A 144,179-nucleotide genomic window follows, 5' to 3' on the forward strand; every position below is an offset into this window, starting at 1 on the left:
GACTAACCACGCTGGAGGCTTACAGTACCTAAATGCCAGTGATCCCCTTGTTCAGGGTGGTCAGAAAATGCTCAGCTATGCAGTGAGGATGATTCTGGTAGCAGGAGCAAGGATGGCAAACAATATAGAGGAATGCTGGGTTGCTCTCAATTGATTTCAGAATATGCAAAACAAGGGCTCAACATAGTGTAATTTTGTAAAAGCACAAGGTTTTATTAAAAAAAATTTGCACTTACATCCATATAGTTTGCTAATAGCAATAGAAAAGCCAAATTTCAAGGTAGGTCTTCCTCCAATAACCAAAATGGGCAACACTTAGCCGCATGCGCGAGTGTGTGCATGGCTCCGCCCTACACATTTGTCAGATATGACATCATCAGGGTCGTGCACACACACGCCCCAACCGCACAAATATTTACAAAGCCCGACTGAAGAGGATCCACGATGATTGGATGAGACCAAACAAGAGGGAAAGTGCAAGGATAAAAAACAATTAGTTGTTGATTAACCCTGCGGTTTATTACATACTTTTAGGACTAGAGATCGACCGATTATCAGCAACACCAATATATCGAGGGCCGTTATGCATTTTCCCCAATATATCGGAAACGGCCTTTGGATTTACCGATATTGCCGATATTTTCGTGACGTCATTGCGTATGTTGCGCGCACACGTTCTGCCTTCTAACACCGCCTCCCACGCTTGCGCGGCCCATACGTGAAGTAATTTTACCACGCGCTGCACACGTTCTCTGCCTTAAGACTGCCTCCCATGCCTCGGACAACCTCCTGTGCAGCCAGTAACAGTCCGGTCCGATCATGGTGCCAGCCATCCACCCACAGGCCCTGGCCTCAGCCACTCACCACAGGGTGCCAGCCACCAGCCATCCGACCCACAACAGAACAGGGTGCCAGCCGACCAGCATCCAGCCACCTGCCACTGTGATCAAGTTGCCTCTAACCCTGCAATACCTCCTATAGTACATGTTACAGTAAGTAATCAGCCACATGCTGCACCTTCCCCAGCATCTACTGAATCACTAATTGAGAGTACATGTGAAGACTTATCCTGACACCCATGAGTGTCTTTCTGGCCACCTCAGATGCATGCGAGAAGGGGGCCCGCAATCCCCATATTACCCCTACTGATTTCCCTTCCATGATAGCTGCTTTTTCCACAATGCTGTCCAGGGGTCTGGCCCAAACAGCTGAACAGATCACCTCCTCTATCCGTGTTCAACTACTTCATTTGAGATCATGGATAGAGGTCATGGAAAAGAAGGCTGATCAATCTATAGCCAGAATTAACCAAGCCACTTCCAGAATAAAGGATATCCAGGATCAGTTGGAAACTGCATTGTCCAAAATAGATGACCTTTAAAACCGATACAACTTTAGAGATTCTTCATCAAGGACTTAATCCAGGACATCCCAGAACACTGTTTGGAATTGTGTGCACAGAGCCTTGCAACTAATGCGATCTGATGGTCTACCGAGAGACATTATAGTTAAGCCCCACTTTTACTCTGTCAAGGAAGAGGTGATGAATTTGTCCAGGAATTCAGATGGCCTCACTATTCAGGGACATCGGGTCCAGGTTTTTGCAGACCTCTCCCCCTTTACTGTACAAAGACGTCGCTCTCTGAAACCCCTCCTTTAAGTTCTGGCTCAAAAAGACATAACATACAGATGGTCCTTTCCATTTCATCTAAACTTCTTGTATCGGAACAAGGCCCACTGCTCCTTTACCTGGGCTGATTACCCAAGAGATCCCTCCTCCTTCCACCACCAGGGGTCCCTTATCTGCCAAAGGGCCTTCTCCTTCTAGTCTTCTTACTCCGGTTTGGCAGAAACAACCAAAGAGGTCAAGGGACTCTCAACCTCCCTGAGGAAGTCATTTGGATTAAGGACAACTGGCTCCTGTTTTGCAGTTTCTGGAACTGATCTTCCACACATCTTTCCTCTCTCTCCTCAATTCATGTTACTTTTTAGAATGAGTTCACCTCTTTGTTTCCTGAGGAATTCCTCCAAGAGGGGGGAGGAAGAGGGGCCTGGAATTTCTATTCCCCTAATGTTTGACGAGTTCAAAGTCTAATTAATTTGTCTTAAAGATTTCAAGGTTTTTCTTATACCTTCCCTTAGTTATACTTGGGCATATTTCTTGTTAAGATACAGCTGGGAGGTCATCCGGGGTGGCTCCTAGGGTTTTCCCCTTTGGTGGGGCAAACTCTGAGACCCGCTATACTCACTGGATACATTACTCAATGGAATATTATGATTGACCCTGTGCAGTTGCTTTTTTGATGCTCCAGGCAGGTAACAAAGAAACCTTTACTGTCTGATTGCTTGACAGAGGTTAAGTAGTAGCTTGGTGACAATTGTTCAGGCCCTATTCCCTCCATGTTATAAGGAACAGTGCTCTGTTTATTTGAAGTTACCTATTATATCTCTAGGCGGGTGGACCAAAGTGGATACAATGCGGCTCTATCTGCCGCTGATGGGTTTATGTTTTACTCTCAGTGACAGATTGATGTTCCCCACTTTTCGGAGATATTACCATTCTCAGGTTTTTTGGTGGGAATTGGCTGGACCCTTCCTCACCTGGGTGGGTTATTGGGTTTTTGGATTTCATTGTTTCTCTAATTGTTGTCATATATTATTTTGCTTCCCTGTCTCTACCTCTTTTTTTTCTTTCTCTAACCTCTCCCTTTCCTATGCTCTGCCTGGAACCCCTCCCACATTGATTTATGGGATTGAGACATTGGAAAGGCTGTGGATGCACTGCTTAGCAGGGTGACCTGTCTTCACTGGGTGAGATTTTTTTTTCTATTTTGAGTTGTCCAAACCTCTGATCCATGGCTAAATCTAAACTTTCCAATATGATCATGCAGATTATATCCCACAATGTACAGGGTCCTAATTCCCCAGTAAAACAGCAGAAATTGTTTCAGTTATATTATACCCTAAAGACAAATGTTATTCTTCTACAGGAAACTGATTTACCAATCTCTTACAACCCCTCCTTCCTTCACCAGAACTTTCCCCCAATTTTACCTAGCTAATGCTATAAACAAGACACGTGGAGTAGCAATTTGCTTTTCCAAACGTTTCAATTTCTCCCCTTCCAAAATACTCTGGGACCCGAAAGGTTGTTACCTGTTGGTGGGGGGCTCCATCGATGGAAAGATCTATACATTTGTATCCTGCTACACCCCAAATAAAGGCCAAGAGGGATTTTTCAAAACCATGACACAAACACTAAAGCCCTATTTACAGGGCACCATAATTTTTGGAGGCGACTCCAATATAGCATTTGATCTCTCATTGGATAAATCAAGTAAGGGGATCCCTAAATCAAAACGCCCCCCTAGACAAAGCCTAAAAATAGCAAAGGTTCATCACTCCCTTGGCATGATAGATATCTGAGGGAATTAAACCCCCATGTCAGGGACTTCACGCACTTCTCAGTCCCATATCACACATACGCCAGGATAGACCATATTTTCATTAGACTATTCCCCTAGCCATACATCCAAAATTTGAGACACACCCCTATCAGACCACTCCATACTGACACTTTCCCTCCGATGTATATATGAAATGCCGTGTCTACCCTAAAAAACTGTAACCTTGGGGTAATTTCGCCGTCAATTTAAGTATGTACTTAAATGTGGAAATGAAATATGGTGAGACGCTACTACCCTTACTGGATGATTAGTACATAAATGATTTGGTTAGACCCAAAAGATGAGAAATCAATTTCCAATATAAAAGTGCAATCGTGCCTTTACCTAGTGCAATCAAGATTTTTTGTATGCTGAATTATTATTATCCAGTAAGGGTAGTAGCGCCTCACCATATTTCACTTTCCCTCCGATGCTTTTTACGAGACAAAGGCCCATTCAAATGGCATCTTAATGAGGCCTTCCTGAGTGACCCTATACAATGTACAATCCTAGAAAAAGCCCTTAAAGAATATTTTACAGACAATAACAGCGTTTCGCCAACAACACTTTGAGCAGTCCACAAGGAAGTGCTGAGAGGGAAACTTATTCAAATTTCTTCCCAAATGAAACATGAACACAGAGCTGAAATCCAGAAAATTAATGAGGGATTCCGTGATCTGAGCAAATGTCACAAAGGTAATCCTATGCCTACCACCCTGGCTCAGCTATACACTGCCAAGGTGAAATTAAATCTAGCTCTGACTACAGAAGCAGAAAAGCACATTAGATGGACTGGTGCTAAATTCTACTCACAGAAGCACAAGATAGGTTCTAAATTGGCGAACAAACTATGCCAAAGACCGCAAACTTTATCCTTCCCCAAAATTCGCACTTCATCAGGGGACTTAACCCAAAACCCTATATGTATCATGGAAACCTTTCAGACTTTCTATTCTATTTGTATGACTCGCAATCTTCTCTTGCCCCACATACAGTGGGTACGGAAAGTATTCAGACCCCCTTAAATTTTTCACTCTTTGTTATATTGCAGCCATTTGCTAAAATCATTTAGGTTCATTCTTCTTCCTCATGAATGTACACATAGCACCCCATACTGACAGAAAAACACAGAATTGTTGACATTGTTGCAGATTTATTAAAAAAGAAAAACTGAAATATCACATGGTCCTAAGTATTCAGACCCTTTGCTGTGACACTCATATATTTAACTCAGGTGCTTTCCATTTCTTCTGATCATCCTTGAGATGGTTCTACACCTTCATTTGAGTCCAGCTGTGTTTGATTATACTGATTGGACTTGATTTGGAAAGCCACACACCTGTCTATATAAGACCTTCCAGATCACAATGCATGTCAGAGCAAATGAGAATCATGAGGTCAAAGGAACTGCCTGAAGAGCTCAGAGACAGAATTGTGGCAAGGCACAGATCTGGCCAAGGTTACAAAAAGATTTCTGCTGCACTTAAGGTTCCTAAGAGCACAGTGGCCTCCATAATCCTCAAATGGAAGACGTTTGGGACGACCAGAACCCTTCCTAGAGCTGGCCGTCCGGCCAAACTGAGCTATCGGGGGAGAAGAGCCTTGGTGAGAGAGGTAAAGAAGAACCCAAAGATCACTGTGGCTGAGCTCCAGAGATGCAGTCAGGAGATGGGAGAAAGTTGTAGAAAGTCAACCTGTCCTCCACCAGTCGGGGCTTTATGGCAGAGTGGCCCGACGGAAGCCTCTCCTCAGTGTAAGACACATGAAAGCCCGCATGGAGTTTGCTAAAAAAACACCTGAAGGACTCCAAGATGGTGAGAAATAAGATTCTCTGGTCTGATGAGACCAAAATAGAACTTTTTGGCCTTAATTCTAAGCGGTATGTGTGGAGAAAACCAGGCACTGCTCATCACCTGTCCAATACAGTCCCAACAGTGAAGCATGGTGGTGGCAGCATCATGCTGTGGGGGTGTTTTTCAGCTGCAGGGACAGGACGACTGGTTGCAATCGAGGGAAAGATGAGTGCTCTGGACCTCAGACTGGGCCGAAGGTTTACCTTCCAACAAGACAATGACCCTAAGCACACAGCTAAAATAACGAAGGAGTGGCTTCACAACAACTCCGTGACTGTTCTTGAATGGCCCAGCCAGAGCCCTGACTTAAACCCAATTGAGCATCTCTGGAGAGACCTAAAAATGGCTGTCCACCAACGTTTACCATCCAACCTGACAGAACTGGAGAGGATCTGCAAGGAGGAATGGCAGAGGATCCCCAAATCCAGGTGTGAAAGACTTGTTGCATCTTTCCCAAAAAGACTCCTGGCTGTATTAGATCAAAAGGGGGCTTCTACTAAATACTGAGCAAAGGGTCTGAATACTTAGGACCATGTGATATTTCAGTTTTTCTTTTTTAATAAATCTGCAACAATGTCAACAATTCTGTGTTTTTCTGTCAGTATGGGGTGCTATGTGTACATTCATGAGGAAGAAGAATGAACCTAAATGATTTTAGCAAATGGCTGCAATATAACAAAGAGTGAAAAATTTAAGGGGGTCTGAATACTTTCTGTACCCATTCGGAAAGGTAGCAAAGTGTGGGGCCAGGATGGGATTTTAAGGGTACCGTTATATAACTAATAAGAGAGATATATCTACAAAAATAGCTAAAAAGTATATAATTTTATTATATCACATAAAATGAGAAAGATACAAATACAAATACAAGGACATTACTGTTACAAGATAACATGATACATCATCATAGTAACAACAGAATTAGTAAAATATCGTCAGAGATAATTTCCTTGAGATTGTGGACAGGACTCGTCAGAGGTCACAGTCAGTCTGGAGGTGCCAGAACTGGTGTGTGTCCCTCTAGTCGTTCCAAATACCACTACCCGACATGTTTCGCGGTAATACCGCTTCTTCAGGGGTACAAGGGATGTAACTTGATAAAAAGCCACTAAAGAATGACAAAAATAGATACATGATTATCATACATATATAAAAGCGTGTGTACATATACATGTTCGTTTTGCTGTTTCGAATATCGGTGTGTGTCAAGTATGGAGCAGTTGGCGATAAGCCCCTCCTACTTCTGACACTAGTACGTCATTTATTCGATCACATGGTAGACATTTTACTTACATGAGTATACAAGAAGAGTGATCTACACTGGCATGCAGGCCAAAGCATATATGTGATACTTCCAGTGGTGGAACTGATGGTTAATGGCAAACGGAGCATAGGCGTCGGTCACAAAAAATTGTCCCCCGGGCGGGCAAGGATGACCAATTGGCAAAAAAGCCTAGACAGTGGAAAATATAGAGAATGCTGGTATATAGAGTATTGTATTCATTTAAAGGCTGCAGAAATATATACTGCAGATTATATTGGTCACATTATTCAGATCATTAAATATGAATAGAAATTGGTGTTTGAAAAATTTAGAGATATAAATTGAAACGCCTCCAATCTTTATAGATAGGAAGGGGGTGAGGGGGGGGGGGGGAAGCTCACCAAAAATGACATCAATAGAGTATATGAAAACCTACCAGACTCTATGCCAGGGCTTGTGTGATGGTCAGACGATGGAGAAAGGGTGGAGAGAATATGCGATCAGAGAGGCACAGAAATGATATCGCAAATCAAGCGAAACATCACATCTCAGTCTCCAATTCAGCCAGTATCGCTCTGTAATGTGTTTAAAAAAGAGGAAAGTAGCAAATAAGCAAAAAGGGGAGCTTAAACAGGCTAGTTCTAAACATGCTCTGAGTCCATACATGGTCACAGAATGCTCAGTAAGTGCAGCTTAATGCCCATACCTAAACTCCAAGGGGGAGGGTACGTGGCTGAATTCAGAATGTGCAAGGTAAAAAAGATAGTAGATGATAAAGAGGCTGAAGCGTTATTACCGTTTAATGATCCATATGTCGGAGCTCCATCGTCTGCACACTAGCTGGCTACCGTACCTGTCTTAAATAGATCATCAACTCCGCCGTCACACACAGGCGACGCGCGCCTCGGTGACGTCACGGAGTCAGATGTACAACAGCGCACGCGCGTCGGTAGACGCGGCGCGCAGCTGTCAAAGACACAGAGGGCCGTCCCTCCGTAGGTTGCCACGCAACCTGGGACGCCGAGGAGCAACACTAAACGGGTGCAGATGGAATGGCGTGAAGAAACGGATTACTCCGTGTAGACAAAGGGACTGTGTGTAATCAATGCACATCAAGAACCTCTGTACATCTCCTGCCCGCCCGTGGGACATCACAGATGACCGAAATAGCCCGCGCCGAACGGTCCACGCCACCAATGGGAGATCAGATGCCTAAATTGGAATGCATACCAATGTGTACATGGTTACATATATATATATACAAGGTTATTTGCACATATCAATACAAGAATGTTACTTTTACCATTTGTTAACACATTGTGTAGCCACCCACAACGTAATAGCAAACACATCTATATTAGTTGAAAACTGCCATTAGCCGCCTGTCTATGGAAATACCTCTCAACAGAAAAAAATGGCTATGGCCGACAAAGTAAGTACCCTGAGGGGTTGGTGTATGAGAAAAAGCCATGAAGGAAAGAATAGAAGGTGGGGAAAGGGGGGAAGGGGGAGGGGAATGGGGAGGGGAGAGAAAGAGGAATAAACAATAAAGGAGCAAAAATCTAATAAAGTAAAAAAGACGACAATAATATGGATCCAACGAGAAAAAAGGGGGGGGCATCAAATAGGTTCTATATGCTATAATTTATAAAAAAGCTTTGAAAGTATGCATTTCGTTGAGACCCGGGGGATCGAGAGCATTAAGTCTCTCGATCCAGAGAGTCTCGGCCTGTAAGATCCGTTTGTCCCAGTCACCCCCTCTTGGGTCTGGGTGTATGACTTCAAGGACTTGAAATGATACCACAGTATTATTAGATTTATGGTGTAGACCAATATGTCTGGTCACTGGTGTTAAAATTTTACCATTGCCAGAACAGTAGATATGGTCCCGTATCCGGAGACCAAATTCACGGATGGTTTTGCCTACTTAAAAGGCCTTGCATTTGCATGTCATTAAATAAATGACGCCTTGCGTAGTGCAGTCAGTATATGTCCGTAATCTGTGTCTATCCCCATTGGGAAGAAGGGTGATAGGGCCCTCCTGGACCCAAGGGCATCGAGCACAACTCCCACATCTGTATGTACCTTTAGGGCCGAATGTAGTTGTTTGTTTGGTCTCCCTATAATGGCTAGAAGTTAGCCGATCTCTTATTGAGGTTGCCCGTCTATATACTAATTCCGGTCGATCTTTAACATATTTCGATAAAATGGGATGGTCTGCTAGTAGATGCCAGTGTTTGTTAACAATAGTTCTGAATTGTGTGGAGTTGTCAGAAAAAGTAGTGATTAATCTCACCGTGGACGTTTCTTTTAACGTTTTGTGTTTGTATAATAGGTCAGTTCTCGATTGGCTTTTTACCCTGTTATATGCTTTTCTTAGTGTGGTTTTTGAGTATCCACGTATTAGTAAGCGTTTCTGCAATTTATCTGCTTCAATTTCGAAGTCTAAATCTTCAGTACAGTTCCTGCGTACTCGCAGGTACTGTGCATAGGGGATACTTCTTATCAATGTACTCGGATGCGCACTTGTGGCATGTAACAGGGTATTGCCTGCATTCGGTTTTCTATATAGACTGGTAGTTATTCTACCTGAATCGGATAGCCGGATTTCAATGTCTAGAAATGGAATCATCACTGAACTGAAATTATATGTAAATTTCAAATTAAAGTGATTGTTGTTAAATTCTTCTAACATTGTTTTGAGCAGTGTTTGCGGGCCAGTCCATATTAGGAATAGATCGCCGATGTATCTGAACCAGCACAACACATGCGGAAAATATTCAGCATATGCGTCGCTGGAAAAGATCCATCGTTCCTAATGGCCTAAATAAAGATTTGCATAGGAGGGGGCGCAGCATGTGCCCATAGCTACACCTTGTAGCTGTAAAAACGTATCCTCCATAAAGGTAAAGAAATTTCTTGTGAGAATGAATCTTAGCAAGGCTAAAACAAAATTATTGCGGGGCCATAGTGAATGGTCAAGTTCTTTCAAAAAAAGTGCAGTAGATGCTATTCCTTGTTCATGAGGAATACTGGAGTAGAGTGCTTCTATATCTACAGAGACCAAAAGGGCCTCTGGTGGTACTTCCATGTCATCTATATGTTTCAGTAAATCAGATGTATCTAAGATAAATGACGGTAGGGAACGTACGTGTGGAGTTAAGATTGAGTCAACATATCTGCTAGCTTGCTCCGTCAGGGACCCTATCCCCGATACGATCGGACGACCAGGGGGGTGTATAGGATTTTTGTGGATCTTAGGGAGGGTATAAAATGTAGGGGTTCTGGGGTGTTTATTTTGCAAATACTCGTATATGTCTTTATCAATGATACCAGATATAAACGCCTGTAGACAAAGATCCCTATATTCACGAACATAGGTATCAATGTGTGTGGAATCAATTAGTTTATAACAACACTTGTTATTTAGAATTTCCAAACACATATGCTGGTATTGGGAATGGGATAAAATCACGATGTTCCCTCCTTTATCTGAGGGTTTGATAACTAACTGAGGATTGTTTTGTAGATCCTGTAATGCTCGACGTTGTCTATCAGTAAGATTTTGATGCGTTGGAGACCAGTGTGTCTGTTTCAGTTCTCTAATCATCTGGTTGACAAACGCCCAAACATTTGGACATGTCATGATATCTGGGAATTTTTTGGATTTTGGTTTAAATATCTTGTTAGTCTCAGTATTTGGAATTGCTTCCCTGAGACATGCTAGTGGGATCATTTGTGGGGTTACTTTCTTCGTAAAGGAACATCAGGTCACGTAGTGCCCTGAACTCATTCATTGTATAATCTTTGATTTGTTCAGTCAAGTCTATTTCCAATTGCTTTTGTTTTCGATCGTTGTCGAACATAAATTTGAATGTAAGATTACGGGCAAATAAGTAAATATCTTTAATAGCCTGATAGATGTTAATATGTTGTGTGGGGCAGAAACCCAAACCAAGCTGTAACACTGCAATTTGATCATCGTCTAGTATAGTGGGTGTGAGGTTAATGATATTAAACGTGTTAATATCAGTGTCATGTGTATTTAATTTTGAGGTGTTTGTGTGACAAAGCCTTTCAGGCTTGTTTGTTTTTTCTGTTTGGTTGTTGGTGTGGTCGGTAAGTGTAAAAAACCGTCATCATTGGATGAAGCTTGTGTTTTTTGTGTAAGGATCTGTTGTAGTGCTGGTGTCAAATCACTTATATTTGGAGTCAAACCTGTACGTGCCGTTTGCGTGCGTTTTTTATCATTGGATTCACCCGAAGAGTGCCCACCACCATGGCGTGTGCGCTTTTGTGCTTTAGTGCGAGAAGTACAAATACAAATACAAGGACATTACTGTTACAAGATAACTATCCGTAACCCCACCGAAAGCTTTAAGCTTGAATGGGAGTCAGCACTCAACGATTGTAGCAAAGCATTAATGGTCCTGCTGGTGAAACAATATACAGCAGATATGACACAATTAGACGAAGAAATTGGCGATATCAACAAACAATATGAACAGGTGTTTGAACACCCTGAATTTGCAGATAAATGGCAAGTCATTAAAGACAGGCTGAGTAACATCAATAAGGAAATTCTAGTAAAAAAACAGTCCAAATTTAGCAGAGATAAATTAGCCTTCCTGGGAGGTTATGCATACAAATGGACAAACAGACAACGCACCTTCAATGAAAAAACTGGACGGGCGGGTCTTCAAACACATGCTCAATCATATGACTATTCTGAATCCGATTCTTCAAATTCTAACTCTGTTTCTTTACAGGCACCTGTATGTCCTTTGGGTCCACAAACTTCTCGCACTAAAGCACAAAAGCACACACGCCATGGTGGTGGGCACTCTTCGGGTGAATCCAATGATAAAAAACGCACGCAAACGGCACGTACAGGTTTGACTCCAAATATAAGTGATTTGACACCAGCACTACAACAGATCCTTACACAAAAAACACAAGCTTCATCCAATGATGACGGTTTTTTACACTTACCGACCACACCAACAACCAAACAGAAAAAACAAACAAGCCTGAAAGGCTTTGTCACACAAACACCTCAAAATTAAATACACATGACACTGATATTAACACGTTTAATATCATTAACCTCACACCCACTATACTAGACGATGATCAAATTGCAGTGTTACAGCTTGGTTTGGGTTTCTGCCCCACACAACATATTAACATCTATCAGGCTATTAAAGATATTTACTTATTTGCCCGTAATCTTACATTCAAATTTATGTTCGACAACGATCGAAAACAAAAGCAATTGGAAATAGACTTGACTGAACAAATCAAAGATTATACAATGAATGAGTTCAGGGCACTACGTGACCTGATGCTCCTTTACGAAGAAAGTAACCCCACAAATGATCCCACTAGCATGTCTCAGGAAAGGGAAGCAATTCCAAATACTGAGACTAACAAGATATTTAAACCAAAATCCAAAAAATTCCCAGATATCATGACATGTCCAAATGTTTGGGCGTTTGTCAACCAGATGATTAGAGAACTGAAACAGACACACTGGTCTCCAACGCATCAAAATCTTACTGATAGACAACGTCGAGCATTACAGGATCTACAAAACAATCCTCAGTTAGTTATCAAACCCTCAGATAAAGGAGGGAACATCGTGATTTTATCCCATTCCCAATACCAGCATATGTGTTTGGAAATTCTAAATAACAAGTGTTGTTATAAACGAATTGATTCCACACACATTGATACCTATGTTCGTGAATATAGGGATCTTTGTCTACAGGCGTTTATATCTGGTATCATTGATAAAGACATATACGAGTATTTGCAAAATAAACACCCCAGAACCCCTACATTTTATACCCTCCCTAAGATCCACAAAAATCCTATACACCCCCCTGGTCGTCCGTTCGTATCGGGGATAGGGTCCCTGACGGAGCAAGCTAGCAGATATGTTGACTCAATCTTAACTCCACACGTACGTTCCCTACCGTCATTTATCTTAGATACATCTGATTTACTGAAACATATAGATGACATGGAAGTACCACCAGAGGCCCTTTTGGTCTCTGTAGATATAGAAGCACTCTACTCCAGTATTCCTCATGAACAAGGAATAGCATCTACTGCACTTTTTTTGAAAGAACTTGACCATTCACTATGGCCCCGCAATAATTTTGTCTTAGCCTTGCTAAGATTCATTCTCACAAGAAATTTCTTTACCTTTATGGAGGATACGTTTTTACAGCTACAAGGTGTAGCTATGGGCACATCCTGCGCCCCCTTCTATGCAAATATTTATTTAGGCCATTGGGAACGATGGATCTTTTCCAGCGACGCATATGCTGAATATTTTCCGCATGTGTTGTGCTGGTTCAGATACATCGACGATCTATTCCTAATATGGACTGGCCCGCAAACACTGCTCAAAACAATGTTAGAAGAATTTAACAACAATCACTTTAATTTGAAATTTACATATAATTTCAGTTCAGTGATGATTCCATTTCTAGACATTGAAATCCGGCTATCCGATTCAGGTAGAATAACTACCAGTCTATATAGAAAACCGAATGCAGGCAATACCCTGTTACATGCCACAAGTGCGCATCCGAGTACATTGATAAGAAGTATCCCCTATGCACAGTACCTGCGAGTACGCAGGAACTGTACTGAAGATTTAGACTTCGAAATTGAAGCAGATAAATTGCAGAAACGCTTACTAATACGTGGATACTCAAAAACCACACTAAGAAAAGCATATAACAGGGTAAAAAGCCAATCGAGAACTGACCTATTATACAAACACAAAACGTTAAAAGAAACGTCCACGGTGAGATTAATCACTACTTTTTCTGACAACTCCACACAATTCAGAACTATTGTTAACAAACACTGGCATCTACTAGCAGACCATCCCATTTTATCGAAATTTGTTAAAGATCGACCGGAATTAGTATATAGACGGGCAACCTCAATAAGAGATCGGCTAACTTCTAGCCATTATAGGGAGACCAAACAAACAACTACATTCGGCCCTAAAGGTACATACAGATGTGGGAGTTGTGCTCGATGCCCTTGGGTCCAGGAGGGCCCTATCACCCTTCTTCCCAATGGGGATAGACACAGATTACGAACATATACTGACTGCACTACGCAAGGCGTCATTTATTTAATGACATGCAAATGCAAGGCCTTTTACGTAGGCAAAACCATCCGTGAATTTGGTCTCCGGATACGGGACCATATCTACTGTTCTGGCAATGGTAAAATTTTAACACCAGTGACCAGACATATTGGTCTACACCATAAATCTAATAATACTGTGGTATCATTTCAAGTCCTTGAAGTCATACACCCAGACCCAAGAGGGGGTGACTGGGACAAACGGATCTTACAGGCCGAGACTCTCTGGATCGAGAGACTTAATGCTCTCGATCCCCCGGGTCTCAACGAAATGCATACTTTCAAAGCTTTTTTATAAATTATAGCATATAGAACCTATTTGATGCCCCCCCCCCCTTTTTTCTCGTTGGATCCATATTATTGTCGTCTTTTTTACTTTATTAGATTTTTGCTCTTTTATTGTTTATTCCTCTTTCTCTCCCCTCCCCATTCCCCTCCCCCTTCCCCGCTTTCCCCACCTTCTATTCTTTCCTTCATGGCTTTTTCTCATACACCAACCCCTCAGGGTACTTACTTTGTCGGCCATAGCCATTTTTTTCTGTTGAGAGGTATTTCCATAGACAGGCGGCTAATGGCAGTTTTCAACTAATATAGATGTGTTTGCTATTACGTTGTGGGTGGCTACACAATGTGTTAACAAATGGTAAAAGTAACATTCTTGTATTGATATGTGCAAATAACCTTGTATATATATATGTAACCATGTACACATTGGTATGCATTCCAATTTAGGCATCTGATCTCCCATTGGTGGCGTGGACCGTTCGGCCCGGGCTATTTCGGTCATCTGTGATGTCCCACGGGCGGGCAGGAGATGTACAGAGGTTCTTGATGTGCATTGATTACACACAGTCCCTTTGTCTACACGGAGTAATCCGTTTCCTCACGCCATTCCATCTGCACCCGTTTAGTGTTGCTCCTCGGCGTCCCAGGTTGCGTGGCAACCTACGGAGGAACGGCCCTCTGTGTCTTTGACAGCTGCGCGCCGCGTCTACCGACGCGCGTGCGCTGTTGTACATCTGACTCCGTGACGTCACCGAGGCGCGCGTCGCCTGTGTGTGACGGCGGAGTTGATGATCTATTTAAGACAGGTACGGTAGCCAGCTAGTGTGCAGACGATGGAGCTCTGACATATGGATCATTAAACGGTAATAACGCTTCAGCCTCTTTATCATCTACTATCTTTTTTACCTTGCACATTCTGAATTCAGCCACGTACCCTCCCCCTTGGAGTTTAGGTATGGGCATTAAGCTGCACTTACTGAGCATTCTGTGACCATGTATGGACTCAGAGCATGTTTAGAACTAGCCTGTTTAAGCTCCCCTTTTTGCTTATTTGCTACTTTCCTCTTTTTTAAACACATTACAGAGCGATACTGGCTGAATTGGAGACTGAGATGTGATGTTTCGCTTGATTTGCGATATCATTTCTGTGCCTCTCTGATCGCATATTCTCTCCACCCTTTCTCCATCGTCTGACCATCACACAAGCCCTGGCATAGAGTCTGGTAGGTTTTCATATACTCTATTGATGTCATTTTTGGTGAGCTTTCCCCCCCCCCCTCACCCCCTTCCTATCTATAAAGATTGGAGGCGTTTCAATTTATATCTCTAAATTTTTCAAACACCAATTTCTATTCATATTTAATGATCTGAATAATGTGACCAATATAATCTGCAGTATATATTTCTGCAGCCTTTAAATGAATACAATACTCTATATACCAGCATTCTCTATATTTTCCACTGTCTAGGCTTTTTTGCCAATTGGTCATCCTTGCCCGCCCGGGGGACAATTTTTTGTGACCGACGCCTATGCTCCGTTTGCCATTAACCATCAGTTCCACCACTGGAAGTATCACATATATGCTTTGGCCTGCATGCCAGTGTAGATCACTCTTCTTGTATACTCATGTAAGTAAAATGTCTACCATGTGATCGAATAAATGACGTACTAGTGTCAGAAGTAGGAGGGGCTTATCGCCAACTGCTCCATACTTGACACACACCGATATTCGAAACAGCAAAACGAACATGTATATGTACACACGCTTTTATATATGTATGATAATCATGTATCTATTTTTGTCATTCTTTAGTGGCTTTTTATCAAGTTACATCCCTTGTACCCCTGAAGAAGCGGTATTACCGCGAAACATGTCGGGTAGTGGTATTTGGAACGACTAGAGGGACACACACCAGTTCTGGCACCTCCAGACTGACTGTGACCTCTGACGAGTCCTGTCCACAATCTCAAGGAAATTATCTCTGACGATATTTTACTAATTCTGTTGTTACTATGATGATGTATCATGTTATCTTGTAACAGTAATGTCCTTGTATTTGTATTTGTATCTTTCTCATTTTATGTGATATAATAAAATTATATACTTTTTAGCTATTTTTGTAGATATATCTCTCTTATTAGTTATATAACGGTACCCTTAAAATCCCATCCTGGCCCCACACTTTGCTACCTTTCCGAATTTGTCTAGGGATGAGGTACCTTAATACCTAATATCTAATTCAATGGGCTAACTTCTACTTTCTGTACCCACTGTAAATTGGAGACTTTCCTTAGGGATTTCCCCCTACCCAAAATCACACAAATCCATAGGGAACTCCTCAATAAACCCTTCACACCAGAGGAGATATTGGAGGCCATTACATCTCTCAGACCAGATTTAGCACCTGGGCCTGATGGTGTTTCAGTCGCCTATTATAAGAAATTTGGCCCCTCCTTGTCCCCCTAAATGGCTCAACTTTTAACTCTCTTCGAGATGGAAACCCCCTAGACAGTGATTTAAACTCAACATATATCTCTGTTATTCCCAAACCTGTGAAAGATGTAAGTGATGTTAGTAACTATCGTCCGATTCCACTTATTAATAATGACCTCAAACTTATGATGAAAATTCTTGCATCAAGACTGTCAAGCTTTTAGTTAAACATCTTCACAAGGACCAGGTGAGTTTCATCCCTGGGAGGCAGGGCCCAGACCAAGTTAGGAGGGCCATAGATATAATTTCATTGCTACACTCTCATTGGGATAGGGGCACCCAGCAGGAAGGCTTTCTTTTGTCCATTGACCTCAAGAAGGCCTTTGATTCCCTCTCTTGGCCCTGCCTATTTTAAATACTAGGAAGATGGGGTTTTGGCTCCAAATTCTTGGGAATAATTCAGTCGCTTTACTCTGCTCCGAAAGCACAGGTCTGTTTGATGGGTCATTATTCTAACTCTTTTGACATCAAAAAAGGGAACAGATAGGGTTGTCCCTTATATCCTCTAATTTTCGCAATAGCTATTGAAACCTTATAAATCACCATTAGATAGCACCCTGATATTAAGGGAGTCTTGAGTGGTCCCCACGAACCAGGATAAATTGTTCGGGGATGACCTACTGCTCTTTATAACATACCCCCTGATCTCTACCCCTAATGTATTTAAACTGCTCCAAGACTAGAGGAGGATTTAAAATAATGAGCAAAATGTGATCTATCATGGCTGGGAAGGATCAACTCTATCAAAATGACTCTTCTACCATGTTTTCTGTACCTCTTCAGGTCCATCCCCATCCTGATAAAGAAAACGCTACTTCTCAAATTTCAATCAAAAATCATCCGCTTTGTCGGGGGGAGGAAGGGTTACTGCTGCCCTACAGAAGTCCTCTACTGACTGAAAAATTAAGGGGGACTGGGCCTACCCAATTTATGGTGGTACTATCAGGCTGCGCAGTGAGCTCAAATCTCCACGGTATACTCTAGGGGTCCCAAACCTCATTGGATTGCTATGGAAAGACAGACAGTTCCCCTGCACACTATAGACTTTCTGCTCTGGAGTCCTCCTAAATCGAGACCCACAGTCCTCTCCCCCCACCCTCTTTCACTCCCTGGCATTGTGTGATGCTCTATATAAACAAGCTTCTTTAATCTCTAGTACCAAACCACTCTCCCACCTGTTCAATAACCCTTCCTTTCCCCTGGGTTTGAATATGCAAGCCTTTCGTTGGTGGCTCAACAAAGGACTCTTCAGAATAGGACACTTCTTTAGCTTAATTGGTTCTATCTCTCTCTGATACTGTGTGAGTAAACTCGAAATGCCTCCCATTGAGAAATTTAGAATGTTCCAGATTTCGCACTTCCTACATTCTATCTGGCTAGACAAACCGGACCCACCAACCTTATAACCTATGAACAATTGTGTTCCAAAATGATGGATCAGAGGGGAGGCAACTCTACTAATTTTTTTTTTTGCTCTGGCTGACAAGACAGATAAACCATCCTATGCTCAGTCCTGGGAATCTGATTTTGATATAAGGTGGGAGTGGTTCTAGTTACTTCAACGCTCCTACAAAGGTATCATGAACATATCTCTAGTTGAAGCGAATGTTAAACTACTCACTAGATGGTATTATATTCCCGTCAGATTAGCCAGGATCTACCCAGATGCTTCTCCCCTGTGCTTCAGAGGGTGTTTGTAGTTGGCTATTGGAACAAATATCTCCACCTAATACGGAAATTTACTGGAGTTGTTGTTCCTCAGGAACCCACTATATCCCTCTTGAACCACAGGGTAGATAAAACCCTTAAACATACTCAGACCTTGATCTTCTTTAAGTTTTTGGGAGCTGAAGTTACAATAGCCGGAGCTTGGAAGAAGTTCTCTGTCTCAATATCAGCAACAAAGCGGAAAGTCTCTTGGATCATGTTCATACTAAACTTCAGGATACAGTGCGAAGGTTTGAAGCAGTCTGGGAACTTTGGGTGCTTTATGTTGGAGTACTCTTTTACCCGGGCATTGCATTCCCCCAAAGGATCCTCCCGGCAGACCTAACTTCCCCTCCCCTTGCTCTTTGACTTTTCGTTCTTTAAAAGCCATGTGGCTTCTACCCCCTTTCATCTCTCTCTTCACTCTTCATCTATTTTTTTTCCTCCAATTGTGAAATACTTTTTCTGCTCCTCATGCTACCATATGGAGGGCTCAGAAGATTAAACACTTGTTTCTCAAGGGAAAAAATTTTTTTCCTCTCATTTTTATTATATTTTGATAGCCAAACATGAGTTTTTTTTAGACACCAGAGCGGTTCTTTGAATTCTCTTCTGCCTCTCTGTTCGATACAAGCGGCCCTGGCTTTGACATAGCTAGACCTTAGCTAGACCAGTGGCTCTAGATGAGGGCCGGAGATGGGAAAGCCTTCCAGGTCTCCAGATACCCTTGATGGGGTCTCCACGTCCACAGTTTGATCCCATGGGGGTGGCGTGTCTGACTCCCTTCGGGTTGGAGGAGCCCTGGCGATGCTCCCTTCCCCTAGCCTGGGATCTCCTGGGCCTTCTACGACAAGAGGCTTAGAGGGTGTAAGAAGCTTTTGCTACTTGTTGTGGTAATACGTTTAGTTTGAATTATACTCCCTCCATCTCCATACACATATTTGTATTGTACTTGTTCATTTACACCTTTGGGCCTTGCAGCCTAATTTTTTATCTGTATGTCTTTTTTATTATGGTATTTAATAAACATATTGAAAAAAAAAAAAAAAAAGTGAATATATCTAACGTCTTCATGTCCCTTTCTTTTTGTGCAATGTGCTACTCTCAACCTGTAGTCAAGGCTGGTGCATGTATTTTTTACACTCAGGGGTAACTCAACTGATGGCCCTCCAGCTGTTGCAGAACTACAAGTCCCATCATGCCTCTGCCTATGGGAGTCATATTTGTAACTGCAAAGCCTCATGGGACTTGTAGTTCTGAAACAGCTGGAGGGCCACAAGTTTGACACCAGTGCGCCTAGGTGAAACCTCATTTTGCCACCCCCCAGCTCCACCCCTGGCCCCACCCCCTTTGCACTGTCCATGTAGGGAGCTGGGATGGGATCGGGGTGGTGGATGGAGCTGGGATGGGATTGGGTGATGGATGAAGCCGGCATGGGATTGGGGTGGTGGATGGAGCAGGGAGGAGATTGGGGTGGTGGATGGAGCCAGGATGGGTTTGGGGTTGTGGATGGAGCCGGGATGGGATCAGGGAATGGATGAAGTGGGGATGGGATCAGGGGTGGGATGAAGCAGGGATGGGATCAGGGGATGGATGGAGCTGGGATGGGTTTGGGGGAATGGATGGAGCTAAGATGGGTTTGGGGTGGTGGATGGATCAGGTGGCATGGGATCAGGGGATGGATGGAGCTGGGATGGAATCGGGTGGTGGATGGAGCTGGGATGGGATCTGGGCGGTGGATGGTGCCGCTATGGGATCGGGGGATGGATGGAGCCGAGATGGGATCTTTGATTTGAGGGGGGAGGAGGTTAAAGGATATGTGTTAGTGGGTACTTTGGGAGGGGAGAGGAATTGTGCTGTGGTTGGTCAAACTTTAAATCTGTCCCCCTCCTTCTAGCACAAGTCCACTCTAACCCAAAACAAAGCACCCTCCTAGCACACATCCTTTAACCCCCACCCCTCCCCCTCCCTAAAATCACTCCTGGCAGCTTAACTGTCACCTTACCATGGGCCATGCTACCCCACTCTTGTCCAATCACCATGTCCCCACCTTGTCCCCCTCCTTTGTAAAACCCTTATAATCACAGACCCCAGCCGTGGGCAGGTGTTCCCTCTTCCCTGGCTCTTCCACTCAGCGTGTGTACCGGGTCCACAGTGAGCAGGGCTAACCGAGAGAGAAATTCCAGCAGGCTGTAGCCGAAGGGTGATGCAATGTGGGACGATTGGACGGTGGGCACGATATATGTCTCTGCTGATTTTTACAGTACACAGGGTAGTTGCACAGAAGGTAGGGGATAGGGGAGCCAACGCAGGAATGTACTTTAATGCATTTACTTATGTAGCACCCTCCTAGGTAAACACTTTTGGTGGCTCTTTCTGCTTATCAGGAGAGCCTGATCTGTTAGCTTAGCCTGTCACATGTTTCCAGGTGTGATTTATTGGGTCTCAGGGAGTCTCCCCACTGTATCCAATAAGGGAGCTTGTTGGACAGTGGAGTAAACCCAACCAATAGCACACCAGGGTTTATGACTGTCCCAGTGGGTGGGCATTGCTGCAATGCATCCTAGGATTGGGAATAAATCCTGAGGGGGCATGTGACAGGGTGTCTTTTGGCGGGAGCAAAGTCCCAGGAGGCGGTGGATGGCTGTCTCTCCTCCTGCTGTGTGGGAGGAAGGTGGTCCAGGCAGTCGGCCTAGGGACCAGGTGTGGAGCTGGGCTGCAGAGGATCCAGTGTGCTGACCAGTGGAGCTTTTGGGCAGAAATCTTTGGGAAAAACAGTATCGTAAGTACTGAGGGATCTGCCTAAGGGTCTGCCTAAGAGAGGGGACCACTCCAGAGAAGTCAGGGGATCAAGGAGCCAGCTCCCACAGGAGTGTAACAGTAAAAGGGGTGACAAGTAGTTGACCCTGAAGTTAAGGGATAAAGGGGGTGCCAGGAAGGACCCTGAAGTTGTTCAGCAGTACAGTCTACCTCAGAGTATAGCTTACCTCAGGATGCAGTTTACCTCAGGAAGCTTATCTAATTCATTTCACAGCCAAAGGCCAAGTGAAGCAACGGCCTAGCTGTGACTAGCTCAATTCAGTATTACTCAGCGTTACTCAGCGTTGCTCAGCGTTAACCAGCATTATTCAAGACGTCCCTGCCTATTGTGCATAGTTCTCTTAAGTTGGAGTATCCCATTCATACCCTTCTCCTATCCCAGTTTCAAATAAAACATAAAAACCAACATACTGGACTGTTTCTTGACTGAGGTAAAATACTTGGAAAATGCTAGACTGTTCTATTGTTGCTAATGGTAACCCAGGGGAACCCATCAGCATTAGCTCCCTTGGGAGTAGTGCTACATTTAGCATAGAGATACTTTCATACCCCATGTGCTAAGATATTTTTTCTTTATTTTTGATCAGGAGATAAAATAAGAGCAGAGGAGCAATTGGCTGACACAAATGTCACGGCAACTGATGACACACAGCAGAGCAGCCAGACAGAGAATCCTGAAGAACAGGAGGTGGTTTTGGAGATTTTGGGAAATGTCACAAGCACTGGTAAGTTGGTAATACCATCAATGTTTTTAGAATCATGCATGCCACAAGATCCCTAATGTCTTTTTTTTTGTGTTTGTAGGAGAAATGGAGATTTATGGCGAAGAACGTTTTACAAGCGCCAGTGCACGACGGCTCATCAATGAGCTTATAGCCTGCAAGGCTGAAATTAAAAAACAATACAGAACAATGCCAAGTTCTACAGACCAGAATCAATACAGTTATCGACCTGTTGGGGAAAGTGGAATTTTTTGTTGTGGTGGAAAGTTTATAACGTGACACTTTTTGTACTTTAAAAAAAAAATATTGATTATCTTGGGTACAATCAGCATGCCCATACATTGTTCGAATACTTTGTGTTAAAAAAAAATAATAATAATAATATTACCGAAACTTGTGGCAAAATATAAAATGCCTCTCAGCAAATAGCTTGGAGTGTCTACTTTGCAAAATGGGGTCATTTGGGGGGGTTTTATGCTATCTTGAAATTTCAGGGCCTCTGAAACTGTGACAGGTAGTGCGGAGGTAAAAAAAAGCAATTTACGCCATTAGAAAACCTGAAGGTGGAGGTTGGATTTCGGGGTCCCGTACACAGCTAGGCTCCCAAAAAGTCTCACACATGTGGTATCTCTGTACACAGGAGAAGGAGCAGAATGTATTTTGGGGTGTCATTTCACATATACCCATGGCATGCGTGAGCAATATATTATTTAGTGACAACTTTGTGTAAAAAAAACCAAATTGTCACCTTCCCGAAACTTAGGGCAAAATATAAAATACTCCATGAACTCAATATGCCACTCAGCAAATAGCTTGGGGTGGGGTCATTTGGGGGGTGTTTGAACTGTCCTGGCATTTTATGCTCAATCTTAGCCACACATCACCCACTCTTCTAACAATTTGAAGACCAAGCCTTTTCTGTGTCTTTTTGTTTACATGAAAAAATATTTTTTTTTTTTACTAGAAAATTACTTTGAACCCCAAAACATTATATATTTTTTTAAAGCAGAGGCCCTACAGAACAAAATGGTGCAATTTTTTTCGTCACACGATATTTGCGCACAGACTTTCCAAACGCAATTTTTGCGGAAAAAAAACACTTTTTTATATTTAATGAAGAAATACACTATATAATTCCTAATTGTTTGGTAAAATGTAAAAGATGATCTTATGCTGAGTAAATAGACACCAAACATGACATGCTTTAAAAATTGCACACACCCGTGCAGCAGCAACAAACTATGTACTTTTTTAAAAGCCTTTAAAAGTCTTTACAGGTTACCACTTTGGACTTACAGAGGAGGTCAACTGCAAGAATTGCTGCCCTCGACCTGGCATTCGTGGCGATACCTCACATGCATGCTGCAATTGTAGTTTACATATGACACTATACCAATGCATGCGTGCGCCTTTGCGCGCAAGCACGAGGGGACAGGGGAGCTTGATTTTTTTTTTTTTTTGCTTTTTTATGTTATTTTGACACCTTTCCTTTAATTTTTTTTTTTTTATCATTTTTATTGTTATCACAGTGAATTTAAATTTCCCCTATGATAGCAATCTGTAGTGACAGGTACTCTTTTTTAAAAAAAAATTGGGGTCTTTTAGACTCTAGATCTCTCCTCTGACCTTAACGCATCTGAGCACACCAAAATTGGTGTGATAAAATGCTTTCCCAATTTCCCAATGGCGCTGATTATTTCTGCCGAAGCAGAAGTCATGAAATGCTCGTAGCTTCCGGTATCTTAGGCCATAGAGATGATTGGAGCCATTCTCATCTCCAATCAGCTCTATGGTTAGATAATTGAACCACCGGCTGCACTCTAAGGTTAACCGGTGGGACAGGAGAGCCAGAGAAAAACTGCCGAAGGCGGCAGGAGGGGGGAGTCCCCTCCCACTGCTTGTAAAAGCAGTCTAGCAGGCAATTATCCGCTAGGATTGCTTTTACATGTAAGCTGACCGCTGGCTGTAAAAAATGATACCAAGATGATGCCTAAATCTGCAGGCATCATCCTGGTATAACCACTCAAAGTCCAGCAACGTACCAGTACATTGCTGTTCCTTGTTTGGCATATAGTGTAGTTTTTTTTTTTTTCATGCAGCCTGTGGGCTGAATGAAAAAAAGAGAACCTAACAGAAATCTCCGCAGGAAAATTGTGTAGTATACGCATCATTAACCGCCCAAACATCCAAACCCACTTATTTAATGGCGGGTATACATGACAAGCAGGCTCTCTCCCCCGGACTCAGTGGGGCATTTACTAGCCGTTGGGAGAAGCCCTGGCAATTAGATCACACGGTGCCACAAGCGCCAATTTGTAATTGAAAGAGATGTCTAAAAAGTGGCACGCTCGAATAAAAATTGTCCACGTACAAGTGGTACCACTTTCCGAATAAGGGTGACACCAAGTCCCAAACTAGCTTACCGCTGCTCCCTATATAGTCTGGGCAGTCGGGGGGCTCCACAATGCTATCTTTTCCCTTGTAGACACGGAAACTAACTGTATAGCCTTTGGCCCTGTCACAGAGCTTATACAGTTTGACCCCGTATCTGGCACGCTTGCTGGGGAGATACTGTTTGATAGCAAGGCGGCCAGTAAACTTTATCAGGGACTCGTCAACACAGACATCTTGTTCAGGGGTAAACAAGGCTGCAAACCGCTGATTGAAGTGGTCTACGAGGGGCCGAATTTTGTCATATTCAGGGTCTCCCTGCATGAACCAAAATATTTGTTCGTATCGAGCCCTGGACATAGCAGCAGAGAACACGTGCATTCGGTGGATTGGGTCAGTACACCAATATAACCGCAATTCACTCTTTTTTGTAATGCCCATGTTGAAGGATAGGCCCAGAAAGGTCTTAAATTCGGAAACCGTTATAGGATTCCAGCTGAATTCTCTGGCAAGGGGCGAATTTGTATTGGCGATAATAAATTGACTAGCATACAAATTACTTTGATCCACAATAGATCTGTAAAGACCTTCAGTGAAAAACAGTTTAAAAAAAATTAAGGGGATTAAAACAAGCTGTTTCCACTCAAATTCCGGGTTGGGCAGTGAATGGGGAAAGTATGGGAACTGTAGAATCTGTGGGCTGCCAATTAGGATATGCCAGCGCTTCAGGGAGGGCACTATGTGCTCTACGGCCTGTCTTCGAATACGTGGTGGCTGCGGGCCACTATTCGTGCTAGCCACCCCACCAGCTTCAACTGCACTTATGGGACTTGCCATGTCACCAAGTGTTACTGCAGTGCTGGTTGTTCTAGGTCCAGGGTGTACTAGGCCGCTCGTGCTTGCCAGATCAAGAGAAGTGTGAGCGGCAGTAGTACTGGCACCCTGCTGCATACGAGAAACATCCGGTTCTTGCATCTCAGCAACTCCAGAATGGGGTCGGATAAGCCTGACCTTAGCAGGGACCCATCCGTCGTCGGAGCTATTTGTCAGGGAGCCGCTGTTCTCTAAAGGTTCGTATACTGACCCTGATTCTGCCAGTGAGGCTTCCCCATTGCTCTCATCTGACATGGTCAGTATACTGTAGGCCTCTGCACTACTGTACCACCGTTTGGACATTTTATCAACTAAATTTAAAGGTACAGTAGTGTGACTAACAGGTAAAAAAGCAACTGGTTGTCAAGGACTATTTGGTTGCTACAAAAAAAAAACTGCTAGTGCTAGCAGAGATCAGGCCTGACTCTGCTAACGCAGCGGTTTTGTGTGATTTGTGTTTTTTGGAAGTGACAGTAATCTATTGATTACTGCACTTGCCTGGGTAGGGTGGGCTGGGCGGAGGGGCTAAACGCAGGTGCTGGCAGGAATCAGTGCTGATCATGCAAACACTGCGTTTTGGGAGCACTAAATTATAGGGACGCTAGTATAGTTCTGATCAGATCAGATATTGATCTGTTCAAACACTATACAAGTAATGGAGGTGTATGTATGTATGTATGTGTGTGTGTGTGTGTGTGTGTGTATATGTGTGTTAGTGTAATTGACTCTAACTGACGCTAAATAGCGGTGGTGTGGTGGGACCCTGACGCTAACTAGCCTAACTAGCGTCACCCGTGACACTAATACAGTGATCGGTTTTCACTGTATATAGTGAACACTGTGACAGGGCAGTGAAGGGGTTAACTGGGGGAGATCAAGGGGTTAAACCTTTTTAGGGGATAGATGGCGGGTGGCCTAAACCTATTTGGGCCTAGCGCAAGCGCGATTTAGGGTCATAAGTGACACTAAATACAGTGATCAGTAAAAGATCTGTATACCACTGTATATAGTGTACATTGTGATGGGTTTGGGGGGTGATCATGGGTGATCCAGGGGTTAACTGTGTACCTATGTGTGTTAGTGTCAGTGTAGTGTTGGTGGAAAATTATATCACTTCCCCTGCCTGTGTTTACATTACACAGGCAGGGGACATGATGCTTTTGGCCAGAACCGATCACCAGATCCAGACCAAAAATCATTGGTCTGCATCTGGTGACTGATCGGTTCTGAGCCGAATCAGACCAGGATCGGCTCACAGGGCGTGTGCAAGCCGTGAATGCGCCCAACGTAGGTCCACGTTCCTGGACCTAGCCGAGCTGCTCTGTTGCAGTAGCAGCAACGTGCGCGGTCGACAAGTGGTTAACGGACAATTGCGTGGTCGTGCGACGATGTACCCAAATTAAATTTACCTCCTTTTTTTTCCCCACAAATAGAGCTTTCTTTTGGTGGTATTTGATCACATGTGCAATTTTTAATTTTTGAAAAGGTATTCTTCAGGCATCTTTCAGACGAAGGTCCATCTGTCAGTTTTCAAGGCAGACCAGATCAGACGGTCCATTCACCCCTATAGACTGGCAGGTGTAAACTGACTTGTGCCCACTTACACCTGCCTACCACCAATCCATTCCACTAAAAAAATGTAAGAGGATCTGTCCTAATCCATCTAGGTGAATTGATCAGAGGGCAGTCGAGTGTAAACAGACAGTGGAGTCCATTTACCCCCAGGCCGCCCATAGAGCAGAGAGGGCTCTGTCCATGTGCACTTTGTAGAAACTGAGCAGACACAGACCAGCCATCAGCCCCCTCTGCACTGATCAGCAGGGGATTAGAGAACAGATCAAAACGAAGTCCACCTCGTGTGAAAGTCGCCTAATAGTAGATTGTCTTTTTTGCAAGAAAATGTTGTTTAAAGCAGAACTCAAGGAATTCAGGCACTTTTTAAAGCATTAATAAACCTAAAAGCAAATATATTACAGCTTACCAATTCTTAGATGTAATGGTTATATTAGCTTCCTTTTTTTAGACTTTGTTTTTCTTCTATTTTGATGTGGTGATCAAAACAGCAAGTCTGTTGTTTGTCAAAAGCACAAGCTCACCAGCAGAAAGTATCAAGTTACATGTGTGACGGTGGCGGGTATCAGATCCCTGCCCTTCTCACTAACTCGTGACCAAGGACCAGCCAATCTCACACCCTGCCGTCACTTGCGTAACAATGCCACTTTCAGCTGCACCCGGCACATATAGTTTCCAGCTTGCGGGACCACAATCTAGATGCCAGCAGGCTGAAAGTGATTGTCACCGGGCTAATTAAAGCAATTAACCCTTTCACTGCCAGCACCGCTACGTTGGGAGCCCAGCGGACGCTCGTAATTTTAGAAATACCAATTATGACTTTAGAATAATCGTCTGTAACACGCCTCACCCCAGACAGGAATGTTCAGAGGATTTATTCTATACAGTAGCACTCTTCAAGAGACAGGTTCATTGTTTGTTTGCATTAAGAGCTTAGGGACAAGATTAACACTTTTCAAAATAAAGTTTAATAATAAAAAGGTTAAAATTGGTGCAAATAAAATATTTACAGAAAAAAAAGTGTTTCAAAGAAATAGCGACATAATTCAGCAATTAGAGAAATAAGGTAGAATTTGTTGTGTTGAGGGAGAGATTGGCTTGTTTAAACTAGAAAGCAATTGATTGGCACCTTCCCCAAAAGGCAAACGTGTGTACGTAGGGGAGGTTTGTGCAAGTCTACTCCCAAATGGTGCAGGCAAACTCAAACCAGGGGATTTAAATGCTCCACTAATGCGTAAAATATTTCCATACTTCAGTCCATATAAAAAGATAAATACAAAATTCTTTATTATTTGTTACAGGGTTACAAAAGGGAACAGATATACATATACATTACAGATACATATATAAACACTGTACAAAAAATTACGATACATTGGGCCCTGGTGTGGGACTATGTATTCAAAAGGGAGGCTGGAACTATGCGTTTCGCAGGAGTTGCTTCCTCAGGCTCCAGCAATTTTAAAGAATTTGAGATTCTATGGAGTAAGTAACATATATGTCAATATCCAGAAATATCTCTCATTACAATATCTTTGCTTAGGAAACAATCATTGCAATCTGGAAAAAACGAAATTATTAAACTCTATCTTTTCCTCGGGCTTCAGTCTGTAATTTACCTATTGTATACATTGTACAGTATATTATCTATATATATTTTTATCCAGTGTACATGCTATATTTTTTACATTTCAATACCAACATATATTTTTATCTATTAAATTACAAAAAATTGTCAATTTTGTTATTTTTTAATTCATTATGGATTAAAATAAGGGTGAAAGAGGGAGAAATACAGGAGAAAAGAGATCAAAGGGGAATAGATAAAGGAGCACAAAAAAAAAAAAAAGTCGAAAAAAGAGAAAAAGGAAGAGAGGGAAAAAAAAAATAGGCAAAGAGGTTGTATACGGAGTGGTCAGTCAGAAAAGCTTAAGGGGGGCGTGTTGGCCAAACCGATAGCCACAGCAGGACGGGCGTCCGGGAGTGGGTACAACGGTTGGTCAAGTGAGGAGGGAGGAAGGGCTCTGAACCATAAAATATTTCTCTTTTTCTTCCTTTTAACCCTTCTTCTATTTCTTATTTTTCCCAATTTTTTATTGCACATATATCTATTTCCAGTTAGAAAGGCAAGAAAGTATATCATAGGTATATATAGGACAGCTTACCTATTAAATTCTTATCTGATTTTCTCCTAGTGTGCAGATATGTATATATGATGTATAGATGAATGTCGTTGAGATGAGGTATGGGCGGGGGAGGGGAGGAAAGGGAAGGGTGGGAATGGGGAGGGGAGGGGGGGGAATAAGGGGAGAGAAACAAGGGGATAATCAATTGTGCCTAAGGTATAATAAAAACAGTACCAAAGTGTACCTTATTAGTTAACAAGGTCTTAATACATGTAAGATACATGAGGTATAGAGATATTCAAGGTTAGAAGGACCCGTGCTTTAAAAGAGATTAAAGTGGAGTTCCACCCTATTTTTATACTTACCTCCATCTTCTCGCTCCGGGTCACCTGAAAAAGAAATGGATAATCGCATATTTTTTTTTTTTACTTACCTCGTAGCGAAGAAAATATACTTACCTTACTTCCTTCTTCCTCCTTCCTCGGCCGCGGCCCGTCGTCACTTCCTGGCTCTGCAATGATTCCTGGGAGCTGGACGTCATAGCTCCCAGGAATCATTGCGCCTGCACCGGCCCCGACGTCAGTTCCGGGTCGCGCGCGTCATCCCCTTCTAAACAGCTTCTGGGCATGCCCAGAAGCTGTGGAGGGATGACGCGCGCGACCCGGAAGTGACGTCGGGGCCGGCACAGAGCATCGTGGGACCAAAGAAGGCGGAAGAAGACGCCGAAGAGGACGCGCTGGCTTCAAGCTGCCCACATCTGAGATGGCAGCGCTGGACAAGACGTTTGCAAGGTAAGTATTTGTCCTAACAGGTAAGTGCAACCCGGGACAGATCAGAGGCTAGCCATTGTGGAATGCACTAGCCCTGACTGTCCCGGGGGTATTAAAAAAAAAAAAAAAAATCCAGGGTGGAACTCCGCTTTAAGCTATTTCTCCATATAATATATAGATAGAGGTGCTCATAGTAGAGAAGGAGAGATTCTTAGAGGAAAGAGATTTATAAAATTTGAATGGTATGAGCATAGAAATCTCCAATAAAAAGACTTACCCTTGAGGGTGAAGTGAAGTTTATATGTATTTAGATATGGCTCAGACAGAATAAATATCTAGAAGAGAATGTATTTCTCCTTTGTGTGGATTTTTGTAAGGCAAGGCGATTTTTTGGGGGACTGTATATATGTACAGTAGCTACCGACGGTAGCCGCATTTAAAAGCAATTCAGTAATAATTTCAGATGTCCATGGCTTTATACGATATTAATTCAGAGTCCCATTAGCAATTAGAGATTGGTAATGTTGCCTATTAAAAGAAGAAACAAAGGGAGGCCAATTTGTAAGTGCTATATAAAATGGCAGGGTCTCACCAATAAGGGTGTTGACCTTTTATAGCAAGCGATATATGAAGAAAAGTTATTCAAATCTGCTGAGGCTTACCTTTTCTGTAAACAGTAATCGAAATAAGTGAATGTGAGGAGAAGATTCCCTCAAGTGTTGAGTCCCCCGTATATCGGCTATGAATGGTTGTGTGCTCAAATGTTTGTTTAAGTAGGATGAGGAGTGGCGCCAAGTCCGCCTCCCTCATGTCTCACGCCCCCCACATCCGCCCGCCAAGTGTCCGGATTGGACGTGCGGGAGGATGTTCCTGTGTATCGACAACTGTGTAGCGTCTACTTCCTCCGGGATTGAATGAGCACTTGAGTTATGCACCATTCTTAGAAAAACTTGGCCAACACGCCCCCCTTAAGCTTTTCTGACTGACCACTCCGTATACAACCTCTTTGCCTATTTTTTTTTTTCCCTCTCTTCCTTTTTCTCTTTTTTCAACTTTTTTTTTTTTTTTGTGCTCCTTTACCTATTCCCCTTTGATCTCTTATCTCCTGTATTTCTCCCTCTTTCTCCCTTATTTTAATCCATAATGAATTAAAAAATAACAAAATTGACAATTTTTTGTAATTTAATAGATAAAAATATATGTTGGTATGGAAATGTAAAAAATATAGCATGTACACTGGATAAAAATATATATAGATAATATACTGTACAATGTATACAATAGGTAAATTACAGACTGAAGCCTGAGGAAAAGATAGAGTTTAATAATTTTGTTTTTTCCAGATTGCAATGATTGTTTTCTAAGCAAAGATATTGTAATGAGAGATATTTCTGGATATTGACATATATGTTACTTACTCCATAGAATCTCAAATTCTTTAAAATTGCTGGAGCCTGAGGAAGCAACTCCTGCGAAACGCATAGTTCCAGCCTCCCTTTTGAATACATAGTCCCACACCAGGGCCCAATGTATCGTAATTTTTTGTACAGTGTTTATATATGTATCTGTAATGTATATGTATATCTGTTCCCTTTTGTAACCCTGTAACAAATAATAAAGAATTTTGTATTTATCTTTTTATATGGACTGAAGTATGGAAATATTTTACGCATTAGTGGAGCATTTAAATCCCCTGGTTTGAGTTTGCCTGCACCATTTGGGAGTAGACTTGCACAAACCTCCCCTACGTACACAGAAATAAGGTAGAATTGAGAAAATGAAAATACTTGCATTCAAGGTCCTCAATATTATCAGAGTTTCAGAAGCTGAGCCAGTGTGATGGGTTCTCAAACTTGATAGATATTCCTTTCTTTGATGTTACCATGAGAACTGACTAACCCCATCTGCCTCTCTCTTTATCTCTGAGACCGCAGGGGGTGTTACCAGAGGTCCCTGACCAATAAACACAGTGGCCATGGGCGGCCCTAAGGTTTAGACAATACCAAGGAACCTCCCATATAGACAGATTTATAACATAATTCATATCTCGAATGATGTAATGGTTACATTCTTTAAACTGCTAGTTTATCATTTAGCATGTAATTTGGTTTTAATAGATACTAAACATGAATAACTTTATCATACAGGGAATATCTTATCACTATTTTCTATTCTATATGTGACAGGGTGATCATGCATGGTCTCGTTCCGTTCAGTATTTTATTTTGCATTTAACTATACACTCTCTAGGGACATATCTTGTTTGTGTTTAAATTTATGAATTGGTGTGTGTATGTGTTACATTTCTAATTAACAGCTGGGCTGTGGTATTTACGACACAGCTCTGGCCAGCCTTAGTGGACATCTGCTAGGATTTCTGTCTGTGCTTGAGATAAGGGTTTTTTGAAGTGCCAGCTCTTTGAAGCCCTCTGCATTCCTAAGTTAATTAAGGTAGGGAGGGGGCTGTGTGAGTGAATGGTCTCTGGTCTACCTGTCATGGCTGCTTTAAACAAAATGGTTGCTTGCGACAGCTTCGTATATCCAGTGCAGGATATCATCACAACATGGATGAGACAAACCACTTCACACTGGCACGGGTGATTAAACTGATCAGCTTTCATTTACTTTTCTTTATTCATGTAAAACCTTTTTTCCAAAAATAAAAAAAGTTTGCTGTAACTGATTATAAAGTGTGAGCTGGAGTGTGCCTTTAGTTTGCTGTATCCAAATCTGCTACTATATTAAACACTACCCTCCTCCCCAGATTGACAATGCTGCTGTCTGCTGTGAGAATAAACAGATAATCAGTGCTACCTCGTAGAGGTATTAGAAAATGGCAGAGGGAGCAGGAGTGATGCATTTCATTTCTCCAACTATGGGCTACATATAAATGGCTTCAAATCTTTGACACTAGAGGTCCCTGAAGACGTGCATTGGTTGGAAATGCGTTGGGCGGAGCTGCCAACATGACGCCATGCTGCCCCGCCTCTTATTAGCCGTGGTTGTGTTTGTATGTGAGTTACAAATGGCAGTTTGTTCATATATTACTGTGCACTAGCAGTTTATCTGGCTGGCATTGTGTTTTTAAGATGCTTTAATAAAATAAATTTACTACACTGTAATACCTTATTTCCTTTGCTTATCTGGAGGTGTGAGTGGCTGAGTGACCCCTTAAAGTTACTGATTGAGAGTCCTGGATTTAGAGGATATTGGAGACACTGTCTAGATCCACCCATCCACATCTGTTGACCATAAGTGGGCTGCATACTGCATGGCTTTATACTCCCTCTGGTGAGTTTGCATTCTATGTGGGGAAGGCAGAGTGGCACATGGATTCATCAGTCTTTGTGATTATCACGGGTGATTTATTTAATTGTTCCATCGAATAATTGCTAAATACTGCACTATAAGATTTTTCTTTTTATAATGACTAAATTTGATTTCATATGATCTGGAGGAAGTGACAACATTTGACAGCAGACGTTGTATTGCATAAAGTGTGTGGGCTGCTCTCTTGATTGAAACAGTCTTGGTCTGGTCAGTGGCAATGTTTTCTATTTTTGCACATTTAAAGGAGCACTCCACTTTGATGGACTATTTGATCTTTTTACTAATAATTTGACATTTTAGCACTGCACTTTCTATGGACTCTTATGAATTATTTGATTTGATTTATTGATAGCACTGTAATTTTATTTCTGTGCCGTCTGCTGTGCCTCCTGTTCTCTTTCACCCAGAGTTTTGTCTCACGAATCCAGGAGGTGTGTTTCTGTCCAGATCACCAGTTGAAAAAAAGAGGGAAAAACACCAAAAAAAAAAGAAAACTGATGCAGCCACAACATCTAATGATTGGTAAGCTGCAATATATTTTTTTTAATTTTGGGATTAAAACTGCTTTAAATGTACTGAATTACTATGGATTAAGTCCAACAAGGTGCATGTCACCTCATGAACTTGTCTCTTTAATTTACAATTTTACTGAGTGCCGGGAGCATAGCTATTGCTATACTTCTGGTGCTCCAATGCTGGACCTTCGAATTCCAGCTCCTGTTAAATAAACCCATTCACAAAATATAAAACATTCTGTGAATGGACAGCAGAAGAGAGAGGCAGGCAGAGCTGCTGTTGTAGCAGTGTCCTTGCTGGACAGCAGCATCTCTCCTATAAGGAACTGCAGCTCTGCCCACCTATATCTTTTGCTGTCCATTCACACAATGTTTTAGATTTTGTGAATGAGTGTATACAACTCTGAAGCGGCTGAAGGTGGGATTTGATGGTCCAGCATTGTGGCACCAGAAGACAGAAGCATCTCTCCTGCAAAATCTGACATGCGTGGAGGAGCATGGTTCTTAACACAGACGGTGTGCGTTCAGATCTGTGCACCGGTACCCATGTCAAATTTGGATATGTGACTATGTTTGTGCAGCCATTACATCTGCATCCACCTCTATAGGCTGTCTGTGCACACTGCACAGCTCTGTTCGGATGCAGGTGCAAGAAAAAAATAAAACGCTACCTGCATGCAAAACTGGTGTCAACGCTCATCTGAATTAAGCCTTACAGTTATCCACCATCATTTGCTTTGGAAGAATAAATCATCTCTAACATTGGGTGTCCTACTTGTGTGGATGTTTCTGCATTATGTAAAACTATTAGAATCATTTTTACATTTTAGAATGGGGTGCCTCGAAACTGTCCATAATTTTAAAGGGTGCCCCGAGATTGTCCATAATTTCTAAAGGGTGCTTTGACTGAAAAAAGGTTGATAAATGCTGCCTTAGAGATTGACTGATTGCAGCAAGGTAGGTCATACCGCACCATTGGTGAACGGCACAGTTTCCTGCTTAAATTGAGTGGGTGGTATAGATTAACTATACTGAAAGGATGGAGTCTCTTTTGGATGATGAATCGTGATCATTAAGACAATATCAACAAACATGGCTCCCTTGGAAATTTTTTAGGGAATCATCAGAAATGCAAAATCTTATTGCGGGACACCTGTAGGACCTGAAATGGTTCAAGGTTACCTTATGTGGAGCAGCATCTGGTTGTTCACTGCTGTTTGTAATATACCCCTCTACTTTTTTTCTTTTCTTCTCTTTTTTTCTTTTTTCCCCTCACCTTTTTTTGTATTTTGTTATTCACCCCCCCCCCCCCCTTTAGTTTTGATGATGGATGTTAAAGATCAACTTGCTATAATTTTTCCTGGTATTAAGAGGTTGAGATGTGTCCTATCACTTTTCTAGACAAGCATCATAGGCGTAATGGTCCTTGCGAGATGTTTTTATGTCAAATATCATGTACACTCTTTTAATGTAGCGTCTCTTAGTGATTAGAGAATTGTTGTTTTTTTTTAGAGATGTATATATCACCTTTGTATTACAGTTTTATGTATATATAAAATGGTTATTCAGTAAATATAGGTTGAAAACATTAAAGTGAGGAGAAATTTCCCTGGTGAATTTATGACCAGCAATAGAAACCTGGGAGAAGTTTTTACCCTTCTCAGTTTGGTTACAATTGCATTCTAATAAATAACTGATAGGGTAGTCAAATTTCTTACTATAAATATAAGATTGAAATAACCAGACTAGCATTTGAAAGAAATTTCAAAATGTATTTTCTAATAATCAGTTTGCAGAATACAAGAATAATCAGTTACATTGAAAATGAATTTAATAAACTGTCATGTGAATAAATAAGTAACGGAAGTTGTTAATGTTTGATCATATTTCAACACGCTAACATGCCCCAAACAGTGCTTACAGATAAAGGGGATATACCTGAACAAAAAACACATACAGTTGACATTGTGTTCATTCTCGTAATGTAAATGAAGAAAAAAAAAACAGATTTGTCTAATGGAAAAGCTGAGTACAAGTCTGTATGCCCTACTGAATCCTTGAAATTAGAATCAGGTGTTCCAGATAAACGCCCTGGGTGCATGAGGCCTAAGGCCCCTTTCACACATACGGACCGCTTGTCCATTTTTCATCCATCCGTTGATGAAAAACAGACATCAATGCATTCCTATGGAAAAATGGATGACAATGGATGATCATCCATTTACATCTGTTTTCATCCGCTTCCGTCAATATTCATTTATTTGAACGGATGGAAGCCCTATTTTTCTTCCATTAAAAAAACAGATCGGACGAAAAACGGATGTCAATGGACAAACGGTCCGTTTTTCATCCATTTTTGCATTGGTAGTGGATGTAAAAAAAAAACGGATGAAAAACGGACGAAAAACGGACAAAAAACTGACGCAAAAGGATGAAAGACGGACGAAAAATTGATGAAAAATGGATGAAAAACTGATACATTTTAACGTGACTGAACTAATGAACTGAACGGACCGTATGTGTGAAAGGGACCTTAATCTTGGGTGGCCAGACCATTTTTGCTATCTTTTACTTACAGAATTGAAAGTCTGTAAAAAGACCACCCAACTTCCCAAGCCATACATTTTCAAAAGCACAGGACCTGTGAAATAAACATGTTGCTACTGATTATGCATACCCCGCAATAGTTGTGCAAGTGTTCATCAAAAAATATTATCTATAAAATGACACTAAAATATTATGAACACACAAACACATCATAACTTACAAAATCCCTACTAAATCTAAAACATAAAACTATATTGAGTTAATAGCTAAAAAATATTTGCAAATCCTAAATTGTGCCTTTCTACAAAATGACAAAAATTTAAAGTATGTAGAAATGTAAATAGGAAACGTATGCTTGGAGGTCTGGTACACTCAAACATCTTGCAGCTGAAGGAATTTTCCATTAGGAAAAGGTCAAAAAATTTGGATAAAGGTCAGAGGCTGATTGGGCAGTTACACTAAATGCCTATAAGAAGTTGTTTGTGATAATATTTAGGCCTGGTACAGCCAGTATTAGTCGGTTCAACAGAAATTGCCAGACATTCGGTCTGAGTGTCCTTCAGAAGTCAGCTGAAAGGCATCCGATCCAATGGCTGTGAGCGCTGATCGGTGTGTTCTGGTGGGGGGGGGGGGGGCAGTCCCCCTGTCAGAACACAATAGCTCAGTAGGGAGATCGCTGTACAAACCTCAGATAGTTAGCATTGCGGACTCCTCCTGAGCTCCTCACTTTCTTTTGTTCAACCCACTGGTTTGAACTAAAAAAACTGACAGCGTGTACTAGGCTTTAGTCTGGTTGAAAAAAGGCACATGTCCATCCAGTTCAATCAATAGAAGGGACAAACCAAAATTTATACAAACCTACATTATATTGTCAAAAGTCATTGGACCCCTGCCTTTAAACACACATGAACTTTAATGGCATCCCAGTCTTAGTCCGTAGGGTTCAATATTGAATTGGCCCAACCTTTGGGGCTATAACAGCTTCAACTCTTCTATGAAGGCTGTCCACACAGTTTAGGAGTGTGTCTATTGGAATGTTTGACCATTCTTCCAGAAGTGCATTAGTGCGGTCAGGCACTGTTGTGGACGAGAAGGCCTAGCTTGCAGTCTCCGCTGTAATTCATCCCAAAGGTGTTCTATCTGGTTGAGGTCAAGGCTCTGTGCAGGCCAGTCAAGTTCCTCCACCCCAAATTCGCTAATATATGTATTTATGGACCTTGCTTTGTGCACCGGTGCGCAGTCATGTTGCAACAGGAAGGGGCCATTCCCAAACTGTTCCCACAAAGTTAAGAAATTGTCCAAAATGTCTTGGTATGCTCACACCTTGAGAGTTACCTTCACTGGAAAGGGATCAAGCCAAACCACTGAAAAGCAACCCCCTCCACCAAATGATTTGGGCCAATGCACAAAGCAAGGTCCATAAAGACATAGATGAGTGAATTTAGGGTGGAGGAACTTGACTACTTTTGACAATGTAGTGTATATACACAATCCTATACCCATAGTTGATCTAGAGTAAGGCAAAAAAAAAAAAAAACATAAATCATGATCCAATTTGCTCCAGTAGGGGAAAAATTTCTTCTTCCCTGGATCGGGTCTTTTTTTTAAACAATCTATTAAGCTGGCCAGAACCACCTCTTAAGGGAGTCTATTCCACATTTTCACAGCTCTTACTGTGAAGAAGCCTTTCAGTATTTGGAGGTTAAATCTCTTTTCATCCAGACAAGTGTGCCTCCTTGTCCTCTGTGAAGACCTTAAAGTGAATAACTCCAAGTTCACTATGTGGAACACTTACTATATGTATTTATACATGTTGATCATATACCCCCTTAATCTTCTCTTCTTCTCAAGAGAGAATAAATTCAGTTCAGCTAATATTTCCTCATAGCTGAACTCCTCCAGCATTCTTATCAGTTTGGTTGCCCTTTTCGGCACTTTATAATGATAATGGGGTAATACCAGCTTCTGATGCCAAGGGTGTACTTAACTTCTCCACAGCACACCATTACATCTAATTTTTTTTTTTTTTTTTATGCAGTAATACGTTTCCTTGCATCTTTTTATTCAAGTATATTCCCTATATCCACTGGGACTCCACTGGGAATCTGCTCAAATATGTTAAAAAAAAAAAAAAGTTTGTGTGGGTACATTTCTTATATATTGATGTAGAGGTTGAGGTTGAGAAAATGTTCATATTAGGGAAGACGAGAGTCTTGCTTGATTGTTGTCAAGTCCTGTGGATTTTTTTTCATCAAAACGTAAGGTAGCATATGTGATTCCTTCATCTATTGCCTGGCGATAAAGTGATAAAGGTATACTAGATTAATTGCAAAAGCAATGATGCCTTGTAAAGCACGTTAACATAATACAGAATTAGACAAGTCTTCCCAAAATTTTACTACAAAACTTAGGACCCAGTGTTATAAAAAGTGTATGGTATTATAGATACAGTATATTCTAGGTATAGACCAATTATTGGCACGGCCGATATATCGAGGGCCGATATGCACTTTCCCCGATATATCGGTATCGGCCCGGAACTGGTCGATATTGCTGATATTTTTGTGGCGTCATTCTGCCTTCTTAGGCCACCTCCTTCACCTTGGTCAGCCTCGTCTGGAGTCGGGACTAGTCTCGCGGGAGTGTATCACAGCCATACACCCACCTAGAGCAGCCCAGTGCCAGCCAGCCACCCACATCCACAGGCCCTGTACCAGCCAGCCAGCCACAGGCACTGTACCAGCGAGCCAGCAAGCCACCTACACGCCCTGTACCAGTCAGCCAGCCGCCCACAGGCCCTGTACCAGGCAGCCACCCACAGCCCCTGTGCCTGCCACCCACCATAGGGTGCCAGCCAGCCAGCCACCCACCACAGGGTGCCAGCCAGCCACCCACCACAGGATGCCAGACAGCCAGCCACCCACAGACAGGGTGCCAGACAGCCAGCCACCCACAGGCCCTGTACCAGCAAGCTGCCCACAGGCCCTGTACCAGCCACCCACCTACCACAGGGTGCCAGCCAGCCACCCACCCACCACAGGGTGTCAGCCAGCAAGCCACTCACCACAGGGTGCCAGACAGCCAGCCACCCACCACAGGGTGCCAGACAGCCAGCCACCCACCACAGGGTGCCAGACAGCCAGCCACCCACCACAGGGTGCCAGACAGCAAGCCACTCACCACAGGGTGCCAGACAGCCAGCCACCCACCACAGGGTGCCAGCAAGCCAGCCACCCACCACAGCATGCCAGACAGCCAGTCACCCACCACAGGATGCCAGCCACCCACCACAGGGTGGCAGCCAGCCAGCCACCCACCATAGGGGGCCAGCAAGCCAGCCATTAAGCATTAAACAAAAATTAGCATGTTCAGTACCAGATTTGTGTCAAAAATTGTCTTTATTTTTCAAAAATTTAAATGTACAAAATATCAGCCCATATCGACCGATACCGATACGTTGTGACCAAAATATCGGTATCGGCCCTGAAAAACCATATCGGTCTATCCCTAGTATATTCCTTATTCATTCAAATTGATAAATGCTAATAGTTTAAGAACTCCATAGGCTTGCAGACTTGAATTGACATCTCGCTGCCAATGAGTTTCTGACGGGTTTTGTGGGGTAGATAGATTATTAACTGTTGCCTCAAAAACCAACAAAGAATCTACACAGACCATGCAACTACAACTCACCAGGGAAAAAGGGGACTTTACAAACTGAGACTCTACATTGTTTGGGAACCACCTATCAATTTATTAATATCAGAAAGAATATGTCCATCTCCAATAAATCCAAAATATTAATCACAAAGAGATGAAAAGTATCCCTACTGAAAGAATGCACTGTGAGCTTCAAGTGGATGAAAAATGGTATGCCCTGGACTTATAGAACATCCTAGGGACAGAAAGAGTGGTTATCTGGGGCCTGTAGATAGCGGTCATGTGATTGTTGGATTCATTGCAGTTGGGATGATGGATTGGGGTCACAAATCTTAACCCTGACCAGGCTATCAGAGTTGGCTGGTCATAACCTATGGCCACTTTAGGAGTTGAGACCTCTCCTCACAGCTGGTGAGGTAACACCTTCAAAGGTAATTCGTCAAGGGTTAGAGTCCATTCCACATCTACTGTATACCTCTATAAAATATTTAACATTTCAAGTAGCTTCCAGAGCTCATTCCTAATAAGGCTTCTCCTGGAACTTCTGGTGTGCTCCACCAGCAGGATAAACCATACTGCCCCAAATTGTAAAAGTTTTTTTTTTCTCTCTTTTTTTTTTATTCCATGGCATCTAGCCAAATTTCTGTATGCCATTTTTCTCACATAGGAGCATAGAATTTTAAGAATGAATAAGTGGCCCTCTATGTACGAAGCTAAGAATTTACACTCTTAGAGAAATTGTTGCAATATTTCCTTAATGCCAGTATGCTCGGTTGTAAGTTCACTTTTAATCTGTATGCAATTGTGTTGTTTAGATTCTGTAGATTAGTGTCAATGTGTAGAAGCCATTGGAGTTTTCAGACAAGGATCCGTCATAGTTTCCAACAGTCATGGATTTCCCGGGACAATCCTAAAAATCCAACTGATGTCCCGGGCAGAACTCTTCCGGGGCAGAATCCCGAATATTTTGCGGTATCACTGACAATCGGTCCCTTCCCCTACCTCCTCCACAGCTAGGAAGTCAGGTGCTGCCTGGCTGTTTGCAGATTGGTCAGTCCTGAGTGAGCGGGCGTGGCCCCCAGAGGGTGATGAGTCCAGTTGTGTGCTTTAGTAAAGGGCAGAACCATCCTCTCCTGTCACTGTTCCTGTCTGGAGCTGAATCAGTGCTTCACTCACCCGAAGAAGCAGAGCCTGAAGCCGGGAACTTCAAAGTCTGAGAAGAGGAGAGCCGCCGGCATGGTGAGTATACTGACCTATCACCTGCCTACCAACCCTCACTCACCTTTCCTCTGCTCAGTGTCCCCAGCCCAACCACCTGTACAGGTCTGACCCCAGCAGGGTGGGGTGTTGGGGGGGGAGGGAGAGAGCCAAAAGAGAGAGGTGGAGAGACATCTTTCCCCTGAAGCTGTAAAACAGGAGGGCCACTCCTCCCCTGACCAGAAGTCTGCCATCCATCATGCTGATTTATTGGGGAGCGAGGCTGGATAGGAGGCACTCATCTCCACCTTCGGAGCCTGTTTCCCCTCTTAGTGTAATGTCAGCTCTCCCATGGTTGGGAGGATTGCCTGATGTTACATGGGTTAGTAATAATAATCTAGGATTGTGTGATGGGAGAATGTGTGTGATGGGGGTGCTGGCACAGCCTGAAGTGTGGGGAAGTTTGGAGGACTGAAGTGTTCAGGAGTGCCCAGGCTTCCAGTGTTGTGGCATGAAGCTGCTCTTCAAGCTGCATGAGGTGAGGAAGAAGAAACTATCTTATGCCAAAACAGTACTTGAAAGTATCTCTCTCCAGCTCTCTCTTTTTCTTTCTCTTTCTCCATCCCTCTTTCTCTATATATTACCGGGTTCTCCACTATGTAAGGCATCTTAGACTCTGTTTAACTACACCCCCTTTAAGCCATGCCCAAATTTTAGCATAATTGAAACCACATCCATTTTCCGCACCAGCTAGACAATACCTACAGATGAAATACCCACCCCTAATTAAAAAAATTAATTGGAAGATCGGGCTGCCAGTCTGATTATATGCGCATCCATCAATTCCTCCTGTTAAAGAATGGGTCTACATAACAGGGCAAGTAGTGCAAGAAAAATGGGAAGCTTTCCCAAAAAGCAGGTATCAAGTGACCCCAGACGATTATTCATTAAAAAAAAGTAACACGTTTTTTGGACTACATTAGATAAAAATATTGACATTAAATGTAGCAACCCTCCACCTTTCACCAAATAATAATCCACCTACATCAAAAAAGTGTCCCCAAAATGTTTTTGAGAATGTTGGCAACTATGATCTGTGTGCGTGTGTTTATGGTTGCCTACCTGACAAATTGTAGGTGGTGGCAAGTTACCTTAAGTCAGGGGTGTCTAAACTTTCTAAGCAAAGGGCCAGTTTACTGTTCTTCAGACTTTAGGGGGACCAGACTGTTGCCAGTAGGAGTAGAATATGTCCTGGCGTCAGTAGGTCAGTAGGAGTGAACAATGCCACATTTTTATTGGGAGGAATAGTGCCCCATCATTGGTGTCAGTGAGAGGAATAGTGCTCCATCATTGGTGTCAGTGGGAGGAATAGTGTCCCATCATTGATGTCAGTGGGAGGAATAGTGTCCCATCATTGGTGTCAGTGGGAGGAGTAGTTTCCCATCATTCAGCTTCGGGTGTGGCTGCTGGAAGGTTCTCTGGCTGTGTGTCTGTTGCTGCTGCAGGTGATCTGTGTAATAGGGGAGTGAGGTGAAATCCTTCCCAGCTCTCCTGGCCCTCTTCTGGGGAAGCCATGGAGGCCAGCAGGGCCTCTCCTGCTGGAGGCTCTCAGACATCCCCTGGGCGGATGGATGGCACCCCTGCTCCTGTGCAGCACGTGGTTGGTGATCTCTCTGCACCTGGTGAGGATGAAGATGTTGGATCCATTCGGGAGCGAGTGGTGGCCGGGATCAAAGTCCTCAATAAGGAGAGAGACAAGCTCTACAAGCTTAGAGCGGATTTAAAGCGCCTGAGAAAGCAGCGTGAAGGCTTGTTCAGCAAGAACCGTGGATCCATGGATTCAGAAGTCCAATTAGCGAAAGTCCGTGTGGAACATCAAGAAACTATCGTGGCCATGATGGAAGGCAGGGATGGTCCCTTCAGGGAGAAGTTTTGCAATGAACGGAGGTTTGCAAAGATGGAGGTGGAGGAGGAGACCCCTAGTTCTGACCCCCTTCCCCCTCAAGGTGAGGTAAGCAGCCCATTGCCATCTCAGGGCTCAGGAGGCATGTTGAAAGTTATACAGGTAATGGAGTCTCCAATGCAAGAAGATCAGCTGGTGTTTGGTGGTGTGGAGGACTTACCTGACAGTGTGCCTGATAAAGTAAAGCATATAAAGCCCCAGGTTACAGATAAAACAGTTTTTGTGCCTTTTAGCACCTTGCCTAGTGATGGGTTTCCTAATGACACTCCGGGTGATTCCCCTATGCTCAGCAATGTTGTGCCTGCTGCTGATGTCTCTAAACAGGAAAAGTTGTGTTTAAAAAATGACATTTCTGCTGAAGAACCACAAAACCCAGAAGAGCCGATTAACCCCCCTTCTGCTGAGCTTAAAACTATTTCAGTCACTGTTGAACAGGACTCTACAGCGCAGCAGCAGGAAGCATTTGGTACTGCATCAGAAACAGTTATCCCTAATAACATTGCAGGCATGGTGGATCCCACCATTATATGTGCAACTGATAATGCTGCTTGTTTAGGCCAAGCTGGTAAAAATAATAATAGTAGTGTACCTGATAATGTGACATCAGTGTGGGGTCTTGGCCCTAATAAGCCTACATTTGCACAGGTGGTAAGCTGGTGGTAAGCATATCACCAAGCCAGGGTTACAATCAAGGAGGAGCTCTGCTTCTAATCAGGGTTTTCCCTCGCAGGCTGCCACTATGAGCACCATTGGATCTGGTATTGGATCTATGGCTTCTGCTGGGGGTCCAAGGCGGAACGTAGTCCTCCTTAAATGGGAAGGTGGTGCAGTCCCTCTAGCAAGGCGTATGGTGGTGGACCTGATCTTGGATATGGGTTTTGGGGCTAATGACCTATATGCCTTGATACATGTGGCTGGAAGCCGGGAATACACAGTTAGTTTCACCAGACCAGAAGGTCTTGACTTGTTCTGGGAACGATATATGGCTCGGTGCAGGTCAAGACCCGAATGGGAAGGTCTGGTGCCAGTGGCAGTTTCCCAAAGATCAACAGTAAAGAAAATTACTATTGTCCTTACAAATGAGAGTGTTCCTGCTCGGGACTTAGAGGTCTGGTTGAGAAATTATGGGGATGTTTTGACCAGGCCGGATAAAATTCATGATGAGCGTGGCATCTGGACCGGGGGTTGGTCGGTAACGGTCAGGTTGGCTAGGGATGGGAATGTTGTCCGTCACCTGCCCTCCTCTGCCTTTATAGGGAGGGATAGGATGACTATTTTTTATCCCGGTCAGCCAAAACTGTGTCACCGCTGTGGAGAAAAGGGGCATTTTAGCTCCTCTTGTTCAGCACTGATCTGTTCAGTGTGTCGGGGACAGGGTCATGTGGCCAGGGACTGCACCCAGGCGATAAGGTGCAACCTGTGCCTGCGCCTTGGTCACCCCTACAGCCGATGTCCTGAAGCCTGGCATAATATGGATAGAGAGGTGATAGATGATCTGTTAAGGCTGGACAGGATGGAGGATGAGGCCCCTGTTGTACCACCCTCCTTTGCGGTGACTGACTCCCCTGGTCTTGTGCAGGATCCCTCCCTAGTCCCTGTGCCCACCCCTCCTGTATCTGTAAGTTTTCCTTCTGTGTCTGTCCCTGTGTCCCCCCAGCCTACTGTACCGGCTCCTCTTGTGTCAGAACCTTCCAAGTCTGTGCCCCCTGAGTCAGTTATTCCCGATCAGTCTTCCCTTCCTAAGTGGGACCTTAAAGAAGCCCCCCACCCACCAGGAGTGGTAGAGGGTACCAAAAAGGGTGCTGCTGCGGCTTCCTCTGTAAAGAAGTCTTCTGTGAAGACTTCAAAGAAGAAGAAGAAAACAAGAGATGAAAGCATCTCTGAATCTGACCTGCAGTATCTGGAGGAGAGAAGGAAGGTTGTGAGGCGGAAGAGACAGATGGTGAGGACGGAACAGGGACAGGATGCCTCAGTGACTGTCCCCAACCGTTCTAGGGCTTCTGCTTGGGATATCTCCTCATCTGGGGATTCTTCTGAGCAGAATTCAGATATTGAAATGGAGTTGGAAGAGGCTTCAAGAAAGAGAGAGGCTTCTGGTGATGAGCAGCAGAGGGGAGCTAAGAAGCAATCCACCCAATAACCCAAATGGCGGTTCCCCCTCCGTTAAAAGTGGTGACAATAAATGTCGCCAGTATTAAGTCAGTAAGAGCTCGTTCTATGGCCTTATTTTTGTTCAGCCAATTAGATGCTGAAATTTTATTTTTGCAGGAGACTAGGCTCACCTCCTTGGCAGATATTCATATGGCCAAGAGAGAGTGGAGGTATGGTCCATCTTACTGGTCTCTTGCGGCCGAGCCTTACGGCGGGGTGGGGGTGTTGTTTAAAACCGGCATGGTAACTGTCCGGCGGGTTATTGAGGTGGAGATTGGGAGATGTATGGTCTTAGACGTCCTTGTGGGAGGGCAGGACCTGCGCCTAATTAATATTTATGGGCCGCACACAAAGTGGGACAGGAAATGCCTTTTTACAAGGATCAAGCCATTTCTTTTTACATCCCGGCAAGTGGTTTTTGGAGGTGACTTTAATGACTAGGCCCAAGGACAGGAAGGACTTCAATGACCGGCTGGGATATGATAGCGTTTTTTTAAATAGTATGGTTAGGGATGCTGGTCTTGTGGATGTGCACATTAAGCACCTCCCGGATGACACAGGGTTCACATTTCATCGAGGTAATAGTCAGAGTAGGATAGATAGGTATTTTTTTGAAGGAGGCCTCTGCTTTCTCACCCCCAGTGGTGCAGGCGGTGGAGTTCTCTGATCACTGTATGCTATCTGTGGTCTTGAATGCTTCAGATTTCCCTCAGAGGGGCAAAGGCATCTGGAGATTAAATTCGACTCTCCTTGAGGAAGAACATGTTAGACAATCCTTTGAGGAATTCTTTCAGGCACAGGTGACCATCCTGGACTTTTGTAGCAGCAAGGCTGAGTGGTGGGAGCTGACCAAAAAGAGGATTGCTGGATTCTTCAGGGGCCTAGCCAATAAAAAACAGTTTAATAGATACATGACCTACCAACGTTTGCGGAGGAAGCTGGATATTCTTGTCTCGAGAGGAGGAGATCCTGGGGCAATCTCTGAAGTGAAAATCCTCCTCAGGAAGTGTCAATATGACCGGCATACCTCTTTGGTTCTGGAGCGGGACTATGGGAAATACCACTCGCCTGACCCTTACCAGAACTGCAAACAGGGTGTAGCTGTTAAGATGGTCGTTGGCCTTAAGGATAGTACAGGTTCCTTGACAAAGTCCAGGTCAGGGATCCTGGAGGTCGTGAGGTCTTTTTATGCTGAACTTCTTGGGAGGAAAGAGCTTGACCGGGACAAGATGGAAAGCTTTTTGGACTCTATTCCAGGTCTAAATGGTGGAGATGTCCCTTTGATGAATTTGACAGAAGAGATCACAGTTGAAGAGGTGACGAGGGCAATTGAACAGCTTGCCATCAAGAAGTCACCTGGACCGGATGGTCTGACGGCTGAGTTTTACAAAGCCTTTAAGTCTATTCTGGCCCCACATTTGGTAGAGATTTTTAACAGTTGTCTTGCTGAGGGGGTGCTTCCCCCTTCCATGAGACACTCAGCTGTGATTCTTCTTTCAAAAGGTAAAGATCCTTCGATGATTGAGAATTGGCGCCCCATCAGCCTTCTCAATGTCGATAGAAAGGTGCTGGCGAAGATACTTTTCTGGCGCCTATCGGCAGTAGCAGAGTCTTTGCTTTCTCGCCATCAGCACTGTTCGATCCAGGGTAGGAGCACCTTCACAGCGTTTTTAGCTGTCCGGGAGGCCTTGGAGCAGTGCAGGGCTGCAGGCTGGGGAAAGTATTTACTGGCATTGGATCAGGCAAAGGCTTTCGATCGTGTCAACCATGAGTACCTGTGGTTGCTCTTTAGTAAGTACGGTCTGCCGGGTGGTTTTGTCGATTGGTTAAAAGTCTTGTATAAGGGGGCAGAAAGCTTCCCTCTTGTTAATGGTTGGGTTGGACAGTCCTTTGAGGTTGGCTCTGGGGTGCGCCAGGGTTGTCCCCTGAGTCCCCTGCTCTATGTGTTTGCAATCGACCCCTTCATCAGGAGGCTAGAGAGCAGCATGTTGTGTGGGGTACCAGTGGGAATCCCAGATGAGCCGCCTTTGAGGGTTGTTGCCTATGCGGATGATGTGTCAGTGATTGTTACTGGGACAGATGAAGCGGAGGAGGTGGTCTCTCTGACATCACGGTACTCTGAAGCATCAGGCTCCAAGATCAATCAGGAAAAGAGTGAAGTTTTTTGGATGGGAAAGGAAGGTGAGGGGTTTGATCTCCCGGACACCTTTCCAGTGCCCCAGGAAAACATTAAGATATTAGGCATTGAATTTGGACCTGGCGATTATGGCCTCAAAAACTGGGAAGGCAGGCTGGAAGTTGCCAATACTAAGGTGGTCAGCTGGAAGAGATGGAAGTTATCTCTGAGGGAAAGGGTTGATCTGATTAAGACTTACCTGATACCGATCTTCTTGTATGTCAGCCCTGTCTGCATCTTGCCAGTGTCTCTCTATGCTAGGATCTATAGTGTGTTCTTCCAGATGCTGTGGGGGAACAGACTGAACCCCATCAAGAGGAATGTCACCTATCTATCCAGGAGGGAGGGTGGCTTAGGTATGGTTAACCCCGTTCTTTTCTTTCCACTGCTATTTCTCAAGTTTAACATTGGTAGTATGCTTGCAGTGGAACCTCCTGGATGGGCAGGCATGTTTAGATCTTGGTTTAGGTCCTTTCTGCGACTTTGGGAAGAAGGTGGCCAAGTGAAGAATCTCAGGGGTCATCGTGGTCAGCTTCCAGCCTATGTCGCTCCGTGTCTGAAGTTGCTGCGGCAGTGGCGACTGTCGGCTGAAGATCTCAGATCCGCTCAGAGGAAAATCCTTATGAGCCGAGTCTTGAGCGAAGTCTTTCATGACCCACTGGCCTTAAGGGATTGCCCAGGCCCAATTTTGAGGGAAGGGTTAAGACTGATTCATTTGGCTAGAGTTCCCCTTAAATTCCGGGATCTGGCCTGGTTGTGCTTCCACGGGAGGCTCTATGTTCGGGGCAATTTGAAATTCCGCAGTGGGATGGATCGTGGTTGTCCTCGGGAGGAATGTGCAGGTGAGGAGGAGACTATGGACCATTTTCTGCTTCATTGCCCTTTTAACATAGAGGTATACAAACAGGTGGGGCGGGCCCTCGGTGTTCCTTTCCTCTCCAGGCTGGGTTATGCTGAGTGGGTGTACGGAGCATTCAATACTGGTGGGGGCTTTTGTTTGGATACACTTTTTTTAGTTCGTTTAGTAGTCCGTTATTACACATGGAACGCACGGTGTCAGGTCACCCTTCGGCGTAAAATCCTTCCTGTTCAGGTGGTGGTGTGTGACATTCTGCATGAGGTGGGGAAGATTCGGGCGCTTGAGAGAGACAAGTGGGGTCAGAGGGCTTGGCTGAAGGCGTGGAGGGGTTTCAAGCCTCCCTGACTGCCAGGAGTCTCTTTCCCGGGTGTGGCTTTCTGTCTCTTATCACCCTAGTTTTTTTCTTAATGCTTAGTTTTTGATAAATGGCTGCATACATAGGTGATGGGTTGTGCCTCTTAGGCCCTCTCTGCTGCTTTATGTAAATATTTTTCTAAGAATGTTGGAAGTGGATTATGTATATATTGTATATATTCTGCACATGGATGTGTATTCCTTTGTTTTCTGTTGGAATGTTGTACTATAGTTCTGTTTTTTACTTTTGTATAAAATTTGTTGCTTGATTCTTTTCAATAAAAGATCAATAGTGCCCCATCATTGGTGTCAGGGGGAGGAATAGTGCCCCATCATTGGTGTCAGGGGGAGAAATAGTGCTCCATTATTGGTGTCAGTGGGAGGAATAGTGCCTCATCATTGGTGTCAGTGGGAGGAATAGTGCCTCATCATTGGTGTCAGTGGGAGGAATAGTGTCCCATCATTGGTGTCAGTGGGAAGAATAGTGCCCCATTATTGGTGTCAGTGGGAGGAATAGTGCCCCATCATTGGTGTCAGGGGGAGGAATAGTGCCCCATCATTGGTGTCAGTGGGAGAAATAGTGCCCCATCATTGGTGTCAGTGGGAGGAATAGTGCCCCATCATTAGTGTCAGTGCGGGAAATAATTGCCCATTGTTGGTATCAGAGAATGAAATAGTGTTCCAGGGGCCAGATAAAAGCAAGCAAAGGTCTGCAGTTTGGAGACCATTGCACTAAGTTGTATGTCTTGTGTGTATGGCCAGTGGGAAAAATTATCACAAGGCTCTACCTTTTGTGAGAGCTTGGGAAATCATTAGGCTGCTCTACAACCCTTAAGCCCCATACACACGATCAGAAATCATACAAACAATACAGTTTTCAAAGCGATCGTACAATAATCTGATTGTTAGTACACAGCTCTCGTCTGAAATTTTACGAATGGACAAAAACTATAATTTTTCTCATATGATACCATATGATTTTCGTTTAATCAGCACAGCTTTTGTCTGAAAATACAAAACAAATTAATTAAATCTTCCGAATCTTTATTCTGTCATACAATAATTTTCGTTTTTTAGTAACCTATTTGTTTTTGATATTGAGATTAGCATGCGGAAAAAAATGGATGATCATTCGTCCAATAATCTCATCGTGTGTACTAGGCTTTAGAGTGCACCAGATTGTATGCAACATTTGCATCTGCCTGTGTGTCCAACTGTGTGTCCAGCTAGCTAGAATTTGAGTCTCCCTCCAGTGGTGGTCACCAGTATTGCAGGACGTGATAACTGTTTCACAGCTCTGCATCCCCAAAGGAAGCATTCTTCTCATTTCTCCTCCACCAAATAAGGATTTTGTTCTTTTAAACTTCTTTCTTCTCTAATGAGTTGTAGACTCATGGTCTGTGAGTCAGATCCTAAATCTTAAATGTTTGCCCATTTGAGTGAATTAGGAATACATCTATAACAATCCTACCCTTTTTCATACCTAATTTTACTTACAGAAACAATACGACTGATCTGATGTTAGTTATCATTCCACACAGCAGCCATATTAGACAAATACTCAATTGCCAATTAACATCCCCAAAATCCCCCTTAACCAATTGCTGACCATATACTGTGTATATATACAGAGGCAAGGCGGCTCTCCTGTGCAAAATCACGTACCTACCCATGATTCTACACTCTTTGGTCTAGGGCACACACATGTTCCGCCAGTGACCCCCTGTGATTGGACATCAGCGGGGCCGGCAGACACAATGTCTGCCGGGACCCGCAGGTCTTCAGGACATAGGCAGAACAGCAGTCTGCCTATGTAAACAAGGCAGGTTGCAGTTCTGTGAGAAGGGAAGGTTGTGATCCTGTGTTCCTACAAAGCAGGAACACAGATCTATGCCTTCCTATAATACAAGCACCACCCACACAGTTAGCAAGCACACATTTAACCCATTGACCACCCCAGATGTTAACTCCTCCCCTGCCAGTGTCAGTACAGTGACCGTGCATATTTTTAGCACTGATCACTGTATTAGTGTCATTGGTCCCCAAAAAGTGCCCCGGGGTGTCCAATTTGTCTCCCGCAATGTCGCAGTCCTACTTTAGGTCGCTAATTGCCGCCATTACAAGTAAAAAAAAAATTTAAAATTCCGTAAATCGATTTAATAGTTTGAAGACGCTATAACTTTTGCGCAGACCAATAAATATATACGCTTATTGGTATTTTTTTTAACCAAAAACATTAAGCTGAATACATATTGGTCTAAATTGATGAAGAAATTAGTTTTTTTCCCATTTTTTTATTGGATATGTTTTATAGCAGAAAGTAAGACATATTATTTTTTTTTTTCAAAAGTGTCTGTCTTTTTTTGTTTATAGCGCAAAAAATAAAAACCGCAGAGGTGATCAAATACCATGACAATATATTGTCATTTAAAGTAATGCAGTTCAGTATCTCAAAAAAAGGGCTTGGCCATAAAGGGGGGTGCACCTTCCGGAGGTCAAGTGGTTAAATACAGAGTCATGATAGTAGCCATATATAAAGAGCCCATTTCTCACGGAGGTATTGTATATAACCCACTTTTCCCATCTATGTGTACAGATCTCCTAATTCTTCTTTTCCAGTAGCAAATATATACAGTACACGAAATCGCCCCTCTATTATTCTCGCCTCTTTTGGGCATAATTGGTGTTTAAAGATTACCGATTTGCCTTACAACAGTCATGTATAGCAGTAATCAATAAGCACAAGCATCCCACCTCAAACCCACTAGCCAGACAAACAACCTTCCTTTATATACAGTATAATCCTTTGGTAATAATTTTGTTGAAATTATTGGTCTGGTGACAGGGTCTCTTTAAATCAGAAAAGTAACATAAAGAAGAAGAGCTTTAAGAAAAAAAAAAAGCAGAACTTAAACATTAGGCATGTACATGGGAAATGAGTTATTTAATATTACAGATATAAATAGTTATGCAGTGACATTTTTATTTATTCTCACAAAGACTAACTGTGATTGTTGGTTTATTAGATATAAAATGATTATTTACCATGTGCAGGCCAGTGGGAGGTGAAACTTCTTTACTCCTGTCTGGTGACACGGTAGGATAATGTTTCACTTACAAGAAGAAAAATAAAATATTACCAGGTTATAAGAAATAATTATCAATAAAATATTAAAACCCTGGTTAGGCTATTAAAATTAGAATGCTAGTCTAACCCTGCCCTGCCTTATCCAAAAAAAATAATATATATAATAATAATAGGGTTTGTATTTAGATACACTATTACCTCCAAATATCACAACATGTAAAAATGATTAAAAAGGTGTAATGTACTGTATATCAGCGCAACTAAATAAATAGAGTATTTAAGTATCAAAAAATATTGTGGCTGCAATATCAAAGTGGGGAATCACTACACATAAAATCAATAAATATATAAAGTGATCTAGCGCTACAATAAAGTGCTAATCACAAAAAATTGCTGCAATTTTTTGTTATTAGCACTTTATTGTAGCGCAATATCACTTTATATATTTACGTAAAAATGATGACATACCAATTAAATAATACTCTTCTTAAGGTGTAGATATCATTTTTTTAGTTCATTTTACTGTACATCTTTTAAAGCAGAACTCCACCCAAAAGGGGAAGTTTCACTTGTCTGCCTCCTCCCCCCTCTCATTTAGCACCTTTTGGGGGAGGAAGGGGAGAGTGGGTACCTGGTTTCGACAAACTGAGCTGGGAGTTCGATTCCCTTCCTTTTCCCTCAGCCTTCTGGGACACTTCACAGGTTCAAGAAGGCTGATTTACAAAGCATAGCGTGCTTTTCACATGCTCAGTAGGAAACCGGCTATGAAGTCGCAAGGATTCACTGCAAGTTTCTTTTAGTCAAGATGACGGCGCCAGCACCCGATTAGGACACCGCCGAATGCCTAAATATTGAAAGTCAGTATTTGTAGCTGCTGACTTTTCATTTTTGGGGGGAGCCTAAAGCTCCTCTTTAAGTACTTTTTTTTTGCTATTTACCTCAAATATTTATTTTACAAGTAAATTTGCAAGTGACAGGATTTATAGATCATTTATTGTGTGTGTGGTTTTTTTTTTTTTTCTTTGAAGGGGGGGGGGGGGGGTTAAAGAGGGAGCACAGCAGGAGATTTTCTTTTATTGTTCAAACAGATTGAAACTCCCTATGGCTCTGTTTGAGCACAACAGGCCAACAAGGGTAGGGAGGGAGAGATTAGTCAATCTTCTGCTCATTCTGTTCAGTTCTCTGTATAAATTAAAGCTTGAGCTATGGAACACTATAAATGACAGTATTTTTTTCAGCAAACTAAACAGTCTACAGAGCTGAGTCATCCCTATGACTAAGCCCTGTAGAGGGTGAAATTAATTAATGAAGTGGCCTGTTTTGTGATGTGTGCAGTGTGTGCTCTATGTTACTCTTGCCTGCTCAATAAACTTGACTAGAGTTCCAAGACACCATCAGTGTGCAGCCTATTTCTTTAAACCAATATGTATACTATATTCTTGATTTAGAGCCTGCAGGTAGAACGTTAAGTTATTTTAACAGACTACTCTTATTTAGTTTGCTGAAAAAAAATCCTGTGATTTATAGGGATCAATAACTCAAGCTTCAATTTACGCAGAGAACAGAATGAGCAGATAATTGACTAATTACCCCTTCCTTCCATCAGCCTATTGTGCTCAAACAGAGAACAGATCTAGGAGAAGATGGGCAGCTTTTGGAGAGGTGGAAAACACACAGATCATCTAAACCAGTATTGGACAACTTTCTTAATATAAGGGGCTTGAACAACTTTCTTAATATAAGGGGCTTGAAGTGTTGACCCCAACATCACCAAGGGGCCACACATAAATTTAAGTGAATATTTATTTCAGAACCAGCAGACATGCAGCAGGATATATTCAAAGACTATGGGTATGATACAAAAGATGGTCAATGACTGCAGACATGATAAAAGAGATATTCAGAAACTTCACACATGATACAAGAGATAACCAGGGTCTGAGGGCATGACACAATAGATGGTGAGAGACTGTGGGCATGCTATAAGACATGGTTAGAGAATGTCGACATAATACAAGAGATGGTCAGAGACTGTGGGCATGATACAAGAGATGGTCAGAGACTGTGGGCATGATACAAGAGATGGTCAGAGACTGTGGGCATGATACAAGAGATGGTCAGAGACTGCAGCAGGATACAAAAGATGGTCAGTGACTGTGGACAAGCTGCAGGAGATTGTCAGAAACTGTGAAAATGGAATAGGAGTTTTTGGAGACTAGGAACAAGCTTCAAGAGGGTCATAGGCTGGAAACATATTATACTGCTAGACATCACTGCTATACTAGGGCAATAGGGAAAGACAGATTAGTGTCTGCAAGGGTCCAAAGGGCCGGTTGGGCACCAGGGGTCTAAACAGTATACAGTCTATATACATTATTTATGTACCAAAAACGTTAAAAATACCTATTAAAAACTGTTTTTTTTAGTCCTAAGGCTAAATATATATATATATATATATATATATATATTGAAAGAAAGAAAGTACCTATAACATTACTATACATTAAAGGCAGAGCTTTAAAAATTAAGAAAGAAAGCAGTTTTCAAAAAATTATATTTTGTACCTTTTTGTTTGACCTTAATAGCACAGAAGATCAATGCAAGGATGAGCAGTGTCACTATTACTCCAGAGAAAAATGCTAATATAACCGCATTAACGCTGCAAAGAAAAATATGTGTTTTAGGCACCTACAGTCTTTAAAGCAATGTAGATTTTTATAGGTAACAATTATTCAGTAAAGCACCAGTACTATAAAATGTGAACATAAATAAAGATGTCAATGACCCTATTACAGTAGACCATTCAACACACAGGGATAATTTTCATAGCCTGGAATGCAGTATAGGTATTCCTGACCCTTCTCCGTGTTGCCCAAGCCATTTAGATTGTAAAGCATAGAATCACGTGACCAAAGGCTCTGTAAAAATCTATCCAGCTAAATCTGGATGCCATTGTATTCAATAAAGCTCACTTTCACCAATTAGTTAAAACAGATCTCCAGCCTGTCCAACATATATATATACATATATATTTTTCCCAGTGGAGACATTGTTGTGGGTTGCACACTCTTAAGGTACTCACCCACCCAGTGGATCCAGCGGTGTCCTGCAGAATTCTCTCGAAATTCTGCCCCTGTTTGTTCCTGCGCTGCCATCTTTTTAAGTGACATCATCGAGAGACCTTTTGGCCTTTCTGGGTTAAGCTGCTGGGCCTCACTATGATGCGGTGCTGGGCCCAACCCTGTCCTCCTTTCCTAATGAAGAACTATTTCACACATTGGCACAGCGGGCATATTGCAAGTCATTCGCCTAGGTGAATGATGTGCTTTGGGAGGCAGGCCTGAACTTTTCTTAAAAAAAAAAGGATAAAAAAAAAGTGCGCTCAGCATGAAGAGGACAGGTGGACAGGAGGCAAGATGTGTTTGGGGCTGAAAATTTGTTCTAGATGGATTTTCTTACTTTATCAAAATTTATGTATTTCTGTCTACTATTAGGAGTTGCTGATTGGTTCTACGTGTTCCCTTGAGTTGCTTTTGTAAATGCAGTAATGTAAACATACCATGTTGGGATATAGTAATAATGACTTTAGCCACCAGACTTAAAAGAACATAAGGCAACAACTAAATACTTTAAATGAAACACTTAACAGATGCCTTAAAGCGGTACATAGTGTTAAAGTATGGTACAATTTTCACAGAAAGTAGTAATTAAAACTACTAAAAAGGACATGACATGGAGTTACCCTGAAAACTCCACCCACAGTCTGGCATGCAGCCTGGGTGGCTAGGAAAAATAAGCCAGCGAGCTTGCCATCCCCCACCCCCTCCCCCTTTCATGTGCCAGACCACATATCTTTTAACACTGGGAGAGACACCTTGCAAAGGGGGTGGAAAAGCCTCCCACCTTGCAGAGCAACCTTGTCCCAGTGTTGAGGGACAAGGGCCTCTATCCCACCGCCAATACCCTAGGAAAAATCCTTTTAATTAATATAAACCCAGAAAGATTAAAAAAAAAAAAATAAATGAATGATGTCCCCCAATGTAAATCCATGTCAATTTTACACCGCTGGGAATCTTAGGGGACATCATTGACCAAACTTAGTCCATAGCATCATCTGGGATCCCCGGCTGTTACATCACACCAGCCAGGTATTGACTGGAGTACAGCAGATAAACATTAGTGGGTATTGGGACATTGTGAGTTACACAAGATTTACATCCCTGGGTGTTATGATTGACTTGGATTAGGTTGCTGGATATCATGATTGATGCTGGATTTCATCATGTGGGCTTCCACATACCACTATCCGGTCTGGTTTAAGAAGGGAGGGGGCACTCTTACTGCCCACCCTTTCAAAGGCCACCCAGACTAAATGCCTGGATAAGGGTGTGGGTGGAACTTTAAGAGGACCCCCCCCCCCCACACTGTTTTTTTCTTTTTTTTTTTTAATTGTATTGTCACTTTCATTTTAAGAGCAAATTCACACTAGGAGCTGCATGTGAATTGCACAGGAACATTGTGCGGTTCCTGTTCTTTTCCTGTGTGATTCGCAAACAGTTCTGTGCACTATTTTTGGAAAGACACAGCAACCAGATCACATGGTACTTTTGCATCCCAAAATAAGACTGAAAAAGGCCCTATAAATATGAAATAAAAATCAAGAACTCCCCAAAAGAAACAAAAAACCTTAACTTCCACCCCTGACACACAAGCCCTCTTTTTTTTATCAGTGGCGCTTTGCAGCAAAAATGAAATAAAATAAAAGGTTTAACCTAAAAAAAAAAAGCCCATGCAAACATACAATAAAAACCAATACATCCTCAAAATAAATGAGAAGCTTAAAATAACACCCCACATAACAGGAGCCTAACTTTTTAAAGGAAAGCCTACTGCCGAAAAAAAAAAAAAAAACATTTTACCCAAAACTTACAAAATAAAATAAAAGCCAGCATACCCCCAAAAAATTAATCGCACCCCTTAAACAAAAGTCAGTTTTTCAAAGGGAAGCCTTGCACTAAAGTAAAGATTTCTATTAATGGTAAAGCATGTTAAAACTGACTGCTGACCTCAAATTAACCAAATAAAAATTAGAAAAAGGTCTCAACAGGTCTCAAAAATAAGAAAGGCAGAAAAGTGGTTGTTTGCCCTAGCAATTAGAATTAAAGTCCTCATTCCTCATGTTCTCCCTATTGGACAGCTTTCCCTATCCTTTTCCTGCAACACCTTCCAATACAGTAGCACCATGGCTTCTCCACCTCACCCCTTTCTTTTATAGTGAGGAGGCTGGCATATAACATAGCTCCCATTATTAGCCCTTCTAAGTCAGCTGGCCAAAATTCCAAGGCATTTGCAGAACATTATGAGGTTAGTGCCCTGAACCCGAATCTCATTCCTATATGGGGTTGTTTGCCTGCCTAAGTGATCATTCATTTAATGTTTAAACTTCACCTTCTGATCTGGGCAAAATATTGTGCTCTTCATTACTAGTTTCAGCTTATATTAGGGACTTAAAGTTTTGTCCTTCCTTCCTCTTGGCCTTTTTACAGTTAAAGTGGTTCTAAAGGTAGTTTTTTTTTATCATAATGCATTCTATGCATTAAGAAAAGAAACCTTCTGTGTACAGCAACCCCCATCAGCCACCCTAATACTTACCTGAGCCAAATCCTGATCCAGCGATGTTGCACAAGAGACCTGGCTGTCCAGGACTGTCCCTTCTCATTGGCTGAGACACAGCAGCGGACGCCATTGGCTGCTGTCAATCAAAGTCAGTGAGCCAATGAGGAGAGAGAGGGTGCAGGGCGGGTGGCTCTTTGTCTGAATGGACACACAGAGCTGCGACTCGGCTGGGGTGCCCCCATAGCAAATTGCCTGCTGTGGGGGCACTCGGCAGGAGGAATGGGCCAGGAGCACCAAAGAGGGACCCGAAAAGAGGAGGATCGGGGCTGCTCTGTGCAAAACCACTGCACAGAACAGATAAGTATAACATGTTTAATATTTTTAAACAAAAAAAAAAAAACGAGACTTTAGTATCACTTTAAGCTTTGATCTTACCATTACCTTATGCAGTCTTCTGCCAGTGAAGCGAACCACAAAGCTATGGTTTGGGGGTAATATTGTAGCAAAATGTGAATTATCTAACATGAGTACAAAATAAGCACCAGATACTCTTTTTAGTCTAAACGCACAAGAGTCTATGCCTATTGCTAGTTATGACATATTTCCTTTCATTCGTACTGTATACTGTCAACATAATCTGCAGTACTTTACAATTTCAGGTAAGATATGCATATACCGTAGACAAGAATTGCCTGAAAAAGATGTGCATTTATTTATTTAATTATTTATTTAAAAAGGTGAACTATGTGTTTGAAACTAATGGTGCACCGAAATGAAAATTTCCAGTGCCAAAACCGAAACCTAAAATTTAGGATACAGTTGGTCAAAAATTGAAACCGAAATGGACAGGTTTTTTAAAAAAAAATTAGAATTGAATTATTGTGGCTGGCGTTTTTGCATTGAAGTCAATGGAATGCCATTTTGGATTGAAGTCAATGGGACGCAGCATGCCATTATCAACAGCTTTTTTTTTTTTTTTTTTATATCGGCAAAACAACAATAACCCTATTTTTGGCTGATAATTTTTGATGCCCGATATATCGGTGCATCTCTATTTGAAATATACATTTATAGTGAAGAAAATCTATTGGCATGGACAATGACTTACAGAAGACACAGAGATATGACAAAATGAGCCTTGCTGAGGGGCATTCTTGGCTCAGGCTCCGGAACTCTGGTTTGGGTTTCCAGCTATTGGCCTGGGATGCTTTATATTATTGGACCGTTGGTGGGAGCCTGTTGGTTTCCTCTTTTGGGGAGGGAGGCTGGAGGGGGCTTCACCCTTTCGTGGACACAGTTTGTGCCCATTCTGGGTGTCTGGGGGGGGGGGGGGGAGCCCTCTGCTGGCTGATATCTTATTGGAGCTTGGTGAGTCCTCTGGACTCTTAATGTATCTCCTATTGAGGGGACTGCAACTGTTGGGATTTAATAAATTTTGCTGTTTATTTTTATCACTGACTGCCTAGGTGCTAATACTGTTAGGAGTCATGTTTTGTTCTGTATTGTCCGGGTACAGGATGCCTTTTCGCAGGTTACCCCCTTTCTTTTGCCTCTATTTTCTACATTTTCTATTTTATGTTTTACAACTGCCATATGTTGTTTAAAATCAATAAAAAACTATTGAATACTAAAATGAGCCTTGCCTAGCTTTGGTAATACTCCAAGTCCTTTGGGGAACAGCTGAAAGACTGTATAGACTAGAGCGAACTTTAGAAGCAATAAAAGCCCATACACAGAGTTTCTTTGATTATTGAAAATGTATTTTTTTGTGTATTTGCTATATTAACTTGACCTGTTCATCCAGTTCTTCCAGTGCTACATGTACCTGCAGTTTTCCAGAAGGTGTCCACTGGAACTCGATTCGATTGCTGTTCGAGTGGTTGTGTAAGTGACAGTTGTAGTAGTGCTTCTTTCTAGAATAAAGTAATATAGCTTTTCATATGAAATTCAAAGGATACCAAAACATTACAATATCTAGATAACTATAAAAGTAAATTGTTGACATTTTAAAATATTAACAGATGTATAAATGCACAAAAGTGAGTACACCCCTCACATTTTTGGAAATATTTTATTGTATCTTTTCATGTGACTACACTGAAGAAATGACATTTTGCTACAATGTGAGTGTACAGCTTGTATAACAGTGTACATTTTCTGTCCCCTCAAAATAACTCAACACACAGCCATTAATGTCTAAACCGCTGGCAACATAAGTGAATACACCCCTAAGTGAAAATGTCCAAATTGGGCCCAATTAGCCATTTTCCCTCCCCAGTGTCATGTGACTTGCTAGTGTTACAAGGTCTCAGGTGTGAATGGGGAGCAGGTGTGTTAAATTTGGTGTTATCTCTCTCACTCTCTCATACTGGTCACTGGAAGTTCAACATGGCATCTCATGGCAAAGAACTCTCTGAGGATCTGAAAAATAGAATCGCTGCTCTACATAAAGATGGCCTAGGCTAAAAGAAGATTGCCAAGACCCTGAAACTGAGCTGCAGCATGGTGTCCAAGACCATACAGCGGTTTAAGAGGACAGGTTCCACTTAGAACAGGTCTCGCCATGATCAACCAAAGAAGTTGAGTGCATATGCTCAGCGTCATATCCAGAGGTTGTCTTTGGAAATCAAACGTATGAAGGGATGGGGGTCAGCCTGTCAGTGCTCAGACCATACACCGCACACTGCATCAAATTGGTCTGCATGGCTATCGTCCCGGAAGGAAGCCTCTTCTAAAGATGATGCACAAGAAAGCCTGCAAACAGTTTGCTGAAGGCAAGCAGACTAAGGACATGAATTACTGGAACCATGTCCTGTGGTCTGATGAGACCAAGACAAACCTATTTTGCTCAGATGGTGTCAAGCATGTGTGGTGGCAACCAGGTGAGGCGTACAAAGACAAGTGTGTCTTGCCTACAGTCAAGCATAGTGGTGGGAGTGTCATGGTCACACAGCCGCCTATTTAGTTCATGGCCGGCGGGGCGGAACCCAGACATCAGCTGACCTGTCTTAGGGAAGTTGTGACTCACAGCCAGTAGGAGACCCCATCTCGGGACAGATGATGCAGGCTGCTGCCTGACACGTTGAAGGAGCCAGGAAAAAGTGCCAGAAATGTTATCCCCAAGGTAAGAACCTCCCTCTCCTGTCCACATGGCTGCATCCCCCTCCTCTCCACCTGGCTGCACCCCCTCCTCTCCACCTGGCTGCATCCCCCTCCTCTCCACCTGGTTGTATCCCCCCTCCTCTCCACCTGGCTGCATCCCCCTCCTCTCCACCTGGCTGCATCCCCCTCCTCTCCACCTGGCTGCATCCCCCTCTTTTCCAACTGGCTGCATCCCTCCTCCTCTCCACCTGGCTGCATCCCTCCTCCTCTCCAGCTGGCTGCATCCCTCCTCCTCTCCACCTGGCTGCACCCCCCTCCTCTCCACATGGCTGCATCCCCCCTCCTCTCCACCTGGCTGCACCCCCCTCCTCTCCACCTGGCTGCATCCCCCTCCTCTCCACCTGGTTGCATCCCCCCTCCTCTCCACCTGGCTGCATCCCTCTCCTCTCCACCTGGTTGCACCCCCTCCTCTCCACCTGGCTGCACCCCCTCCTCTCCACCTGGCTGCAATCCCCCCTCCTCTCCACCTGGCTGCATTCCCCCCTCCTCTCCACCTGGCTGCACCCCCCTCCTGTCCACCTGGCTGCATCCCCCTCCTCTCCACCTGGCTGCACCCCCCTCCTCTCCACCTGGCTGCATCCCCTCCTCTCCACCTGGCTGCACCCCCCTCCTCTCCACCTGGCTGGAATCCCCCCTCCTCTCCACCTGGCTGCATCCCCCCTCCTCTCCACCTGGCTGCATCCCCCTCCTCTCCACCTGGCTGCATCCCCCTCCTCTCCACCTGGCTGCAATCCCCCCTCCTCTCCACATTGCTGCACCCCCTCCTCTCCACCTGGCTGCAATCCCCCCTCCTCTCCACCTGGCTGCATTCCCCCCTCCTCTTCACCTGGCTGCACCCCCCTCCTCTCCACCTGGCTGCACCCCCCTCCTGTCCACCTGGCTGCATCCCCCTCCTCTCCACCTGGCAGCACCCCCCTCCTCTCCACCTGGCTGCACCCCCCTCCTCTCCACCTGGCTGCATCCCCTCCTCTCCACCTGGCTGCACCCCCCTCCTCTCCACCTGGCTGGAATCCCCCCTCCTCTCCACCTGGCTGCATCCCCCCTCCTCTCAACCTGGCTGCATCCCCCTCCTCTCCATCTGGCTGCATCCCCCTCCTCTCCACCTGGATGCACCCCTCCTCTCCACCTGGCTGCAATCCCCCCTCCTCTCCACATTGCTGCACCCCCCTCCTCTCCACCTGGCTGCCTCCCCCCTCCTCTCCACCTGGCTGCATCCCCCTCCTCTCCACCTGGCTGCACCCCCCTCCTCTCCACCTGGCTGCAATCCCCCCTCCTCTGCACCTGGCTGCATCCCTCTCCTCTGCACCTGGCTGCAATTCCCCCTCCTCTGCACCTGGCTGCCATCCCCCTCCTCTGCACCTGGCTGCCATCCCCCCTCCTCTCCACCTGGCTGCCATCCCCCTCCTCTCCACCTGGATGCACCCCCCCCCTCCACCTGGCTGCACCTCCCCTCTCCTGTCCACCTCCCACCCTCCAGCTGCACCCCCTCTCCTGTCCACTGGTCTCCTCTCACCTGACTGCACCCCCCCTCTCCTGTCCACCTGGCTGCGCACCCCCCCCCCCTCTCCACCTGGCTGCACTCCCCCCCCTCTCCACCTGGCTGCACTCCTCCCTCCTCTCCACTTGGCTGCGCACCCTCCCCTCCTCTCCACCTGGCTGCACCCCCCTCTCCTGTCCACCGGTCTCCTCCCACCTTGCTGCACCCCCCTCTCCTGTCCACCGGTCTCCTCCCACCTGGCTGCACCCCCCCCCTCTCCTGTCCACCTGGCTTTGTCCTTCCCCCACCTAGCTGCACCCCCCTCTCCTGTCCATCTGGCTCTGTCCTCCCACCACCTGGCTGCACCCCCCTTTCCTGTCCACCTGGCTGCACCCCCCTCTCCTGTCCACCGGTCTCCTCCCACCTGGCTGCACCCCCTCTCCTGTCCACCTGGCTCTGTCCTTCCCCCCACCTGGCTACACCTCCCTCCACTCATGTCCAACTGGCTGAATCCCCTCCCCCCTCCTGTCCACCTGAATGCCCCCCTCCCATCCACCTGGCTCTGACCTCCTACTACCTGGCTGCACCTCCCCTCTCCTGTCCACCTGGTTCCATCCTTCCCCCACCTGGCTGCACCCCCTTCTCCTGTCCACTGGTTTCCTGCCACCTTGCTGCACCCCCTCTCCTGTCCACCTGGCTCTGTCCCCCCGCCCCCACCTGGCTGCACCCCTCTCTCCTGTCCACTGGTCTCCTCCCACCTGGCTGCACCCCCCTCCTCTCCTGTCCAACTGGCTGAATGCCCCTCTCCTCCTGTCAACCTGGCTCTGCCCTCCCACTACTTGGCTTCACCCCCCTCTCCTGACCATCTGGCTGCATCCTTGTACCCCGCCCCTCCTGTCCACCTGGCTCCATCCATCCCTCACCTGGCTGCACTCCCTTCTCCTGTCGACCGGTCTCCTTCCATCTGGCTGCACCCCTCCTCTCCTGTCCACCTGGCTGCATCCCCCCCGTCCACCTGGCTGCACCTCCCCTCCCCATGTCCACCTCCCACCCCCAGCTGCGCCCCATCTCCTGTCCACTGGTCTCCTCTCACCTGACTGCACCCCCTCCTCTCCTGTCAACCTGGCTGAATCCCCCCCCCTCTCCTGTCCACCTAGCTCTGCCCTCCAACTACCTGGCTGCATCCCCCCCTTTCCTGTCCACCTGGCTATGCCCTTCCTATACCTGGCTGCCCCCTCCCTCTCCTGTCCACCTGGCTGCATTCCCCCTCCTCCTGGCTGCATCCCCCCTCTCCTGTCCACCTGTTTCTGTCCCCCCCCCTACCTGGCTGTACCCTCTTCTATCCTGTCTACCTGGCACCCTCCTGTCCCCTGGAAAGGATGGCGGAAGCTTCATGGACATCCATCCGCTGAGCCTTCCTCGTCAGCAAAGACCAGGAAGTGATGTGTATGATGTCACTTACTGGACCGGTGTTCCGTGAGAATTACCTACCCGTGAGAAAAACCTACCCCTCATCACTTCCGGTGCACGGCACTGTATGTAATGCAGCGGTTACATTAAAACAGCTGTGCTGCAATACGAGTCATTCTCCGCTCCTGTCCCTGTCACTTCCCTGATCTCGGCAAGTAAATATAAAAGCGGCGGCGGCGGGTGTATGAAAACATAAATAACGGAGCCGAGAGCCGCTTTTATATTTACTAGCCCAGATCATGAAAGTGACAGGGACAGGAGCGGAGATGACTCGTATTGCAGCCCAGCTGTTTTATGTAACCGCCGCGTGGGTAGGTTTTTTTCACGGTACACCGTGATCTTTTCATACTAGTGCGCATGCACACTAGTCTGATCCTCAGCTCTTCCATTAGGTATCCGGGGCTGTGAGCATGCGCACTGCTGCGCTGCTCAGCTGTTCCTGGCAGGAAGTGACGAGGGTAGGTTTTTCTCACGGGGTAGGTAATTCTCACGTTACACCGGTACAGCCATTCTACAGGAGCTGTGCTCAGGGAAGCAGCTCATGAAACACCATCTGTGTTCCATCAGCTGTAGCCGAGTACAGAGGAGACATCCAGGGTCTAATAGACCCTGAATGTCTGATAAAGAGTACCTGTCACCTACATGCTATCACATAGGGGGGCTATTGGTCCCCTTTGTAATGGCAATAAAAGTTGTGTAAAAAAAAAAAAAAAAGAATATCAAATTTATAAAAAGTTTTAAACATTTAAAGAGACAGATAAAAAACAAAACAATGTGATTGCCCTACACATGTTATGTATCCCTGAGCTTGCCAGAGTGAGAGCAATAATTCTAGCATCAGAACTACTGCATAACACTAATCTTTTAAAAACGTTGCCTATAAATAAAATATAGGGACCTGAAGTTTTTCACTGTTTCATGGGTGAACACATGCAAAGCCCCTATAGGTCATCAGTTTAGTGTATTGCAGGAGTTCTGGTGCTAGAATTATTTAATTTATTTTGATTTTCTTTCTTTTTTTTTTTGGGGGGGGGGGCGCAAGTAGCTGTTCTTGCCTAGGGCGCAAAATAGTCTAGCACCGGCCCTGTCTGGGGAGGCAAATCCATGGGGACACGCACAGACCTCTACAGGCTAGACAATGGCACCTTGACTGCCATTAGGTATTGGGATGAAATCTTTTGACCATTTGTCACGAGGGCTGCATACTCTCACCCTCATGTGGTGAGAGTATGCAGCCAGTTCCTGGAGGATGAAGGAATTAATACCATTGAATGGCTCCCACGCTCTCCTGACCTAAATCCAAAAGAACACCTCTGGGACATTATGTTTTGGTCCATCTGACACCACCAGGTTGCACCCCAGTTTGTTCAGGAGCTCAGTGATGCCTTGGTCCAGATCTGGGAGGAAATACCCCAAGATACCATCCGTCATCTCAAAATGAGCATACCCCGACGTTGTCAGGCATGCATACAAGCACATAGGGGTGATACAAGCTGCTGAGTGCCATTTTAAGTTGCTGCAATTACATTTTTTGAAGTCAGCCCTCTGTAGGTTGATAATTTTCATTTCCATCAAACAGTGTGGCATCCTTTTCTTCCTAACACATTACCCAGTCCATATCAGTATAAATATCCAGCGTGATATTTTTCCACATTGAGATCTGATTTTTCAAAGTGTTCCTTTAATTTTTTTGAGCAGTGTAGTAACTGCTTCCAGTAAATTTAGGCACTTTTCAGTTTCAGAATACTTTATTCAGATTCAGAATACTTTATTAATCCCAAAGGGAAATTATTAAGTATAAGAAGTGAGCAATGCCCTGCATGCTTGGCATGGCACTCTTAAGAGGTTGAACATAATGACTTGTAATTCAGTCTCTTCTTCTAAGTAGGGCAAATGTATTCTTTTTCAATTGATATGTAAAAATACTGCACTTTTCCCTCCAATATACAGAACCTTTTTTCCTTAATATACAAAACTTTTCTTTGAAAATGCTATAGACTAGTTAACCATTTTTTAGTATGTCAGTTAGCCATGCAATCCAGAATAAAAGTTACACTAAACAAGTGTACAGACTCTCAAAAGGGGCATACAAGGAAATAGTGTACAAATTTCACATGACTTATTTATAAAAAAAAAAGGCCTGTACATACTGTATAAACAGCATATCTGCCTCTGACAAAAGCTAATGCAAAATATATAGCAGTCATTTTTTTTTACATAGACATAAGAAGGAACTGTTTGAAATAAATGAAATACCTAAGTTTAGTTGCAGAAACAACATATTCATTGTTTAGATCAAGAATTATATAGGATGTGACCCAATATGTCATAGTTATTACTTGGCACATACTGCTGTAACCGGGGCTGCTGATAGGGGGGGGGGGGGGCGACCAGTCCTCTTGTAGGGGGCCCAAATACACAGGGCGGCCAACACAAGAAGGGGTATTAGTGATGAACGACATTTACAGAAATCTTCCTCCAGCAGCTGAAAGCTGATCTCTCCCCCTCTCCCTGCTGCCAGCTTTTATCTGCTGAGAAAGAGACAGTTGTCCCTTACTAATCCCCCTCTATGTGTGCCCCCCCCCTCCCAGCCCTGGCTCTAATGTTAGCTCTGCTCCTGAGTTTGTTATCTCTGTAACGTTGTTTCTTTCCCTGCAGTTCAACCTATACGCCTTGTCCCAGCCTGTATATTTTTTTTCATCTCTTTTCCCCATTATTCTGTCTTCCTGACACAGTCACAGCTGATCAGCTGCATTCCCATGGGGTGAAGAATTTACTGTTACACCAGTTCCATAGCTGCCTGTTATCTTTTCCTAGTGAAGTTTAGTGTGCTTTATGTAGCTGGGCTTCCCACTCCTTTCCCTCAGACTGCTTCCTGACCTATGCAACTTTGTTTCTTCTCCCCTATACTGTTGTTCCCTCTGCATCCATGTATCAACTCCTTCTATTTACCCATTTACTAACTGATCTGGCTGTAGTAAACTGCATTTTTTATCTTGTATCTACAGGTAAGCCTATAATAGGGCTTACCTGTAGGTTCAGTGAATATCTCCTAAACGTAGCAGCTGGTGATGGCACCAGCGCATGTGCACTGCGCTCTCAATGGATGACATACCATCCATTGAGGTATAGATAGCTGCTAAATTCTGACAAATATTGCCCACATCCCTGAATTCTAGATTCTGTATGTAGGACCCCCTAATATAGGATTTTTTAGGGCAACAAGTAATACCAGAATGGTTAAAAATATACACATTTTAATTTCCATTTACAAAGTGACAATACATTACATAGATTCCATAAAAATAACATAACATAGCATAGCGGTTGACAAATATGGTATTGTTGTGTGAGCAAAACCTCAAAACAAGTGTAGTAATAGAGCTGTGAGCCCTGAAGTTGACTGTAATAACAGAGATGGGGACCCACAGTGTAATCTATATTAATAAAACCCAAGTGTCCCTGCGTCCAGATTCCAAAATCCCTGTGTCCGTGGAAATGCGCTACTGCGCATGTGCCGCACGGACAGCCAATGGGACGCAGAGCCTGGCGCTGGGTGGGCGTGTATATGAGCGGATCCCCGCCCACCTTTTAACATTCCCTTCAGATGTGGAAAGAAACGTACCTGTGGTGGAGAAGACCACGGCTCCGGTATGGAGAACACCGCAGCTTCTGTCTGATAATGCCATTCTGAATTCGTAAGTGCTGGGGAGGCAGGAGGCGGAGTTCCGATCAGTTGCATTCGATTTAAAAATGGCGCCACCCGGCGCCAACATGTCACTGCGCATGTGCCACTGCAAGGTAAAAGCCGTACGCGTTCGGCTATTCCCGGGAATAGCCGAACGTATTCGAGCTTTCCCGAGCGGCGGCGAATGCGCAATGACGTGTTGGCGCCGGGTGGCGCCATTTTTAAATCTAAGGCAACTGATCGGAACTCCGCCTCCCGCCTCCCGCCTCCCCAGCACTTACGAATTCAGAACGGCCCTCATACCGCACCATTATCGGGGGTGACCCCCAACACCCGGCACCCGGCCTCCGACACCGAGGAGCTCCCCCATCCTACACAGGTCAGTCTTACTCCCCAGCAAATATCAGGAACAGGTAAGTGAGACTCCTCCACTGCCACACTGCCTGCCATTATGCGGGGCTGCAGGCATACTACAAGAGATGCAGTGCTGCAGGCATGGTACTCCTGTACCATGCCTGCAGCACTGCATCTCCTGTAGTATGCCTGCAGCCCCGCATTCCCCTGTACCATGTCTGCAGCCCCGCATTCCCCTGTACCATGTCCGCAGCCCGCATTCCCCTGTACCATGTCCGCAGCCCCGCATTCCCCTGTACCATGTCCGCAGCCCTGCATTCCCCTGTACCATGTCCGCAGCCTCGCATTCCCCTGTACCATGTCCGTAGCCCCGCATTCTCCTCTACCATGTCCACAGCCCCGTATTCCCCTGTACCATGTCCGCAGCCCCGCATTCCCCTATACCATGTCCGCAGCCCCGCATTCCCCTGTACCATGTCCACAGCCCCGCATTCCCCTGTACCATGTCCGCAGCCCCGCATTCCCCTGTACCATGTCCGCAGCCCCGCATTCCCCTGTACCATGTCCGCAGCCCCGCATTCTTCTGTACCATGTCCGCAGCCCCGCATTCCCATGTACTATGTCCGCAGCCCCGCATTCCCCTCTACCATGTCCGCAGCCCCGCATTCCCCTGTACCATGTCCGCAGCCCCGCATTCCCCTGTACCATGTCCGCAGCCCCGCATTCTCCTGTACCATGTCCACAGCCCCGCATTCCCCTGTACCATGTCCGCAGCCCCGCATTCCCCTATACCATGTCCGCAGCCCCGCATTCCCCTGTACCATGTCCACAGCCCCGCATTCCCCTGTACCATGTCCGCAGCCCCGCATTCCCCTGTACCATGTCCGCAGCCCCGTATTCCCCTGTACCATGTCCGCAGCCCCGCATTCCCCTGTACCATGTCCGCAGCCCCGCATTCCCCTGTGCCATGTCCGCAGCCCCGCATTCTTCTGTACCATGTCCGCAGCCCCGCATTCCCGTGTACCATGTCCGGAGCCCCACATTCTCCTGTACCATGTCCGCAGCCCCGCATTCTCCTGTACCCATCCTACACAGGTCAGTGTGACTTACTTCTGGGGCACCTGACATGTTGCCCGCCCCCAGTCCCAACGCCTGTCTGTGGGGTACATGCGCAGTAGCGCAATCCCACAGACACAGGGACGGACGCAGAGACACTTGCATATTATTAATATAGAATAGATATCCTACATACACCCCAGTCGGACGGCCGGCCAAAACTCTTAAAGCGGCGGGTGTGCGCGGGCACGCGGCGGGTACGCACTCCCACGCAAGAGCCGCTCGGTCAGCTCTGCACGTGTCTCTGTTGCTAGGGCAACAGGGACGCTATGTGCAGAGCTGGCTATGTCATGCAACTCTCGCGTTGTTAGAAAAAAAAAAGAGATAAGCGAGAGCCGCTCAGTCAGCCATATGTTCTAGCGCCCGTTAATTTAACGGGCTTAATGTCTAGTGATTCAATAAAAGATGTATTCTAACATGATGGTTTATTAAATACAATATAGTTGTAAAAGCGTAACCTCAAATCAACTGTGATGACAGAAATGGGAACCTCTGATGACAGAGATATGAACCCGCGTTTCAAAAGATCATGCATTCTTCTTCTTCATTCCCACAGGTACTCTGGCTGTGTGAAGGAGGGGATTGGACTGAAGCATCTGTCATTCTATGGGGATGCAGCTCCTGCACGAAGACAGCCGCAGGCCCTAATTGGACAGGTGTGCAGGTGAGTGGCCCCCAAATGCACATTGTGTTTGGGCTGTACACCTGCATCCCCATGAATGTCAAATTAGGACCTGCAGCTGTGTTCATACAGCTCAAGGTGGCCACCTAAATGAACCACTGATTCACATTGTACAGACCATAGCACCCATGTGCATGAGCCACAAGACCTCATTCATACACACAGATTTATTTATCAACTCAGTTTCATATTTTAGATTTAGCAGGAATTCTGTGAGATATGTTATATTTGTGTCTGCTAGTAATACGTTTATTGTATTTTTATTGAAATATAGCTTTAATGTTTTCTTGGGGGTGGGGGGGCTGTCAGGTAGTCTGTACGGGGCCCTGAGATTTCTATCAGCAGCCCTGTCTGTAACACATGCTGCTGTTTCATCATTCTTGTCTTGAAATTGTTCCCAGTATAGACACTGGGAACAATGGTTTTCATAAGACTAAGTTTTAGACAGGATGTGAAACCGTAAAATGTGAAGTAAAGAGGATTAACAAATCATACATTTAGTAAACATTTAAACCACAAATAAAAGCTAGCTTACAGAGAGAAAACTAGAAGTATGTTCTTAAAGAAGCAAAGTATGAAATGATAAATGTTACTTTTAGCCAGGGCTTTTTTTCACACTACATTCCTATTTTTACTATAGCAGCTGCATTCTGACACACATATACAATTGCCCATTTCCGAAAATGATCAACTTGAACCATTGGTGCGAGGGATATACTCCAAGTATATATACCCTACACTCTCCCAATGAGGCCTGCTTGATTTGTGACAAGAGATCCATTTGCAGAAACAAAAATTCCCCTGCAGATAATATAGTATCCGAAGTAGGTGGATCTTTGGACTCATCAATCATTCGGGGCAAGGTATCAGGTTTGACATTCTTTGATCCTGGCCTGTAGGTTATATGAAACATAAATCTGGAAAAAAAAAAGTGCTCACCTGGCCTGACGTTGCTTCAAGCGTTTGGCTGCCTTCAAATACTCCAGATTCTTGTGATCTGTATGAATCAAAATGGGATGTGCTCCCCCCTCCAGAAGGTACCGCCATTCTTCCAGAGCCGTTCTGATTGCAAGCAGTTCACGATCTCCCGCATCATCATTTCTCTCAGCAGCATTGTGACAGAACTGCCCTTATTTCGTTTTCAGATGCGTCTACTTCCAATACAAAAGATAACGCTGGATCTGGTTGGCTCAGAATGGGTGCTGATGTAAAGAGTCTCAAAAGCAGATTGTGCTTCGGGTGACCAGTAGAACCGAATGCCCTGCTTGGTCAATAGAATGATGGGGGCAATAATGGCAAAAACCCCTTAAAATATTTCCAATAGAAATTTGCAAATCTGACAAAGTGCTGGGCTCCTTTCTTGTCTGATGGTGCAGGCCACTCTAATATGGCAAACTTTCTGTGGGTCCATTTTGATGCCTTCAGTAGAGATGATTAACCCCAAGAATTGAATGCTTTGCTATTCAAACTCGCACTTTTCGGCTTTGACGTAAAGTCCATGTACCCTGAGCCGACCGAGGACCTTCTTGACAAGACCTCGAAGCTCCAGAGAAACAGAAAAAATCAGAATGTCATCAAGATAAACGATAACAAAAATGTCCAGAAAATCCTTGAAAATATTGTTAACAAAGTTTTGGAAGATTGCCAGTGCGTTACATTGCCCAAAGGGCATTACTAAATACTCGAAGTGCCCAAATCTGGTAAGTCCGTCTTCCACTCATCTCCTTCTCTAAAGCATACCAGATTAAAATTAAGTAAATCCTGCTTGGTAAATACTGTTGCCGATGTAAGTCTCTGGAACAATTCTGGAACTAACGGAAGGGAATGCCTACTGGTTCTTGACTGTCATTTTATTCAACTCACGGTAATCCACACAGGGCCGGAGAGAGTGGTCTTTCTTTTCCATGAAAAAGATACCTACCCCTGCTGGGGAAGTAGAGGGACGGATTAAGCCTTTACTCAAGCTGTAATCTAGGTACTCTTTCAATGTCTCTAGTTCACATTCAGACAGAGGAAAAATTTGTCCAAATGGGATATCAGCCACAGGCAGCAACTCAATTGGGCAGTCGTAAGATCTGTGAGGCGGAAGTGTGTCAGCTCCGTGTTTGTTAAATATGTCCATTAGAGTACATTGGGACCAGTGTTGGGGGTAACGAGTTACAAAGTAACAGATTACAGTAACTACATTACTTTTTTTGGTAACAAAGTAACGTAACGCATTACAATAATAATATTGGTAACTACACTACTTTACTAGGCTATAGGAACGCGCTTTCCTGCGTTACCCAAGCTGTGCGGTGTATGCGTGGTGTGCATGGGTGCGTGTGTCGCCACCCGTTGCCATAGAGATCGACATCTCCTCTGACATCTCCTCTGACATCTCCTCTGAGCGTGGGGGATTGGGTGGGCGGCACCGCTGCACATCGGCGCCACGCCCTGCGCAGGCGTGTGACGTCATTTTGGCACCAACACGCCGTCTAGCCGCATTTCCACCCCAGTGCCAGTGCATTTGAGGCAGCCCGCTGGACAGTTTGTCACCTTGCACTGACGTGACGCTGGCCGCAAATCCAGATTCCAGAATACTTACTTATCTTGGCATGATCAGAATCAGATTCATCATCCACTCTCTTGGTAAGTCTTCATTTTCATCTCCTGCCGGTCTTCTCTATGCAGTTTCCCCACCTCACCTCTGTAACAACCCAGGCAGGCACTGCGGTTAGTTGGGTGTATTCTTTATCACTTGCTCCCGGACCCTTCCCTTCCCCTTCCTTTTCTTTATGGCATTTGACTTATTTTAGTCGATTATGAGTATGACACCTCCTTAGTTTTTCAGTTTTTTTTCACACCCAGTCTGAGTGATCACGTAATTTCTTACTTTGTTCATACACTGCCTGCACTTACCTTACCTCCCAGTTTCCCTTTCTATCAGTTCACGCTCTCACTTTCTCATTCACAGTATGCAAGTGGCATGAAGCGTTTTATATATATTTATATACATGATGCTTATTACTTTATACTTATTTCATTCATCTCACACAGATACACGCCTCCATGTGGCCACCACCAGCAACAATCCATTCCACACTTCGTTCTGTGTGTGGCGTTTTTTGCCCCATCCGCGGGTCCCATGCGCCCTCGGCTCCCGTGGGAGATGACGCTTTACATGCCCCCTCACTGCCACATCTACTGTGTAAGTTACTCTCTTCCCCTTCCTTTTCTTTATGGCACTTGACTTGACTTATTTTAGTCGATTATGACACCTCCTTCGTTTTTCAGTTTTTTTTCACACCCAGTCTGAATGATCACTCATTTCTTACTTTCTTCATACACTGCATGCACTTACCTTACCTCCCAGTTTCCCTTTCTATCAGTTCACGCTCTCATTCACAGTATGCAAGTGGCATGAAGCGTTTTATATAATATATATACATGCTTACTTACTTTATACTTATTTCATTCATCTCACACAGATACACGCCTCCATGTGGCCACCAGCAACAATCCAACCTTTATCCACACTCCCTTCTGTGTGTGGCGTTTTTCGCCCCATCATGGTAATACAAAACTTGTGGCAAAAGATTCTGCTCACCGGTCACTTGAAGGAGTCACTCAGCCGACCCCGCCTAAACAAGCTAAGCTTTTCTCAAGCCTTGGAGCACAGCAGGTAATACAAAACAAAATGAACAGGCTAGTTGCAGGGTTCATTGTAGAAGACATGCTTCCCCTGTCAACCATTGAATCGCCCAGGTTTAGAAAAATACTAGTTAAAATACCCACTGCTCGCAGTCGCAAGCCAACGTCCGACAGGAAAACATTTTCACATTACATGGATAAGTGTTATTCCGACATGGAATCGAAGCTTAAAAGAACGTTCGAGCCCCTGGATCATGTGTGTACCACTGCGGACATTTCGTCCGCCAACAACAAAAGTTATTTATGAATGACGGTGCACTGGATAGACGGTGCACTTGTTTTAAACACAAGTAGGCTGCTCTTGCCTGCAAGAGAGTGAGAGGACGACACACTTACGATGTCATAGCTAGCGAAATAGAACTGGTTCATTCATCCTTTGGACTATCACATAGAGTAACAGCATGTGTCACTGATAATGGCAGCAATTTTGTAAAAGCCTTTAGAATGTTTGAATCCCATCCTGATGATGGGTCTGACTCTGACAAGCCATCTGATGAGGAGGGGGTGGAGGAAGTCACTTTTACTGATGTTGCTGAAGCACTCTCCACAGAATCAGATGAGACATTTTCACTGCCACCTCATCTGCGCTGTACATCCCATACACTAAACCTCATTGCAAAAAATGACCTGGAGAAATGGCTGACCAGTAACAATGACTGTAAAGCAGTTTACAGAAGTGCTCTTGCCAAGTGTGCAGCTCTATGGACAAAAACTAGTCACTCTACTGTGGCTTCAGACCAGGTTGAGGATGTGCTAAAAAGAAAGCTCATCAGACCCATTGCTACACGCTGGAACTCAACTCATGACGCCTTGTCTCTCATCACAGAAATCCCAATCAGAGATTTAAACACCATTTTTTCTAGACTGAGTGTAAAGAGCATCACTGAGCGAGAATATCAGTTCCTAAAGGAATATTGTGCAGTGTTAAGTCCTCTAGCTGCTGCATTAGATATACTACAAGGAGAAGATGATTGCTACTACGGCACCCTCCTGCCAACCTTAGAGATTCTCATGTCAAAGTTGCTTGCGTTGAAGGATGGCCTTTCGCAGATGACAGCTGGCATGCCTGGTGCTATTGTACAGGTAAACATATATTGAATAATTTATGAGGCTGTAAAAGCTGTTAATTGAACTGTATGTTTGTCTAATGTAGCCTACTATTTCATATCACAGGCAATCAAAGACAGATTTGCATCTGTCTTGGACAGCAAGGATGCTCTGATGGCTGCTGCCACAATGCCCAAATTAAAGGTCCGCTGGCTCAAAGATGAGAAGAGAAGAGATGCTGTAAAAACCATGCTAATTGCTGAGTGTCGTGCCCGGATTCCTGAAGACGAGCCACTGATGAAACCAGCAGTTCAGAGCCCTGCCACCTCCAGTCACAATTACTTTTTTGAATTTGAAGAGGAGTTTTCCTACACCACAGAGACTGAAGTCATGGAGTACTTAAAAATGCCTGGATCTGACTGGGATGTTCTCTCCAGGTTACCCAGGATTATGGAAATTGCAAAGCAGTACAACACTCCAATACCGTCAAGTGCACCGGTGGAAAGGCTTTTCAGCCTGGGCAGTATTGTTTTGACCCCAAGGAGGAACAGGCTGTCGGATAAAAGATTTAAAGGGTTTTACTTATGCGATACAATCGGTTTTTCAAAGAATAGAGAGGGGTGAAGTTTATGACTTTTTGTTGCACTTTATGTTTTATTCTGTTTTTTCAGGTTTTGTTCTCATGTTTCCCAAAGCCTGTGTTTTGAAACGTGTGTGTTGACATCATTTTAAAATGGCATTCTTTTTCCTGTTATTTCTGGATTTTACAGTGAGGCATTTTTCTTTGTGCAGAAGGGGATATTGTTCTTTCATATGGTTCAATATTTATACAATATTTATACAATAAACTCTATGCAGAAAGAGTAAATGTTTGTCCATGTATCTTCTTCTACACGGTCAATTAAGAAAGAGGAAAGTAAAGTAATAAGTAGTGAAGTTACTTTTCAAATGCAGTAACTAGTAAAGTAATCTCATTACAATTTACAGAAGTAACTAGTAACTAATAACTAATTACATTTTTTGAGTAACTATCCCAACACTGATTGGGACAAATCAGTGTTGTTTCCCTTGACCACAGCACCCCTTCGACACTGCCAGCCCCACTTGTGTGGATATTCGGGTTTAAATACCCGGGTGTTAAGGTTCAAAGAGATCTCTCTAACTATTTAACTGATAATCTATATCCAATTCTACATAAATTTATACAAAAATGGTTGGTCTGGAAGTCCAGCGGTGCTATTGTCTCCCACTTCTGTCAATCAAAGCCAGTGAGCCAATGAGGAGAGAGAGGGGCGGAGCCTAGCCAGGGCTCCGTGTCTGAATGGACACACAGAGCTGCGGCTCAGCTCATGTGCCCCCATAGCAAGCTGCTCAGGTGGGAGGGACCAGGAGAGCCGAAAAGGGACCTGAGAAGAGGAGGATCTGGGCTGCTCACAGAGCAGGTAAGTAAGATATGTTTGTTATTTTTAAGCAAAGAAAAACGAGACTCTAGTATCACTTTAGGTTTGGAGTTAAGGAGTACTTTTCAGTAACTTTACAAGTCTATACATCAATCAAAATATACAGTAAGAGTATTTTGTCCCAAAAACCTAACCTTTAACCACTTGCCTACTGGGCACTTAAACACCCTTCCCATCCAGGCCAATTTTCAGCTTTCAGTGCTGTCACACTTTGACTGACAATTGCGCGGTCATGCTACACTGTACCCATATGAAATTTTTATCATTTTTTTTCACACAAATAGAGCTTTCTTTTGGTGGTATTTAATCATCTCTGGGTTTTTTTATTTTTTACAAAAAAAAAGAATAAAGACAGAAAATTTTGAAAAAAAAAAAAAGTTTTTCTTATTTTCTGCGAGTATATTTAGAAAATAAATTTTTCTCCTTCACTGATGTGCGCTGATGAGGCGGCACAGATGGGCACTGATAGGCTGCACTGATCGGCACTGATGAGGTGGCACTTATGGGCACTGATGAGGTGGCACTTATGGGCACTGATGAGGTGGCACTTATGGGCACTGATGAGGAGGTACTAATATGCCGCACTGATGAGCACTGATAGGCGGCATTGATAGGCGGCACTGATAGGCGGCACTGATAGGCGGCACTGATGAGCACTGATAGGCGGCACTGCTGGGCACTGAGAGGTGGCACTGAGAGGTGGCACTGCTGGGCACTGAGAGGCGGCACTGACGGGCGGCACTGATGGGCACTGATAGGCGGCACTGATGGGCACTGGCGGATGGCACTGATGGACACTGATGGGTGGCACTGATGAGCACTGATGGGCGGCACTGATGAGCACTGATGGGCAGCACCATCAGTGCCCACACTCAGTGCCCATAGTGCTGCCAGTCAGTGCTCATCAGTGCCTAGATGAGCAGGCACTGATGGGCACTGACTGGCAGCACTATGGGCACTGATTGTGGGCATTGATGGGGGGCACTAATGGCGGGCACTGTGGGCACTGATGGGAGGGCAATTTGTGTATTTTTTTTACCTTTAGTAATCAGGGCACTGGTGATCAGTGCCCTGATTACATTCCTGTGTGTCTCCGGCGCTGTGAGGCTCCCCCTCCTTTCTCACACTGCAGGCTCTGTGTGAGGAAGGAGCGCCGGCGATGAGAGATGATCTCATATGTTTACATATGAGATCATCTCTCATTGGACGGCTTGATCACGTGGTGAATGGCCGCTGTGATTGGCCATTCACCACGATCTGTGATCGGCTGTGTTTCCGCGGGAGCACGCGGGGAGAGTCTTTCTGGGAGGCCGTTTAAAAACGGCCTCCCGAAAATTCAAGTCCGTGCTGCAGCCGTATATAGGCTGTAGCGCGGATGGCAGATAGTTAATAATATCGGAAATTCATCCTTGTGCTCCAGTTAGGTGACTTTCCCTAGGCTGAGATGATGTCATTAGTGCTGCAGGTAGGAGAAATAATTTTCTCAATCTCTTCTCCACAAGGGGTCAGACACTGGACATGTGCAGAATGGAAAAATGTGCTTAGTTACGGATAGATTGCTTATGTTACTAATTTAATTTAGTTGTGGAATTTGTTTAGTTTGGTTTCGGAATTAGTTTGGTTTAGTTTAGTTTTTGTTAAATTTAGTTTATTTTTTTTTTAAAAAAAAACCTGTGCTAAAATTAAAAAAATAAACAAAATAAATAGGCCCACGAAAGAAAACATATACGGAAATCGTGCCTGCAAATGAAATCACTGTTCAAACCACACATGTGAGGTATCCGCGTGATCGCCAGAGTGAGAGCAATAATTTAAAAAAAAAAAGAGCTACTCTGTAAGTCTAAACTGGTGACCGTTAAGAATTTTTAAAGCGTCGCCTATGAAGATTTTTATTGACAGGAGTTTGTCGCTATTCCGTGGGTGTGCGCAATTTTTAACCATAACATGTTGGGTATCTATTTACTCAGCGTGACATCATCTTTCACAATATACAAAAAAAAATGTTAAACTTAAATTTAATTTTTCAAAAAAAATGACGTTTGAAAGACTGCTGCGCAATTACCGTGTGACAAAAAATATTCCAATGACCACCATTGTATTCCCCAGAGTCTATGCTAAAAAAACATGTGTCAGAAATGGGCTCAGTCCTTAAGTGGTTAACCACTTGCCAACTGCTTACTATATATGTACAGCGGCAAGGTGGATCGTACAGGTAAAACATTGTATGGGTATGTTCCTCGCCTGGTGGCAGATAGGGGGTGAGCGCGCGGTGGGCTCCCCCCCCCCTTCCCGGTCAGGGAAGCCGATGCGTGTGTCAGGCGGCTCCGATTGCCTCCTGACACCCGCAATCGTTCTCCCTGGGATGATCACAGAGCTCATGTGATCCTTCTATATAGGGTCACATGTCTCATCTCAGAAGCCACCCCCCCCCCCCCCCACAGTTAGAATCACTCCCCTAGGGTCACATTTAACCCCTTGATCACCTATACTGATAACCCCTTCCCTGCCAGTGTCATTATTACAGTAACAGTGCATATTTTTAGCACTGATTACTGCAGTAATGTCCCTGGTACCCCCAAAAGTGTCAAAAATGTCAGTTAGGGGTCCGATTTGTGCACCGCAATGTCGAAGTCCCACAAAAAATCGCAGATCGCTGCCATTACTAGTAAAAAAAAAAAAAACAATAAAAATTACATAAATTTTTCCCGTAGTTAGTAGGCGCGATAACTTTTGCGCAAACCAATCAAAATATGCTTGTTGCAATTTTTTTTACCAAAAATATGTAGCAGAAAACAAATTGTCCTAAAATGTTAAAAAAATTTTGCTTTTAACATTTTTTTTTTTGAGAATGTCAGAACGTGAAAAATATTGTTTTTTTTTTCAAAATTGTCGCTATTTTTTTTTGTTTATACGCAAAAAAATAAAAATCGCACAGGTGATCAAATACCACCAAAAGAAAGCTCTATTTGTGGGGAAAAAAGGACGTCAATTTTATTTGGGTATAGCGTCGCACGACCAAGAAATTGTCCGTTAAAGTAACGCAGTGCCGAATCGCAAAATAGGGCCTGGTCATTAAGGGGGCAAATCCTTACGGTCTTAAAGTGGTTAAGCAGTGGGCCCGGAACCGGGTGCCTGCATCCTTAACAACTATAACAGAAAAGAATGCCACCATTGCCTGGCAATAGAAAAAAGTAAAAAAAGAAACGCCAAAATGTAAAAAAAACAATGACAGACGAGCAAACGCCCCCCTCCCATGTTGATGGGGACAAGAGCCTCATCCCCACAACTTACATAGTTACATAGTTTGTGAGGCTGAAAAAAGACATCAGTCCATCCAGTTCAACCTATGATGTGTGTGTATTTGCTGTTAACCATAGCAAGGTCAATATAGAGATCCTAGCTCCGACCACCCTAGACCCAAGGACCCTCCACAGTATACAAGTAGGGATAATACATATTATCATCCTAATAGCGGTCCCTCATGGAGACAAGGCCCTTATTATAATAACCAATATGGCCAAGAGCAGATACCCCAATGGAGACAGGGTTCTGGTCATAATCAGAGGGGTGGAACCTCCAACCATCAAAATTACGGGAGAGATCAATACCATAATGAATCTAACGCCTACTCTAGATATGATGGCCCTGAGGATGACCTTAACAACCAGGAGCATTACTATAACGTACCTGTAAATAACCATTTTTTTCCATTAAGAGACAATATTCATCCAAGGGAAGAAAGTGTTCGGAACCTCTTGGTTCCTGGTTCTCCCTTAACAGACCCTCCAACAATTAACAGAACCACTGCAAGGGAGGTACAGATCTCTGACAGTCAAGCCAGTCAAAGTTATCCCGGGTGGGGTTTTCACAAACCGAAACAAAATCAGGCACGTCCAGTAAACCAAGAAGAGGAATTAGAGGAGGGAGGAGGATACAATTTAAGAGGAAAAAAGAAAACGTAACAGGGGCGGGTATCTTTAATCTCAGCCACAGTGTTTTAAATGACTCAGAAAAACGTATCTTCAATAAAGGTATGAAGTTTGCGCCTCCAAAGGGTCTGAATAAATTCCAGACCTATATGGATGTGCACAAATTTGTAAGAAAGGTTAATATTAAACGTTATAGGCTTAGTAACCCGATTAAGGAAAACCAGATTATTTCCACGGAGTTCCAACATTCTGGATTGTCTAACGCATCCCTTTTTAACCCTCCAGGTGCATTAGCGCCCTCTTTAAAAGTTTTCCGAGATGTTGTGTTGCGGGATCTCGACAACATGAAAATTCGGAAACACAAAATGGATAAGTCACTAGAAGCAGGATTGGATCCTTTGTGTAACAACAAAGATTTGGTCGGAAGACCGGTAGACAAAGGGGGGGGGGTTAAGGTTGTGCTTGACAGATGCGACTATATGGCTGAAATGCAGCACATTCTGGATGATAGGCACACCTATACCCCGCTCCTGCGTGATCCCATGTCTTAATACAAGAAAGAATTAGAGGCTCTTGTCAGTAAGGGTTTCCATCTTAATATATTGGACAAGAAGGAGCAAGCCTTTTTGGTGCCCAAAAGGCCGCGGACACTAATTATCTACTACCTTCCCAAGATCCACAAGAGTCTGGTTTCCCCCCGGGTCATCCCATAGTCAGTGGTATTGATTCTGTGACGTCCCGGGTGGGGAAATACATTGACTCTTTTTTGCAACCCTTAGTTCAAAACATCCCTTCTTTTATTAAAGACACGAGACATGTTATTAATATTCTTTCCAGTCTAACTCCCATACACCAAATGTGGATGGTGATGGCGGACGTTACGTCATTGTACACTATTATCCCACATGATCTTGGTTTGGGTGCAGTGAAACTGTTTTTGGAGAGAGAGTCTCATGTTCCCATGAAACAGGTCAATTTTATCATGGAACTGCTGTGTTTTGCAACTAAGTCCAACTATTTCTGGTTCAATAACCAGTTTTACAGGCAAGATAGGGGTGTAGCGATGGGGGCTAAATATGCCCCCAGCTTGGCCAATCTATTTATGGCCCAATGGGAGAAGGATGTCATTTATCGCGATAGCCAACCCCAGGTTGTGCTGTGGGCCAGGTATATTGATGACGTCCTCCTCCTTTGGAATGGGACCAAGGACGAATTGGATTCCTTTATGGTATTGCTGAACCATAACACGAGGGGCATCCATCTGAATTATGAAGCTAGTCAGACATCAATCAATTTCTTGGATCTGACAATCAAGATAGATAATAATCAATTTGTTACCACTACATACTTCAAACCCACAGATAGGAATTCCTATATTCCAACAAATAGTTGTCACTATGACCCTTGGCTCAAGGCTGTCCCTAAGGGACAATACCTTAGGATTAGAAGGAACTGTACTAGTGACTAGTGATGTCGCGAACCTAAATTTCGCCGTTCGTGAACGGCGAACGCGAACATCGGCAAATGTTTGCGAACCGGCGAACCGGGCGAACCGCCATATACTTCAATAGGCAGGCGAATTTTAAAACACACAGGGACTCTTTCTGGCCACAATAGTGATGGAAAAGTTGTTTCAAGGGGACTAACACCTGGACTGTGGCATGCCGGAGGGGGATCCATGGCAAAACTCCCATGGAAAATTACGTAGTTGACGCAGAGTTGGGTTTTGATCCATAAAGGGCAGAAATCACCTAACATTCCTAAATTGTTTGGAATAACGTGCTTTAAAACATCCAGTGTGTGAATATGATCAGGTATGATGTTGTATCGGTCAAGTAGTGTAAGGGTTACGCCCGCTTCACAGTGACAGACCAAACTCTGACAGACCAAACTCCCCGTTTAACAGTCAGTCAGTCAGTCCATTTGCACAACCGCAAACTCCCCATTTTCACAAGGTTGGATACCAAGCTAGCCATGTCCCGTTCCTTGTCCTCACTGACATCATTGAAGGTCTCTTCCTCCACCCAGCCACGTACAACACCAAGGGTCCCCGAAAGGTGACAACAAGCCCCCTGGGACGCCTGCTGTGGCTGGTATTCCACCTCCTCAAAGCCACCTTCCTCCTCTGACTTCTCTTCTTCAGACTCCTCTCTCTGCGTTGCCACAGGTCCAGCAATTGACAACTACAAGGCTGCTTCTGGTGGTGATGGGGACCACAACTCTTCCTCTTCATGCTCATCTACAGCCTGATCCAGTACTCTTCGCAGGGCACGCTCCAGAAAAAACGCATATGGGATGAGGTCGATGATGTTGCCTTGGGTTCGACTGACCACCAGGTTTGTCACCTCCGCAAAAGGACGCATGAGCCTACAGCCATTGTTCATGAGCATTCAGTAACGCGGCCAAAAAATACCCAGCTCCGCAGAAAGAATGAAAGAAAATAAATGTTTTTTCTATGAAAAATTATCCCGCGGATCGCTTTTGGTATTTTCACAATGAAGCAACGACCTTATCATCTGGGGTGTGCCAACACACTCCTAGAGGTGATCGCTTCATTGTGATACGCAAGCCCCTTCACCACGACAAGGTAACGATCACAAAGGGGAATTGACACATGTATGTGCCTTTTTTTTTTGTTTTTTGTTTTTTTGCAGCCACAGTGTAGCACCAGAGGCCAGAAAAATTAGGCATGTACACATGCATGAAAAAGTAGGTATTGTTGCAGCCGCTGCTTTAGCAGCGGCCTGAAAAATTGAGGTTTTCAAGGCAGAAAGTGCACTAAAACATTGCGGCTTGAACCGTAGTTGGTGGCGGAGACGTCACGTAAGTCATCCGGCATGCAGAGAATGATTAAATACAGCAGCGTGTGGACCATTTTTAGCCCAAGGCATCTCAGTCATCACCAGGCCTTTTTTAGTCAAATGCATCCCCCACTGTCAGTCCCTTCGGGATCCATGCCTCATTCATCTTAATAAACGTGAGGTAATCAAGACTTTTTTGACCTAGGCGACTTCTCTTCTCAGTGACAATACCTCCTGCTGCGCTGAAGGTCCTTTCTGACAGCACACTTGAAGCGGGGCAGGCCAGAAGTTCAATGGCAAATTGGGATAGCTCAGGCCACAGGTCAAGCCTGCACACCCAGTAGTCAAGGGGTTCATCGCTCCTCAGAGTGTCGATATCTGCAGTTAAGGCAAGGTAGTCTGCTACCTGTCGGTCGAGTCGTTCTCTGAGGGTGGACCCCGAAGGGCTGTGGCGATGCGTAGGACTAAAAAAGCTCCGCATGTCCTCCATCTACAAGACGTCTGTAAAGCGTCCTGTCCTTGCCGGCGTGGTTGAGGTGGTAGGAGGAGGATTACTTTCACCTCTTCCCCTGTTGGATTCCCGTTGTGCTGTGACATCACCCTTATATGCTGTGTAAAGCATACTTTTCAACTTATTTTGTAGCTGCTGCATCCTTTGCGCCTGCCGGTAATTAGGTAACATATCAGAGACTTTCTGCTTATACCGGGGGTCTAGTAGCGTGGCCACCCAGTACAGGTCATTCTCCTTCAGCCTTTTTATACGAGGGTCCCTCAACAGGCATGACAGCATGAAAGACCCCATTTGCACAAGGTTGGATGCCGAGCTACTCATGTCCAATTCCTCGTCCTCACTGATGTCATTGAAGGTGTGTCCCCCCAGCCACGTACAACACCACGGGTACCAGATAGGTGACAACGAGCACCCTGGGATGCCTGCTGTGGTTGGTGTTCCTCCTCTTCAAAGCCACATTCCTCCTCTGACTCCTCTTCCTCAGACTCCTCTTCCAGTGTTGCCGCAGGTCCAGCAAGCGATGGTAAGGCTGTTTCTGGTGGTGATGGTGACCACAACTCTTCCTCTTCACGCTCATCTACGGCCTGATCCAGCACTCTTCGCAGGGCACGCTCCAGGAAGAAAACATATGGGATGATGTCGCTGATGGTGCCTTCGGTGCGACTGACTAGGTTTGTCACCTCCTCAAAAGGACGCATGAGCCTGCAGGCATTGCGCATGAGCGTCCAGTAACGTGGCAAAAAAATACCCAGCTCCGCAGAGGCTGTCCTAGCACCCCGGTCATACAAATACTCGTTGACCGCTTTTTCTTGTTGGAGCAGGCGGTCGAACATTAGCAGTGTTGAATTCCAACGTGTCTGGCTGTCGCAAATCAAGCGCCTCACTGGCATGTTGTTTCGCCGCTGAATATCTGCAAAGTGCGCCATGGCCGTGTAGGAACGCCTGAAATGGCCACACACCTTCCTGGCCTGCTTGAGGACATCCTGTAAGCCTGGGTACTTCTGCACAAAGCGTTGTACAATCAGATTCAACACATGTGCCATGCACGGCACATGTGTCAACTTGCCCAAATTCAATGCCGCCAACAAATTGCTTCCGTTGTCACACACCACTTTGCCGATCTCCAGTTGGTGCGGGGTCAGCCACTGATCCACCTGTGCGTTCAGGGCGGACAGTAGTGCTGGTCCGGTGTGACTCTCTGCTTTCAGGCAAGTCAACCCCAAGACAGCGTGACACTGTCGTATCCGGCATGTGGAATAGCCCCTGGGGAGCTGGGGGGGTGCAGTTGGTGTGGAGCAAGACGCAACAGCAGAAGAGGACTCAGCCGAGGAGGTTAGCAAAGAGGATAGAGTAGGAGGAGTAGAGGAGGTGGCAGCAGGCCTGCCTGCAAGTCGTGGCGGTGTCACCAACTCCTCTGCAGCAGAGCCACGCATTCCATGCTTGGCAGCCGCCAGCAGGTTTACCCAATGCGCAGTGTAAGTGATATACCTGCCCTGACCATGCTTTGCAGACCAGCTATCAGTGGTCAGATGGACCCTTGCCCCAACACTGTGTGCCAGACGTGACATGATTTCATTTTCCACAATAGAGTACAGGTTGGGGATTGCCTTTTGTGAAAAATAATTTCGGCCGGGTACCTTCCACTGCGGTGTCCCAATAGTGACAAATTTTTTGAAGGCCTCAGACTCCACCAGCTTGTATGGTAAAAGCTGGCGGGCTAAGGGTTCCGACAAGCCAGCTGTCAGACGCCGGGCAAGGGGGTGACTCTGTGAGATTGGCTTCTTACGCTCAAACATTTCCTTGACAGACACCTGACTGTGGGCAGATGAGCAGGAACTGCTGAAGGTGAGAGGCGGAGGGGCGGTTTGTTGATAGGGGGCATGGAGGACAGCAGTGGTTGACGTGGCTGAAGATGCTGGACCAGGAGGAGGATAGTGGCTTTCAGTTTGTGTGCTGCTTTTACTCATGTGTTGATCCCATAGGCGTTTGTGATGTGAGATCATGTGCCTTTGCAAAGCAGTTGTACCTAGGTGGGTGTTGGACTTCCCACGACTCAGTTTCTTTTGGCACAGGTTACAAATGGCATCGCTGATATCAGAGGCAGACACACAAAAAAAATGCTACACTGCTGAGCTTTGCAAGGACGGCATTCTGGTGGTGGCAACAGCTTGCGTTGATTGGCGTGCTGTCTGGCTGACCCCGGGTGCCGAATCTACATGCTGTCTGACTGCGCCACTAGCTCCTTGCGATGACCTCCTCCCCCTGCTTCCAACTCGTCTCCTCCTCCTCCTCTCTGTCTCCCCATCTGAACTTTCCCCCTCTTCTTCTGCTCTTCGAGCAGGCACCCAGGTGACATCCACAGACACATCGTCATCATCAGCCGCTTCACTTGACAACTCTGCAAAGGCAGCAGCAGCAGGTACAACATCATCATCATCATCACAATGTACGTCCATGTGTATAATGCTGCCTGACTGAGACATATCCCCGTTATCTACATCCTCTGGCACTAATAGTTGCGCATCACTTATTTCTTCCAACTGGTGTGAAAATAACTCCTCTGACGGATCAAGTGAAGCGGCTGTGGTGCTAGTGTTGGTGGTGGTGCCGGCGGGCTGGCGAGTGGTAAATTGAGAGGTGCCCGAAGCTGAGCTGGAGGAGGATGGTGCATTAAGGTTCCGAGCGGAAGCTGTAGACGATTGGGTGTCCTGTGTAAGCCAGTCAACTATGTCCTCAGAATTTTTTGAGTTCAGGGTCTGTGGTGGCCTCTGAACACTGGGCATTATTCTAGGGCCTAAGGAAATCACAGCACCACGACCACGACGGCCCTTGCAGGGTGGCCTGCCTCTGCCTGTCATTTTTTTTTTTAATGTGTTGGACTATTTGTGCAAGGTGCTGTGCCACCCTATAGGAGTGTTGGGCAGTGGGTACAGTACACTCTGTGGACCTGACAGTCACTGGCAGCCCAGGCAACTGCAATTATAAAAAAATATATATATTTTTAATTTGCAAGCTGCTGTGCGACCGTATATATCTGTGGTGGGTGGGCAGTGGCACAGTACACTCTCTGTGGACCTGACAGTCACTGGCAGCCCAGGCAACTGCAATTATAAAAAAAATATATATTTTTAATTTGCAAGCTGCTGTGCGACCGTATATATCAGTGGTGGGTGGGCAGTGGCACAGTACACTCTCTGTGGACCTGACAGTCACTGGCACCCAGGCAACTGCAATTATAAAAAAAATATTTTTTTTTTTACTTTGCAGGCTGCTGTGCCACCGTATATATCAGTGGTGGGTGGGCAGTGGCACAGTACACTCTCTGTGGACCGGACAGTCACTGGCACCCAGGCAACTGCAATTATAAAAAAAATATATATTTTTTTACTTTGCAAGCTGCTGTGCCACCGTATATATCAGTGGTGGGTGGGCAGTGGCACAGTACACTCTCTGTGGACCTGACAGTCACTGGCAGCCCAGACAACTGCAATTATAAAAAAATATATATATTTTTAATTTGCAAGCTGCTGTGCCACCGTATATATCAGTGGTGGGTGGGCACGCAGTGGCACTGCAGTGGGCACAGTACACTCTGTGGACCTGACAGTCACTGGCACCCAGGCAACTGCAACTTATAAAAAAATATATATATTTTTACTTTGCAAGCTGCTGTGCTACCGTATATATATCAGTGGTGGGTGGGCATGCAGTGGCACTACAGTGGGCACAGTACACTCTGTGGACCTGACAGTCACTGGCAGCCCAGGCAACTGCAATAATAAAAAATATATATATTTTTTTTTTAATTTGCAACAAGATGCTGTGCCACCGTATATATATCAGTGGTGGGCAGTGCACTGCAGTGGGTACAGTGCACTCTGTGGACCTGACACAGCACTCACTGCAATTATGACAGAGGAAAAAAAAAATATTTTTTTAAAATGCACGGTACTGTGCCTGTGCCACCCGAAATGAGTGTGGTGTGCACACAGTACAGTCTGTGGTGGGTCTGTGGCCTCTCACACACAGCGGGCAGGCAACTGCAGTGTACAATAGATATATATATATATATATATAAAAAGAAAAAACTCAATTACCAGCCCTTAAAAGGGCTTTTGGGGACACTAGATATATATATATATATATATATATATATATATATATATATATAAATAAATAAAAATCCTCAATTACCAGCCCTTAAAAGGGCTTTTGGGGACACTAGATATATATATATATATATATATATATATATATATAAAGAAAAAACTCAATTACCAGCCCTTAAAAGGGCTTTTGGAGACACTAGATATATATATATATATATATATATATATAAAATTACACAAATACCAGCCCTTAGAAGGGCTTTTTGGGGTGCTGTCAGGAATAGGATGCTGTCCTTACAGCAGTAGTGGACCAAGAACACTGACTAGCAAGACCAGGAACACTGACAACTGTCCCTAGCTATTAACAGCAGCAGCAGCAGCTCTCCCTGCTCTCACTAACACACACTGCTTCAGAATGATGGATGCTGCCCTTGCTTATTTATAGGAGGTGGGAGGGTGTGGGAGGGAGGTATGCTGATTGGCTGGAAATGTGCCTGCTGACTGAAGTTCAGGGTCAAAGTTTGCCTCAATGATGTATTATAGGGGGCGGACCGAACATCGCATATGTTCGCCCGCAGCGGCGAACGCGAACATGCTAAGTTCGCCGGGAACTGTCCGCCGGCGAACAGTTCGGTACACCTCTACTAGTGACAATGATTTCCTTTCCCAGGCTCATATGCTCACCGACAGATTTCTTGAGAAGGGATACAATCAGCCCTTCCTGCAGAACGTATTGAGGGATGTTGCAAGCACGAACAGAGACAGTTTGTTGCAACCCAAAGTTCGTCCTGCGAGAGAGAAGACGAAGTTCTCACTCCCGTTTGTTACTACCTTCTCTGTACAGCATAAAGGTATTAAAAATATAATGCAGCGCCATTGGCACATCCTGAGCAACGACAAGACCTTAAACAAAGTTTTACCTAAAAAAACGCAGGTGGTATTCAGAGGAGTCTCTACCCTTAGGGACAGGCTTGCGCCTAACGTTTCAGATCCACCTATTTCAAAACCCTTCTTTTTTAACCACTTAGTTGGGTATTATAGGTGTAATAGGTGTCAGGTTTGTGCGTTGAACATTTCCAAACAAAGGAACACTAGGGTATTTGAGTCCACTAGCACTGGTCGATCTTACCCTATCAAACCCCTGATTTGCTGTTCTACTATAGGTGTTGTTTACCTACTGCAATGCCCCTGTGGGCTGCAGTATATAGGGAGAACTAAGCGGCCCATGAATGTGCGAATCAATGAACACATAGCCAATATCAGAAAGGGTTTTCCCAAGCATTCTGTGTCCAAGCATTATTTACTTGCGCATAATAAGGATCCGCGCAATACCCTGTTTCTTGGTATAGATAAATTTAGTCCCCATTGGCAGGGGGAACCTTTTGTCAGAGGCATATCCAGATTAGAGATGTCCTGGATCCATAAGGCCAAGACTTATGTTCCGTTCGGCCTAAATGTTGATGTAGATGTTAACACCTTTATTAATAACTAGACATTAAGCCCATTAAATTAACAGACGCTAGAACATATGGCTGACTGAGCGGCTCTCGCTTATTTCTTTTTTTTTTCTAACAACGCGAGAGCCGCATGACATAGCCAGCTCTGCACATAGCGTCCCTGTTGCCCTAGCAACAGAGACACGCGCAGAGCTGACCGAGCGGCTCTTGCTTGCGAGCGCGTAACCGCCGCGTGCCCGTGCACACCCGCCGCTTCAAGAGTTTTGGCCGGCCGCCCGCCCGACTGGGGTGTATGTAGGACATGGTACAGGGGAATGCGGGGCTGCGGACATGGTACAGGGGAATGCGGGGCTGCGCACATGGTACAGGGGAATGCGGGGCTGCGCACATGGTACAGGGGAACGCGGGGCTGCGCACATGGTAGAGGGGAATGCGGGGCTGCGCACATGGTACAGGGGAATGCGGGGCTGCGCACATGGTACAGGGGAATGCGGGGCTGCGCACATGGTACAGGGGAATGCGGGGCTGCGCACATGGTACAGGGGAATGCGGGGCTGCGCACATGGTATAGGGGAATGCGGGGCTGCGGACATGGTACAGGGGAATGCGGGGCTGCGGACATGGTACAGGGGAATGCGGGGCTGCGGACATGGTACAGGGGAGTGCGGGGCTGCGGACATGGTACAGGGGAATGCGGGGCTGCGGACATGACACAGGGGAATGCGGGGCTGCGGACATGGTAGAGGAGAATGCGGGGCTGCGGACATGGTACAGGGGAATGCGGGGATGCGGACATGGTACAGGAGAATGGGGGGCTGTGGGCATACTACAGGAGATGCAGTGCTGCGGGCATGGTACAGGAGTACCATGCCTGCAGCACTGAATCCCTTGTAGTATGCCTGCAGCCCCGCATAATGGCAGGCAGTGCGGCAGTGGAGGAGTCTCACTTACCTGTTCCTGAGGTAAGCCTGACCTGTGTAGTGTATGATGGGGGAGCTCCTCAATGTCGGAGGCCGGGTCCCGGGTGTTGGGGGTCACCCCCGATAATGGTGCGGTGTGAGGGCCGAATTCATATGTGCTGGGGAGGCGGAGTTCCGATCAGTTGCCTTAGATTTAAAAATGGCGCCACCCAGCGCCAACACGTCATTGCGCATTCGCCGCCGCTCGGAAAAGCTTGAATACGTTTGGCTATTCCCGGAAATAGCCGAACATGTACGGCTTTTTCCGAGCAGCGGCGCATGCGCAGTGACATGTTGGCGCCGGGTGGCGCCATTTTTAAATCTAAGGCAACTGATCGGAACTCCGCCTCCCGCCTCCCCAGCACATACGAATTCGGCCCTCACACCGCACCATTATCGGGGGTGACCCCCAACACCCGGGACCCGTCCTCCGACACCGAGGAGCTCCCCCATCATACACTACACAGGTCAGACTTACTTCTGGGGCCCCTGACATGGTGCCCGCCCCCAGTCCCAACGGCTGTCCGTGCCGCACATGCGCAGTAGCGCATTTCCACGGACACAGGGAATCTGGAATCTGGACGCAGGGACACTTGGCTTTTATTAATATAGATTCCTTAATTTTATCCACTTATGACTTGTGCATTTTTGGTGCTGGGATGCCATTTATATTTGGATAGGGTTGGTGTTACTACATTTCATAATGCAACCATTGGCCTTTTATATAATTGGAGTGAGCGTTTACCCATTTGATTAAGTGATTTTATTGGTCTATACACTATGTAAATTTACACATTTTTTATAGCAGTATTAAATCTTACATTTGGCCTATGTTTGGATTATATATTTTAGATGTATATATTTATATGCTTTTAATCCATGGTTTTATGTATTTATTTGTTATTTACTTATTCATTGTATATGTCTTTTTAGTCATTATGCATATAGATTATGTTCCAATATGGATGATATCATAGGCACCTAGTCCCTTTGTTCTTTTAGACATTTACTTATTGTTTATGAGCTGTGTAATTTACTCCCTCTGTTGGTTTATTTGGTACTACAGCCTAATATATGTTTTATGTACACATTGCTCCCAGCATGTTTCTAAATTTAAAACTAAGCGCTGGAGATCGATGTTTACATTCCTTTTAGTTTAAAGATATGTGCCGTAATAGGGATTTATCTGATGTACAGAATTAATGGCAGCGTTCCAATACCTTAAATGGTGGCCGCTGCGCTTCCGGCACAACTCATCTTGTTGCTGTCTTGAGATTGGTTGCCTGATGTATTTAGGGTGAAGTCAGCACGCCGCCCGCATCCCCATTAGAAGTCTTTGCAGACGAGCGCGTAGGGTACGGCGTGCTGACGTCACCACGCTGCCCGGAGGAACGGGCTACACGAGAGCCGGTGTAACGTTAAAAAACCATACCCCGTGAAGAAACCATACCATCGTCACTTCCTGTGAGAAACAGCTGAGCAGCGAAGGAGTGCGCATGCTCAGAGAGCCGGAAACATCATGGAAGAGCAGAGAAGATGACAAGTGCGCATGCTCAGAAGGTATGAAATAATTACGGTAGTGAAAGTAATGTTAAACTTGCGGCGGTTACATAAAACAGCGCGGCTGCACTATGAGGCATCTCCGCTCCTATCCTTGTAACTTTCCTGATGTGGGCTAATAAATATGAAAGCGGTGGTGGGTGTATGAGATGTAAATGTCGGCTCCGTGATCCGCTTTTATATTTATTACCCCAGATCAGGGAAGTGACAGGGAGAGGAGCGGAGATCACTCATAGTGCAGAGGAGCTGTTTTAATGTAACGGCGGCAAGTATAACGTTAAACACACTGCCGTGAGAAATCCATACCCTCCGGAAGTGACGAGGGTATGGTTTTCTCACGGGTATGGTTTTTTCACGGAACACCGGCCGGAGTTGTAAAATTTTGTCGGACCCGTGAAAAAATCGGACCTCGTCACTTCCGGTGATAGAGCATCACAAAACAGCGGGTGGGAGTCGCCCGTGCGCATGCGCAGAAGAAATTTTTCGAGGTTTGGCAAAATTATAACAGAGAGCGGACAGCTGATTGTGAGGAGGCGGGGCTGAGGTGCGACGGAGGACGGAGGACACATATGCAGAGCTGGTGGAGGAGGCGGGACGGAGGTGCGGCCGTGTAATATATGCAGGACTTTAGCGACTCTTTATGTTTTATTATCTTTAGCAATTAAAGTAAATGTAATGAAATCCTAAGGATAAATAATACGATAATTAGTAAAGATAATAAAACATAAAGAGTCGCTAAATTCCTGCATTTATTACACGGCCGCACCTCCGTCCCGCCTCCTCTATTCAGCTCTGCAGATGACGCGGCGGTGTCTTCCGTCCCACCTCAGCCCCGCCTCCTCTCATTCAGCTGCCCGCTATGTGTTATAAGTTTACCAAACCAAGATAATGTCTTATGCGCATGCGCACTTGAGACTCCCATCACCGGAAGTGACGAGGTCCGATTTTTTCACGGGTCCGAGAAAATTTTAGAACACCGGCTTGATATATGATTGATATGCGTTTCTATTCTACTACAATGTGAGTATGTTTTTATGTTTATGGAATAAAGAGCTTGTACGATATCACACTATCTAGTCCCTTTTTTCTCGCATTATGCATTGAGCTCCACCCTGTGGCTGATACCGGTATCATCATCTCTTTGGCTATTTGGAGGCTTGTGCTGCTGAGATCCTGCTTGAGGGGCGCCGTGTGGAATTACTACTGTATGCTCATTTACCTTTTCCATCTGGTATGGAGACATGTGTGTTACCTGTGTGCAGCACTGAGGTGTTTAACCCATTGGATTCCTTTACTTCACCGTTCTGGGCATTCCTTTCTGGGACTATATGATCACACATGAACTTTAAGAACTTTATGATTTTTGATCTCACACATTACCATGGTTTTGTGGTATCTCTGTTTAGGTACAGACTTATTTGTTAAAGCTTATGATATAACCTTTATATGTGTGAGTGATTTCATCTTGGGTGCTATATGGCATCTGTTCCCCAAGAGTTTACCATTTTGCATAATCCTTATTTGGGTCAGTAGCGCGGCTTTTTCCTATTTATTTAATACATTGTATACCCCTGTGTTGTGGTCTTTAAGGTGCCCATCTAATAGTTTTTTGAAACTATCAATGCTCCCTGCTGATACGACTGCTTGTGGAAGAGAATTCCACATCCCCACTGCTCTGACAGTAAATAACCCCTTACGTATTTTTAGCTTAAACCGTTTTTCCTCAAGTTTTAGTGAGTGGCCACGTGTTTTATTGTATTCCCTTTCTCTGAAAAGTTTGTTCTTTATGCTAGGGTCACCAGTACAGTATTTGTACATTGATATCATATCCCTCCTCAGGCTCGGTTCACATTTATGCGATGCGGGAAGGCTGCGAATTCGCAGCCTGTTCCCGCATCGCACACGCACCCCCGGCAGTTCACACTGCCATATGCGATACGCTGGGGGTGTCAATGTAATCTTAACGACACCCCCAGTTTGATCGCATATCGCAGTGCGATCGTGCAGTTCGCACAGGATGGGATCGCACAAGTGTGAACCGCTGTGCGATCCGATCCTGATGCGGCTGCAAAAATGCCTCCTGAGCGTGTTTGCTCCGGGTGCGATGCGAATTTAGCCATACAAACTGTATGGCTAAACTCGCACCGCACAGCTGATCGCATGTAATGTCGGAGCAGTGCGCTCCGACATTACATGCGAACCCGGCACTCGCACAAATGTGAACCGGGGCTCAATCGTCTCTTCTCCAGAGAGAATAAGTTCAGTGCTTGTAGTCTTTCCTCATAGCCGATGCCCTCCATTCCCCTAATTATCTTTGTTGCCCTTCTCTGGACTTACTCCAGTTCCAGCACATCCTTCCTAAGGACCGGTGCCCAGAACTGGACAGCATACTCCAGATGTGGCCGGACCAGAGTCTTGTAGAGAGGGAGAAAAATCTCTTTATTTCTGGAGTGAATCCCCTTTTTTAAACATCCCAGTATTCTGTTTACTTTGCTTGCAGCGGCTTGGCATTGCATGCCACTGCCAAGCCTGTTGTCTACCAGTACCCCCAGGTCCTTTTCCATCCTAGACTCACCCAGAGGTTTCCCCCCCAGAGAGTAACTTGCTTTCGCATTACTGATGCCCAGGTGCATTATTTTACATTTTCCAACATTAAACCTCATCTGCCATGTAGTTGCCCACCCCATTATTTTGTTCAGATCCTCTTGTAAATTTTCCACATCTTGCATAGAAGATATTGGCATGCTTAGTTTAGTATCGTCCGCAAATACCGAGATTGTGCTGGATATTCCCTCCTCTAGATCATTTATGAATAAGTTAAACAGGATTGGCCCCAGGGCAGAACCTTGGGGGACCCCACTTTCCACACCTGCCCAATCCGAGTACTCCCCATTTATCACCAGCCTCTGAACTCTCCCCTGGAGCCAGTTCTCTATCAGTGTTGCCAACCGCTCGTAGATTTACGGGCAGCCCGTAAAAACAGGGCACTTTTCTCTTGCCCGTAAATGCCCGTAGCAGGAGAAAAGTGCCCGTAAATCTATGACGGCGGTGGCAAGATCAGGACTGCGCACGCGCGGCACGCAGTTGAGGAGATCCGAGGCGAGTGTTCTCTCCTCTCGCAGAGACGCAGACTCGCACTGGAGTGCCACGGCCCGCCTGCGCCCGCCCCTGCCTCCGCCCCCCGCCGTCAATTAAGTTTTCCCGCCGGGCCGGTGTCTTATTGGAGGAGTCGTACTTGCGGCGGCTGCGGAAGTGACGTCGAAAGTTGTAACAATCGGCAGTACAGGCGCCAGTGAGTGACAGTGTGGAGGGGAGTCTGGACTGTCTGTCACTGTGTGTGGGCTCCAGCTTATGTTTGCGGTGCAGTTCCCAGATTGTACTTGGGCAAGTTTGACAGGCAGTGCCACCTGTAACCTCTGCACCCCGAGATGAAATTGCCAAAGCATCATGGTCACGGCATATATTGTTACAATTCAGGTGGGTGGCCAGGGGAAGCCAAAACCGCGGTTATCGCCCTCGACCCTGGTCGCCAATCTGAAAGAGCCCTAACTTTTCAAGAGAGCAAAGATCGGCAGCATGACAGGTGAATACAGCCCATATACATTTATGTAGTTAAGTCATGCATAAACATGCATTGCGTTAAGGCAACCTTTATTTTGAATTGGCTGTCAATGCACCCAAGTCTGCATACCTGAAACATTTTTGAAAGAGCAGTCACCTTGCTTAAGAACTGGAAGGCTACAATAAAGTACATTTAAAATGTTTAGGTTTACTAAAATTTAATTGCAAGGTATCATAAATATAAAGCTGTTGCTTTGTCCTACCTGGGCAAATCACATGTTCACTTTACTGTGGAGTAAAGTCTCTGACCACCCCCCCTGTACCATGCCCGCAGTCTCTGACCACCCCCCCTGTTCCATGTCCGCAGTCTCTGACCACCCCCCCGTTCCATGTCCGCAGTCTCTGACCACCCCCCCCTGTTCCATGTCCGCAGTCTCTGACCACCCCCCTGTACAATGTCTGCAGTCTCTGACCACAGCGTGCCCCCTTTCAATGCAGAGAGACCAGCGTGCCCCCTTTCAATGCAGAGAGACCACAGCGTGCCCCCTTTCAATGCAGAGACCACAACGTGCCCCCTTTCAATGCAGAGAGACCACAGCGTGCCCCCTTTCAATGCAGAGAGACCACAGCGTGCCCCCTTTCAATGCAGACTGACCACAGCGGGCCCCCTTTCAATGCAGACTGACCCCAGCGTGCCCCCTTTCAATGCAGATGTGTGGGGCCCCGGCCTGCGGAGTGGAGACCAGAGCCGTCTGACTGAGCCCTGCACAGTGCACCCGAGGGGAGGTCAGTGACAGCGCCGCCAGACCAGACTGATGGTGGGGGGGGGTCACTGATGTAAGGGGGAGAGAATACAATAATGTAAGTGGGCACTGACTTTTGTTTAACTTAAACACATTGCTAATAGCACTATCTACATGTTTATAGTTTAATTATTCATATTTGCACGGTTTAGCACTGAAAACGGCTATTTTAAGTACATTTTTGCAGTGCCAGTAAAAAATTGGTGCCGTCCGTAAATTTTGGCGTTCTGTCAGTAAATTTCACTCCGGGGGGTTGGCAACACTGTTCTCTATCCAGGTACTCACCTTATGGTCCATACCTACCTTCCTTAGTTTGTACAGTAAGCAATTGTGGGGAACGGTGTCAAAGGCCTTTGCGAAGTCCAGGTACACCACATCCACAGGCTTACCTTTATCTAGATGGCAACTCACTTCATCGTAGAAGGTTAATAGATTGGTTTGTCAAGAACGATTTTTCATGAATCCATGCTGATTACTACTAATAATACCGTTTTCATTACTAAAGTCTTGTATGTAGTCCCTTAACATCCCCTCCAAAATCTTACCCTCCCCCCATCACCTAGTTTAAAAGCCCCTCTAACTTTTCGGCCATCTTCTCACCCAGTACGGCTGCACCTTCCCCATTTAGGTGCAATCCGTCCCTACCATAGAGCTGGTGGCCGACTGAGAAGTCGGCCCAGTTCTCCATGAACCCAAAACCCTCCTTACTACACCAGCTCCTCAGCCACTTGTTAACTTCCCTAATCTCCCGCTGCCTCTCTGGTGTGGCTCGAGGTACAGGTAGTATTTCTGAAAATACTACCTTGGAGGTCCTACTCCTCAACTTAGCGCCTAAGTCCCTGAAATCATTTAGGACTCTCCATCTTCCTCTGCCTATGTCATTGGTACCCACGTGTACCATGACAGCTGGGTCTTCCCCAGCCCCACCCAGTAATCTGTCCACCCGATCCGCGATGTGCCGAACCCGAGCGCTCGGTAAACAACAGACTGTTCGGCGCTCACGGTCTTTGTGGCAGATTGCACTGTCTGTCCTTCTAATAATTGAGTCCCCTACCACCAGCACCTGTCTTTTTTTTCCCTTTCTCCCGGCCTCACTGGAGGAGTTCTTCCCCTGGCAGCTAGGGGCGTAGCTCTGCTCCAGCAATGCTGGTCCCTGACTGGTTTCCCCAACATCACGCAACGGGGCGAATTTATTGGGGTGCTCCAGCCCAGGATCGGCCTCCTTGCCTTTTTCCCCTCTACCCTTCCTAACTGTCACCCATCTACTCTGCTCTGATGCCTGCACCTCCGTCACTCCGCCCTCCTCTGTGCAGGCCCCAGCCTGCACCTGACGGGTACGATCCCAGCTCTCCTTCAGTATGGACATACGTCTCTGTGTTGCCAGCTGCTTCCCTAGATTCAGGACCTGAGCTTCCAGGGAAACAATGTGCTTACACTTTGTGCATTTGTATTCGCCCTCGATCTCGTGATCGAGAAACGTATACATACCACAAGATGTACACCGAGTCGCATCTCCACACCCACCGGGCATTGTACCTACTAATCTAATCTAATGGGAAATCAGTAATTTAAATCTGTCCTGTGTGGCTGTTTCCTAGCTTCCTAACTCTGCTTTCTCACCCTCTGGTACTCTGTTTACTCACAGATACTTACAGACACTCACAGTCGCAGAGCACGGTCAGTCGCAGGTCACGTCAGTCGCAGGTCACGTCAGTCGCAGGGCACAGTCAGTCGCAGGGTACGTCAGTCGCAGGGCACGTCAGTCACAGAGCTCGTCAGTTGCAGGGCACGTCAGTTGCAGGGCACGTCAGTCGCAGAGCACAGTCAGTCACAGAGCACAGACAGTCGCAGAGCACGTCAGTCGCAGGGCACATCAGTCGCAGGGCACGTCAGTCGCAGGGCACGTCAGTCGCAGGGCACATCAGTCGCAGAGCACGTCAATCGCAAGGCACGTCAGTCGCAGAGCACGTCAGTCGCACAGTACAGTCAGTCGCAGAGCACAGAGTCGCAGAGCACAGTCAGTCGCACAGCAGAGACAGTCGCACAGCACCCACTGTATTCAGTTAAAGTGATTGTAAAGTCTTGTTTTTTTTCTATTAAATAAAATACTTACCTCCTCTGTGCAGTGGTTTTGCACAGGGCAGCTCGATCCTCCTCTTCTCAGGTCCCTGGCTGGAGCTCCTTGCCTCTCCCTCCTGTTGAGTTCCCCCACAGCTAGGAGCTTGCTATGGGGGCACCCGAGCCAAGCTGCAGCTCCGTGTATCCATTTATAGAGCTGCTGTTCGGCCCTGCCCCCTCTCTCTCCTGATTGGCTAACTGAGTTTGATTGACAGTGGCAGGATCCAATGACGCCTCTGATTTGCCTCAGCCAATTAAGAGAGAGAGAGTCCCGGATGGCTGAGGTACTACTGGACATCGCTGGATAGAGATGGGGTTCAGGTAAGTATTAGGAGGGCTAAGGGGAGCTGCTGCACATAGAAGGCTTTTTATCCTAATGCATCGAATGCATTAAGATAAAAAACCTTCTGACTTTACAACCCCTCTAATAAATAATAAGCATGTGTACATTTTAAATTGCACCTTTTTGTGAAATGGTAAAAACTGAAGGTACGCAAAATTGTATATAAAAAATAAAATATTTACTCTAAAATTCCAGAGGCTACCATTTTTAACTTACAGCTTTCATATTTTGAAAAGACCCCCCCCCCCCCAAACCATACATTTTCTAAAAGCACATGACCTGAAGAATAAAAAAAGTGCTACTGATTGTTTTGGGCCTTGCAATAATCGCACAAATGTTCATCAAATCACTATTTTCACTAAATAAACACAATACACTAAAATCATTATTAGTGCACACAAACACAACATAACCTACAAATTTCCTGCTAAATAGCTACTAAAGCATTGTTTACATGCGGCATACTAAAGTGTACGCCCATGGAGAGCCATGTTTACCCGCACGGGGATGCACAGGTGTTCCATGCATCCCTGTACAGGCAGTCCCATTTATGTCAATTGGGATGCAACAGCTGCACAGGCATAGCTGCTGTTCCCAATCTCACATCCGTATGGGTGTTGGTGCATGACCCCAAATGCAGACAGTGTAAGCTCAGGGACATGAACCCGGATCTACTGTACATGGATGTCAAATTGGGAGCAGCGGCTCTGTTTGCGTAGTTACAATATCCCAAATTACATCAATGGGACTGCCTGCACAGGGATGCATGGAACACCTGTGCATCCTTGTACAGGTAAACACGGCTTTGCAGGGGTATACGCTGTGTATGCCCTGTGTGGAAAAAGGCCTTAGGCCCCTTTCCCATGAACAGACTGATCAGGTCTGCCTGTCTGTTTTTCAGGCGAGCCCAATTGGAACACCTATTGTTCTCTATGGAGAAATGGACATGTGTCTATTTACACCCTCCTGCAACTGATCTACTAAAAACAGATGGATGCGGATCCCATTCCCCATCCATTTAGCAGATCAGATCGGATGAGAATCGGATAGAAACGGACAGGCAGTCCGTTTCCATCCGACTGCACTATAGAAAACAGCGGGCTGTGTCCGTGTCCACTCTGCATCAGCGGATCTGTCATCCACCTGCTCAGCGGTGATCAGCGGACAGATCCCCCATTGAGTAGGGGGATCTGCTTGACAGAGTCCGTTCCTTATGAAAGGGGCCTTACTATGTTTTTTGTATGTATACACTGCTCAAAAAAATTAAAGGAACACTTTGAAAACACATCAGATTTCAATGTGGAAAAATATCATGCTGGATATTTATACTGATATGGACTGGGTAATGTGTTAGGAAGGAAGAGATGCCACATTGTTTGATGGAAATGAAAACGAACAACCTACAGAGGGCTGAATTCCAAGACACCCAGAAAAACAAAGTGAAAAAATGATGCAGCGGGCTAGTCCATTTTGCTAAAATTTCATTGCAGCAACTTAAAATGGTAGTCAGTAGTTTGTATGGCCCCCACGTGCTTGTGTGCATGCCTGACAATGTCGGGGCATGCTCCTAATGAGACAATGTATGGTGTCCCGGGGTATTTCCTCCCAGATCTGGACCAGGGCATCACTGAGCTTCTGAACAGACTGAGATGCAACCTGGCAGTGTCGGATGTACCGAAACATAATGTCCCATAGGTGTTCTATTGGATTTAGGTAAGGCAAGTGTGGGGCCCATTCAATGGTATCAATTCCTTCATCCTCCAGGAACTGGATGCATACTCCCACCACATGAGGCCAAGCATTGTCGTGCACCAGGAGGAACCCAGGACCTACTGCACCAGTGTAGGGTCTGACAATGGGTCCAAGGATTTCATCCCGATACCCAATGGCAGTCAGGGTGTCATTGTCTAGCCCGTATAGGTCTGTGCGTCCCTCCATGGCTATGCCTCCCCAGACTATCACTGACCCACCACCAAACCGGTCATGCTGAACGATGTTACAGGCAGCATATGTTCTCCACGGCTTCTCAAGACCCCTTCATGTCTGTCACATGTGCTCAGGGTGAACCTGCACTCATCTGTGAAAATCACAGGGCACCAGTGGCGGAGCTGCAAATTCTGGTGTTCAATGGCAAATGCCAATCAAGCCCCACAGTGCCGGGCAATGAGCACAGGGCCCATTAGAAGACGTCAGGCCCTCAGGCCACTCTCATGAAATCTGTTTCTGGTTGTGTGGTCAGAGACATTCAAACCAGTGGCCTGCTGGAGGTCTTTTGTAGAGCTCTGGCAGTGCTCATCCTGTTCCTCCTTGCACAAAGGAGCACATACTGGTCCTGCTGATGGGTTAAGGACCTTCCACAGCCCTGTCAAGCTCTCCTAGAAGAAACTGCCTGTCTCCTGGAATCATCCCCATATCTTGATCCCCTCTAAGCCCCTGAAGCACCTGAAGCCAGCAGGAGAGGCAGAGGAGGGAAGCCAGTGGCTCGAGGGTAGCTGCAGGGGATTGGGTTTGCTGGGGGGGTCAGATCGGTATGGGGGAGGAAATCGGTGCTGGGGGATGAAGAAGACAGGAAAGAAGAACAGAAAGAGCTGTTCTAGAGGAAGGGAAGTGGCGGGAGGTGGAGGGGCTGGAGAAAGGGAAACGGCAGCATGGGGGGGGGGGCACATTTAAGGTGAAGAACTCTGATTAGCTGATTGTAATGAATTTGTTCAGCAGAGTCTGCTGAACAATTCTGCTATAAGTTTATGGTTGCCGAAGTAACCATGAGTTTATAGCAGAAGGAGGAATGAGGTCTGTACAGAGTAGGAACCTGGCCAGCTGGAAGCAGTGCTGTGGGTCCGTACGCCATACAGACCTGACAGTGAAAGGGTTCATGGCTCCAGACTCTGGCTGCAGATCTGTCTCCATTACTCTCTCTCCCAGGACTGTTCATATCTCGATCAGTTTACCTGCGAAAGACTATGTAACTCTCCTCTCTAGCAGCAAGGGTTTGTGGGAACTGAAGTCCGATAACCATATGGCTCTATAAACAAGGATGATTCAGTGCTTCTTTAAAGCGGAGTTCCACCCTGGGAAAGTTTTTTTTAATAAAAATACCCCCGGGACAGTCAGGGCTAGTGCATTCCACAATGGCTAGCCTCTGATCTGTCCCGGGTTGCACTTACCTTTTAGAAGAAATACTTACCTTGAAAATGTATTGTCCAGCGCTGCCATCTCAGGTGTGGGCAGCTTGAAGCCAGCGCGATCCTCTTCTGTGTCCTCTTCTGTCTTCTTCGGTCCCACGATGCATTGCACCAGCCCCGCCGTCACTTCCTTGTTTAGCAAGGTATGATGGTGCCTGCACCGGAACTGACGTCGGGGCCGATGCAGGCGCATTGATTCCTGGGAGCGATGATGTTCAGCTCCCAGAAATCATTGCAAGCCAGGAAGTGACGAATCGCCGTGGCCGCCGAGGGGAGGAAGAGGAAGTTAGGTGAGTATATTTTCTTCTAAACCAGGTAAGTAAAAAAAAAAAAAAAATTGTCATTATCCATTTGTTTTTCAGGTGACCCCGGGCATGAAGATGGAGGTAAGTGTAATTTTAGGGTGGAACTCCGAACTACAACTTTCATGATGTTCATGCTGCCCAGCAAATTTTGTCTTTCTCGTGTTCAATTGGCCCAGACTCTCCTGCTCCTTAATGGTTGAAGCTCTTTGCCAGAAGGTGGGGTTGGGGGGGGGGGGGGGCGAGGGCGATTTTACACAGATTCTCCCTATCAGCAGCAGAGAGAAGCTGGCTGCAGCACTCAGCTACATTTGAAAAAAAAAAAATGCATTTGTACACATCCTCCATACTGCCAATTACCCTTGTCTTTTTTTAACAAAAGCTTGCAAATTAGTCTTAAGAAAAAGCCACAAAGGGCAAGATTTGGGGATACAGGGTTCACAGCATCTCCTGCGAACTGAACTTTGCCTGGTTCGCATTTCGCACACACCCCTAGTAGCCTCCTAAGTTGACAGAAAGACAAGATAGAAGTACAACTGGGACACACCAGTTGCCGCCTCATAACAAGATAACAACAGGATAACCAAAATCAATGAAAGAAGAATCTTTAAAATAATTGAAAACAACTTTTGAAATTACATTTATATTATATGTTTAGATTATATGAGGTTTTAGTGATTGGTTTTAGATCCGATTTTGGTACTTACGTGTAGAAGATCCTCTCCCCATTGTTCTTGCTGAGTATCTATCAGTAAATAAAGTAAATTGTGTTAAATGCCACAAAGCTGAAAAAATAGCCAAATCTATATACCTAAAAAGATATTTAATTTGTATTTTCAGTAAATCATGTATTACTCAGCTTAGAACACTTTGCAGGTCTTTATTTCCAAATTTATACCACCTAAATAGTTATCAGACTTTTCATTTGACAGTAAAGATAGCAGTAAAACTTCATGGTAGTAGCAGCAAGGCTGGCAACTTGAAATAAATATTGTGTGGCTGGAATCTTGAGTATAGGTTGGAATAGAGTATAGATCAGCCCAGTATAGGTTAGCCTACCAGTTCAACCTATAGATAGAGAACTGTGGATTGGCCACTTAAGAGTCCACAAATTACATTGATTTTTAACTTTTTATTGCTGGAGAGAAGGGTGAAAATTAATAAGCTTTATGATTGTCCTTTAAAAAAAGGTGTTTTTTTTTAACCAGGGCAAAAATACTTGCTTCCTTGTTTGGACAGAATATAGCTTTCTGCTTCCTGTTTGGCTAAGTGACAACTATCTGCTTCCTTGTTCTAATAACACACAGAGACAGCAGCTGGTAAATTACTGCCATTCTTTTTAGATTATGAAACTAGTCAATGCGTGATGGTGAACATGATACATGTATAATTAATACGTGAGAGACACGTGGTTCCATGCCCACAGTCAGGGCCGGGACAGGAGGAGGCAGGAGGGGCAAATGTGTGTGTGTGTGTGGGGGGGGGGGGGGGGGCGGTGCTACAAAGAGGGTTCCTGATACCACGAGCTGACAGGTATACTGACATCAGCTTCCCTACTCCTGTCAGCTTAGTGCAGAAAGTTACAAGCCAAATCTTTAGAAGATGAGAAAAACGGGAGTGGGCTGTGCTTTCTCTTTCCTCTACACTCATGCCACTGCAGCGCCCCTGATCAAGAGTGTCAGATCAGGGCTGTGCAGGGTTTGTTTACCCTCCCCTATCCCCTCCAAGCAAAGAATGTGGGTAGGGGACTGGTAAAGAAACCCTATAAAGTCCCAATCTGACAGCCAATGCCATCGCTAGTGCGGGTCCCCGGTGCAACAATCCTTTGCTGTAAAAAGTATTGCAATGCTGTTTGCTTTGACCTGTCAAGATGAGGAGGGGACTAGGAGTCAGACCTGCATCTGAGGTCTGTGTGTTGAAGGAAGTAGAGGACTGTGGACCTTGGGGGGTCGGCAGAGTAAAAAAAAATGTTTCTAGGGATGGTAGTGTGCTAGTGGGGGGGGGGGGGAAGGATTAGTGCTAGGTGGAAGGATTTGTGATGAAATAGGGAAATTTGGGGGGGGGGGGGACATGAGTAAGATTTTTTTCTAGGAGGAGAACGTTTTTTGAGGGGGGGGGGGTTGTGCTGGAAGGGAAAATGGGGGGGAGGGGGTCACAGATGTAAGAAGTGTTCCAGGATGGGGGATTGTTGCTGAGAGAGAATCTGGGGGGGTAACGAGAGTAAGATTTCTTCTAGAAGGGGAAATTTTGAGGAGATGTGCTATTAGGAGTGATTTGGGGGCGGGAGATTTGTGCTGCAGGAGGGGAGGGGGAATTTGTTCTGGGGGAATTGCGTGGCGGGGATTTGTTTTGGGAGGGGTACTTTGAGGGGGGCAGGGGTGAAATGTGTTCTAGGAGGGGAAATATGGGGGGTTTTGTGCTACAAACAGTGATTGGGGGGGATATGTGCTGGGAGGGGAGATTGGTGCTAGGGTTGATTGGGGGGAGGGGATTTGTGCTAGGAGGGGGGATTTGGGGGGCAGCAGGGAGTAAGATTTCATTTAGAATGGAAAATTTGGGAACACGTGCTAGGAGAAGTGATTTGGGATGGAGGAAAGAGAATTTGAGCTAGGAGGGGGGATTGGGGAGATTGTGCTAGAATTGGTGATTTGGGAGAGGGGAATCGTTTTGTGCTAGGAGGATCATTTTTTGGGGTGGGAAATTTGTGCTAATGGGGATGATTGGGGGGGTGGGTATTTATGGTGGGAGGGAGAATTTAGATAGAGAGGATTTTAGCTGGGAGGGGTGATGTGGGGGCAAAAATTTGTGCCAGGAGGGGGGATTTCAGCAGTGGGGATTTGTACTGGAAGGAGGGGGAATTTGTGTTTAGGGGTAAGCATGTGGATTAGTGCTTAATTTGTTTTTTTTTGTTTTTTCGGGGGGGTTGTTTGCTGACACGTAATGCTGATACATCTTTGGGGTGCCGTCACCCTGGGCGCTAGAGGACCTTGTTCCGGCACTGTCCATGACATACATTTGTTTGTTGTGAAGACTGAACATTGAAATAGTGCTGATTTGTGCTTTCTGTACCTATAAATTGCACTAGGTATTTTTCAGCACAAGCAAAAAAAATAAATAAAAAAAAATAAGAAAAAACAGCTTGCTGAGCAATGAAGTGATCATGCTCAAGCAAAACAGCAGTTTTCAAAAAGCCTCTTACATCATGTTGTTAGAGCAAAAAGACAGCATATGCCGCTTTCAACAAAATATTCCCACAAGACTTATCGTGCACTGAGGGAAGAGGTATGCTAGAGAATTGACTCTCCTGGAGTTGTCAATTTTTTTTAGAAAATTCAAATGCACATTGCAATGAAAAAAAAAAATAGTAGGAAGGAAAAACATTGCAAGTAAGAATTGAAAATACTTGCAATTTTTTTCAGTTGGTGACACGGTCCCTTTAAAATTCTGCGCACACGCTAACTACAGTGGGCATATTTATGCATGCACACTGAGATATACCCAACGCAATCTGTATACAGTATTGGTATGCACTTCACTTCATGCACACGACATATAAATACCTAAAATGTATTGATCTTTTGATAGGTTAAATCATATACTGTATCATTGAGAACTTGGATTTTTATAAAAAAAATAAAATAAAATAAACATTTCATACTTACTTGCTCTGTGGTTTTGCACAGAGCAGCCACAATGCTCCTCTTATCGGGGTCCTCCGCTGGTGCTCAGGACCCCTCCCACTTGTCAAGTGCCCCCATAGCAAGTTGCTTGCTGTGGGGGCACTCATGCGTGCTCACTCCCGAGCCGGTTTTCTGTGTGCATAAGACACAGAGCATGGCTCAGCCCCCCCCCCCCCCCCACGCTCGAAACCCAGGAGAGCCTTGGGTCTCATGCACATCGCTGGATCGAAATCTGGCTTAGGTAAGTATTGAGGGGGCTGACGGGGGAGCTGCACACTGAAGGTTTTTTACCTTCATATATAGAATGCATGAAAGTGAAAAGCCTTTTACAACTACTTTAAACATAGAGATTTATATTTATTTGTATGCAGTATTTGGCACTGTATTGATTAAGGGAATGTTATATGGATATACAATATAAGAAAGGGGAGCACTGTATGTACTTAAGTATATGATTATTATATTTTTTGATATTGATGCAACATATCTCCCAACTTTCTGAGATGAAAAAGAGGGACAACTTTTTCCGCAAGGTATGAAAGCAAAGGACACATCTCCAGTTACGCATAGTTGCATAGTTAGTCAGGTTAAAAAAAGGTAATAGAGAACCCCCATACACACAATCCCATACCCAAAGTTGATCAAGAGGAAAGGCAAAAAACCCTAATAAAGCATGATCTAATTCTCTCCAGCAGGGGAAGAAAATTCCTTTCTGATAGCCCAGGAGGCAATCTGATTTTTCTCGGATGATCTACCCCCGGCATTATCACATTTTGTGCATTTAGGAATGCATCCAGCTCTTTTTTAAAACAATTTACTGAGCTGACAAGAACTAGTTCTTGAGGGGGTCCATTTCACATTTCCACAGCTCTAACTGTGAAGAAGCCTTTCCATATGTAAAGGTAAATCTCTTTTCCTCCAGACTTAAAGAGTGCACCTTTGTTCTCTGTAATGACCTGAAAGTAAATAACTCTACACCAAGGTCACTTTATGAACCACTGATATATTAATTAAATATTAATTAATTCAGTTCCTCTGATCTTTCCTCATAGCTGAGCTCCTTCATGCCTCTTATCAGCTTGGTTGCCCTTTCCTGAACTGTCTCCAGTTCTCCGATATCCTCTATGCGGGAGGGGGCGATACTGCTACGCTACCTAGACATTTTTTTACCAGGGAAAGTTGTTCCTGATTACATATATTTTAATGCATATCTAAAAAAAAAACCTCTACCTACACAATTCACTTTGTCAAGCATAAAACAATACATAAAAAAATTACTTACAGACTAGTGAAAGATTGTTGTTTCAATGTTATCTAATATCCATTTAACAGCATTCAATAACTGAGCATGTTAGCTTTAGTACTGAGCATGTTAGCTTTAGTACTGAGCATGTTAGCTTTAGTATAACTATTAAATCCTAAATTCTCTTTAACAATACAATTTGTACTATGAACATTTGCATAACTAGATGTTAGGAAAGCAATTTCATACCATTAAGTCCTCTTTCAGCTTTTCAGACTGTTCCTGGAGATAACCCCAATGGTTTGAGAAGAGCAGATGGAAATTTCATAGAGGATATGTCACACAAAGCCACTGTCTATCTGTAAACAGCACACATCGAGGTCACAGTTCTTTCACTATCTTGTCACTTCTCTTTTTTCTCATTTGCATCTATTACAAATACATTTTAAAATATTTAGGCAAATTTATTTTAGACACAATTGCATATGCAAACTACCAGCTTTCATGACATGCCTGTGCGCATTGCGCTAATTTACCCTAATAGTGATGCAAATCTATGTACAACTGCCTTCACCCATTCATATCTATGGGCAGCTGTATGCAGCTCCAGGACATCATGGGCATCAGAAATGCGCAACATATTTATACTGCGTGGGAAATAGCGCCCATGTGAGTGAAGCCTTAAACGACATAAATGTACAGTGACGGAAAAAAGTATTTGATCCTCTGCTGATTTTGTACGTTTGCCCACTGACAAAGAAATGAGCAGTCTATAATTTTAATAGTAGGTTTATTTTAACAGTGAGAGACCGAATAACAGCAAACATATCCAGAAAAGGCATTTCAAAAAAGGTATAAATTGATTTGCATTTTAATGAGTGAAATAAGTATTTGATCCCCTATCAATCAGCAAGATTTCTGGCTCCCAGGTGTCTTCTATTCAGGTAATGAGGTGAGAATAGGAGCACTCTCTTAAAGAGAGTGCTCCTAATCTCAGCTTGTTACCTGTATAAAAGACACCTATCCACTGAAGAAATCAATTGATCGATCAGATTCCAATCTCTCCAACATGACCAAGACCAAAGAGCTGTCCAAGGATGTCAGGGAGAAGATTGTAGCCCTACATAAAGCTTGAATGGGCTACAAGACCATTGACAAGCAGCTTGGTGAGAGGGTGACAACAGCTGGTGCGATTATTCGCAAATGGAAGAAACACAAAATAACTGTCAATCTTCCTTGGTCTGGGGCTTAACCCCTTATGAACTAAAACTTTTGTCACCACATGTTTTATCTAAAACATGAACCATTCACAGTAATCAATTTTGTGGTTTGACTTTTAAAGAAATGTCTGTAAAACCCAGTCACCCACACAGGGACATATGAGATTTAAACTATAGTAGCACTCTTAAAACAGACAGGAATTTCTGCCCAAACTGTTGTGGCTATATAAATCCTGTATAATACAAAAATAATTTTAAAGATGAATTCCAGAATTCCAGGTATGGATATTTTTTACAAATAGCTTGGACCATTGTAACCATATGTATGACAAACCCGTGGGATCTCCATGGAAGCTGGAAATCACTAAAGTAGGCACTACCAGCTTCTGGTTCCTGTGCTAAGCAGCTGCACTATTGCTTACTGAACACAGGCGGTCACCTGCTTGGCATGGGTGCCATTTTCTCAAAAGAGAATTCTCTGATTGAGCGAGGTGGAGATCATGATGTCCCCTACCCATCTCTCTGTAACCGGGACCGGACTATCATTATCTGAAAGTGCAGACTCACCTTCTGTTCCTTCAGATTGTTTTTGTATCCCTCTAATGTTGGTTTCAGGATTAAATCATCACATTACAGAGACTGGGAGAACGGCATTGTGGGAATTGTAGTCTTCTGTGAAGCTATGACTATGCGGCTGGATTGTTTAAGAATTATCTTTCCCAGCAAGCTTTGGATTACAGAGGAGCATCTTGGGAGAAGCTATAAAGGGATCAGCTGAACAGGCTGGGGCCTCTTGCTTCCTGGAACCCATCGTGTGCACATCAGACTGCTATACAGAGAGCGAGATAGCAGACTGCGGCCTACTGCACACCGCCCATTTGCTTGTAGACTCAGCCCTGGCGGGATGGATGTTCATCACAGCATCGCAGACATCCTTGCAGCATCGCTAATTGGGTGGAGTCAGCAGGATGCACTGAGACAGCAGAGCGCAGCCATCTCGAGGCCACAGAGCATGGAGGATTGCCATCGCCGGTTTCCCCAGGACCCTCATTGATGGACATCAGGATTTGGTGAGAGGGCACCTGCTCAGAGTTCAGACCACAATTATTACAGTTCTAGTTACACTGAACACAGACACTTGGGAATTGAATCAGCCACCAGATCACTTAGGATTATAATTAACTATTCTACATTACTTGCTATACACTGAAGCATATTGGAAACTGTTCATTTGCCGGTGAAGACTTTGGCAAGGCCTTGCAAGTAGGACATTATTATGCTATTGTTTCTTTAAGGGACACGTTACTGGTATCCAGATTACCCTATCTCTCATCAGAATACAGGTGGTATAGGTCGGCCCGGGGTTCCCCTTTAGCCTGAGTTTGTGCTGTGACAATGCTCACATTCCCACATGGTACAGATTTGAATCGGGGCTTATTGCTCTTTTTTTTTTTTTTTTTTTTTTTTTACATTACTGTTGGTGGGGCATTTTATGTGCTGTGGCACAATTTTGTGTGCATTTCCACACTGGACAGTTGTGAACCAGAACTAAGGGCAGATTGGCCCCAGGAATCACACGTGTTCCAGTGCAATGTGTTTTATTCATTTATTTATTGCGGGTACCTCTATAGTGCCATCAATTTATGCAGTGCTTTACATACACATTTATATTGCTCATTCACATCAGTCCCTGCCCTCAAAGAGCTTACAATCTAAGGTCCCTAACTCACATTCATACACATACTAGGGCCAATTTAGACAGGAGCCAATTAACCTACCGGCATGACTTTTGGAGTGTGGGAGGAACGCAGAGTACCCAGAGGAAACCCAAGCAGGCACTGGGAGAACATGCAAACTCCATGCAGGTAGTGTCATGGCTGAAGGTTGAACCGACTACCCTAGACCATAGGCGGAAGCGCTAACCACTTAGCCACTGTGCTTCATTTGAATGGGATGAAATCACACTACATTACACTAAAAGTAGCGCATGCACTACTTTTAAAGACACACTGAAACCTGCAAATAAAGTACCATGCGACCCGGTGCAGACAAACGCACTGCATTTGTTATCTGCATTTGGGGTGTCATTAACTTTACACTGACACCGCTGCAGATCACAGGCCTTATAGCAGAAGGGGTAATGCAGCAAGCGTAAGGCATACTGACCTAGCTAGGCTTTTCCACTATATGCCTTACAAGTTCAAACGTTTCGTTGTTTTGTTGCTGGATATCCTGTAAAAAGAACTTTCAGCTACATATTTAAAGATTTGGCCATTGGCAGGGTCTGCTAAGTTTGATGCATGGTCCTTTTGTAGCTTAACAGAAAGTTTTGTTTATTGCTTTAATTGTGTTCTACAGTGGATAGTCCAAAAGCAAAAAATGTCAAACCACTGCTAAATGGACTACTGTAGAGAAACTGATATAAACACCAAATTATTTTATTAAAAATATAGGTAAATGGATTGTAAAGGATCACAATTTATAAAAAACAAAACAAAAAAAACTTGTATAATTACCTGCTCTGTGCAATGGTTTTGCACAGAGCAACCCTGATTCTCCTCTTCTGCGGTCCACGGCTGGTGCTCCATGTTCCTCCCTCTGTCGATTGATTCTGGCGACATCTAAGGAATGTTTGCTGTCATATCATTCGGAGTTATTTTCTGTCCATTGGTGGTCTGTGGTTCCAGTATTCCAGTAATCCAGTGTGGGGATTGTACCATATATAACTGCATACTGACCTCTGGCATTGGGGGTCCAGCTTTCTTAAGAAGTCTTACATCTCTACACTATGGCCCCTTTCACACCGGCGGTGCACCCGACGGACTTAGTTTTGCTCAGTGGGGATTGATCCGCCGATCCCCGCTGAGCAGGTGGATGACAGCTCCGTATCTGCTCTGTATGCAGAGAGGGAGCTGTCAGAGCCCTGCTCTCCTCTATAGGAGATCGGATGACAACGAACAGCCTGTCAATTTTCATCCAATCTTATTTGATCCGATCCTCCTCCAGACGGATGGAAAATAGGGTTTCCATCTGACTGTATTTCACGGACAGGATCGGATTGGATAGCAGCGTGTGTCAGCGGACATGTCTCCGCTGACATCCGCTGCTCCATAGGGGTGCATGGAGCATCCGATCAGGTCCGCCTGAAAAACTGACAGACGGACCAGATCAGAAAGCCTGTGTGAAAGGCGCCTATATATTGATTAGTTTGAAATGATGTTTGTTAAATACACCAGAACATGTCTACATATTTAATGGGAGTAATACAACTCAAAAAAATTCTGAAAAAAAGGCTCACTTCAAGTGGTGCAGTTTTATATTTATGTATAAGAGATTCTTCACATATCAATTGTTTTGCACACTGCTATTATAATTTGGTTTTATAATGCTGATTTAATTTAGTTTTTTAAATAAAAAAAAAAACTTCTATATTTAATACCATAGTAGTGGGAGGGGTGTAGTATGAATGTTATCGCGCACCTATAGTGTCAGCATCAGCATTTGTGTTAGTTGTTGTTTGTTTACATAGGATAAAAAAAATATTTAAAAAACAATTAATAGAAAGGTTTTATATTTATTAGTATAGTAATGTGCAGGGTGTAGTGTATGTAATGTAGCTGATAATTCGATTTTAATTGACTGCCTTGCAATTGCTTCTGGGCCCTACTAGGTGTACAAACAACAAATAATGCACAGGTAAATGGTATTTCCATGAATCTCAGGAGTAGTAGAATGTACTTCTACTATAGCTAATGTAACCTGGACTGTGGCTGATACCTGCTGTGGAATGTCTTCCTTTGTTGCTGCTGCATTTTCCCTCTGTAGTGTGGACAGGGTTAAACTGAATATTCATTAATGCAGAAGTACAACAGCCATCTTTAAGGAGACCACTTTGTAATGCTCGTCTATGGTATGTCTCCAATGAAGAGGCAGCCATCTTGGCTGGCTCTAGAGAATGATGTTTGGCTGATAGCAAAGAGCAAAGGGGAAGTGAATTGGACTTCTGGAGAAAGAAAGCTCTGTTGTGCCATCAGCCTGCAGAATGCAGGGAGGAAGCCACTGTGAGGACGATATGCTGCTGAAATCATTTTCCTGTGCTTAGCAGCTGAGAGAGAGCGCAAGTTTGCAGTGAAGGAGGAACAGTGGTGTGTGGCCAGAGTTTGTTGGAGCTATCTGATGCTGTGTTGCTCAGGATAACAGGGCTGGTCAGAGACTGCTGCTACTATCATATGTGCATTGCTACATATCCAGAGACAGTCCAGGAAGCAAGAAGGTGTATGGGAAAAAGACTGAGCTACTGCTGCTGGTGGACAGGCCCCTGTAATAGCTGACCCCAATCAGGTGTGAAGCAAAGAGACTGAGAACCTTCTCCCTGGGAGGGTGAGATTTGAATGCCTAGTGAGATCCGACTGTATTAGAGAGCACTCCAACCATTTCACCAAAGAAGGGATTGTCTCAGCAGGATTGAAAGAGAGAAATCATCAGTAACTTAGTTCTCTAGCTGACTTGAACTAAACTTTTACTGAATCAGAGCACATGTCTGGAAACCCAAAAAAGCTAAAAATTTTACCAGCACACCAAGGATCTCCAGAGTTAGTCCAGAACTTTAAAGAGGAAGTAAACCCTCCTCTACAACTTGTACCTATAGGTAAGTTAGCTATGATAAGGCTTACCTATAGGTACTGTAAATATCTCCTAAACACATGTACCGTTTAGGAGATATTTACCTTACATGCAGCCAGTGACGTCACTGGCGCATGCGCTCTGAAGGAACGGCCGCTCGTGCCGTTCCTTCAGAGTCCCATGCCGTGACTGTCGGCTCTCGCGCGCGTGCGCAGGAGGGACGTTACTGTGGCTCCGGCCAATCAGATGGCCGGATGCCGCGATCATAGAGGTGAGTAAGCGGCACGGTGGGGGCTCGTTCTAAGGTAAGTATTGCATAATGAGCTAGTATGCAATGCATATTAGCTCATTATGTCTTTCTCTTGCAGGGTGGAAAAAAAAAAAAGAGTTTACAACCTCTTTAATTAGTGATCACATTGTTACAGCAGATTGCAAAGTTTCGGAGCTATGCAGGACCCTTTCATCAGGCATGAGACCCAAAAGAGGGTGCCCTGGAACTGGTGAAAGACTAACATTATGTACCACCCTCCTAGGAAGGTTCTAGTGAGAGAGTATAATTTTGGCTCTGTCTGCCTATCAGAAGAACAGCAGGGAAATCTATATTGCTTTTTGCCTACCGGAGAGCAGGATCTGTGAGTTAGGTCTGCTCAGTGTTCTCAATGTGTGATTCATTGAGTCTAGATAGTGTTTCCACACTTGTCCAATAGGGAGGCATGTTGGACAGTGGGAGGAAACCTGACCAATGAGTACACAGGTCTTGATACAGTCCCAGTGATTGGTAGAGACTGTCTGTCTCGGAGCATTATGGGATGCTGTATAAAAGCCAGGAGCACATGTGGTGAGCAGAGTCCCGGAGGGGGGTGGCGGCTGCCTCCTCCTCTGTAGCAGTGGCATGCAGTCACAGCCAGTCTGCCTGGGGACCAGAGTAAAGAAACTGAACCCAGAGGTCAAGGAGAACTGACTGAAGGGGTAGAGACACTGGAGACCCTCGAAAAACAGTATTGTGAGTAGGGGCCTGACCTGAGGGGGGCCACCACGGTGTAGGATAGTCAGAGGACCGGTGTCAGTCTATGGAGTGAAAGGGGATACTAGGCAGGTATCCTGAAGATAATCTACCTAATTAGGTCATCTGGACAAAGACTTGACCTAAATTAATCTAGTGGCAAGGTGAATCTGCAGCCAGGAGCCCTCATCCATTGTTAATAAGTCGATTTGGAGTATCCCACTCTTCCCTTCTCCCATCCCTATTTAAAATAAAACACCAAAAACAACTACATAACCCTGGACTGATCATTGACTGAGCCATAGAAGTAAAGTGTTAATTTGTGAATGCCAATGTTGCTAACGGAAACCCAGGGGGACCCGAGAGTGTTATCTGGGGTTATCCAGCAGTCCTCAAGGGGGCAGTGCTACAATTATAATACAGTAGGTAGCCTGTTGTCTGCTGGGAACTGTTGTGCCTTCTTCAAGGGCCTCAACCTTTCCGGCCAATGTTTTTTTTCCTCATCATTTACTGGCCAGTGGGGTTAAACTTGGACAGTTAAAGCAAATTGGGACTGTCTATATATTGTTGCAAGGTAAATACAGTTCAGTTTTGGTAATTACTGCCAGTCAGAATACTGCAGGTGTTAAACCATGTGCCTCACAGTAATGTTACTGTCTTAGTGATTGTTTGTATAAGTGCATTTACTAATCCTGTCTTGTTTTAGGCTATGCTTGGCCTATTAAATTCTTTGAAATACCTCAAGGTGTGTCAGTAAGTGCTGAGTGAGCGAGTTGTGTCATCTTCAAATGTGCAGAGAAATCGTAAGACAATTTAGCGGCTCTTCTTGGGGTATTGCTACACTAAAATTCAAATTTTTATTTTTCTACTAGTTTAGAACAGTTTTACCTTGATAATAATCAAGCTCCACCCAAAAGGGGAAGCTTCGCTTGTTTGCAAACCCCCTCTACTGCCACATTTGGCAATATTTGGGGAGGAGGAGGGAGCGGTACCTGGTTTTGACAGGTACCCTCTCCGACTTCCGGCTCAGATTGCTGCTGTGATCTAAGCCAGAAGTTTGCCCCCCCTTCTTCCGCCGCAGTCTTCTGTGACACATCACAGGTCCCAGAAGACTATGGGACCATTGGTAAGCACGACTCGCACATGTGAAGTAGGAAACAGGCTGTGAAGTCACAAGGCTTTACTTCCTGTTTCCCTTACTAGAGATGCTAGAGCCTGCACCCGAAGCTGATTAAAGAATTGGTTCGGGTGAGGACATCACTGGATCATTGCTGGATGCCTGGACAGGTAAGTGTCCTTATATTGTATTACAACAACGAGGGAAAGAAGGTTGACAGTTTAGTGATTTTTATCCTGAGAATGTTGGAATTTATTCTCTATCATAAACTTTTTTTGTTTTTCGGCTCCCACTACTTTCAGGTACAAGGCGTAGCGATGAGGACATGTTGTGCCCCATCCTTTGCCAATTTGAACCTGGGGGTGTGGGAGCAGGATTTCCTTCAAAATGATGCTTCAATATATACTTGCCATATAATGTAATATGTAATATATAATATGTAATATGACAGAGAAACAATCTATAATATTTTTTTTCATATTGGATGGCCCAGAAGTCTTCTAGAGAGGATGAATCAAAACAATTGTAACATTTTTTTTACCATAAGCCGCGCTAAATAGTGAATATGTGCTATGATGCACAAATAAATAATGTGATACAAAGTCCCAAATATCCTTGAGTCTTTTGTAAATTTTCAACATAAACGTGAAATCCACTGATTGAAGATGAAATCCACTAGTTGTGCAACCTGCTTACCAAATTGCTTAAGATAATACGCCCAATCGGATGATAACATCAAAGGAATTCGGAGGGATTTCCTATACTTAAATTCCACTGTGTATTGGGTCTCGTGGCACAAGATGACTCAGCAAACGTTAGACCATGCACATGTAAAATAAATGAAATAGGCTCCCATAGCTTAAAACTGATATATTAAGGTAAATTATACACTGTGATAGTGAAAACCACACCTAGGCGCAAAACCACCACCTATAGTGCAATCTGCGTACCAGATAAAAGTAAATAATCACCAGATTAAGTGTATCAGAACACCGGATAACTTTTATAATATAGCCTCCACCTATACCGCTATCTGCTTACCAGAGATAGATAAATTGGAGTGAGTGATACGTAAATCGTGTGTGGAGGGTCAAATCCACACATAGGGAAACCGTCACCCCAATACACCAAACTGCTTACCAGATGGATGTTGGATAATGGTCAATATTATCAATTGAGCACTTCGCTGTGTGATGAATCCCGTGGCTCAAGATGACTCAGCAGACATTAGAATATCCACATGAAAGACAAATGATAAGGCTCCCATAGTGTGACACTGTTATGCTTAACTTAACAATGTAAAAAGATATTCTCCTAAATGTTGAAGCAACACAAAGTGAAAGGACCACCACCTGTAGTGCAATCCGCTTACCAGATTTTAAATCCACAATAAATGTGTATATGTACACCAAGACTTAAAAAGGCTGTGCCTCCACATATATCACTACCTGCTTACCAGAAAGAGATCTATTGCCAGTGGAGAGTACAGTCATAAAAAAGGAAGGTCAACACCACCCGGAAGGACCGTCACCCCTATCACACAGGCTGCTTACCAAATGGATATTGTATTAGGGCCAATGGTATCAATCCAGCAGTGTCAATCCAACAAATCCAGCATGTCATGGGGACTCATGTTCCGTAAAGTGATCGATCAAGGGGTCATACAAAAGTAGAAAGCCCATAGTGTAAAACCATAGATTTATTTTATAACAAAAAAGACAGCAACTTACAAACAAGAAGAGAGGATTCGCTTGATCAGAGAGGCGAGCCGCCGGCCGGTCGGCTCTTCCGCCCATCCTCCGTCTCACTTCAGTGATGTCAGCACGCCGTGACCGACGTACGTTTCGTCAGATATGACGTTTTCAAGGCTGTACTTCTCCTGTGGATCACAGGAGTGCAGTTTGTTTTGCACTCCTGTTACCCCTTCTCAGCAGACAGCAAGCTGGAGTCACAGAGCCAGTCCAGGCTTGGGAAGGATCATGACCATACGGTCAGAATCTGCCCACATGCCTGAACCAGCACCTTGCGTAGCCTCTCAGCAAGCCACTGAGAGTAGGAGCCGGCCGCTCCTACTTCCCTCCACAGCCCAGTGCTCCAGTGAGCATGGGGAAGCAGAACAGTGAGCTGTTGTCTGACAGTCACTAGCTCTCTGCTTATGAAGCTGTGAGAACCGAGCAATCGCTCTGATCGCTCGATTCTTAGTGCTAGAGTCGGCAGGGGACGGATGCAGCATCAGACCAATGTTGCATCTAGCTAGATAAGTATGATCAAAAAAAAAAGCATACTTCTCTTTTAAGCCAAAATCTAAGGACAAAACAGGAAATGTAACTAGGATCATCCTAAAATATATCCCAATGAACATAAAACAATACAAAAAAAGTGGAGAACAATTGGTCTCTGTTCACTGTGAACCCGATAGTTGCTAAACTAGTCACTCAAAAGCCGCTATCACATTTAAGGAAGCAGGATTGATTAAAAATCAACATAGTGAGTATAGTGAGCCGATAAGCAAATGGTTCCTGCAAATATGTAGGCACCTTTGCATGTTGAGAATGCTCTTATTGTCCATTTATGAGCAACAGGAGCGAATTCCATCTCCCAAATGGTTCCAAATTCAAATCAAATCATTAGGCCAACTGCCAAACAAAAGCAGTGGTATACTTAATGCAATGTGAATGCGGCTCCTTTTACGTTGGCAAAACACATCAAGAGTACTGGAAAAGAGTATACAAGCATCTACATAGCATGAGAATTGGTAATTAAAAATAATTTTCTCAGTTCTTGACAGAGTACATATCCCCAATAGGGGAGGAGATTGGAACAAAGTACTGCTTCAGTGAGAAATGTGCTGGATTAGATGCTTCCATGCCACATCACCCCCAGGCTTAAATGAATAAGAAAGCTATAGACCTTATTTGGAAGGATTTAATTCAGGGAAAACTGACTGATCGGTATCAGGAGTCCACATGAACTCACAGGTGTTTCTAGGTTGGGAGTGAAGGGCGGATGGAATTGGTGTTTTTTTCTATGTTCTATACCCCCTCTTGTACCCCATTCTATATGTGAAAAGACGGTCTCATGTATTGATCTCTTTTGTACTTCTGCTTGTATTCTGTTTGGGTTTAATAACTGATTTTATTGTATTTTTTTGTACACAGATATCAACCAGTTCCCCAGGGCTGTTATCTCCAGGGTGAAGCACTTAAATGAAAAATGTCTGGCACACAAAGCCCCATTTGCTTTGAATAGCTATGGGGCTTTCTGCTATCATTCCTCAATGGAGGCAGACACCGATGATTGCCAAGTCTGGCAATCAAGAAAAAAACAGAAAAAATCCCAGCTCAACTCACCAACCAGACTGCTTACCAACCAAATTAACCTGTTTAACAGTTTGCGTTAAGCACTGTCCATTAGGATGCATGTGCTTCCACTGTGGAGACTCTCATAGATTTAGAGGAGTTAGGACTGCAGGTAATACAGGTTGCCGTGAAGTGGCGCTGCAGCTTACGCATGTGCTTGCAAATGTGTGCTAACTAAACCCCTGTTTTTAACGCATACTGTTAGACTGGCTAATTTGGTTGGTTATCAGACTGGTTGGTGAGTTGAGCTGGGAATTTTTCTGGTTTTGTCTTGCATGTGTTGCCCTTCCATGTGCTCCTTGCTATGAAGGCCAGTTATAGGTGGGGGCTGGGGCTATTTTGTTTGTTGTTGATGTATACTGGTGAGGGGACACACTGGACGCCTTTGCTGCCATTGTGCTATTTGCTGGATGTCCATTGTGCCTTTAAGGAGGGTTGGGCTACCTCCAGGCCCATCTATCCCTTAGAATGCATGTGCTTCTACTGTGGAGACTCTCATTTATTTACAGGAGTTAGGACTGCAGGTAATACAGGGTGCTGTGAAGTGGCCCTGCAGCTTCCGCATGCATTTGCAAATGTGTTCTAACTAAACCCGTTTTTAACGCATACTGTTAATTCGGTTGGTAAGCAGACTGGTTGGTGAGTTGAGCTGGGGATTTTTCTGGTTTTGTCTTGCATGTGTTGCCCCTCCATGTGCTCCTTGCTGTGAAGGCCAGTTATAGGTGGGGGTAGGGGCCATTTTATTTGCTGGTAATCAAGGTGATGCCCATCCTGTTCAGCTTGTCTGATACAGGAGAGCACAAGTTACATGTTCCAGTGGTGGTCTCCGAAAGTAATGTTTGGAGAGACCGGACGGGACGTGACTGAGCATGATGTCAGCATGTCACGTATGCGTGATCCTTGCAGATGCCAGGGGCTGCAAGTAATAGGTGCCATTATCCTGCCTTCCTGCTGAATGGAAGCAGGCTTCATTACAGAAGCCACTTTCCTAGGGTGGGTGGTTCAGGGAGCATATGGGATATAAAAAGGCCAAATTTAGGCGTTAAAACCTTGGTGTTGTATGTGAAGGAGCCAGAGCTGCTAGAGGCTTATCTGCAAATGTGGGGCCTTAAGGAAGCTTACAGTACTGGATTTTGCCCCTCATTCCCCCTTTTCCCTTTTCCCTTTCTTTGATCTGGGTGGATGCTGTATTATTATTATATCCATTACTATTAATATGCCTTTTACCCCCCCCCCCTTCCCCCTTTTTTTTTTTTTTTTTAAGATCTGGGTAGATGCTGGATTATTATGTCTGCTATTATATACTGTGGAAGCCAGGAAAGTATGTTTTTTGGGTTTATTGTGATATCCTTAAGTCACACCAGTTGTTTGATGTATTATTTAAAGGGAGGGGAGCTGCTAGTGTTTATTTGAACTGTAATATATAGAAAGTAGTATAATTCCAGCATGGGGCTTTGTTTATATCCTCACACTACATTGTATACTCTGTATACATATTATGCGGGTTTAATATCAAAGCACTGTTCCAGTATGGGGTTAATTTTAGATTTTTGGGCTTATTCTATCTACTGTATTTGAAATACATCTTTTATCTTGCCTAGTGAGAATTGAACAGTGGCCCAGCCGTCCTTTCATAATCATTTGAGGTTCCCTGCCAGTGGGGGTGGCCTACTTGGCAAGAAAGTTTTGGGTGACGTCTGTTCTATAATTGCCTCATAATGTAAATGTGTATGGATAAAAATGTTTAGTTTTTTTTCTTTGCTTTGGTATCAATTACAAAGAAATTGTATTTAATGAATATGATTGTCATTCATTATTTGTACTCTACAGAGTGGTATTATGTCCCTGAGGAAGAGAATGTTGTGGAAAAATTTGAAACGTGTTGGACACCTGCTGTCGGAATAAACCTGTCAATGTCATTTGACTAGATACTGACATACATGTAACTGGGTAACACTAGCCATAAATATTGTTCTTATCATTTTTTGTATGTTTTTGATGCTATTTTGATATATTTTTATCTATAAAAATCCTTTTGGGATTCTTAAAAAAAAAAAAAAGTAAGATTTTAACCTTTAATTCATTTGATTGGTTGCCCTAAAAGTCCCACATTAAAGGTAAAAAATGGTGTGTTGTGTAAAATAGTCACAGTATTCGTAGCTGCTGACTTTTTATTTTTTGGGTAGGAGCCTGGAGCTTCTCTTTATGGTTTGCTTTACCTTTGTCTTTGAGGGGTAAAGGACTATCTTTTTTTTTTTTAAGGTGTCTATGTGTTTATTTACATGTAACTCTGCTGCATGCCTGGATATGGGCCCAGGTGGAATTTTAAGGGAAACCTCTTGCTTTTTCGCTTTATTTATTTTGTGTGTCCCCTAAACTTTTAAAGTAATACGTTGTACTGTTCTGTAACACCATGTGCAGATTTAAAGCATTCACCAAGCACAATATTTAAAGGATTTAAGCAATGTCAATGTTGTCCCTTAATCTGCACAAAGAATTTGGTACACGTTCCCGTTGCAGTGCCCAGCCCCCTATGCCCTTTTTTTTTGCTGTTTCGATTATTTTATTGTTGTATTTTTTAGTTGGTAAAACAACAGTCACACCCACACAGGGGTTAATACATCTGGGTACAATGTACACTGGGTTTTTGGATCATCCTTTGAACTGAATCTGAGCCCATTCACGCATCCCTCCCTGACAACCGTTCCCTCTATTTTCCAGTCGGTCCATACTCCCAGGACAGTCTCAAAGAGGGAGATTTACTAAAACTGAATAGAACAAAATCTGGTGCAGCTCTGCAAAGAAACCAATCAGTTTCCAGGTTTTATTGTCAAAGATTATTGAACAAGCTGAGGTTCAAAGCTGATTGGCTACTACAGCTGCACCAGATTCTAAATGCTCCAAGTTTAGCAAGAACCATCTTATTTTGATACTGCAAAATGGACCCAGGCAACTGCCTCAGGGTTTGCTGCCACTCTCAATCAGCCCACATTCCCCTGTAGTACAAAGTTCAAAGTCAATGTGGTTATTGTGGAGGAAGACTCCGAAATTTTAATAGGTGACCCATCTTGTGAGGTATATGTTCTAGGGGAGGAGGAAATTAAAAAAGAGAGCCAAATATTCTTAATTCCCTAAGGTGGTGCACATCATCAGCAGTGGTCAGTGAAACCAGGGCTGGATTACCAGCAGGTAGCCAAGGCACGCACCTAGGGCCCTGGCAGTGTAGGATGGCCTGTCTTCTCCATTCACTTAAATAATCCTTTCTAATTATTCCTTTGACCTTGCCAGTGCCTTCATTATACTCGTTTTCTTTGCCATTGCCACTGAGAAATCATATGGAGGTGCTAAGGACTACTACATTGTTTGGGGATATTATTGTTGACCACATGCTTTCCCGTACTTCCTTGTAATGAGATTTCTTTTGTATAATTGCTTAATTGAAAAGGCTCAAGGTGCTGTAATTCTGTATGACTAATACGGATGTGTGGAGGGGAAAAAAGCAGAAGCTGTGGGGAGAAGTCAGCTTACATCAGCTTTAAGAATGAAAAAACAATATAATTGTATTCACTGTTACATAAGCACAAATCTTACAAAGACTACCACAATCTTTAAAATGTTTAGTGCACTTCCTTATCCTGGATCTTTCTTATTTTTTTTTTAAAGATTCTATTTTTATATCAGAATATTTCACAATACAAAGTACAGTCATTATGCTATGATTATCAATTATCCAGCTGAAGTTCCCAACTCCAAAACAATCCTATTGGGCGGCACAGTGGTGTAGTGGTTAGCACTTTCACCTAGCAGCAAGAGGGTCGCTGGTTCGAATCCCAACCAGGACACTACCTGCCTGGAGTTTGCATGTTCTCCCTGTGCCTGTGTGGGTTGCCTCTGGGTACTCCGGTTTCCTTCCACACTCCAAAGACATGCTGGTAGGTTAATTGGATCCTGTATAAAAAAAAATTGGCCCTACTGTGTATGTATGTGAGTTAGGGACCTTAGATTGTAAGCTCCTTGAGGGCAGGGACTGATGTGAATGTACAATGTATATGTAAAGTGCTGCATAAATTGACAGCGCTATATAAGTACCTTAAATAAAATATAAATAAATATGCCCAAAAGCTGGAAATACAGTATCTTTTTTTTCCCCCATAATATATTTATTGAAAGTTTTACAGAAATACAAGTAATGAACATAATGAAATGAGATACCCTGGTGGGGCCATACCATTAATTTAAACAATATTTACATTCACTGGACTTACAGCCTAAAGGCCACTGGAGTCAGCTTAAAGTGCACCATTGATAAAGGGTCAGGGCCACTAAACAAAAAAATCCCCAGCCAGATCAAGTATTCGGTCAGTGACAATGCAAGATAAGTAACCCTGGACAAGAAGCTGGCAATATCTTTTCCCTTCTGGGTAAGTACAATAGAGAAAACCAGTGCTCTATTACTAAAGCCAAAAATATATTAAGCACGTTCCCCGGTATAATCAAATAGTCTTCCAACCTCAGATTGTATATCTTCCATTTGTTTCTGTGCCCCCAGTGTGTAAACTCTTACCAGAAATTCTGACCCTTATGCATCAATAGGTCAAATATGCAAATATCTTTCTCGTCTCCAGATGTCTCCCTCCTTTTTGCCAAAACGCCCCAGATATTCCACTGTCCTTGTGGCACTCACAACTATTTATTCCAAAACCAAAAATACTGCATACATAGTGCAGCATATCATATTAACCAATATTATATAGTAAAAAGATGCTTACATTACTTATGAACATAGTGCTCCCAAAATAGTGCTACAAGGGCTTATGCAAATCCACTGCACAACCACCACTGTACTGGAACCTCATGCAGATGGATTCTCACCAGAATATGTGACTCATGGTTCTTAAAGGGCTCCAAAATATACAGTTTGGACTTCTTGTGCTCCAAATTTTTTTTTTTTTTTTTTAGATATGTTCAACTAAACTTAGGCTTTAAATGTTTTAGGCTCCATGTACACGGGACGCTGGAAATGGCCGTTTAGGAGCAGTTGGGCGTTTTTTTTAGAAGCCCCTGAACGCAGCTCCATGTTATCTTATCTGTCCATGTACACATGTTCATTTACAGTCATTTGCAGGCAGTTGCGTTCAGGGACTTTTTTTAGGACGCAATTAATTGCGTTCGAACGTGTGTTTCCCGTCGTTTTAAATGCAGAAATGCGGCCGAACATGACTAAACGTGACTGAACGTGATGAACCTACGTTCAGCCACGTTATACGTTTTTTTTCTTCCATTCAAAATCAATGGTTCCCTATGGTAGCCTATTGATTTGAATGGAAGTCGCACCGCAAGTCGGATCCGGAGCTCTGCACCCCCCACCTCAAAGCACCTTGCCCCCATGTTGATGAGGACAAGGGCCTCATCCCCACAACCCTGGCCGGTGGTTGTGGGGGTCTGCGGGCAGGGGGCTCATCAAAATCTGGAAGCCCCTTTTAACAAGGGTGACCCCCAGATCCCGGACCCCCTCCCTATGTGAATGGGTATGGGGTACACTGTACCCCTACTCATTCACCACATAAAAGGCAGTGTATGGAAATAACGACAGGAGACATTTTGGAAAGTTTATTAAAAATCTTCATCCGGCTCTTCTTGTCTTCTCCTCTCCGGGGGTCTTCTGCTCTTTTGCTGTCCGCCCTTCTGCTGTCCTCTCTTCTTTTCTTCTCCTCTCCGGTCTTCTGCTCTTTTGCTGTCGGCTCTTCTTCTTCCTCCGGTCCTCCGACTACGACGTCTCCGGTGATTATGCCGGTCTCCGGTCTCTGCAGCTTATTATATTGCCATTAGGGGCGTGGCCCCCATGACGTCATTGGGTGGCCCCGCCCCCTCATGTCACAGATGACGTCCAAAACGTCATGTCACAGATGACGTCCATAAACTTTCCAAAACGTCTCCTGTCGTTATTTCCATACACTGCCTTTTATGTGGTGAATGAGTAGGGGTACAGTGTACCCCATACCCATTCACATAGGGAGGGGGTCGGGATCTGGGGGGCCCCCTTGTTAAAGGGGGCTTCCAGATTCCGATGAGCCCCCTGCCCGCAGACCCCCACAACCACCGGCCAGGGTTGTGGGGATGAGGCCCTTGTCCTCATCAACATGGGGGCAAGGTGCTTTGAGGTGGGGGGTGCAGAGCCCCCCCTGCCCCAAAGCACCAACACCCCCCCATGTTGAGGGCATGTGGCCTGGTGTGGTCCAGGGGGGGTGGGGTCGCTCGCTCGTCCCCTCCCCTTTCCTGGCCTGCCGGGCTGCATGCTTGGATAAGGGTCTGGTATGGATTTTGAGGGCTACCCTCAAATTCCATACCGGACCCAAAGGGCCTGGTTTGGAACCTATGAGGGAACCCCACGCAGTTTTTTTCCCATTTTTGGCGTGGAGTTCCCCCTCAAGATTCTCACTGTGCAGGTCGTGCCGCAAGTCGGATTTTCGGTGCGACTTCCATTCAAATCAATAGGCTCCCATAGGGAACCATTGATTTTGAATGGAGGCAGAAAAACGCTGCTAAAAGCAACGTGGCCAAACGTGCAATAACGTAAATGGAAAAAGCTACTGAAAGCACGTTTAACAGCTGCTTTTTCCTGGCGTCAGAAATAGCTTTGCAGGACGTTTTTTCTAACGTCCCGTGTACATGGACCCTTACACTTGTATGACCTGAAAGTGATGCAATTTTATGTGACTTGAAGCTATGCTTGTGTAATCTTGAGGTTTATGGACCTCAAGTCGCATCGAAGTCGGACCAAAGTAGTGCAGAGACTACTTTGAAGTCGCACCGATTTGAATAGTACTTAATGGAAATCATGGGGTATGACTTGTCATGCAACTTTGCAGTCCACAGTCATAGGACAAGTCGCACACGTGTGAAAGGGGCCTTAAAAGTGAAATCCAGGCAATAAAACTTTACTGAAGTAATCTGAAAGAAATAGATCAAAATTAAAATAAAAAAAACTTTCCATATTTATTTAGACAATATATGCTTATCCTGGAGTTAAGTTTTAAAGAGGTTCTAAAGCTTAAACTTTTTTTTTACCTGAATGCATTCCTTGCATTAGGGTAAAAAATGTATAGGCATTAGTATCCCCTCTAATGCCCCCTTTTGTCTACTTTTGATCCAAAGCTTTGCCCATCTGCAGAGGCTCCCTAATCTTTCTTCCTGGTCTCACTGGGTTTGCAGAGGCATTGCCTTCCACTGCTGTCAATCAAAGCCAGTGACAAGGGAGCAGGTGGCAGGGCCCAGTCCCGCTGTCTGCATCCATACATATAGACAGTGAGGCTCTGGAGTGAACCTCCACAAGTGCTCCCATAGATAGTAGCTTCCTATGGAGGCATTTGTCAAACAAGAGGTGCCAGGAACGCTAGAGGGGGGCTTGAGAAGAGAAGTTTGGGGGCCACTCTGTGCATTGGAATTGCACAGAGCGGCCCCCAATCTCCTCTCAGGTAGGTGTACATCTGTTGGTAAATGTTTAGTTTTTTAATAAAAATAACAATCACTTAAGATTAATTGCATAAAAAGTAGAGATATTATACGATTATAGGATTTTTTTTTTCTCATTTGACTCAGAATATGGCTGAAGTACACAGGCATCAAACTGAGATGTAAATAAATTCAGCATAGGCATGCGCACAAGGCACTCCCTAATCCAGGGGTCGGCAGCCAGTCGATCGCAGGCAAGTGACTGGTAGACCGCGATCCTTCCTTGCCGACCCGCAAAACCTGGACAAGAGGGGCAATGGGAGTGTATTTTCCTCCTGTAGCAGCTCAAAGTAGGAAGAAACTAGTAGGAAGAAACTACAGGGGATCGGTACCAGTAGCTGCCCCTTCTGTCCCATGTGCTCTTCTTTCTGTTGTCTGTGATGCCCTGTGTGCTCCCCTGCACTTTCCAGAGACAAGGTGGCGGCAACAGAATTGAAGTGGGACAGAAGGCTCACATGTCCCCTTTCCCACTGCATTACTCTTGCCGCAATTTGTCTCAGCAAAGTGCTTAAAGCCAAGATAGGCAAGCATTATGAAGCATCTCTCTTTATCCTTGCTATGTTGTTGGACAACCAGGGGGGGTTGCAATCCAACCTCATAGGGTTAGGAAGCACACAGCAATATGGGACAAAGTCAGTTCCACCACATCTCGTTCAGGACCTCTGTCCCCTGCTCACCAAGATCACTTGTAAACACAGAAGTCCGGCCTCTGTTTTTACAAGTGACTACTTGTCTCCCAACTATCCCCACTTACAGTATCTGATCTCCTGAGTGGTTCCCAAGGCAGATGCAGGTCTGCAGTGAGGATGCCGACACCGCCACTGGATGAACTCCCTGCAAGTAAGAGAAGAAGTGTCAATACAATGTGCAGGGAGGTACTAGAGCTGGCTGGAAGCTTCAGCCTAATACAGCAACAAAAGTAAGACATGTAGCAGATGGTGGAGATTTTAAGGAGGGGGGAGAAAATGGGTGCAGTGGAAGAGGGGTAAGATGTGGATGTTGGATGCAGAGGTAAGCAGCTGTAGAAGAAGGCTGAATTCTGCACTCTGTGTGTAGTGCACCCCTGAACTCTGCATTATGTACGTAGTGCACCTCTGAACCCTGCACTCTGTGTGTAATGCACTCCTGACATTTAAAGACCCTCCCACTTTTCAATTTGACCATGCCCACTATTTGGTGTGGAGGGGGTGTATGTGGGGGAGGGGTTGGGGGGTCATTATTGAGTTCCTGCACCTATTTTCTGAGAAAAAGAAGCACTGGACAAGTTAATACACGTACTTTGTCCCACAGGGGGCAGAACAGTGAAAAAAATGTAATAATGTTTCTTCTTAAAACTTCTCAGAAGCACATGGATTTATACTGGATTTAATTCACATCTGATGCCTGTGTATATCTGTTGCTTCCTGTAACAAATAAACAGCAGACAGAACAGTGAATAAGAAACTCAAAAAAAGTATAATCCTTCTTTAAAGAGGAAGAAAAGCCTGGAATTATTATTTTTTTTGGTTACCTGCAAAGTAAATGCATAATGTGCATTTGCATACTAGCACATTTTGTGACACCTGCAAACGACGCATTATCCCTGCTTGAGGCAGCATCCATCTTCGCCCGTCTTCCTTCTAGGTCTGCGGACTCTGTTGTGCTACTGGCCGGAGCTGCAGTACGTCACTCCCGGGCATGCACGTGGGAGCCACCGGTCACGGCACAGGGCTCTGGCACAGGTGGCCGTTCCTTCAGAGCGCATTTGCCGATGACGTCATCGGCTGTATCCAATGTAAATATCTCCTAAACGGTGCAAGTTTAGGAGATATTTACAGTAACTATCGGTAAGCATTATTATAGGCTTACCTATAGGTACAAACATAACAGGGAGGAGGGGGGGTATACAACCACTTTAAAGTGTTACTAAACCCACAACAGGAAAATCAGTCCGTATATGCAGTAAAGCATGCTTGTTATACTCATTGTGGAACCTAAGGGGTCTGCATTGTGTAAAAGGGCTGCTTGATCTTGTATGCACAGATCCTCCTCTTCTTGCATTGTCCCCATAACAAGTCCGGATAAGACAGAGCCTTTGGAGTCAGGCTGCACATGCTCCGTTTGGTGTGTATTACTAGAGAGTTTTTTTTTTTCTTTCTTGGGAGGGTGCATGTGATCAGCACAGGGCCAATCAGCACTGTCCAGACACAGGGTCAAGGGTCCTGGATCCTGATAGGACAGCTCAGTGCAGTATGAAAACTCCTCCTACAAGCTTTACTAGGAACTGATAGAAGTCACAAGACTGCTATATACTGCTGATGAGAAAAGGTATTTAGCAGTTTATATTTACTAAAATAATTGCATTTCCATGTCCTGTGTACTGTAGGAGACCAGATATAGTGAATGCAGGCTCCTGGGTTTAGTAACACTTTAAGCTTGCTTTAGAGCTGCTGTTAAGCTTTTATATTTACATTGATTTGTATGGGGGAAAAAAAAAGAATACATTTAATTCAATAAATACGAATTCAAACACAAACATGTGATCATGAACATGAGTACTAAAGCATAGCTCCCAACTGTCCCTGATTTCGAGGGACTATCCCTGATTTGGAACAAAGTCCCTCTGTCCCTCTTTTTTCCTCATTTGTCCCTCATTTTGGTCTGATCTATATAGTTGTATATAAAATGCACTACTTATCTATCAAAACGTTTTTTATAGGGCTAAACTTTTCCTCCAATTTCTAAATTTCTGCATGTGTACATTCTTAGGGTCCTTTCACACGGGCGGTCCGTATGTCCGTTTTTCATCCCATTTTTTTGCAAGATGAAAAATGGACATAATGCATGTCAATGGGATTGCGGATGCCAGCTGATGACCATTCGTTAGGTGATCAGCAGGTGGTTAAAATCCTAGAAGCTATTGTGAGCATTTTTTTCTGCTCCTAGAAGCTAATAGTGTTATCCTATGTGTCCATTTTCTTCATCAATTTAGGTCAATATGTATTCTGCTACATATTTTTGGTAAAAAAAATTCCAATAAGCGTATACGCATTGGTTTGCGCAAACGATATTGCATCTACAGACTATGGAATATTTTTATGGCATTTTTATTTATTTATTTATTTTTTACTAGTAATGGCGGCGATCAGCGATTTTTAGCGGGACAACAACATTGCGGCGGACCAAACAGACACCTAACTGACACTTTTTCGGGGACCAGTAGCAGCGATATTAAAGCGATCAGTGATAAAAGATATGCACTGTTACTGTACTCATGACACTGGCAGGGAAGGGGTTAACATCAGGGGCAATCAAAGGGTTAAATATGTCCCTAGAGGGGTTTGCTAACTGTGTGGGGGCTGCTCTGACTGTCGGAAGACAGAGATTTATGTCCCTGCTTAGCAGGAACACAAGATCTCTATCTTTTCCCCTGTCAGAATGGCGATCTGCATTGTTTACATAGGCAGACTGCGGTTCTACCTCTCTCGGGAACAATCGCGGGTGGCTGGCTGACATTGGGTCTGCCGGACCAGCTGATTGGCTCCCCCTCTGTCCAATCAGCGCGCGATCACGGTTCGGTGGCGCAGGCCCTCTAGTGGCTATTGCAGGAAATGACGTATGTGTACGTGATTTTGCACAATAGAGCCAACCTGCCGCAGTAAATGTTTGTTAGGTAATCAGCAGGTAGTTAAAATCCTAGAAGCTATTGTGAGCATTTTTTTCTGCTCCTAGAAGCTAACAGTGTTAGCCTATGTGTCCATGCACACTATTTTATGCTAGAAGCATTTTTCAAGCTTCAGTGTCTAAGAGCAGAAAAAAAATGTTTTTGAGGAGTTTTTAGGAGCGTTTTCTTGGCTAATAAAATGCAAACGCTCCTAAAAGCTACTAAAACGCTACTACAAGCCGCCACAAAAATGCTATTATCAGCGTTTTTCATCCAGTGTTTTTTGAGCTTATAAAAACTAGTGTGCATGGAGCCTTACCTTGTTTTTCTGTCTCTATGCACACTACAAATCCTTAGTCCATCTTGAGAGCAAGCAAGAGGGTAGCTACAGTGAGATCATTGAGCACAAACACGGCCATTCTCTACAAAAAAAAAAAAAAAAAAAAAAGGAATTGTGAGATTTGGGGGGGGGGGGGGGGAAGCTGAGAGGAATACAAGGTACTTTCTTGATTTAAAAATACATACTTATTATGTATGTACGGATTTATTTAAATCCAGAACTTTGTGTCACTTAAAGGGCTCATGAACACTGGGCTTTAAAAAAGCTGCGTTTAGGGCATTTGATGTTTTTTTAGTCTCCAAACACCCCTCAATGTTAGCCTATGTATACATAGAAGTTTAGCTGCAGGCATCACCCCACTTCTTGCAGCTCACGTAGATCAACATGGGTTTGCAGAAAGTGGCTAAAAAAAAAAAAAATCAAAGTACAAATACATTTGTACAAAAATCAATGTACAAATACATTTGAAACCAAATTCAAATTATTATTTTGAGGAAAAAACATGGTGTGGGTGGATTTCTGCCAATTGCAGGCTGTCTCACGCCCCTCCAGCTTGTGTCTTAGAATAAGAGGGAAGTGAAGCCACCAATATTCTACATGTAATAGTACGCCCTCCTATTGTGTTTAGCTGGTTAGTGGGCATGGAGTGGGCTGCCATTTACCAGAGTGTATCTGCCTACACGTGTGACTCTATAGTCACATGAGCTGCTCAGATGTGATGGGGAGGAAATGCTCAGCATAGAAACTCAGTGAAAACTGAGCATGTGCAGAGTTGCCACCACAGCTGCAAAATCCCTAGGGGTGGCGATAGAGAGCAGCAGGATCAACCAGGTTTTTTTTTTAAATTATTTTAAATTTATGTAAATCATGCTGGATGGATGTTGTACTTGGATGGGGAAGTGTTTCTTTTCTCTCTGGAAGCAGGACTGGCCGTTTTTTTTTTTTTTTACAGAAAACGAATCTCATAGTGACCGAGTATGAACAGCATGTAATACACTTTACATTTATTGATAGTTTTTTTTTATGATGTGGGTTGCTGTGAAGTGATGAACTTATAAAGCTTGTAAAGGTTTAGTTTTTGGGTAGAGGTGATCTTTCAGGGATTGTCTAAAGGCAGACAGAGTAGGAGATTACCTATCAAAATGACCACTTCCAGCCTAAAGGCCCGTACACACGTACCGATCGTCGGCATACAAACGTCGGTGGACGAAGGATCTGCCGATTGTACGCGTGTTAGTATGGTGCCTCCGACAGATGTCTGCGCACAATCCGCGGACAAAAGTCTTTCTTGCAAACATGAAAATATTTGTATGCCGACACCAGAACGGACGATTGTTCGCCTGTCAGTACGCAATTCTGCCGACACACAGCTACAAATCCCAACACGCATGATCAAACCAAATGAGTTCCCGGAAGAATTTTCTCTAGTAAACTCAACATTTTATTCAGAAAGAACTTTCGGCTCGCGGAAGTCCAAGAAATAGGTGAAATGCGGAGCACATGCTCATCTTGATAAATGTGAGAAGAAGGAAGATGCTGCTCATAATGCCATACTTTTCTAATAAAAAGGCATGTGTTCTGTTATGATGAAGATAATGTTTGTCTATTCTATCTGTTCTATCAAATTTTAGAATTAAATAATTTGAACTCTTCACCATTATTTTTGTATTTTCACACCAAAGATCTAACTATTGATATGACCCTTTATTCTTTTATGAATTAATGTCTAAAACATATTTTTCAGGTTATGCACAATATTAAACATGTTAACAAATTCAGATAGGCCATTTTTTATTTTCAATTTTCTTTATTTTTTGGATCTCAGCAAAAAAAAAACAAAGCAAACATCAATACTTTCCGTATAACTAAACATAAAAAAGGTCCATTTGGACAAAATTAAACTAGAAACTGGCAAACAGGGGTAAAATAAATAATAGGGGGTTACACAAATTAAAGTTGGTGATAGCTATAATCAGGTTGCCATGAGGGCAGGTTTGGATCCTGCTGGCCATATTGCCACTGGCCATGTGGCATTTGGCGAGGTGGTGGGTGTTGTGGAGGTGGAGGTGGAGGTGGAGGTGGAGGGCACGGGTGCTCCTGGCATGCATGGCTGTGCTCATTAAGTATGCCGTTTTCTGCGTTTTGCAGCACATCCAGAATAATTTTTCTGGCATACTGACACTGCCTGAGGTCCACCTTATCCAGGATTTTGGCAGTCATATTCCCGAAGGACTCATTGGCCTCCGGTTTCCGACGGAGGGCTATGGTGGCCTCCTGTATGAATTCATCTGTGATGTCGTCTATGTGTTTCCTCTTTTGCCTCCGTTTGGCAGGAGGAGGTGGTGGTGGAAAGAGTTCCGCAGGCTCCTCAGGCTCCACAGGCTCCCCAGGCTCCTGGCTGCAACCTGGCTCCTCCTCAGTGACACTTCCCTGTTGATGAAATGAACAATTGATTAGAATGTTATAGTGTATATAAAAAGTCATGTTTGTTATATTATTGTGAACAAATAGCAGACTTTACATACAGTGGCATATCTAGGGTCTCCAGTGCCCTTGTTGAGGAGCTGTATTTGGCAACAACCCCCCCCCCCCCCCAAGATCAATGGAAAACTGTAACCCACCCCCCCAAAAAAAAATTAAAGGGCATTAAAAGTTTCTAATTTGCCCCTTGTTTGCCCAGTGTAGAGCTCTCTAGTGGGCAATCATTGTCTCAGGTGTGAAAAAGAAAGAGAGGGTTGAGAGATAGAGAGAGGGAGAGAAAGAGGGGGTGTGAGAGAGAGAGGAGGGGGTTGCAGAGAGAGAGGGGCCTGAACTTGCAGAGGACTTGATGTAGGGCATTGAGGGTGAAGCAGTGCAGGGAAACATGAATAAGGAAGCCACCTGCCTTGCTGACCCAGAGTGAGAGACCAGAGACATGGAAGCAAGGATGGATGGATCATTTGCAGGAGCTGTTAGTTTTGTATTAAAAAAGGTTGAGCCAGAGGAATGCTGAGGCTACAGCAGTGTTTGTTAGGACCAGAGGTGTGCTGGGGATGCAGCAGTGTTTGTAAGACCAGAGGTGTGCTGGGGATGCAGTGAGAGGCAGTCTCAGTCTCCTGGTCTTTTGGCTCAGCTGCTCTCAATGTTTTACACCTGCATGAAGCAGCTCTCAATGTTTTACACCTGCATGAAGCAGCTCTCAATGTTTTACACCTGCATGAAGCTGCTCTCAATGTTTTACACCTGCATGAATCCGCCTGCAAACTGGGGGTTCTGGGGTGTGCAGGCTGAGTGGATTGTTAAAATAAACAATAAAACAATGCCAATGTTTTTGTGACCCACCCCCCTTGGCCTGCGCCCCTGGCGGTTGCCTGTCATGCCAACCCCTTGCTATGCCCGTTTACCTAAAGGGTCAATTATGGTTTAGCTTATAATTTTGTTACATGATTACATTTTAGCAGACAATATATTGTGAAATGCCATACCTGAGTAAAAGTCTCCTCCAGGAAATCCTCATCCTGGCTTGGATCTACCGACACTGAGCCCTCTGCCGATGTAGAAGGCAGTGTAGAAATTGACGGCCTGGATTCCAAGGTGTCTGCCAGGAACCGCATGTTATCATAGTACCACAGCCGTGGTACATGTACATTCCGTGCCCCTGCTCCAGACTGGGTGGACTCCTCTATTTTTTTTAACTCCCGCCTGTAGGCAGTACGAATACTGTTTATTTTTTTGCGTATATACTCAAAATTTGCCCCAGGATAGACAGGCTTGTAGAAGGCCACCAAATGTTCCATGGCCTGTTTTCGGAGTTTTCGATTTTTATAATCCGCGGACTTCACTTGCCACAAACACGGCAGTTGCCTGAACTCATCAATAAAACTTATTAAAAAGTTGTGGGTGGTGAAATTGTCCACCATATTGCAGGACAGTATATGCCTGCAAGACACAAAACAACACAAAACATATTAAAATAGCATGTATTTTGGCACATAATAAAGATATTCCTAATAAAAGCTGTATAGGGCCCAAAACACACACTTTCTATTAAAAGAGTCGTACCTTTGTTTGTGGGGAAAAGTCGTGATTCGCCGCTCGATCGTGCTCCAACTCTCGATATGTCCGCTAGCGAATCGTCGGCCGAACGATCTGGCGTCCTTTAAATACAGCGCAGGCGTCAACTCCTCCTCCAGTGGCGGGCTTGTGCAGGGGTGTGTACGTGCCGAAGATCAGGCCTACATGCGACACTCACACCTGAGGCAGTGGAATAATAATTGTTTAATTAGGAACCATGTCTCAACAATCTGGGAGCTCAATTAGTGGGGGCCGAAGTGATTGGGCCACCCGAAAATCAAGGGCTACACCCATGTCAAAGCCAGAAATGGTGGAGATGGTCTCCATTTTAGAAAAAATGGATTACGATGGAAAGTTGGCAAATTACGAGCGGCCCAATGCCAGGAAAGATGGCATCATGGACAAGGTGGTGGCCTGTTTGGTCAGAAAATTCGGTGTCGAGCGATCGAAAGATCAGATTAGGAAACGATGGTCTGACCTCAAACACCGTGAGCAGGATCAGCTTTCCCAAATCCATCGGATTTTGAAAAAAAGTAAGTTTTATTTTTTCTTTATTTTTTTAATCATGCAATATGTTTTTTATAATTTGGTGTATGTTGTATTAACATGTCTAGATTATAATGTCTATGTAAAAAGTTAGATTACTCATTTTAGTTGTCATGTCGTGATTTGATCGATCTATTGTTGATGTTTTAGTATATGACATTAAAAGTCAGGAAGCCATAGTGAAAAATATATGTATTGTGTTGCAACGAACGTTCTTTCCTGCACGAATCTTCTCAGCAAACATTCCTATTAATCACAGATTATTATTCAAACCTTTAAATAGGAGAAAAACGTAAACTCCGTGCCAAACAGTGGGAAAGGAGGAGGAGAGGTTTGGCAGCTCCATCTGCAGTGGAGGAAGAAGAGGAGGACATGGGCACAGAAGGTGGCACAGATTCCACTAAAGGTAATTGGTTCCTATGCACTGTCAAACATTAATGTACCATATTTTTCGTAGATAACCATGTACATGTCTTCATATTTGTTACTAAAAGAGCTATCAAGCAGGGCACCATGTCCTAACAAATGTACCTCTTGTGACTTTTATGATATGGCCAATGTTTTGTATTATGTAGATGAAGACATTATGCCGGAAATAATCCTGGTGGAGCCTACAAGTGACCAGACACCAGAGCAACAAGAAGGTTGGTAGTCACAGATTTTTGTGTAGTGGGATCATAGAAATATGTGTATTTGCAATGATTGTTTAACCTTATATTCTTGTATTCCCTTACAAATTTACATTGCAGATGTTGCATCATGCCAGGATGTGGCATCCCCAGCCAGGTCAGAAGCCCGATCTCCTGGCAACTTGCCAAGCAGCATGGAAGCCACTTCCGAAACTGTGGAGGAACCAGGACCAAGTGTCCAAGAGCCAATTGTGTGCCCACGTAGGTTTTTTCAGAATGATTTTTATCAGTGTTATTTTTAGCCTCCAATTTACAACACTAGTTCCCTATGGGAGCCTCTTTATTTGAATGGAAGTCGCACCGTAAGTCGGATCAGGATGCTCTGACTTGCGGGGCCACTTGCGTTGTGAAGATTTTTGAGGGGGAACTACACCAAAAAATTGAAGAACCCACCGTGGGTGTCCCCCCAAGTTCACAACCAGGCCTTTTGTGTGTGGTATTGAGTTTGAGGGTATGCCCACAACAAAAAGACAGCGTGGGTTACCCCCAAAACCCCTACCAGACCCTTATACAAGCATGCAGCTTGTCAGGCCAGGAAAGAGAACGAGCAAGCGGACCAAACACCCCCTGGACCACAGCAGGACACATGCCCTCAACATGGGGGGGTTTTGTTGCTTTGGGCCAGGGGGCCTCTGCACCGCACACCCAAAAGCACCTTACTCCCATGTAGAGGAGGACAAGAGCCTCATCCCCACAACCCTGTCTGGTGGTTTTGGGGGGTCATGCGGCCAGGGGGTTCCTAGGACTTTGGAAGCAACCTTTAACAAAGGGTGGCCCCCAGATCCCAGACCCCAATCACTATGTGAATGGGTATGGGGTACATAGTACCCCTACACATTAACCACATAAATGGAAGTGTATGTGAATAACGACAGGAGACGTTTATGAAATGTTCTTAAAGATCTTCATCCGGTCTTCTCCACTCTGCTCTTTGGATCTTCTCCTCTCCAGTCTTCTGCTGTCCAATCTTCTGCTCTTATGTTGTCTGCTCTTTTGCCCTAGGCTCTTCTTCTTCCTCCTGTCCTCCTCCAATGCTGTTGCCGTGCATTCTGCCCGTCTCTGGTCTCTGCATCTTAATATATATACATTACAACCATGCCCTCACAATGACGTCATCATGCGTTCACACCCCTAATGAATATATAGTAAGCTCAGGAGACCGGCAGAATCATCAGCAACAGCATTGGAAGAGGTCAGGAGGAAGATGAAGAGCCTAGGGCAAAAGAGCATAAGAACAGGGTAGGTATTAACTCGAGAGGAATTTAAAGATTACCTGCACACCAAATGTTTCTATATTATGACCTCATGTAGGTGATTCACATTGACTCCGTTGTATTTTATTTTCCAGATCATGTATTACACACTTGCACATTGGCCAAATTGACCCGTGAGGCTCTTCAATGCTGCTCAGACCTCGAGCAAATAAAAGAGACTGCAACGGCATTGCAAGGAAAGATGCGTGATTTTGTGGACATGCTTGCCAAATTTTAAAAATAATTTTTTTAAAATTTTTTACAGTTTGTATTGGGATGTTCCCATTTTTATATAATATTTTAGGCCAGTTTTATGACACTCAGATGTTAAAGAGTGTACCCAAGTTTGGGAAAAGCACTTTCCAACACCCTAACCCTAACCCTAACCCTAACCCTAACCCTAACCCTAACCCTGTGAATGTTTGATACTAAAACATTTTTACATTCAACAATGTGTGTTCAATTCTTTATTAGACTTTCGTTGGGGGGTCGAGGTCTAAAGCTGTGTAAAGAAGCACTAAATGTATGATGGCTGTCCTATTCACATATTTACATGTTAATGAAAGCATTTTGGACACTGCCATATGCAAGTTGCTGGAGGTGTCAATGAAATGTTAAAGATACCCCCAGTTTTAACGCATATCACAGTGCGATCTGACATTTCACACAGGATCGGAGCACACAAGTTTGAACGACTGTGCGATCCTATCCTGATGCGGCTGAATAAATGCATCATGTGCGACTTTTGTGCGAGTGCAGTGCGAATTGAGCCATACAAACTGTATAGCTGATTTTCGCATGAACATCTGATCGCATGTAATAAAGGAGCAGTGCGCTACGATATTACATGCCATCAGATGTGCAGTGTGAATTGAGACATACACTTTGTATGGCTACATTCGCACTGAACACGCATACAAGTCGCACATGACCCTTTATTTCTGATGTATCTGGATTGGATCGCACAGTGCTTAACACTTGTGGAATACAATCCTGTGGAAAAAGTAAGTGGCGGGTCACCCTTATGCAATGCTGGAAGGCTGCAAAGTCGCAGACTTCCCGCATCGCATAAGTGTGACTCAACACTCAAGGTACTAGCAGTCCTAGGATTCAATATGGCATTGATATTGCCAGTAGCAATCAGTGTAGGGAGATCAGTGTAATCTATAGTGTATTGCTTGTTCGTTGCTCTAGTTCACTTTCCATTACCTATATATATATAACACTTTGAGATGAACAATGATCAAGTTTCACATAACACTGACATATCCTAACATTGGTGGGCAGTGAGAAGGATGTCATAAATGAACACAACATAACAGGTGTAGGTACTTTGTTCTAATGTATTATCTGAAATATATAGTATGGGCAACTTCTGGACAATGAACACCAATATAAGGTGACATTAGATGAACCTTGGGTGTGACCTAGTTCTCAATGTGACAGGGTTTGTGTACATTTTGTGGGGTGCAGAAGGCCCTTGTATTTACACCACTGGCTAAAAAATAACACATGGCCATCATCACTTTGGATCAGCTGGTGAGAGACTACAGTCAAGAAACACACTGATGAATGTATTAACCCTTCCAAAGTCACACATATATAACACATGATTAACCCAAATAATTGTGTTTGGCATATGTGCCCAAATGATTATAATCCACAATACAGAATCATTGCAATTTTTGTTTAATGTGTTGAAAAATAATATATCTCTGACATTTATCTTGTGTGTCCAATCTTTAACAAGATTAATGTGTTTGTGACAGTGATTGCTGCCAGGACACAGCTCCTCTCCCCACGAAATAGTCCAGATATTCCTGGCGGATCTGACGGGCCCTGTGTGATGCCAATGCTGACCGTCCAACTTCCATTGACGTCATGGACTCCACTTGGTTAGAAGGTTGGGCCTCTCCACTTGTACCTGGCATAGCAGGGTCAGTATCCAGTTGCTGCAAGACATAATTTTGTGCATTCCTGCGTAGGAAGTTGTGCAAAATGCAGCAACACAAGACCACATTATCCACTTTGTACAGTGCCAGGTTTATGGACGTCAGGAATATCCGGAACCGGTTGGCCATTATCCCGAAGGCATTCTCCACAACTCTGCGAGCTCTGGACAACCGGTAGTTGTAAATCCTTTGGTCTGGGGTGAGGTTCCTCTGAGGGTAGGGCTTCATGAGATGCTCCCCAAGCGCAAAAGCCTCATCTGCGATAAACACAAAGCTCATACCCTCAACAGTTTGCTCCCTGGATGGCAGGTTCAGAGTGCCGTTCTTTAGACGACGAGCGAACTCCGTCTGATCAATAACTCCCCCATCCGAATTGCGGCCATTTTTGCCAATATCCAAAAAAATAAACTCATAGTTTGCATTAACTATGGCTAGCATGACTATACTAAAAAAACCTTTATAATTATAATAAAATGTGCCGGAATTCGGAGGGGGGACAATGCGGACGTGCTTCCCATCAATAGCACCCCCACAATTGGGAAAATTCCACTTCTCCAGAAATTGATCAGAAATCTCCAGCCATTGCTCTGCGTTTGAAGGAAACTGTGGGGAAAAAATAAAAAAAAAAAAAAAAAAAAAAATTAGTGCTTGAGCACATCACATTATTAATTACACACACAGTTGTCTGTTAAATGCTTATGCAACTTGCTAAAAAAATATACAACAGGAAGGCAAAGGTTTGGATATGGGGATGTAACATCTACATACATTTATTTTCAACCTCCTATTGTTCTTATATTGTAAAGGGCCATACACACTAGAAGATTCTCTGAAGACTTTTTCGTGCAGATTTACCTTTTCTATGTAGTGCAAGGGCCTACCAGATTGCATAGGATTTGAAAGTGTTTGTTGGACCTCATATTATTTGGTTTTGGTAAATCGGAAGGATAAATTGTTCTGACAATCTTCTAGTGTGTATGGCCCATTATACTCACCAGCTAGAGCTGAGATTTACAAACTACGGCCCTCCAGCTGTTGCAGAACTACACATCCCATGAGGCCTTGTAATTCTCTCACATTCACAGACATGACTAGGCATGATGGAAATTGAAGTTCGTGAACAACTGGTGGGCCATAGTTTGAAGACCTCTGAACTTGAGCTTTGGTATATGCTGACTTTGAGATTTAGCATGTGGGTGGGGGGATGGGTAAGTAAAACTGGGCATTTATACATCAATTAGGGCTTGTGGTCAGTGAAGGTTTTAACATCATTACATAAACATACAGAATCATAGGTGGGAATGGATGGACTGATGTATTTTAGATAAATCATTAACTAGGTACTAAAACATTGGCCAAGGAATAATTGTTTGAGGGAAAGCAATAAAATGACCCAAATTCAAAATACTGTTAACAGGCAATGCGTTTAGGGACACATAGGAGAGAATGGTGGGGTGGTTAGTGGGTAATTTTACAAATGGTTAAAGATAATCTACATCTTTACTACTATGTGCATGCGGACAGAGGGTAGTTTACAAATAATGGCCTGTGTCAATTGCTGTACATCCAAAAACATCATAATTCAGGTGAAACTAGTAATACATGTAATGTAATGTAAAAAATCAAACATACCTTGATATAGTCCTTCTGCAAGACCTTGATGATGGCAGAGCAGGTCTCAGGGATGATGACTCCAAGTGCTTGGGGGGAGATGCCTGTGGTGAACTTCAGATCCTGCAGGCTTCTCCCTGTTGCAAGATACCTCAACGTCGCAATTAACCTTTGCTCAGGAGTAATTGCAAGCCGCATACAAGTATCCTGCTTCAGAATATAGGGGGACACCAGGGCAAGAAGACGGTAAAAGATGGGATCCGTCATCCTCAAATAATTCCTGAAGTCATCAGGATTATTTTCCTGGAGCTCCCTCAGCAAGGACATATGAGAAAATTGATCACGGTTAAGCAACCAATTTTTCGTCCAGGAGGTCCGCTTCTTCTTCCTATTGCTCGTACGTCGTCTCAGAGCCAAAACTCCAACACTAACGACAGCAACGGACGAATTCACGGTCGCCATAATAAATTCTCGAACGATGTCTCGGAAAATAGCGAAATGTCGTCAACCAAACAAATGCTACCGAAATCAGCGCGAGATGCCCAGAAGGGTCACGGCCAAACACTCACTTCCTCTTTTGTAGCGGCGAACGTGCGTGGAACGTAGTGACGTCATTTTCTGTCGGAAGACAAATGTCCTGGGCAAGTTTGGAGCACTTTTCAACAGACAAACAACAAACACACCAGCCGCGAACATTTGTAGGACGTTCCGTCGGCCGACGATCGGTACGTGTGTACGGGGCTTAAGCCCTCGGACATACCAGTACGACTTCAGGCACAACATACTATTTACAAATTGTACCTAAAGTAGTATCTAATGTGTTTCTATGGCAGTGTCCTAATAGATATGATTTCAAGTAGTACGATTTGAGAAGTTGTTCATGTATTACTTTTTCAGGACTTCAGCACAATTTCACTGCCATAGCCTATAATCGAAATCGAATGATATATCAAGTGGAGGAAAATTGGAGGATAAAAATTCTAAATACTGGAATATTTTCTCTGCAATGCCTCCACAAATTAGTGGGGATCAACCTAACCAAACAAAACACAAGCAAAAAATATTTCCTGGTGCCTCCATGGCAGCATACCAATGATAGAGCTCCGCCTCGACTCCTTCCTCAGGACTAATACATAGCATAAAAGACAAGAAGGCCCCCTCCCCCAGCATTCTCCTTTTTTTTCTCATACCTCTGAAACTGGTGAAGAGTTAGCAGCATGTCCCTACCTCTGCCTTACTTAGTTTGGCAGCTTCCGCTGGGTTCAGTCTCTCCCAGACGCAGTCCCTGCTCTTGGGCCGCTCATAGCGCTAATAAGGCAGGGAACCCCTTCTGTGGATCTTTTGGGGTCAAAGGCAGAGTTTCCTCATAGGAACGCAGTCTGCACTTTCTGGAAATTATGGATGAGTCTTGATGCCTTCAGCAGCTGGGTCAGTGTTTCCCTTTAATTATTTATTTATTTATATATTATTTGCATATGCCTTTTTCTCCATATCCTTCCCCTCTATAAGCAAAAGTTCCTCTAAGTCAGCCTTATTAGATTGGCATTTCCTTTTTTTTTTACTTCCCTTATTTCACGCATTTTTATTGTGTTTTAGTTTCATTTTTCTTCTCCTTCTACTATTAGGTTAGAGTTTCCCCTCAACCTTACCTGGTCCGCTGCAGCTTTCCCGGCCTATATAGAGGGCGCTCGGCTCTTCTTCCCGGCCGCAGTGTTTCTCTCAGTTTGCGGGTACGAATGTGCGCTCTGGCGGCGTCCTCGTCAGTCGGGAGCGCTGGAGCTTGCGCAATGGAGAGCGGACGTAATTCGGCTGGCGTCCACTACGTGGGACTGCGGGAAGCACTGCGCACGCGCGGGCGCACGCGCAGTGCCCTGATTCCCCGGCAGCCATTTTTATTAAGGGAAAGCGATGTTTGCTTTCCCTTACTAGGTGAAAGATCATGAGGATAGGTGTGCTTCCCCTCTAGGCCCTCCCCTTCCCTGGTTTATCAATTTATAAAGAGGCACCCTGCTCAGTTGAGTGGGAGCTGCCTCTGATAAGAAGCCCTGCAAGTGTTCTCTTCCTGGCCCTCAGGTAGGGCAATTTTCTTTTAAAAAATATATATATATTCAGTTAAAAAAAAAAAAGAGAATATATATATATATATATATATATATATATATATATATATATATATATATATATATATATATATATATATATATGTGTGTCTGTCTCGCTTAGGGTCTAACAGTTTTTTTCTTGCTCTCTCCCCTTTTTCTTTTTTTTTTCCCCCCTTTTAAAAAAAAAAAAAAAAAAAACGGGGGTCTTCCTTTCTTTGTCTTTTCCCTCTCTCTTCCCCTCTTAGCTGACTGCTGCTGCTTGTAAGCCATCGTTCATGCACAAGATCCTCGCACTTCTGATAGGTATGGGACCAACTTCACGTGAGTAAAAAAAAAAAAGAGAGCTTGTTTGTTTGAGTGATGGGATTTTTTCCCTCTCTCACCAGCCCTGCCCATTCCAAAAGATCGGGAAAATCCTCAAGACGGCGAGATGACGACAGTCCAGATTATAGATCCCGATCCTCACACCATAGATCTGGAAGGTCAAGATCAAGGAGGCAGGACTATTCCCCATCTTCCCCTCCTCATACTTCCAGGAAGAAATTTTGGGCTTGTGGCGCAACTCCCCTCCCGGATAAATTAGTATGCAAGGATTGCCTGAGGGATTATGCGGCCAATCGGGAGCAAGAAAGCAAACAAGTGGTGCTCAAGCAAACAGTTAAAGATTCCATCTCAGAACTGGCAGCTTTGGTTCCGGCCCAATCTGATCACCACGCATCTCCTGCTTATGTTCCAGATCCTGAAAGGCCCGGTCCTTCTGCAACAGTTACTCCCCTGCCTCCGGCAGAGCATCCAGCCAGGGAATCGGACTCTGACGGATCTTCGGATGAGGGGGATCCATCTGGGTTCCAGTATTCCCTATTTTAGGAAATAGATCTGCAGCACCACAGCTAAAACCTCCATCCCTGAAATTGTGAAAAGAAAATAGGGGGGCCAGTGGGACTTTGAGTGAGGTGAGCATATTTAGCTGTTAATAAGACAATTGAAAGATTGGTGCCAAATAGGATTTATTTTATAAATGGCTCCATGACGAATAAAAAGCCAGGCAGCAATTAATCAAAAAACATATCGATCAATAAAATAGGATTTAAAACAGCACGAACATGGATACCATGGAGAAAATCGATTGACATGCACATATGTATGTAACATCAAAAAATGAATATATACCATATTGGGAACCATATACATACAAATAATACACATTACATGAATGCTTTAAATCAAAATAAGGAAAATGTCCACATCAACACGCATCTGAGATACGGTCTCATCAACATTCCATGAATTCATGTCGTGATCTGTCATTTTTAGCTCTACGCGTTTCGTGGAATTTACATCCACTCTTCAGGAGCTTTGTAAAAATACCTATAAGTAAACATTATTTGGCACAGATATATTAGTAATAAAAAACAACAAATATACCAGAAAGTCCAACTTGAAAGCAGCCAAAGTCTGAAAAGTTTGAATACTTACAGAGACACGATTGTATTAATTGATCGTCCAGAAAATCTCCAAGGATATTCTGGGATTTTAAAGGATGTAAAGGAAAAAACATTTCTCATTGCTGGATGCACCAGAATGGATATACGTCTGATCCGGGGCTGAGGCGGGTTCTCGCCACAAAGGGTCAAAGATGGAAAAGGGGGGAGGAACCAGATGGACCCCACAAAGAAAATAGGTTTTGCCAATATTCTCACACATATGTGACCCAATAATCTGTTCAAAAACAACATTGGATTGTTTAGTGTAAATAACGTATATAAATATATACTAATAAAGGACAAGGTCCAAATTTGGGTAATTAGTGTGAGGAAGTTCAAAATAAAATAAAAGAAGAAATGAATACCCTAGGATCCCAAAGAGAAACACCAGAGTGCCCAGCAAGCCATTTAGGCGGATAAGTAGAAAAGGAAAAGAGAGCAAGAAGGACCATGCTTCCAGGATTGGAAGAAAATGTGTGCAAGGGAAAAAAGAAAAAGAAAAGACAAATGTGAGTTGAAAAGGAAAGATAGATGTTCAGATAATGGTAACTTACAAAGAAGATATCAAGATATCTTCTTGATATCTTCTTTGTAAGTTACCATTATCTGAACATCTATCTTTCCTTTTCAACTCACATTTGTCTTTTCTTTTTCTTTTTTCCCTTGCACACATTTTCTTCCAAACCTGGAAGCATGGTCCTTCTTGCTCTCTTTTCCTTTTCTACTTATCCGCCTAAATGGCTTGCTGGGCACTCTGGTGTTTCTCTTTGGGATCCTAGGGTATTCATTTCTTCTTTTATTTTATTTTGAACTTCCTCACACTAATTACCCAAATACGATACATAATTTTTAGGGGTGTGGTCACACTTGAAGTCGCAGCTCACTACCTGTCACCTTTAGCGCGGTTACAACCTTCTTTTTATCTTTACCAATGGAAACTTTTTTTTTTTTGCTAGTAAATACCTTAATTTCTGCTTTATTCCTCCTCTCCTCACTTCCGGGTCCAATCGGCGATGACGTCATTCGGCGATTCGCAGTGTGTGCTGGGATGTATTCCATTCCAGAAATCTCGCAGGAGCTGAGCTGTACTAAGCCGTGCCTGCCCCGCCTCCTCTCAGTGAGTTGTATTGTATGCATTGTATTCAGGCCGCTCTCTGCCCACCTCCGCCCCACCTCCTCTCATTGAGTTGTATTGTATGCATTGTATTCAGGACGTTCTCTGCCCCGCCTCCGCCCCGCCTCCTCTCATTGAGTTGTATTGTATGCATTGTATTCAGGCCGTTCTCTGCCCCGCCTCCGCTCCGCCTCCTCTGCATACAATGCATACAATACAACTCACTCAGAGGAGGCGGGGCGGAGGCGGGGCGGAGGCGGGGCAGGCACGGCTCAGTACAGCTCAGCTCCTGCAAGATTTCTGGAATGGAATACATCCCAGCACACACTGCGAATCGCTGAATGACGTCATCGCAAAACTGGATACGGCTATCTCTAGAGTGACGGGCAGAAAATCGGGCATGCTTCCACCGGACAGAAGATCTCGCAAGTCAAGGCCATTCACAGCAAGATTCCGTCCATCTAATACACGGGACTACAGACAGTCTAAACAGACCAGAGAGGGCAGGAGGCCCTGGAGAGGCACTCAAGCTTCTTTCCTAAACCCCAGAAAAAATAAAGTCCTTACCACTCCCCAAGAGGCGTCCAAACCTTTTTGACGCCAAGTTAACCCTGTCCCCCCCAGTAGGGGCCAGGCTAAGACTTTTTTTTCCAATCTGGCCCGCCCACTGCCAGGATCCTTGGGTTCTGTGAACCATTCGTTGGGGCCACTTTTGGAGTTTTTTGGGTCATCCTCCTCAAGATTGGTTCCAACAAACAAGGTGGCCGGCCTCCTAACAAAAGGCGCAAACATTATCTCATTTCCTGACATCTCTCCAGCTCCAGAAAGCAGCCATTCCTGTTCCCTTGGAAGAGCGCTTCAAAGGATTCTATTCTACCCTTTTTCTAGTCCCAAAGAA

General features: G+C 44.4%; 1 protein-coding gene across 1 annotated transcript; it reads right to left on the reverse strand.

Annotated features, from left to right (window-relative positions):
* Positions 1-38,069: 38,069 nt before the first annotated feature.
* Positions 38,070-106,045, reverse strand: LOC309547843 (transmembrane protein C1orf162 homolog). The gene is made up of 6 exons (XM_082247848.1): positions 105,910-106,045; positions 101,445-101,482; positions 58,779-58,866; positions 53,902-53,996; positions 51,295-51,362; positions 38,070-38,181 (listed from the first exon to the last, which is right to left on the reverse strand). Exons 2-6 carry the CDS (start codon positions 101,464-101,466, stop codon positions 38,080-38,082), a joined length of 375 nt encoding a protein of 124 aa, XP_082103974.1. The 5' UTR covers positions 101,467-101,482; positions 105,910-106,045; the 3' UTR covers positions 38,070-38,079.
* Positions 106,046-144,179: the final 38,134 nt, after the last annotated feature.

The sequence above is a fragment of the Pelophylax lessonae genome (genome assembly GCF_965119305.1).
Source record: "Pelophylax lessonae genome assembly, chromosome: 2".
Classification (NCBI taxonomy): domain Eukaryota; kingdom Metazoa; phylum Chordata; class Amphibia; order Anura; family Ranidae; genus Pelophylax; species Pelophylax lessonae.

Bases quoted from the DNA above. Each gene is read 5' to 3' on its own strand.
- LOC309547843 (XM_082247848.1), bottom strand. From the start codon at position 101,466: ATGGGGAGAGGATCTTCTACAC. The intron at 58,867-101,444 runs GTAAGTACCAAA...ACTTTATTCTAG, and splicing joins GGGGAGAGGATCTTCTACAC to AAAGAAGCACTACTACAACT. The intron at 38,182-51,294 runs GTAAATAATCAT...CTTTATCGCCAG, and splicing joins CTCCCACTGGCCTGCACATG to GCAATAGATGAAGGAATCAC.